The sequence below is a fragment of the Aotus nancymaae genome, unplaced genomic scaffold, assembly GCF_030222135.1.
Source record: "Aotus nancymaae isolate 86718 unplaced genomic scaffold, 86718_ANA_hifiasm-v0.15.2.pri h1tg000021l, whole genome shotgun sequence".
NCBI lineage: Eukaryota > Metazoa > Chordata > Mammalia > Primates > Aotidae > Aotus > Aotus nancymaae.
The window spans coordinates 12010030-12131925 of NW_026988433.1; the positions used below are offsets into that span (position 1 = coordinate 12010030).

Here is a 121896-nt window from a genome sequence, read left to right on the forward strand (position 1 = left end):
ACATGGTGAAACCCCATCTCTACTAAAAATACAAAATTAGCCAGGCATGGTGGTGCATGCCTGTAATCCCAGCTACTCGGGAGGCTGAGGCAGGAGAATCACTCAAACCTGGGAGATGGAGGTTGTAGTGAGCCAAGATCATGCCACTGCACTCCAGCCTGGGCAACAAGAGCAAAACTCCATCTCAAAAAAAAAAAAAAAAAAAAAATGCAGAAATTAGCTAGGTGTGGTGGTGCATGCCTGTAATCCTAGCTACTCAGGAGGCTGAGGCAGGAGAATCACTTGAACCGGACAGGCAGAGGTTGCAGTCAGCCGAGATCATGCCATTTCACTCCAGCCTGGGCGACAAGCGTGAAACTCAGCCTCAAAAAAAAAAAAAAAAGAAAGAAAGAAAGAAAGAGAGAGAGAGAAAAGAAAAGAAAAAGTGCAAATGCGTTTGGACAGCTTTGTAGATTTTGAGAGTTGGGGTCACCACTTGGGATGACCGGTCAAATTCTTTCAGTGCTTGGCCACTCCTCAGCCTCAGCACCTGTCCCAAACTGATAAATGATGAGAAGACTCTTTTTCCTTTTTCTTTTCTTTTTTTTTGAGAAAGAGTTTGGCACTTGTTGCCCAGGCTGGAGTGCAATGGTGCCATCTCAGCTCACTGCAATCTCTGCCTCCCAGATTCAAGTGATTCTCCTGCCTCAGCCTCCCAAGTAGCTGGAATTACAGGTGCATGCCATCATGCCTGGCTAATCTTTGTATTTATAGTAGAGATTGGGTTTCTTCATGTTGGTCAGGCTGATCTCAAACTCCTGACCTCAGATGATCTGCCCGCCTCGGCCTCCCAAAGTGCTGGGATTACAGGGATGAGCCACCAAGCCCAGCCAGTACCTATTTTCTTTGAAACATAACAACTCTCTCATCTTCATCCTAAAATTTTCAAAGCATACTCAAGGGCAAAAACTACAGTTTGAAGAGATGGAGTATGCATCAGAACCAGACTGAGATATACAGAGATTTGATGATTATCAGACTGAGAATTTAAAATAACTATGATTAAAATGCTAAAGGTTCTAATGGAAAAAGTGGAAGCAATGTAAGAACCAATGATATGTAAGCAGAGAAGTAGAAACGCTAAGAAAGAATCATAAGGGAATGCTAGAAACAAAAAATGCTATAACAGAAGCAGAGAAGGCCTTTGATGGGCTCATCGGTGGACTGCACGTGGTTAAGGAGGGAATCAGTGAGCCTGAGGAAATGTCAGTAGAACTTCCCAAGCTGAAAAGCAAGAGAAAAAAAAGACTGAGGAAAACAGAAAAGAATATCCAAAAATGGCAGGACAATTACAAAAGGGATAACATCTTCGTAAAGTGAATACTAAAAGGAGAAGAACGAAAGGAGCAGAAGAAATACTTTAATAGTGCCTGGGAACTTACCAAAATTATTGACAGACACCAAGCCACAGATCTAAGAATCTCAGAACACCAAACAGGATAAATACAAAGAAGTCAGTATCTCATTATCTCATATTCAAATTTTGTGAAATCAAAGATAAAAACTGTGAAAGAAGCCAGATGCAGTGGTTCATGCCTGCAATCCCAGCACTTTGGGAGGCCGAGGCGGGCAGATCACTTGAGGTCAGGAGTTCAAGACCAGCATGGCCAACATGGTGAAACACAGTTTCTACTAAAAATGCAAAAATTAGCCGGGTGAGGTGGTAGGCGCCTGTAACCCAGCTACTCAGGAAGCTGAAGCAGGAGACTTGCTTAAACCCAGGAGGTGGAGATTGCAATGAGCTGAAATCGCACCACTGTACTCCAGCCTGGACAACAGAGGAAGGCTTCATCTCAAAAAAAAAAAAAAGAAAAAAAAATTTGAAAGAAGCCAAAGGAAAATATGCACATTACTTGTAGAGGAACTAGTATAAGAATTATACTGGGCAGGGTGCAGTGGCTCACACTTATAATCCCAACACTTTGGAGGCCAAGGTAGGAGGCTTGCTTGAGCTCGGGAGTTGCCTAGGCAACATACAGAAACCCCATCTCTACAAAAAATTAGCCGGGATTGATGATGTGTGCCTGTGGTTCCAGCTACTCGGGAGGTTGAGGCAAGAGGATTGCTTGAGCCTGGGAGGTCGAGGCTCAGTAAGTCCAGATCATGCCACTGCACTCCACCTTGCGCAGAGTGAAACCCTGTCTTGGAAGAAAAAAAAGAATTACATAGAACTCATCAGGAATTACATAAGAAAGAAGAGAGTGGAGTAAAATACCTAGTGTTGAAAGAAAAAAACCCACATAGCTAGGATTCTGTACCCATCAAAATTATCTTTCAAAAGTGAAAGAGAAATAAAGAACTTTCAGGTGAGCAAAAATGGTGGGGCATGTTGGAGGAATATAGATTTCCACTTCATAAATGCAGGAAAAATGAAGGAACTGGAGACTTGGATTTAGGCAAAATGTGTCAGTAATTTACTGCCAGTAGATCTGTCTTGCAAGAAATGTTGCCTGCTGAATCCCCACAGAACCTGATTGCCCAGTCTCCGTCTGGCACTGGTAAAACAGCTGCCTTTCTCCTGGCCATGCTCAGCTGAGTGGAGCCAGCAGACAGATACCCCGGTGTCTGTGCCTCTCCCCAACATATGAGCTGGCGCTTCAAACAGAAAAAGCGATTGAGCAGAGGGGCACATTTTACCCATCTGCTGAAGAACTGAAGCTTGCCTGTGCTGTTCGAGGCAATAAATTGGAAAGAGTCCAGAAGATCAGTGAGCAGATTGTCATTGGCACCCCTGGGACCGTGCTGGACTGGTGCTCCAAGCTCAAGTTCATTGATCCCAAGAAAATCAAGGTGTTTGTTCTGGATGAGGCTGACGTCATGATAGCCACTCAGGGTCACCAGGATCAGAGCATCCGCATCCAGAGGATGCTGCCCAGGAACCGCCAGATGCTGCTTTTCTCCCACCTTTGAAGACTCTGTGTTGAAATTTGCCCAGAAAGTGGTCCCAGATCCAAACGTTATCAAACTGAAGCACGAGGAAGAGACCCTGGACACCATCAAGCAGTGCTATGTCCTGTGCAGCAGCAGAGACGAGACGTTCCAGGCCCTGTGTAGCCTCCACACACCATTGCTCAAGCCATGATCTTCTGCCATACTCGCAAAACCGCTAGCTGGCTGGCAGCAGAGCTCTCAAAAGAAGGCCACCAGGTGGCTCTGCTGAGTGGGGAGATGATGGTGGAGCAGAGGGCTGCGGTGATTGAGCACTTCCGAGAGGGCAAAGAGAAGGTTCTGGTGACCACCAACGTGTGCACCCGCGGGATCGATGTTGAACAAGTGTCTTTCGTCATCAACTTTGATCTTCCCGTGGACAAGGACGGGAACCCTGACAACGAGACTTACCTGCACCGGATCGGGCGCACGGGACGCTTTGGCAGGAGGGGACTGGCAGTGAACACGGTGGACACCAAGCACAGCATGAACATTCTGAACGGAGCCCAGGAGCATTTTCATAAGAAGATAGACAGATTGACACAGATGCTTTGGACGAGATTGAGAAAATAGCCAACTGAGAAGCTCCACCGGCCACTGGTGCCAGCCCTGGCACTGCCCCAGCACGGGAGACAAGTGCGTTCAGGGCACAGGCCCCGACATCACCCCCAGGGCAACAGCACAAGGAGAGAGAAACTGCCTACCTCACTTCAAATTATGTTTGGACTTGACAGAAATGTGTGCAAATGATTGGGGCAATAGAAGGAAAATTTTGCATTTTGGAAAAAAAAATTTTCAGGAAGCCCCTGAAATTGCATGCAGAATATAAGCATAAACATGTTTTCTAGAGAAAGGGCCCCTTGCATTCATCATCTTCTCTGGCGTGCACAAGACTCCAAAATGTTAAGAAACCCTGGGGTAAATGAAGAAGCACGCACCTCAGGAAAGAGGTCCCACACCTCCATGCACAGAATGTCTGCAATGCGGAACCAGAGGGGACCTTTGGGATGGTCCACTGTGGTTGAGCCACTATACTCAAAGGCGGGGACCCTTGACAGAAGTCTCGATGGGGCAAGCAGAAGGGTACCAGGAAGTTCTCTGTCCTCCACAGTCTATTCCTTTTATGGACTAAAAAATACAGTCACAAGATTCAAGTGCTTATGCCTCCCAGGAAACATGGTGTCATTCATTCATTAACTGAGGCCCCACTGTGTGCCAGCATTCACTGAGGCCCCACTGTGTGCCAAGCTCTATGCTAGACCCTGGGACCACAAGCATCTCACCCTGAAGATTCCCAGTAGAGAAGACACAAAACAAGCTGCCCATAGAATGGGGCTGCCTTATTCATTTCTGTATTCTCCAAGCCTCGCCCAGTAGGACAATGTTGTGGGTAAGCCTCTGGCATTTAGAATCAGGGATCCTGGGTTTAAATCAGCTTGTCTGTCTGGCCTCCCTAATCTAAAAAAAAAAAAAAAGAAAAGAAAAGAAAAATCACAGCTTGTCTACTTCTTTGCTGTGTGACTCTGGGCAGGTCACATCATCTTTCTGAGACTCAATTTCCTCATAATGTAAAATGGTGTGAACTTACATCACAGAGTCTTATGAGGATTATGGGAACTAAGCTGTGAAAAGAGGCTGGGTGCAGAGGCTCATGCCTCTAATCCCAGCACTTTGGGAGGTCAAGGCAGGTGGATCTCTGGAGCCCAGGAGTTTGAGACCAGCCTGGGCAGCATAGCAAAACCCCGTCTCTACAAAAAAATACAGAAATTAGCCTGGTGTGGTGGTGCGTACTTGTAGTCTCAGCTACTCAGGAGGCCGAGGTGGGAGAATCACTTGAGGCTGGGAGGTGAGGTTGCAGTGAGCTGAGATCCTGCCACGTACTCCAGCATGGGTGACAGAGCCAGACCCCACCTCAAAAAAATAAAAGAATAAAATAAACTGTGTAAAGAGCCTGGTATACACAAAGTGCTTGATAAGTAATGGCTATTGGAGTGAATTTTAATACCATCATGTCAAAGAGCCCTGGCGAACACTCTGGGCTCCTGTCCGCCTCCTGCAAGACAAGGATTAAGCAGATCCCCTCTGCCTCTTCTGCGCTAGGATCCTAGGAACTAGAAATGGTGGTTGTTTTAGGTGCGTGTGCAGCACCACCTTGTGGAAGAGAGGAAAATTGACAAAAATGTCAGTTTTCCTATGAGGAGGACGTACTGGAAGCCACAGTTTGTAAAATACAAGCACATCTACCAAAAATGCCCTAATACAAGGCGATCCTCAGTTCCAATTAGTTTTCCCAGTGGACTAATAACAAATATTTGCCAGTAAGAAAATAAAAAATGTGTTTCAGAATCACACAGACCAATGGGGAAAAACATAAATGTAAATAAATGAAAAATAAATAAAAATACATTGACATAGCCCTGATTAAGCTAATAGGAAATAAAACATGCACTTCCAGTATTTAGTTAATTTATTCAGATACAACTATACATTTATATATGTTATGGGGGTACTATATGTAAGTATTACTCTTTTCCACGTTCAGTTTTCAAAAAGGTTTTTTAACTCAAGACTCTTCACGGGCATCTCTGGACACAGGGCTTTTCTCCTCTCCAAGGCAACTGTTGAATCTTCTTCTTTTTTTTTTTTTTTTGAGACAGAGTCTCACTCTGTCCCCAGGAGCCAGGCTGGAGTGCAGTGGCCCCATCTTGGCTCACTGCAACCTCCGCCTCCCAGGTTCAAGCAATTCTCCTGCCTCAGCCTCCCGAGTAGCTGGGACTACAGGCACACATCACCATGCCCAGATAATTGTTGTACTTTTTAGTAGAGATGGGGTTTCACCATGTTGGCCAGGAGGGTCTCAATCTCTTGACCTTGTGATCCGCCCACCTCGGCCTCCCAAAGTGCTGGGATTACAGGTGTGAGCCACCACGCCCGGCCTGAATCTTCTAAGCCAGTTTTTCCGGGCTCAGTATTTTTTACTCCATCAAGCAGAATGAGAGGTAGGATGTCATGAATCCGGACATTTTTATTTTAATTTTTTTTAGACAGGGTCTCACCTGCTGCCCAGGCTGGAGTGCAGTGGTTCGATTACAGCTCACTGCCTTCTTGACTTCCCAGGCTCAGGTGATCCTCCCACCTCAGCTTCTCGAGTAGCTGGGACTACAGGCGCGTGCTACCATGCCTGGCTAATTTTTTTGAATATTTTCTACAGATGGAGTTTTAGGGCCTGGTGCAGTGGCTCACGCCTGTAATCCCAGAACTTTGGGAGGCCGAGGTGGACAGTTCAAGAGGTCAGGAGTTCGAGACCAGCCTGGCCAACATGGTGAAACCCTGTCTCTACTAAAAATACAAAAATTAGCTGGGCACAGTGGCACGCACCTATAATCCCAGCTACTTGGGAGGCTGAGGCAGGAGAATCGCTTGAATCCCAGAGGAGGAGGTTGCATGAGCCGAGATCGTGCCACTGCAATCTAACCTGAGCAACAGGGTGAGACTCTGTCTAAAAAAAAAAAAAAAAAAAAAAAAAAAAAAAAAAATTAGGCCGGGCATGGTGGCTCAGGCCTGTAATCCAAGCACTTTGGAGGTTTCAAAATGAAGTTCTTGAGAGAACAGCGCCCCCTAAAGGCCATTATTTTAAAGACGACCTCCCTCCTGTGGATTATTGGTGGCAGATAGGGGAGACCTGGACACACCGAACAAAACAAGCAGTAAAAGGGTATGCCTTCGCTTTTAGAAAATAAAGTCAATCCTAAGCCCCAGGACTCCTCAGGCTCAGCCCAAGCCCCATCCTCTCACCCCAAGGAGCCAGCGTCTCCTGACCCTGGGGCAAGCGCTACCTAGTTCCCACAGGGAGACAAGTCTCCTTCTCCTGCAGCAGGAGATGGGGTATGGTGGGGGCAGGCCAGCTCCAGGAAACGAGGGGTAATTCCCAGCCTGAAAACCTTCCTCACAAGGCACTTGGCTTCATCTCCTAACCTTTTTTCCTGGCAACCTCAAATGGAAAGAGAAAATTCCTCTTTCCTCTTCAATGCACAGCTAGGTTTCAGTTTCCAATTAAAAAAAACAAACAAACAAACCCGAACAAAACAAAGCTGTTGCAGTTTCCATTTCCATTTCTAGCGACCAGGAGAGCTGGCTGCTGAACTAAGGCAGCCCAGCAGAGGGAGACTCCGCGGATGCCTCGGGGGCCCCCAGCCCTCTCCGCACGCAAAAGAGAAGACGATAAAGGTAGTGATTCTTCCGCCGCATGGCGGCTCACGCCTGTAATCTCAGCACTTTGTGAGGCCGAGGCGGGCGGATCACCTGAGGTCAGGAGTTCGAGACCAGCCTGGCCAACATGGTGAAACCCCCTATCTGAACCAAAAACACCAAAAATTAGCCGGGCATGGTGGCGGGCGCCTGTAATCCCAGCTACATGGGAGGCTAAGGTGGGAGAATCGTTTGAACCCGGGGAGCGGCGAAGGTTGCAGTGCCACACTGCACTCAAGCCTGGGTGACAGAGCAAAACTCTGTATCAAAACAAACAAACAAACAAAAGGCCGGGCGCAGTGGCTCGCGCCTGTAATTCCAACACTTTGGGAGGCCGAGGCCAGTGGATCACCTGAGGTCGGGAATTCGAGACCAGCCTGACCAACATGGAGAAACTCCGTCTCTATTAAAGATACAAAATTAACTGGGCGTGGTGGCGCACACCTGTAATCCCGGCTACTCGGGAGGCTGAGGTAGGAGAATCGCTTGAACCTGGAAGGAGGAGGTTGCAGAGAGCCGAGATTCCGCCATTGCACTCTAGCCCGGGCAACAAAAGTGAAACTCCATCTCAAGGGAAAAAAAAAAAAAGCTAAATCTCTCTCTAACTCACCCCATCTGCAGTTCTGAGGCCTGCTGGACAAAGGCTGGGAGCTGCCACTTACAGGGCTGGGCAGAGGCAGAGACGATGCATTCCTGGTCCCACAGAGATGGCAGGCTTCCAGGACCGGTATGACAACCCAGGGGACAGACTGGATGCCTTCATAAAACACAGCCTTCAGCCCCGGGGGGACTAGAAGGATGGAGTGAAGGATGCCAGGCACAGAATCGACTGAGCTAATTCTGCACCAAGAAGTCAGGGTGCTGAAGGTGGCTAAGGTAAGCACTCTGGAATCCTCGGGGTTCAAATCCGAGCTCTGCCCTGTGGGACTGTGGGACTGCGGAATGGTGAGGGATGAGTTACTTTGTCTCTCTGAGCGTCAGTCTCTTCCTCTCTAAAGCTGGTTTCTAATAACGGCAAATGCGACAAAGCATGGGAAAGTGCTCTTAAGCTGTAAACTATTCTACAAATCTGGATGATGATGATTTGGGATGCAGCTGTCTGAGTGCTAGGCAATCAAGTGGAATACGGGTAACAGGTTTGTAGAAAATGTATGCTTTTTGGCCAGGCTCAGTGGCTCACGCCTGTAATCCCAACACTTGGGGAAGTCGAGGGGAGAGGATCACATGAGCCCGGGAGTTTGAGGCCAGCCTGGGCAACACAGCAAGACCTTGTCTCAATTATTTAAAATTTTTGATTTTTTAAATATGTTTTTAAATTTTTTAAAGAAATTAAAATAAAATTTATGCCTTTTGTTTCCTCTTTAACAAGTCCCACTTTTTACCCCTAAAGTCAGAGATATATTTGTATTTATATCTATTTTTGTGTATATATATTTTCCTTCTAAAATGACACTGACTGATTTTGTTAGAAACTACCTAGTAATATCGGAGGGTTTCTACGGGTTCAGAGAGGTTGTTAGGGGTTGACCATGGACTCAAATACCTATTTGTAGCATGGTTTCCCTGGGAAAGTACTAAACTGTATTCAACTTTTAACGCATCACCCTAAATCAAAAATGCCTTGACTATAAATCTGGATTTGGTTCATTTTGCTAGAATGAAAGATACCTAACATTATCTTAAGCAAATCAGGCTTTACCTGGGAATGGCAACAGCTGCTGAGAATAAGACTGAAAAGGAAGGAAACGCAGCTTTAATGAATCGTTAGGCCAGGCTCTTGCCTGTAATCGCCGCACTTCGAGAAGCCAATGTAGGCAGATTACTTGAGGCCAGGAGTTCAAGACCAGCCTGGGCAACATAATGAAACCTTGTCTCTACAGTAAATTAGCCAGGTATGGTAGCATTCGCCTGTGGTCCCAGCTACTCAGGAGGTGGGAGGATCACTTGAGGCCAGGAGGGAGCTATTAATGTAATTTACACATATTCCCATTGAGCTGTCTTTCTCATCAGTGGTAAGAACTCTTTGTAACTTATAGATATTTACCATTCTTTTTCTTTTTTTTTGAGACGGAGTCTCGCTCTGTCACCCAGGCCAGAGTGCAGTGATATGATCTTGAAGCATCAAAGGCGTGAAACAAACCTCTCGAACACCAAACTGGGAAGGAAGTGGTAATTTATTTGGCCAGGAGCTGCAGCGGGTCTGAATGCCCCAAGTAGCCGAGCTCACCTAACAAAGTCCCTGCCCTTTTAAAGGCTTACAACTCTAGAAATTACATGTGAAAGGGTCTTGGGCTTACAATTCTATGTGAAAGGGTTTGGGGCTTACAACTCTAGAAATTACATGTGAAGGGTCTTGGTCCATGGAGTAGGTGTGGGGTACATGCCTTAGGTGGGGGTTTGATTGTAATTAAGTAAAAGCAATGGCTTCCAGAAAGATTCCTCCATACCATGCCTGTGATCTATATAGGAGGGTGATTAAAGGTGGTGCCCGGTCTGCCAGCCTTTACTTCCCCTATTGAAATACAATGTGGAAGTGAAGGGGGAGGTGGTTTTAGATGCTTAAGGGTGATTAAGGGTCTCCTTCCTCAATGTCAGCTCACTGCAACCTCCGTCTCCCAGGTTCAAGCATCCCTCCTTCTCTGGCCTCCCAAAGTGCTGGGATAACAGGCATGAGCCACCATGCCCGGCCCGAGGACATGATCTTGAGTGAAGCAACCTCTCATTGTCTGAGGGCAATGCTTTGGCAGGGAATCAGCTAGGAGCTGTCAGCAGCAACACTCCCAACAGCTGGGAAATGAGTGTCCCAGTCCTGAAGGGGTGTCTGGTGGCAAGTCACGTCATCCTCATCCACGGCCTGTGTGCTCTGTGGTGTGTGAGTTACATCTCAAATTTCAACTGAATAATCCAGGAAAAAGAATGATTCAGGCACAGTGGCTCACACCTGTAATTCCAGAACTTTGGGAGGCTGAGGCAGGTGGATCACTTGAGGTCAGGAGTTTGAGGCCAGCCTGGCCAATGTGGTGGAACACCATCTCTACTAAAAATATGAAAAAAAATTATCAGGGTGCAGTGGCATGCACCTGTATCCCAGCTACTAGGGAAACTGAGGCAGGAGAATTGCTTGAACCCAGGAGGCAGAGGTTGCAGTGAGCTGAGATCATACCACTGCACCCCAGCCTGAGCAACAGAGCAAGACTCCATCTCAAAAAAAAAGACTCCCAGATTTCTAGCCACTGCTGACAGATGGTGAACCCTGCTCTTCTTTCTGTTCATACTCATCTAATTAAAATTTCAATTTGAAATTTGTCTCCCCCATTAGAATAGCTCACATTTATTGAGTACTAACTATGTGCCAGGTACCAGGCTGAGTGCTTTTCATCTATCACTTCTTTGGAGCATCCCAGTAGCCTTAGGATGTAGGTAATATTATCATCCTCATTTTCCAGGTGGGGACGTTGAGGCACAGATAGTTTAGATGACTTCCACATTCACACAGTGTATACACTCGGATTTGAACCCAGACACTCTGGATCCAAAGCTCATGCTACGACTACTTTGCTTTGCTGTGAACTCAGCAAGAACGGAGGATCATCTTATTCACCACCGTCTCCCAGTCCCTAACATAGTGGCTGACACATAACAGGTGCTCAGTAAACATGTGTTGAATGAATGGATGAATTAGAGGAGGATTGAGTGAAGTCTTGGTTGAGGTCTGGAACAACATGACACAGGTGAAATTCTTCATCCAGTGCCTAGCACACAAGTGCTCAATAAATGCAGCAGCCACCAGCTGTTATTAGGTCCTTCCGCTGCCCCCTCCAAATTCTCCCTTCATATCCTAGTGTTGGGGTAGAGAGAATTCTAAAGAGCTGGATTCTTTCCAGTCCTGGCAGTTCCCTCACTCCTAGTTCCATATCAGGGCCAAAATGGCAAAGACAGAATGAATGTTGTGGCAGAAATTGCTATTTTCCCTCAATGTCCTTTCTCCTTTTCTTTCATAGCAATAGAATTTTTAGTTAGGCACATTGCCAAAGGCTAAAGACTACATTTCCCAGCCTCCCTTGCAGCCGGGTGTGACCACATGATTAAGTTCTGACCATTGGTGTTCTTTCCTATTTTATGCATAAATTTGCATGTTTATCCCTGACAACATTTGCCATTTGCCAGTTGGTTTCAGGATCCCCAGGAGCTATCTTCCTTGTGCTTTAGAGCCAGGAAGGAGGATGGAGAAAATGTTGTGATATTAGGCATTGAGACAATTTTTCTGCAGGTTTCTGTCCTTTGGGTAGGTTGAAGACTGGATGCAGCTTTATTCCATGGCGCTCCAGATATCACAAGGAGAAAGTGCCTAAGACCCACAAGTCCAACTGAGCTGTTTGTAGCAAAAACCATGAGACTCACAGACTTGGTGCCTGAGTGCAGCTCCAGGGAAGCCCTAGCTCCTTCCAGGCGGGGAAACTGCTTCCTGGAAGTAGGAAAGACTGTGGAACCCCGTCCCTGATGATTACCATAATTCACCTCCTTGTATTCTGTTCTCCAGAATACAAGGAGAGAATACAAGCAGCAGAGCAAGAACCATGAAACCCACAGACTTGGTGCCTGAGTGCAGCTCCAGGGAAGCCCTAACCCCTTCCAGGCTGGGAACCTGCTTCCTGCCTTCACTGCGGGTGCAGAGCTCACAGACACCTCCCTGGGGCCTGGCTGGCTGCCTTATCAGGACCTCTGAGTTTTCTGGCCAAAAAAAAAAAAAAAGAAAAAAAGAATACAAGGAGGTGAATTATGGTAATCATCAGGGACAGGGCTCCACAGTCTTCCTACTTTTAAACAGTGGGGATTCACAATTCTGTAGAGTTCTTGGGGCCTACAGAAAATAGGCTGATAGGAGTTAGCAAGAGACCAGTATCACGGGGGGACCAGGAGGTGCCCAGTGAATTTGATTCAGCTCTAAGAAGGGATTCAGAGAAGAAAGTCTTAGGGTTTCAAGGAGGAAGGACCTTGGACTGCTGACGTCTTTCTTCTACACCCTCGTTTACTTGCCTTTCTGTCCAGACCCCATGTCAAGTCTGCCAGTCACTTCCTAGCCTTCAATTTTCTGCCCATTTGTCCTTCCATTCCGTTCACTCCTGGAACATAAGGACATTTTGGGTTTCAAGTCACAGAGACCCAATTCAAAATAGTTTAAGCAAAAATAAGTAGAATGGGCTGGGTGCGGTGGCTCATACCTACAATCCCAGCACTTTAGGAGGCCAAGGTAGGAAGATCACTTGAGGCCAGGAGTTTGAGACCAGCCTGGGCAACACAGCAATCTCATCTCTACAAAAAATTTAAGTTAGCTAGGTGTGGTAAGCTCATATCTATAGTCCTAGCCACTCGGGAGGCTGAGGTAGGAGGATTGCATGAGCCCAGGAGTCTGAGGTTACAGTGAGCTATGATTGTGCTACTACACCCCAGCCTGGGTGACAGAGTAAGACCCTGAATCTAAAAATACAAATACAAAATAAGTAGAATATAAGGGCCCATAAGAGTCCAGGGGAAGTGTGGGAAGTAAAAAGCTCCTCTTTAAAGTTTCCTTTCTTGTTCAAGAATAAATCTTAAGTGTGCTAATAACTCTTTGTTAAGCCCTATCCCATGTAGCTATTAGACATGCCTTGCTTACAGGCACGTAGTATATTCTATGTCCTTGTACTTTAACAAAGATATCTGTTCTGGACGTGCTCACAGGCATGTCCCAGCTCACAGCCTATGCCCCTTACCCCTTTAGAAAAGTTTTAAGTTATTAGCCAATTGGGTTTTAGTTTTAGATTGTGAGGTCTGGTTCCAGCCAATGGAGATCAGACACCACAGTAAGGATGACCCCAAATGCATATGAGATAAATATGTCTGCTTTCCTTTGTTCATTGTACTCTTGTGGCAAGATGGCTAGCGAGAGCACTCTTCCTTCAGTCCAGGAAGTAAAAATTGCTTACTAAAAAATCCTTTGTCTCAGTGCTAAGTTTTCTTTGTGGCACCAAGCATCTGTTTCCAACAGGAAGCTAAGCTAACATTAGGCACAACTGGACTGTGTTAGTCAGGGTTCTCCATAGAAACAGAACCAGTAGGATATAAGTATAGGTACAGAAGAGGGGATTTATTAGGGGAATTGGCCGTATTAGTCTGGCCTCACACTGCTATAAAGAAATACCTGAGACTGGGTAATTTACAAACAAAACAGGTGTAATTGGCTCACGCTTCTGCAGTCTGTACAGGAAGCATAGCAACTTCTGCTTCTGGGGAGGCCTCAGGAAACTTAAAATCATGGCTGGAGCAGAAGCAAGAGAGAGAAGGGGGAGGTCCTCATTCTTTTTTTCTTTTTGGGTACAGAGTCTCACTCTGTCACCCAGGCTGGAGTGCAGTGGTGCGATCTTGGCTCACTGCAACCTCCACCTCCTGGGTTCAAGCAATTCTCCTGTCTCAGCCTCCCTAGTAGCTGGGATCACAGGTGCCTACCATGAAGCCCAGCTAATTTTTGTATTTTAGTAGAGACGGGGTTTCACCATGTTGGCCAGGCTGGTCTTGAACTCCTGACCTCAAGCAATCCACCTGCCGGCCTCCTACACACTTTTTAAACAACCAGATCTCACAAGAACTCACTCACTATACAGTGTCAAGGGGGGATGGTGCTAACCCATTCATGAGAACTCCACCCCCATAATCCAATCACTTCCCACCAGGTCCCACCTCCAACACTGGGGATTACAATTTAACATGAGATTTGGGCAGAGACACAGGTCCAAACCGTATCATTGGCTTATATGATTACAGAGGCTTTGAAGTCCCAAAATATGCCGTCAACAAGCTGGAGACCCAGAGGAGCCAGAGGTGTAATAGAGTCCAAAGACCCGAGAACCTGGAGTTCTGATGTCTGAAGGTAAGAGAAGATGAATGTCCCTGCTCCCAAGGAGAGATGGCAAATTCACCACCCTTCCTTCACATTTTTATTCTATCCAGGTTCTCAGTGGATTGGACGCTGCCCCCCACCCCCATTAGTGAGGGCAGATCTTTATTGTTGAGTGAACTCATTCAAATGCCAATCTCCTCTGGAAATAGACTTACAGACACACCTAGCGATAACATTTCATTCTCTGGGCACCCTGGCACCTAAAATTAATTGTCATGTGGATCCAGGAGTCCAGATGATGCCAGAGGGGGGTGCCAGCTAGTTTATGCGGCAGGCCAACTCTCCTTGACAATCACACAGGCCTGCGTAGCACTTCAGTTACACAGACACATTTCCACAGAGCAGCACAGACTGAGTACAGGGAAGCTAGAAGCGGACGTGTGGGGGATTTCTGCAGCTGCAGGAAGATGCCTGGGAACAGACACAGAAACTCTCCCTCCCAGATAAGCAAAACACAGCAGCAGAAAGGCAGCTATTTAAATAAATTCACTGGAGAGTCTAAGGTAGCTCTCCGGACCAAGCTGTAAAGGAGATAAGATGGAAATAATCACTCCAATACCAAAATAGACAGGCCTTAAAGGTACTGGGGTTCTCAGCAGGGCACGGTGGCTCACACCTATAATCCCAGCACTTTGGGAGGCCCAGGTGGGTGGATCACCTGAGGTCAGGAGTTTGAGACCAGCCTAACCAATATGGTGATACCCTATCTCTACTAAAAATACAAAAATTAGCAAGGTATGCTGGTGTGTACCTGTAGTCCCAGCTACTTGGGAGGCTGCGACAGGAGAATTGCTTGAACCCAGGAGGTGGAGGTTGCAGTGAGGCGAGATCATGCCACTGCACTCCAGCCTGGGCAAGACAGCAAGACTCTATCTCATGCTCTGCATTGTGAGGATTCAAGCTAAGACAATATTCATCTTTGTGAATCTTTCTCCTGCCCCAAACCTAGCTCAACCCCTTCCTATCCACTGAGTCTTTTCCCTCCCTGCAGATGCCTACTCAACTGGGTGGTATTTTAACAAACCGTAAAACCAACACATTACTGATTTCATGTTCCTTTTTGAAATCATCAAATGTCATCCAACATATTAATGATCAAATCATTGAAAGCTATGTAACCCTCGGCGATTTCATGAAGTTGAAGAAAAAACGAATAGGTTAAGGTCCGAATGCTTATTGTTTGAATAACTCCTATATTGCTTTGAAGTTCATTGTCAGTCATTCTAACCATATGGCAGATGTTTGGAGTCTTAACCGATTGTTGACTTAGCTTTGCGAAATTGTCACTGCTCTTTAAATCCTTATAATGTGGTATTGCTCAAGGATTAAGTACTACCAAACATTGGAAATTTAAGAACTTTTAGAATTGATGTGATTAAAACATGTGATGCTTTCCACTTGGGGTTAGCCAGTTTGAAAAGTTAAATTGAAATATGTCATGACTGACAAACTCCTTGAAAGAATCATCTGCACTTCCGGTTTCCGTGCCCCCCACCCCACCTACCCTAATCAGGCTGCAGCTCCCTCCTCTCCCCTAAAACTGCACCCACCTCCCTTGCCAGTGGTTTTCCTGGGTAATTCTCAGATCTGTGTGTCTTAAATTCTCAAAAGCACTGGGCAATGTGGATGACGTTTTTAAACTCTGGTTCATTCCCCCCTCATTAGCCACCCCAGCTGGTACTGCCTAAATTTCTCTTCCTCTGCCTATCACTTAAATTTGGAGCTTGGCCAGGCGTAGTGGTTCATGCCTGTAATCCCAGCACTTTGGGTTGCTGAGGGGCTAGGGGAGGGATAGCAGGGGACGGGGGGATAGGGGAGGGATAGCATTAGGAGAAATACCTAATGTAGATGACGGGGTGATGGATGCAGCAAACCACCATGGCACGTGTATACCTATGTAACAAACCTGCATGTTCTGCACATGTACCCTAGAACTTAAAGTATAATAAAAAATTAAAAACATCCTATATCCTGGCTGGGTGCAATGACTCACGCCTGTAATCCCAGCTCTTTGGGAGGCCGAGGCAGGTGGATCACCTGAGATCAGGAATTAGAGACCATCCTGGCCAACATGGAGAAAACTCGCCTTTACTAAAGATACAAAAATCAGTCTGGTGGAGTGGTGGGCACCTGTAATCCCAGCTACTCAAGAGGCTGAGGCAGGAGAATCACTTGAACCTGGGAGGAGGCTGCAGTGAGCCGAGATCGAGACATTGCACTCCAGCCTGGGCAACAAGAGCGAAACTCCGTCTCAAAAAAAAAAAAAAAAAGATAGTGTATCCATTTGCCTCACCACCCTTTACTACTCAAACCACCACCCTTTTCACTCTCTGCTCTTGGTCATTCCGTTCCAGGCACACACTGATGTTCCTTATACTTGCTGCCGGGCGGTACCACCAGAGGGTCTTCACACTTGTCATTCCTTCTGCCATGAAGGGTCCTCTTCCTTCTGCTATTCACGTGGCTCACTCTTTACCTTTTTTTTTTTTTTTTGTGATGGAGTTTCACTCTTATTGCCCAGGCTGGAGGGCAATGGCGCAATCTCGACTCACCACAACCTCCGCCTCCCAGGTTCAAGTGATTCTTCTGCCTCAGCCTCCCAAGTAGGTGGGATTACGGGTGTCCACCACCACATTCAGCTAATTTTGTATTTTTAGTAGAGATGGGGTTTCTCCATGTGGTCAGGCTGGTCTTGAACTCCTGGCCTCAGGTGATCTGCCCACCTTGGCCTCCCAAAGTGATGGGATTACGGGCATGAGCCACCGCACCCGGTCTTCTTTACCTTCTTATGTCTTTTCTCAGATGTCTTCTTTTCAGGGAGGCCTTCCCTAATCACCTTCTGTAAGACTGAACACCTAAATACACACCGCCTGACACACACACACACACACACACACACACACACACACGACCTCTTAATCCGTTTCCTTGCTCTGTTTTCGTGCTTAGCACTTATCGTCTTCTTTACTATAATTTTATTTATTTATCCTATTTATCGTTGGTCTCCACTACCAGAAAGCAAGCTCTCTGCAGGCGGGGATTTTTCACTACTGTTTGTTCACTATTGTATCCACAGCACCTGCCTGGCACAGAGGAGGTGCCCACTAAGTATCGTTGAATGAACGAGTAATGAATGAATGAGTGAATGAATGAATGAATGAATGAATGAGTGAATGGCACTCCAAGATTCAGTCCTGCCCACCTGTCCAGGTACATTTCTCACCTCTCTCCTGCTTGCCTTTGCATGCCAGGGCACACAGGACACTTGAGTCCGTGGCACACCCTAGCGTTGTTTACCCTTCTCAGTCTTTATCTATGCTGTGCCCTCATCCTCCTGGCTGGAGTCCCAGTTGTTTTTATTACTTTTTTTTGAGACAGAGTCTCATGCTGTCACCCAGGCTAGAGTGCGGTGGTGCCACCATAGTTCACTGCAGCCTGAAACTCCTAGACTCAAGTGGTCTCCCAAGTAGCTGGGGCTACAGGTGCACACCACTACATTTAGCTATTATTTTTAAAATTTTTGTAGTGATTGCTCCAGGCCACCACTGCCTCTCAGCTGCACCACTGCACAGCGTCCTGACTGTCTCCCTCCATCTTCTCCTGCCCTTGCAATCATCTTCACCACAGAAGCAGAGAAGTTATGAGGATGGCAAAGGGCAGACTGGAATTCAAAGCCAATGTGGAGGGGGGAGTTGGGTACATGAGTCTGGATTTCAGGGAAGAGGTCTGGATTTAAGTTACAAATGTCAGAGTCACTGGGTGGGTGACTCACGCCTGTAATCCCAGCACTTTGGGAGGCCAAAGAGGGCAGATCACTTGAGGTCAGGAGTTCGAGACTAGCCTGGGCAACATGGTGAAACCCTGTCTCTACTAAAATTACAAAAAAATTAGCCAAGTGTAGTGGTACGCTCCTGTAATTCCAGCTCCTTGGGAGGCTGAGGCACAAGAATCGCTTGAAGCTGGGAGGTGGAGGTTGCAGTGAGCTGAGATCGCACCACTTTACTCCAGCCTGGGTGACAGAATGGGACTCCACCAGGGTAAAAACGTTTAAACACTGGTTGAAATCACCAAGGGAGTAAGTCTAGAGCAACAAGAGATGAGGACCCAGGACTAAGCCCTGGAGTGTTTATTATTCAGAGTTTGGGGAATTGCAGGTGTCCACTATGATGCCCAGGCTGGTCTTGAACCCCTAGCCTCAAGTGATCCTCTAACCTTGGCCTCCCAAAGTGCTGGGATTACAGGTATGCGCTACCGCACCCGGCGTGGATCTCTGGTCTTTAAGATTCCTCTCAAGCAGGTGTCTGCTAACACCAAATGAAACTCATGTGCCTGCTTCCCACCAAGTTTTCATGCTTTTTTCCTACTTAACACACATTGCACTGGACTTTTGGAGTCTCTCTTTTTTTTTTGAGACGGAGTTTTGTTCTTCTTGCCCAGGCTGGAGTGCAATGGTGCCGTCTCAGCTCACCAAAACCTCCATCTCCGAAGTTCAAGCGATTCTCCTTGCCTCAGCCTCCCGAGTAGTTAGGATTACAGGCATGTGCCACCATGCCGGCTAATTTTGTATTTGTAGTAGAGACTGAGTTTCTCCATGTTGGTCAGGCTGGTCTCGAACTCTCGCCCTCAGGTGGTCTGCCTGGCTCAGCCTCCCAAAGTGCTGGCTTACAGGCGTGAGCCACTGCGCCAGGCCTTGGAGTCTCTTTTCTTAGCTGTCTCCCCCGCTGCTCTGGGAGCCCCCTTGGAACAGGAACCTCGTCTTATTTCATCTTCTTGGCTCAGTGCATGAACTTGGTTCAGTGCATGGGTCACAATACCTGTTAAACCCACTTTAGGAATAGTGAGTGTGAGGGATTAGAGAGGCTAGAGTTGGGCACAGGGCAAACTAGAACTCCCAATCTGTTCTCTCAGACTCCAGATTCTAACTCCTTCACCTGAACATGAGCACGTCCCTTCTGTTCCCAGTTTTTTCATTTTTTACTATTTGCCTCGATTTCCTTAGACAGATTTAAGCCGTTGAATTGACTAACAACCATCCTACTCCAACCTACTGGGCAAATTGCCTCCTCTAGGGTCAAACACTATTCAATTTCAGTTTCCAAACATCACAAAAGGGAAATTCGAAAAGCTGAGAATCGAAACTGACAGCAGAGAGATAGACTAGATGACAGGCTTTTTAAGGTGGCCCCAGGCATTCCGACCTCAGCCCAGTGTCCTCCTGTGCCTCTACGCAGTGAGGTAGTCTCCAAGAAAGGGGACCCCGAGTCAGCCCATCACACCTGGTTTCCTATCTCCTAGGGTCATTGGTCCCACGGAGCACTGGAGGGCAGCTGAGGAGGAGCCACCTTAACAAAGGGGTTGTGTGCCAGGGAGTTGGGTAGGTGTCTGGCTATATATCTGCCCAGCTGTGGTACTCTGGGTACAGAGATGGCACTGTCACAGGAGCTGTATGCCACACCAGCCTCCAGGCTGGACTCCTTCGTGGCTCAGTGGCTGCAGCCCTACCGGGAGTGGAAGGAAGAGGTGCTGGACGCTGTGCGGACCGTGGAGCAGTTTCTGAGGCAGGAGCATTTCCAGGGGGAGCATGGGCTGGACCGGGATGTGCGGGTGCTGAAGGTGATCAAGGTAAGACTGGGCTCCTCCAGTCCCCCACGCAGGACAAAACCCACTAGCAGAGTCCACGTCCCTGAGGATGCTGGGGACCCCTGTCCTGATCCCTTGCCCATGCTGATGACATCTCAGGACACCCCGTCCCACCTAGCTGTCTACTCCCCACTGCACCACTGCCTTCAGCAGAATGAGTCTAATAATAATAGCTCACATTTGGGGCCTCACTAGCCTAACCTTTTAATTTACACTGTCTCTAATTCTTGCACCCTGTGAGATAGGGGGTACTATTGGCTTTTTTGCGGGGGGACGGGGTGGTTTGTTTTTGTTTTGAGATGGAGTTTCACTCTTGTTGCCCAGGGTGGAGTGCAATGGTGCGATCTCAGCTCACTGCTACCTCCGTCTCCCGGGTTCAAGAGAAGCCTCCCGAGTAGCTGGGATTACAGGCATGTGCCACCATGCCCGGCTAATTTTGTATTTTTACTAAGACAGGGTTTCTCCATGTTGGTCAGGCTGGTCTTGAACTCCGACCTCAGGCAATCCACTCGCCTCAGCCTCCCAAAGTGCTGGGATTACAGGCGTGAACCATGGGGCCTGACCTGAGATAGGTACAATTCTTTACACATTAGCAAAATGGAGGCTCAGAACTAATACAAAGCAAGGTCCTTAGTTGGATCCTGGTGTGAATGAACCATCTGTAAAATACGGTTTGGGGACAACGGGGGAATTTCCATATGGCCTAGATATCAGACAGTATATATATATATCTGATGTAGGAAATTGTTGATTTTTGTTAGGTGTAACAGTGGTTGTGTGGTTATCAAGGAGAACGTTCTCTTTTGTTTGGACACAAACACTGACGTATTTAGGGACAAAGTTCCTCGGTGTCTGTAATTTACTTTAACGTGGCTTAGATTAAGGAAATGTAGACAGAAATTGAGACTTGTTGAATCAACTGGTTGGGTATATAAGTGTTAGTTGTATCATCTTTCTATTTTTCTATACGTTTTAACTTTTTATAATAAAATGGCATTATTTTTTAGAGATAGGGTCTCGCTTTGTCACCCAGGCTGGACTGCAGTGGCACGGTAACAGCTCACTGCAGACTCCACCTCCCTGGGCTCAGGCGATCCTCTCACCTCAGCCTCCCAAGTAGCTTGGGGCTACAGGCTTGCACCACCATGCTCAGCTAATTTTTGTATTTTTCATAGAGACTGGGTTTCACCAATGTTGCCCATGCTGGTCTCAAACTTCTGGGCTCAAGAATATGCCCACCTCAGCCTCCCAAAGTGCTGGGATTACAGGTGTGAACCACCACACCTGGCCAGTAAAATGATTTTTTTAATGGAGGTTCAGAGAAGTGAGGTGACTTGCCCAAGGTCACACATTAGTGTTGAAGCTGGGATTTGAACTTGACTCAAGGGATCCAAGCTCCCCCTCCACTGAGATTTTTCTCCAATCCCTTCCTCCAGCTGTTTCATGCCACCTCCTGTGCTAGGTAGGATCAAATTCAAAAGGGTCAGAGCTAGAAAGGCTTTGGAGGATCAGACAGTCTCACCAATCCCTCACTTAAATATTAAGTAAACTGAGGCACAGAGAGGGTGAGAGATATCCCAAGGTCACACAGCAAGTTGGTGGCAAAGGCAAGACTAGAATTAAGACTCCTGACTCCCAGCCCAGTGATCAAGTTCTCTCTCTGAGGGCAACCGGCTCACAGAGGGACCTAGAGGCCGCAGGCCCCTAACTGTTCTTCGCACCTGTCCCCAGCATGTGAAGCCTGAGGCCGTACAATTTATAAGTGAGAAAGCACAAATTTTGGTATCAGACAGACTCTTCGCTTCTTCCCTTACCAGCTGTGTGGCTTTGCTTACCACTCGTATTTCTCAAAGCCACAATCTTCTCATCTGTGATTGGGGCGTCATCATCCTCGTCTCTCCCTCACCAAGCCAATGGTGCAATGCAGGCTGAATGACTGGTGCGTGATAAATGCTCAGAAACAGAAGCATCATTATAATTCCTGCCAAGCTTTCTTCCGGGCCCGAGACACAAGTCTGACTCCAGCAGACCCTCCCAGACCACCCCCTCCCCAACAACCCTGAGAATAAAGCGGAAGGAATAAGGAGTGTCTGGTAAGACAAGGATGCTACAAGAAGGAGGTTTTTTGTTTTTGTTTTTACTTATTTATTTTTGAGACGGAATCTTACTCTGTTGCCCAGGCTGGATTACAGTGGCGCACTCTCGGCTCACTGCAACCTCCGCCTCCAGGGTTCAAGAGATTGATTCTCCCGCCTCAGCCTCCCGAGTAGCTGGTATTACAGGAGTGCACCACCACGCCCGGCTAATCTTTGTATTTTTAGTAGAGACAGTGTTTCACCATGTTGGCCAGGCTGGTCTTGAACTCCTGACCTCAAGTGATCCAACCACCTCAGCCTCCCAAAGTACTAGGATTACAGGCATGAGCCACCGAGCCTGGCCAAGAATGAGTTTTTACGGCAGGAAATGCTATTTACCTTCCTGCACATCATAGCCACTTCTCCCCTTGAAACCACTAAGTGGAAGCAATCCCCAGAGAGCCATGACTAATGAGAAATGATGTATCTTATTCAGAGTCTAAATCCTCCCTTTCCCCACCCCCTGAAAATCTAGTGAGCAGAGGGGCTCCACATAAGGGAATGCTTCAGATGAATTGTGCTTAAATAGGTTTAAAACCGAAGTAAATTAGGAAGCCTGTTCTGGGTATGTTCTTTTCTCTCTGCCTGGATCTTACCAGTGGCAAAGGCAGAAAGGGAAGTCTAGGCCAGGCTCGGCGGCTCGCACCTGTAATCTCAGCACTTTGGGAGGCCAAGGTGGGAGGATTGCTTGAGCCCAGGAATTCGAGACCAGCCTGGGCAAAATGGTGAGACCCCCGACTCTACAAAAAAATATAAAAAATTAGCTGGGCATGGTGGTGCATGCCTTTAGTTCCAGCTACTCAGTTCCAGCTGAGGTGGGAAGATTGCTTAAGCCCAGGAGGCCGAGTCTTCAGTGAATGAAGATTGTGCCGTTGACTCCAGCCCGGGCAGCAGAGCAAGACTCCGTCAAAAAAGAAAGGAAAGTCTAAACATGGCTTTTGGGGGTTGTGTCCTTCATTCATACACCGGGTGCCATCTCCAACCCTCTCCCATGGGGTGGAAGTGCTGGGTCTGAATGCCCATAGTAACTCAGAAGCAGGGCCTGGCTCATAGCGTTGGGTCACAAGGAAGAAAGAGGCGAAGAAGCACTCACTACCTGAGTTCTGGCTCTTTTGCTGACTCCGCTGCCTCCTGGCTGGGAGACCATGGCAAGCTGATTAACTCCACGCTGCCTCAGCTTTCTCATCTGTACATTGGAGAGAATTCTCCTAGTACCCACCTCAATATGGGAAGTGAAGTTTTTTTTTGGAGGGGGTTGTGTTTTTTTGAGATAGAATCTCACTCCGTTGCCCAGGCTGGAGTGCAGCAGAGAGATCTTGGCTCACCACAACCTCTGCCTCCTGGGTTCAAGCGATTCTCCTGCCTCAGCCTCCCCAGGAGCTGGGATTACAGGCACTCACCACCACACTTGGCTAATTTTTGTATTTTAATTTTATTTTATTATTTTTTCTTTTTTTTCTTTTAGCTGGTGATCACAGAGAATTATTATTTCTTTCTTTTAATTTTTGTGTTTTTAGTAGAGACAAGGGTTTCACCATGTTGGCCAGGCTGGTCTCGAACTCCTGACCTCAGGTGATCCATCCACCAAGGCCTCCCAAAGTGCTGGAATTACAGGCGTGAGCCACCGAGCCTGAGGGGGAAGTGACGATTAGAAGAAATAATTGTATACAAGGCTCTCAGGGGTGCCAGACGCGGGGTGTGCTCAGCCTGTGTTGTGTCATCTGGCAACAGCTGGATTCTGATTCATATGCAGTAACTCTATCCTCCAGGAAAAGTAGCCCACTGTGGGTCTGATGCCTCCCAAGCAATTCTACCTCCCAACACGGAATGAGGAGAGGACAGACAGCTGTGGGGCTTTGCATACCAGAGTCTCCAAACATCAAAAAATCCCTTCAAGATCATCCATCTCGACCCCCTTCCATTATTGACGGGAAAACCGACACCCGGGCAGCAGAAGGAATTGTCTAAGTCAGCTAGATAATGAGGAGAAAGAGACACGTGTTGCTGACTTCCTGTGTGCCGGGCACCCCACCAAACCCCTGGCATACATGATTTCATCCGATCCTCCCAGTAGCCCAGTGACTCATGTCCCAGCATTACTCATTTTACAGGTGAAGGTCTTAAGAATCAGAATGTTTACTCAGATAAGAAACAGGGAAGAGGGCCAGGCGCGGTGGCTCATGCCTGTAATCCCAGCACTTTGGGAGGTCAAGGCAGGCGGATCACCTGAGATCGGGAGTTCAAGGCCAGCCTGACCAACATGGAGAAACCCCCTCCCTACTAAAAATACAAAATTAGCCAGCTGTGGTGGCAGGCGCCTGTAATCCCAGCTGCTGGGGAGGCTGAGGCAGGAGAATCTCTTGAACCCAAGAGGCAGAGGTTGCGGTGAGCCAAGATCATGCCATTGGACTCCAGCCTGGGCACAAGATGGAAACTCCGTCTCAAAAACAAAACAAAACACACACACAGGGAGGAGTCAAGATCTTTTTCAGGCTGCCCCATTTCACCACCAGGCAAACTTGCTCTTGCTTTATAATGTCATGAAATTACTCAGGCCCCCCACCCCCAGAATTCTCAAACAACCCTACAGAGTAAACACTGTCATTCCTCTGGAGCTGGCCTTACTCTGTGGATAAGAAGACTGGGTCTCAGAAGCAATGCAGTGTCATAGATAAGAGGCTGGGCACTTTGGGAGGCCGAAGGGGGCAAATCTCTTGAGTCCAGGAGTTGGAGATCAATCCTGGACAACACAGTAAAACCCTATCTCTACAAAAAATACAAAAATTAGCCAGGCATGGGGGCACAGGCCTGTAGTCCTAGCTACTTGGGAGGCTGAGGTGGGAGGACTGCTTGAGCCAAGATCGCGCCACTGCAGTCCAGCCTGGGCAATGGGAGTGAACTGTCACACACAGAAAAAAGAGGCTGGGCTCTGAGGGCTGCAAACTGTGAGATCAGGGACAAGTGACTAATGAGGAGAAAGAGCAGTGTGTTGCTGACTTCCTGTGTGCCAGGCACCCCACCAAACCCCTGGTATAGATTATTTCACCCTATCCTCCCAGTAGCTCAATGACTCATGTTCCACCATTACTTTCATTTTACGGGTGAACGTCGTAGGAGTCAGAATGTTTACCCAGATAAGAAGCAGGAAAGAGGCAGGATCTTTTTCAGGCTGCCCCATGTCTCAATCCAGTGTCTCGAGATCCTCATGACATCTGTTTTCTCACCTGTGAAGTGTAGGTATTAGTCCGACCCACTACCCATCCCTCAGGGGGTGTGAGCATTCGGTGAGACAGTGCATGTAAAGTGCCGCAGGGGGTGCCTGGCACCAGGGTGACGGGGCTCTGTGTTCTGCAGGTGGGCTCCTTCGGGAATGGCACGATTCTCAGGAGCACAAGAGAGGTGGAGCTGGTGGCGTTTCTGAGCTGTTTCCACAGCTTCCAGGAGGCAGCCACACACCACCAAACTGTTCTGAGGCTGATATGGAAAACCATGTGGCAATCCCAGGACCTGCTGGCTCTCGGGCTCGAGGACCTGAGAGTGGAGCAGAGAGTCCCCGATGCTCTCGTCCTCACCATCCAGACCTGGCAGGCTGCGGAGCCCATCGCTGTCACCATCGTGCCTGCCTACAGAGCCCTGGGTAAGGGGAAGGGAAGCCCAGTGGACTCACACACTTGCCCTCCCCAGGAGACTTCCCAGTGTGTCACCTTTCACTCACGGCCACGTGCACACACCCACATTCATTCATTCCATCTGCGTCCTGGGCTAGGGGCCGGGCAACTGCAGTGCACAGGATTCACCCAACTCTGGCTATCATGTGCTCAACTTGGAAGGCAGAAATTGACCCAAGAATTGCACAGATTAATACATGATTGCAAATGGTGTCCATGCTAAGAGGAAAAGAATGGAGCGGCCTGGGGAACCACAGAAAGGGTGCTCAGGAAGGGACTTTCTCAGGAAAGAACATTCAGGAGGCGCTGACACCCAGTGAGGGGAAGGAGCTAAAAGTGGGAGTGGGGGTCTGTCACTGCGTTTTCTAGAAGCTGATCCGAAGACAAGAGTGTGAGAACAAGCAGTTTATTTGGGCGTTAATCTCAGGGAACACTGGTGGGGAAGGATGGAATTGAGATGGGAAAGGCAAGAATTCAATACGGTGTGAATCCGTGGGCAAGTCACCACTCTGGACTTCGTGTCCTTGGAGAACTCGCAGTCATATTATAGAGCATGCCTCCCTAGGATGCCAAGTGGGACGCTGGAATGCTTACCGGCCCGCCACTGGCCTGGGGCTGCTTCCGGGAGCACAACTCACTGGCCCCTGGTGTTTGTCCTCCGGTAGAGTCCTGGGTATTTGAAGTAAACCCTATGTGCTGAAAGCCCAGATCCCAGAGGTTTCATCTCGTGTGCTAATTCTATTGGCTGTGGCGGCTGCTGCATGGAGTTGCTTTTTGGAGAAAGTATCAGATAGGATCCGATTTTAGCAAGGAAGAGAGCGCGATGTCTTAGTGACATGTACCATGGAACCGCTTCTCCCTGTGAGTATTTTCTTCTTCTTTCTTTCTTTCTTTTTTTTTTTTGAGACTGAGTCTTGTTCTTTCACCCAGGCTGGAGTGCAGTGGCACGATCTCGGCTCACTGCAACGTCCGCCTCCCGGGTTCAAGCGATTCTCCAACCTCAGCATCCTGAGTAGCTGGGATTACAGGCGCCTGCCACCATGTCACACCCAGCTAATTTTTGTATTTTTAGTAGAGACAGGGTTTCACCATGTTGGCCAGGCTGGTTTCAAACTCCTGACCTCAGGTGATCCACCTGCCTCGGCCTCCCAAAGTGCTGGTATTACAGGCTTGAGCCACCACACCCAGCATCCCTATAAGTATTGAGAGGTTCCAACAGATTACCCAGAAAGAGATCCGAAACAGACATTAAAGAAAACGCGGACATTGAGGACATCCAGGGAGGACGGTGGTCCAGGAGTGGCCTGACGCGTGGAAAGCCCCATGTTGGTTCCCCAAGTAAGAACTTCACAAAAAGGACAATTAGACAAGGCAAACCTTTGGTTTCTGAAGTTAGGAGGTCTCAAGTGTCCCTGGAGGGATAACTCCGATGAATAAGCAGGCTCTCCCTCACCCCTCAGGGCCTTCTGTTCCGAACTCCCAGCCACCCCCTGAGGTCTATGTGAGCCTGATCAACGCCTGCGATGTTCCTGGAAATTTCTCCCCATCCTTCAGCGAGCTGCAGAGAAACTTCGTGAAACATCGACCAACTAAGCTAAAGAGCCTCCTGCGCCTGGTGAAGCACTGGTACCAGCAGGTGAGGGGCTGCCCGGAGGGCGGGGGCAAGCGGGGAGAGGGAGGAGGGTGGGGAGGAAAGACAGGGCCTGATTTTCCTCTCAGGAAACTGCACCCAGGGGAAACGGAAGCGGGTAGAGAGGGAGAGAAGGCTAGTCTTTTGAAATGTAAAGTGAAACCCTCAGTGAAGAAGGTGGAAAAGGAGAAGGAGAGGAGAGGAAGAAAGAAATAGAGAAGGAAGGAGAGAAACAGGTACCGTACAGTATTTCAGTAAACTAGTTCTTTTTCTTTTTCTTTTTTTTTTTTTTTGAGGCAGGGTCTCGCTTCGTTGCCCAGGCTAGAGTGCAGCAGTGCGATCACCACTCACTGTAGCCCCCACCTCCCTGGATCAAGTGATCCTCCCTCCTTAGCCTCCTAAGTAACCGGGACTAGAGGCATGGACAATCATGCCTGGCTAATTTTTTTTATTTTTCTTTTGTAGAGACAGGGTCTCACTGTGTTGACCAGCCTGGTTTCGAAGTGGTCTCAAGCGATCCTCGCACCTTGGCTTCCCAAAATGCTGGGATTACAGGCATGAGCCACCACACCCAGCCCACAGTTCCTTTCTTTTTTTTTTTTTTAAAGACGGGGTTTCACCATGTTGGGCAGGATGGTCTTGAACTCCTGACCTCAGGTGATCCGCCCGCCTTGGCCTCCAAAGTGCTTAGATTACAGGCGTGAGCCACCACGCCTAGCCATGCCCACAGTTCTTGTAATGCTTCAGTTACAGTCTAGGACTGGCAGATGCCAACATCGCTGGGTACTGTGGCTGTTAACCACAACAGGTTAAGGACCAACAGGAGGAAGGATTTCTTTAATTCCACCCCAGGAGTGGAAAAGAGGGCATGTGTGAGTGTAAACAGCCCCCGGGTACATTTCTCAACAGCTCAGTCAATTTTAGAAGCAAAAATCTTCCCCCAAGATAGTCAATGGAACCTCCAACTGCAAAACAAAACTCAGAGACAAAAATCGTTTATTACGTAAAACTTACAGAGAAATTACAAGGGAATCAAACACCAAAAGGAAAGATTTGAGCCAATAAAAATAAAATATAACAGGAATTTAAAGAAAAAACAATTAGTGGCCAGATGTCGCAGCTCACGCTGGTGATTTCAGCACTTTAGGAGGCTGAGGCAGGAGGATCACTTGAGCCCAAGGGTTCAAGACCAGCCTGAGCAACACGGTGAAACCCCGTCTCTACAAAAATACAAAAATTAGCTGGGCATGGCGGCGGGCACCTGTGGTCCCAGCTGCTGTAGAGGCTGAGGCCGAAGGATCACTTGAGCCGGGAGGTGAAGTAAGTTGACCTGGGTTTTTTTTTTATCCATTTACTAAGGCTTACATCTTACCGATGACAGGCATCCTACATTTTATATATCATCTAAGTTTTAAGAATGTAACATTTCACTAGTATTGGAGAAAATAAGTTGTATTACCATAAGTTTAAATTCCTAACAAAATTATAATGTTATTAGTTATGATTTACAAAATTGAGTGTTAAGTATGAATTTGCAAAAATTCACAAAACAAATTCATTAACTTACAAATAAATTTGAATTTAAAATTGAATTTCTAAAGTCAGGGATAAAGTGTTTTTGTTAGTGAGTCAGTGACCTATAGGGAAGGCCCAAGCTTTCATTTATTTGGGAGGTGAGAATTATACAAGATGATCCTGTGTTTATTTGTTTGTTTCATGGCCAAAGTGTTACAGTTTTTTTCCCTCTGGCTGTGGAATGTGATATACTATTTATATATAATAGCCATAGGAAAATATGTCAGTTTTGCTTCCACAAATCAAACCACTGAATATTTGACCAAAATGTTCACTTTCTATCAATGTATCAGTGAGATTCTTTTTTTTTTGAGACAAGATCTTACTCTGTCACCCAGGCTGGGGTACAATGTGTGACCTTGGCCCACTGCAACCTCTGCCTCCCAGATTCAAGCAATTCTCCCACCTCAACCTCCCAAGTAGCTGGGATTATAGGCATGTGCTACCATGCCTGGCTAATTTTTGTATTTTTAGTAGAGACGGGGTTTCACCATGTTGGGCAGGATGGTCTCTGTCTCTTGACCTCATGATCCGTCTGTCTCGGCCTCCCAAAGTGCTGGGATTACAGGCATGAGCCACTGTGCTTGGCCTTCAGTGAGATTTTTTTTTTTTTTTTTTTTTTTTTTTTGAGATGGAGTGTTGCTCTGTCTTCCAGGCTAGAATGCAGTGGTGCAATCTCGGCTCACTGCAACCTCCACCTCCCAGGTTCAAGCAATTTTTCTGCCTCAGCCTCCCTAGTAACTGGGATTACAGGCGCCCGCCACTGTGCCCAGCTAATTTTTGTATTTTTAGTAGAGACGAGGTTTCACCATGTTGGCCAGGCTGGTCTCGAACTCCTGAACTCATGATCCACCCGCCTCGGCCTCCCAAAATGCAGGGATTACAGATGTGAGCCTCCGTGAGATTCTTAACACAGGAAGTGACCAGCTTCAGTTAAGATCTTTTGTAAGTAAGAGAAAAACACAAAAACCAACTCAAACTAGCTTAAACAATATAGGGAATTATCAGTTCATGTATGAAAACCCCTAAATAGTGTGGAGGGGGCTTCAGGCACTGTTTGGAGAGGGCACTGGCTCTGTTTCTCTGGAATCCTCTCAGCTTCTCAGTCTTCTATATGTCAACCTGGTCCTCTGGCTTGTTTTCCTCTTGGTGGCAAAATAGCCACAACTGTTCCTGCCCTCATATACACACACGAGAGGACTTCCCTTCTTTCAACCACTGAACAAAATAACTAGGCTTTACTCTAGTGAGCCAACTTAGATGGCATGCCTTCTCTTGAACCAATCACTTGCAAGCGGAAAGGTTTATGCTGATAGACCTGTGCCAGTCATGGCCCATCCTGGAGCTGAGGGTGGGGGTCAACCCCTTCCAAAAATCATGGCTTCTGTGCAGTGGGGAAGGAAAGAATGTCTGCTAGAGAGGCAACCCCAATCTTCACTACAGAATCTCGCCTATTACCATTTTTTCCCTCTATCTAAGGAAACCTTTCCTTTCTTTAAAGAAGCATTTCTCAGAAGCTCAATGCATTAAAATAGATTTCAATGGAACTGCTTAGGCTAGGATGCTTGTGACAGAGCACAACCCGCTCACTCCTTTGGATACCTGCTCATAACTTCACTCCAGGAGTTACATCTGTCAAGCACATATTGAAGCCCAATGAACTAACTCAGCCCTTTAATTCTAAAATGGTGAAACCTATGTCCAGAGATGGAATGTGACTTGGCCAAGATCACACAGTCAGTAGGCAGCAGAGCCAGGACTAGAACTTGGATTTCTCAGCTTCTGGTCCAATGCCATCCTTACACAGAATCTTAGGGTCTCTCTTTCTTCCCATCTCTTTCGACAGTATGTGAAAGCCAGGTCGCCCAGGGCCAATCTACCCCCTCTCTATGCTCTCGAACTACTAACCATCTACGCCTGGGAAATGGGTACTGAGGAAGATGAGAATTTCATGTTGGATGAAGGCTTCACCACGGTGATGGACCTGCTCCTGGAGTATGAAGTCATCTGTATCTACTGGACCAAGTACTACACACTCCAGAATCCAGTCATCGAGGATTGTGTCAGAAAACAGCTCAAAAAAGAGAGGTACTGGACCGCTGTTTGCCCACCAAATCTCAGAGGAAAAGAAAGAGGAGCTGAGGAAATGTACCACAGAGTTTTATGGACTGGCTGTAGTAAGCAGTAAGGTTGCCGCCAGTGTTGAGCACTGACATCTCACGCCAACGCAGCTGGCATCTCAAGTTGGTGGCTTATCAAAGTCACCGGGGGGGCCATGGAGTGGGTATAAGCCTGTTCCTTGTTTCCTAAGCCACCCTCCACCTTAGCTCGGCCCTCTTGCTCTTCAAGGACCATTTCAGTGCTCTGTAGCAGCTAGCATGAGAAAATGGAAAGAATCTTAGAGACTCAGGTTTAAATCCCAGCTCAACCATTCTCCCAGCGCTGTGAGCCTCAATCCCTTATCCGTAAGGCAGGAGTAAACTGGTGCCTACGATACAGTATCGACGCGAGGGCTGGAGAAAATCTGTGTTAAGGATCCACAATACAGAGCATCTGGCAGATGCTGTGTAAACGCTCATACTGGAGCATGTGCTGTCCGTATCCCATTCATATCCCCTCGGCCTTTACTGCTCCGGGGAAGGTTGGCTCCACTTCCAACTGCCAGCACCTGCATCCCTTTGCCTGAGCTTTCCCCGCACCAGCAGACCCACTCTGAAAGCAGCCCTCCACCAGATCTGGTAGGAGTTGGTAGATAAATACCACAGCTCCCTCGCCCCAAAGATGGAAGGAATCCAGGTCTCATTCGATACTCTTTTTTTTTTTTTTTTTTTTTTTGAGACAGAGTCTCCCTCTGTCGCCCAGGCTGGAGTGCAGTCTCGGTTCACTGCAACCTCTGCCTCCTGGGTTCCAGCGGTTCCCCTGCCTCAGGCTTCTGAGTGCTAGGATTACAGGCACCCACCACCATATCCGGCTAATTTTTGTATTTTTGCAGAGACAGGGTTTTGCCATGTTGGCCAGGCTCATCTTGAACTCCTGACCTCAAGTGATCTGTCCAACGCAGCCCCCCAAAGTGCTGGGATTACAGGCGTGAGCCACCACACCCTGACCAAAGAGCTGGTCTTAATCATGGGCTTGCAGTCACCCCAAGTTACTAAGCAGGCTCAAGATCCCCTTCAAGCCATTATTCTTTAAAATATTTATGCAATATTTATAGAAAGGAGAGACTCTTAGGGGCAGCCCAACCTCTGCTCTGTTGAGCAGTGTTAGAAATAGATGCTTGGCACTGCAAAGAAAATCAGCTCTGAGACAAAGCATTTTTTAGCAACACAATTTTTACTTCCTGGACTGCAGGAAGGGTACTGCTACTGGCTATCTTGCCACAAGAGTACAATGAACAAAGGAGAAGCAGACAAATTTATCCCTTACGCATTTGGGGTTGTTCTCACTGCTGTGTTTGATCTCCGTTGGTTGGAACCAGACCTTAAAATTTAAACTAAAACCCGACTGGCTAATAACTCAAAACTTTTTTAAACAGGTAAAAGCATTGGAGAGCTGGGACATGCCTGTGAGCACGTCCAGCACAGATATCTTGGTTAAAGTACAAAGATATAGAATGTACTATGTGCCTGTAAGCCTGGCATGTCTAACAGCTACATAGAATGGGGCTTAACATGGCTGGGTGTGGTGGCTCACGCCTGTAATCCAAGCACTTTGGAGGCCAAGGTGGGCGGATCATCTGAGGTCGGGAGTTCAAGACCAGCCTGACCAACATGGTGAAAACCCATCTCTAAAAAAAAAAAAAAGGATGGGGCTTAACAGAGAGTCATCAGCACACTTATGATTTATTTTTTAACAAGAAATGAAACTTTAAAAAGGAACTTTTCTACTTCCCACAAGGAGGTAAATGGGTAAAAGCCCCATCTACTGGCTGTGAGAACTTAGGGAGGTGTGTAAAAATGAGACAACCTCGACAATGAAAGACCATCCCCACCTGATAGAATTGCTGTAAGGATTAAAAGAGGTTAATTTGCATAGGATTTGGCCTTGTGCTTCAATAGATATCAGTAGCTGGTGGTGGTGGTGTTTCTATTATCCAAAGCAATTCAGCAGCTCTAATCTTAAACTTGCAAAGCCTGCTCTGAACGTAAAGGCCCCCGCTGCCTGAATGGGCATCTGTCACTCCTCTAGCATGCCTCTTGGAGCCTCATTCTCCCCCACAATTCCTTGCAAACACCCCAGGCACTCTCCCAGAGAGGAATTATTTTCTTTTCTTTTTTTTTTTTTGAGATGGAGTCTCACTCAGTCGGAGTGTGGTGGTGCAATCTCAGCTCACTGCAATCTCCGCCTCCTGGGTTCAAGAAATTCTCCTGTCTCAGCCTCCCGAGTAACTGGGATTACAGGTGTGTGCTAATTTTTTGTATTTTTAGTAGAGATGGGGCTTCACCATGTTGGCCAGGCTGGTCTTGAACTCCTGAGCTCAAGCAATCCTCCCACCTCTGCCTCCCAAAGTGCTGGGATTACAGGCGTGAGCCACCGTACCTGGCCCAGACAGGAATTCTTGGAAATAGGATTGTCTCCATCCTGTTACTCTTCTGCCATGATTGGGGCCCTCCTGAACATCTGCGGGATATGGACATCGCGATGGCTCAGTGACTGGACTAAATAATTGCTGAGAAGGTTTTTTTTCTGGCTTGAAGGCTCCAAACCATTACAAGCCTGGGCACCCTTTCCCTGTGTTGCAGGCCCATCATCCTGGATCCTGCCGACCCCACCCACAATGTAGCAGAAGGGTACAGATGGGACATCGTCGCTCAGAGGGCCTCCCAGTGCCTGAAACAGGACTGCTGCTATGATGACAGGGAGAACCCCGTCCCCAGCTGGAATGTGAAGGTAACGGCTCCTCTCTGGGCAGTCAAGGGCTGGAAGCTGAGACTGACAGATAACTACTCAGCATTGACTCATTAAGTTCTGTGCCGATGGAGAGCAGAACCCGAGTCACCATGTGAGTCCCGGCCGCACCACCACCGGCTCCATCAATGTAGACAAATTCTTTGGCTCTCAGAGCCTCGGGTTTCTTACCTTCAAGTTTTTTTCTCCTTTCCTTTATTTTTCCCATAACCCCCTGGAGAATCAGTTTCGTGTTCCTGATCATTCTTTGCATGAGTTGGGTCCAGCCAAGTCAACTCAATCACACTCTGTGCCAGTGCTGAGCTCGGGGACGGGGGTGGGAGTCGGGGCTGGGGGACCAGACAGGCCCCTGACTCGGCCAGGCGTGGTGGCTCACACCTGTAATTTCAGCACTTTGGGAGGCCGAAGCAGGCGGATCACTTGAGGTCAGGAGTTCTAGACCAGCCTGGCCAACATGGCAAAACCCCGTCTCTACCTAAAAAATACAAAATTAGCCAGGCGTGATGGCAGGCACCTGTAATCCCAGCTACTCGGGAGGCTGAGGCAGGAGAATCTCTTGAACCCTGGAGGCAGGGGCTGCAGTGACCTGAGATCAAGCCATTGCACTCCAGCCTGGGTGACAAGAGGGATACTCTATTGGAAAAAAAAAAAAAGACATGACCCCAACTTTCAAAGAACTCACCCTATGTTGTTAGGAAGCAAATCCATGAAACAAACTTACACAAAACTGCTGGAATTACCAGAGAAGACAAGATACTCTGAAAACAAACAAAAATGCGAAGTCATATTATTATGTGATGTGAAACCCATGGCATAGGCAGAGATCACAATCATCTGTTTCATTCACATCACACTTTCTAGTTTGCAATGTGCTTGTCCAGGGTCCATCTCAGTTGATCCTCACGTGCAGTTCTGTAAAGTAAGAAGGCTGAGTATTACCACTATCTTTATTATTGTCATCATCATCATTATCACTATTATTGCCATTTTACAGAAGAGAAAACTGAGGCTCAGAGAGGTTAATTAACTAAGGTCACACTGCTAACAGGCTGCAGAATCAGAGGCTCTGGGGATCTGGAAGCAGAATAAATGTTCACTGAAATCACCAGAGAAGATTCCTTAAAGAAGGTAGGGGTTGGGGTGAGCCCTAAGGGACAGGGAAAGATACAGACACTCAGAACAGAGGACAGAGTATGATGAGGGGCCAAGGATGGGAGTCTGGGATAAGCAAGATGTTTATAGGAACAGGAGACTGACCTACTTGGAGCAGAAGGCAGAAGCAGAATCAGAGGCTCCAGTAAGGTACAGAGAGTTATAAAGGGCGACCTACCAGCCAAATGAGGAGGCCTACCCATGGGCTGGAAAATATATGCCTCTGGATTTTTCCTGAGTATAAAAACCACTGTAGGCTGGGGGCGGTGGCTCATGCCTGTAATCCCAGCATTTTGGGAGGCTGAGGCAGGTGGATCCCTTGAGTCCAAGAGTTCGAGACCAGCATAGGCAACATGGTGAAACCCTGTCTCTAGTAAAAATACAAAACTTAGCTAGATGTGGTGACATGCACCTGTGGTCCCAGCTACTCAGGAGGCTGAGGTGAGAGGATCACTTGAGCTTGGAAAGTCAAGGCTGCAGTGAGCTAAGACCGTGCCACTACACTGCAGCCTGGGTAACAGAGCAAGGCTCTGTCTCAAAAAACAAAACAAATACACAAAAAATTGTGCAAAGATTTTTTTATCTCGACAAATCAGAAAACTTGGCAATGCCAGACTTCTTTCGTTCTTTCTTTTTTTTTGTTTTGTTTTTTGAGATAGAGTCTGGCTCTGTTGCCTAGGCTGGAGTGCAGTGGTGTGATCTCAGCTCACTGCAACCTCCACCTCCTGGGTTCAAGTGAGTCTCCCACTTCAATCACCCAAGTAGGAGGGACTACAGGCACACGCCACCATACCTGGCTAATTTTTGCATTCTTTTGGTAGAGATGGGTTTTGCCATGTTGCCCAGGCTGGTCACAAACTCCTGACCTCAAGTGATCTGCCCGCCTCGGCCTCCCAAACTGCTGGGATGACGGCCATGAGCCTCTGCACCTAGCCAAGGCTTATATTTCTTCTGGAAAGAATCAGCTAGAGGTCTGACCCTCACCAACATTTTCCAGGTGCTCTCCAGCCACCTGGGGCCCTCAGGCCCTGGAATGTAGCCTCTGGAGGTGGTGAGAACACAGACTCTGGAATCTGCCCTGCTCCTTACTACCTTTGTGATGGGTGTTCAGTAAATTACTTAACCCTGCTCAGCCAGTTTCCTCATCAATAACATGGGGATAACACTAGAACCAACCAACTAACAGACATGCTCCGAGAATACAGTGCATTAAGGGTATGGAAGGTGCCCAGCATACCGCCTGAAAGTGGTTACCACTCCCTAAACATTTGCTGCTGCTGCTGCTGCTATCGTAACGATAAGGACAGATGAAGGGAACGTCTGCACATCAGACAGAGAAGTGTGGACTTAACACCTCTCCTTCTCCCTCTTCCTTCCAGAGGGCACGAGACATCCATGTGACAGTGGAGCAGTGGGGTTACCCCGATTTCAAGCTCATCGTGAACCCTTATGAGCCCATAAGGAAGATTAAAGAGAAAATCCGGAAGAGCAGGGGTTACTCTGGCCTGCAGCGTCTGTCCTTCCAGGTTCCTGGCGATGAGAGGCAGCTTCTCAGCAGCAGATCCTCCTTAGCCAAATACGGGATCTTCTCCCACACTCACATCTATCTGCTGGAGGCCATCCCCCCCGAAATCCAGGTCTTCGTGAAGAATCCTGATGGTGAGAGCTACGCCTATGCCATCGACCCCAACAGCTTCGTCCTGGGTCTGAAGGAGCAGATTGAAGACCAGCAGGGGCTGCCTAAAAAGCAGCAGCAGCTGGAATTCCAAGGCCAAGTCCTGCAGGACTGGTTGAGTCTGGGGGGCTATGGCGTCCAAGACAGTGACACCCTCATCCTCTCTAAGAAGAAAGCGGGAGAGGCTCCGTTTCCAGCCAGCTAGTCTCCTCTGGGAAACTTCTCTGTACATTTCTGCCACCTACTCCAGAACTCATTCTGCGAACCACTCTGTCCCATTGTTTACTGGGAAGGTCCTAGGTCTTCACCAGCTTTATGAAGAGTTATCCCAAGCCACACGTGGTAGCTCACACCCATAATCCCAGTACTTTGGGAGGCCGAGGTAGAAGGAATGCTTAAGCCAAGGAGTTCAAGACCAGCCTGGGTATCATCGGAAGATCCCATCTCTACAAAATAAAAAATAAGTAGTTGGGTGTGGTGGTGTGTGCTTGTAGTCTCAGGTACTTGAGAGGCTGAGGCAGAAGGATGGCTTGAGCCCGGGAGGTTGAAGCTGCAGTGAGCTATGATCACACCACTACACTCCCGCCCAGGCAACAGAGCAAGACCCTGTGTCTAAAAAATAATAAAAATAAGTAAATTTGTTTAAAAAAGGAATTACCCCAGCCCTGCCAGGAGGAGGATGAGAGACTGAATATACAAATGGACAGTGGCCACACCACGTACGACAATAGAATTCTGACCCACAATCAATCAACCCCAAACCATCAGGACTTGGTCAATAACTTCTCGCTTCTCTAATTCCCCGCCCCACTCCCATTCCACTTCCAATTTAAGACCAACCGAGAAAGCCAAATAAGCTCCCCAGACCAATCACATGGTTAGCCCTGCTTCTAGCCAGTGTGCTTACAGCTTCTCCACACCGACAGCCTCAGTCAGGGCATCCCTGAAGCCTTTCCATTTTCCTGCCTGTATTTAAATCTCTGTCAAAGGCAAGAGATGGTGGCTGGTTCCTATCTGCTGGAGACCATCCCCCTGCCAGATCCAGGTCTTCGTGAAGGATCCCGATGGTGAGAGCCATGCCTATGCCATCGACCCCAACAGCTTCATCCTGGGTCTGCAGGGTGAATTCCCAATCGGAAACTGGGAATGAACAGCCTTTGTTAGTTCTCATTTGGGTGTTCCTTATTTTCACACGGCCTAATGCTGTCCTAATGGTTATTGCTTGATCATTTGAGCTTCTCAACTCCGAGAAACGAGGACTGGGAAAACTGAGGCAAAAGGAGACAACGAATAGGAGACCGAGGATGATGCAGTGTAAAAAAAATCACCTCAACTCCTAAAACCCATACACAAACAGTACGTAATAGTCGGGAAACTGTAGGAAAATAACAGCATCTTTATCATCAAAGGACATCATGTGATCAGGTTTACTCCAAGCAATAAAAAGTTTCCTTTTGCCCTCCCGTTTTGTCCAGCTTTCTACTGGGCTACTCACCTACCATAGCACAGAAAATGCACATTGCAATTGGTTCTCAACAGCCTCTGGTCAATTCGGCAATCATAATCGGTATATTTCCCACTTCTGTTTGCCTTCAGGGACAGAAAGAGTGCCTCCTTTCCAGATGGCTGGTCCAGTCCCCATCTTTGTGTCCTTCATAATGCCCAGCACAGCCCACATTGTAGGCGGTGAGAAAATTCTTGTTTAAAAAAAAAGAATGGCCAGGCACGGTGGCTCACGCCTGTAATCCCAGCACTTTGAGAGGCCGAGGTGGACGGATCACGAGGTCAAGAGATCGAGACTATTCTGGCCAACCTGGTGAAACCTCGTCTCTACTAAAAATATGAAAACTTAGCCAGGCATGGTGGTGTGTGCCTGCAGTCCCAGCTACTCAGAGGAGAATTGCTTGAAACCGGAAAATGGAAATTGCAGTGAGTTGGGATCGCACCACTGCACTCCAGCCTGGCAATAGAGTGAGACTCAGTCTCAAAAAAAAAAAAAAGAACGAAAAAGTCAATAAGTTAGTCTATTTGGGCTGCTATAACAAAATACCATACACTAGATGGCTCATAAACAATAACCATTTATTTCTCACTGCTCTGGAGGCTGGGAAGTCCAAGTCACTGGCAGGTTTGGTGTCTGGTAAGGCCTTTTTCTGATTCATACATGGCAGCTTCCCACGGAGTCTTCACATGGTGGAAGGGGTAAAGGTGTCTCTGGGGTCTCTTTTATGAGGGCATTCATCCAGTTCATGAGGGCTCAGGCCCCATTACCTAATTACTTCCCAAAAGTTGCACCTCCTAATACCATCACCTTGGGAGTGAGGACTTTTTGGAAGTTATCAGTATCGAAATGGAGTCACTTATGTCAAACCCTAACAAAGTAGAGCTGGGAGGCCGTGAAGAAGGGGCCCTCACACACATATGCCTGTCACAGAAATTATCTCAAGAAATTCCTCAAAACCACAGTATTATAGATAAGCCCCTTGTACAAGGATAGTTGTCTAACAGTGGGTGTCTCCACAATAAGCTAACACCAACTCCTGCAACAGGCTCCTGTAATCAACAGTACTTGTTTCAAAGAAGTTTATGTGGACTTCTCCTCACCCCAACCTTTTTTTTTTTGAGACAGAGTCTCACTCTTTTGCCAGGCTGGAGCGCAGTGGTGCAATCTAAGCTCACTGCAACCTCCACCTCCTGGGTTCAGGCGATTCTCCTGCCTCAGCCGCCAGAGTAGCTGGGATTACAGACATGTGCCACCACACCCAGCTAATTTTTGTATTTTTAGTAGAGATGGAGTTTCACCATGTTTACCAGGATGGTCTCGATCCACCCACCTCGGCCTCCCAAAATGCTGGGATTGCAGGCGTGAGCCATCCCGCTCGTCCCCTCCAACCTCTTTTAATGTGCCTATCGTCCACTATAACATTCATATCTCAAATTGCAATTTCTTGCAATTCTTGAATAAACACTTTCTTTTGGAGCGTAAGTCTCTGTTGTTTGCTTTAGGTTGCCAATTTTAACATTTTAATTTTGGAGGAACACAAACTTTCAGACCATATCAGTCACCTTCCTCTTTTTTGGAATAGAAAAGCTCAAGGCCAGAGAGTTTGTTTTAGTAAAGTTTTGACATACTTGTCTTCAAAGATAAAACATGAAACAGTATTCCACAGACACAAATAAAGTGATTTTGTTCATCCTTCACTGTGGGGTATTTTAACCATAGAGATTCTAATTTTTTGGTCTTGGATGGGTCCTAGGAGTCAGTGTTTTTTTTAAGTTCCCTAAACACCTAGAAAACTAGGGTGTTTCTCAGACCAAAGCCATGCATCTGAATCACCGAGGACAATGCCTCTGAAACTTTAATATGCATACAGATCACCAAGAGATCATATTAAAATGCAAATTCTGATTCAGTGGGTTTGTAGTGGAGCCCAGGATTCTGCATTTCTTTATTTCTTTTTTTAAAATTACTTTCTTTTTTTTTTAGAGACAAGGTCTGGCTCTGTAGACCAGGTGAGGTACAGTGGCACAATCAGAGGTCACTGCAACCTTGAACTCCTGGACTCAGGACATCGTCCTAGGCTGGAATACAATGGCGAGATCTCAGCTCACCCCAACCTCTGCCTCCCGGGTTCTAGCAATTCTCCTGCCTCAACCTCCCAAGTAGCTGGAATTACAGGAATGTGCCACTATGCCCGGCTAATTTTGTATCTTTTTTTTTTAGTGGATATAGGGTTTCAGCATGTTGGTCAGGCTGGTCTCGAACACCTGACTTCAGGTGATTTGCCTGCCTCGGCCACTCAAAGTGTTGAGATTACAGGCCTGAGCCACCGCACTGGGCCAGGATTCTGCATTTCTAATGAGCTCCCAGGTGTTACCAATGCTGCTGGTTCATGGACTACACTCTAAGTAGTAAGGCTCTAGGTTATTAAAGGAAATACAGATTCCTGGGTCCCACCTATCAAGAGATTCTGATTCAGTTAGTATTTTTTGTGAGTCCCAAAGTCTGAAGTTTAATCATCTCTCCAAGGCGTTTCTGAGGCCCAGCTGGACTGGGAAATTACTAGAATAAATGACATCAAATCAAAACCTGGGAACTAATCCTGGTTCTGTCATTAACTCCTTAAGGAGATTCCCTCCCCCGCGGAGATCTCTTTATCAATAAAAGATTGGAGAAGTTAATCTCTTAGGCCCATCTAGATCTCGCGTTTGAGAACTGCCCACCTCCCCATTCCCACCCGGTATCCCCAGCCCAGTACAGGTCATGGCCAATGGCGGCCCGAGTAGTAGAACTACAATCCCCACAATGCCACGCACCTCTCCTCTCACGTGAGGTCGTGCAGGAAGGTTGATAATGGAGGTGTTCTCCACAATCCTTTGCGATAGTTCAAGATGGCGGTGTCCAATGGCACTATGAGCGATTCGGAAAGCAGTAGCAGCAGTAGCGATGCGGAGGAGCTGGCGCGGTGCCGCGAGGCGGCAATGCCGGCCTGGGACTTGGAGCAACGGCCGCACGGGGCAGTGAAGCCAAGAGCCGGTAGGGGACTATGGTTGGGGAGACTGGCTGAAGGGCGTGGGATCTTCCCCTGGAGCCTGAGAGGATGGATGGTGAGGAGGGAGTCACTGCAACTCGACTTCCTTCCCTGAGAGAGCTCCAGGGACTGGGTGTAGTGCAGATTGAAAGCATGGGCAGGTGCAGTAGGGAGAGTGTTTCGTTATCCCAGTCAGGGGTACTGAGGTACCTAAATGTCTTGACTCTGCTTCTTTGAGTCAATCCTCTGCTGCACACTGGGAGGGCCGCCATCTCTTCGAGTTGACTGCAACAGCCCCCTCCCGGTATTCTCGCAGCCAGCCTTTCCCCACCTCCAACACATTCTCCCACCCTTGAGGTTGCCAACGAGCAGTGTCCAGCACATCACTCTGACCGCGACTCCCTAGTGTCCTGGGAATAAATACAGAACCCCTCAATGTCAAGGGACCCAATCATGGATAGAATCCAGCGGGCTCTTGAATTTGGAATGAAAAAATGTTGCAATAAGTTCTGGCTTATTGCAAGTGTGTGGAAAGAGACGCTACCGTTACTTTATCCCAACAGAAGTCACAGATTTTCATATCTCATTACACTCTTTGCAGATACAGCTATCAATATATCCTTTTATCGATAATAAGATATTGGGAAAAAGTCATTTACACTCATCGTGGTGGCGCACGCCTGTAATCCGAGCTACCCAGGAGGCTGAGGCAGGAGAATTGCTTGAACTCGGAGGTGGAGGTTGCAGTGAGCCGAGACTGCGTCACTGCACTCCAGCCTGAGTGATAGAGTAAGACTCCATCTCAAAAAATAAAAAAAGCAAAAACCAAAACAAGAAGCCGGACACAGTGGCTCACACCTGTAATCTCAGCACTTTGAAGGCCAAGGCAGAAGGATCACTTGAGCCCAGGAGTTCAAGACCAGCCTGGGCAACAGGATGAAACCCCATCTCTACAAAAAAGAAAAAAAAAAAAAAATACAGCTACTTGGGAGGCTGAGATGGGAGGATCACCTGAACAGGGAGAGGTCAAGGTTGCAATAAACTGTGATAGTGCCACTGCACTTCAGCCCGGGTGACAGACTGAGGCCCAGTCTTGAAAAAAAAAAAAAAAAAAGAGCAAGAGTTAGGCAGGAGGAGGAAAGTAGTCCATGTGGAAAGACCAACTACATATTTGCCACGATTTTTTGGGCCTTTGAGATGTGCCAAGCACTGCAGATTGCATCATCTCAGTTACTTCTCAACCTTACGGGGTGGGTATTACCACTACCCACACTGTGCAGATGAGGAAATGTAGGTACAGTGAGATGTGAGTACCTTGCTTAAGTTCCCACTGCTAATGAGTGAGCTGGAAAGTCAGGTCTGTATATAGAACTTGTAGAGAAAACTGAGGTTATGGTACTAGCGGGTGGGAGGGCAGACTATAGTTTAGAGCCTACCTGCAGGAAGTGCAGTGTGGCAGGAGGGAAGGAAGGGAGAGGAGGGCAGTGAATGGATCAACAAAGGGCTTGTAAGTCCTTTCAAACAAACGCAGCAGTGCTTCACCTTGCTTTGTGCCATGTCCTTCTGTAACAGCCTGGTGAAGCCTGATTTTCTTCTCAGAGTAATGTTCTAAATGCATGAAATGCGACATATAAGATTACAAAGAAAACCAATGATACCGAAATTGAATTATGATAGTCAACAACCAAACTTGTGATGTATGTGCTTCTTTGTTAATACATTATACCAGATCTAGAGATGGGTCTAAAAATTAGTGTGGCACATTTTAAATCAGGGATGAGTGTAAATGACTCTCTCCCAATGGCTAATTTTTGTATTTTTAGTAGAGATGGGGTTTCACCATGTTGGCCAAGCTGGTCTCAAACTCCTGACCTCGTGATCTGCCCACCCCGACCTCCCAAAGTGCTGGGATTACAGGCATGAGCCACCACGCCCGGCCTTCTTTTTCATTTTTTAATATGGCTAAGACACCACCCACCTCTTAGGAGACATCTTTCAAGTCTGGGTTACCTGCCTTCTCCTTGCCATCATCATGCTTGTGTGATTCCCTTCATAGATTGTGCTTTTCTTTCTTCCTACAATTGCCTCTTGTGTCTTTTTTTTCTTTCACCCCTGCATCCCCAGCACGTTAAGTCAATCCTGGCTTATACTTGCCCCGCAAAGATTTATTGAGTGAGAGGTTCCATGATGTGAGCTTCATGAAGGCTGGACTCTCACCTATCCCTTTACCACAGTATCTTCAGGACTCAGGAAAATGGTTATTGAATGAATGAACTTGCACAAAACGCACCTCTCTAATGAGTGAGGGGGCTGGGATTCTAGCAGCTTCCCACTCCAGTCGCAGTGTTAGGATGACTTGATATGAAGTGCTGGTCTTGAACAAATAACATAACTTCAGTAGCTACAATTTTCTTATCTGTAAAACACCTAATTCCTAGAGTTGTTTTGAGTCTCAAATATGAACAAACTTTGACGGATGAATGAAAAGATATTCACATGAGAAGTGGTATCCAAGGTATCAGCTTTACAACTCATTGTTTTTGTGACATCATAAAATCTCCTGCTGATAAGAGGTGCTGTTATTTATTGAGCACCTACTGTGTGCTGGGCAAGATGCTGGACATTTGGAGTACCTTTTTTTTTTTTTTTTGAGATGGAGTCTTGCTCCATTGCTCAGACTGGAGTGCCGAAGCACGATCTCAGCTCACTGCAACCTCCACTTCCTGGGTTCAATCAATTCTCCCGTCTCAGCCTCCCTAGTAACTGGGATTACAGGTGCCTGCCACCACACTCAGCTGATTTTTGTATTTTTAGTAGAGATGGGGTTTCACCATGTTGGCCAGGCTGGTCTTGAACTCCTGACCTCAGGTGATCTGCCCACCTCAGCCTCCCACAGTGCTGAGACTATAGGCATGAGCCACCATGCCCAGCCTGGAGTACATTCTTCTAATAATAATAATATTATCATTAGAGTGCTTCTAATAATAGCCACCAGGAGTTGAGAACTTACTTTTTGCCCCGTTCTAATCACTTTGTATTTGTTGTCTGTTTTCATCTTCCCAGCAATACCAAAAAGGGTGTATTAGCCCCATTTTACAGAAAACTGATGCTCGTAATGGTGAAATAACTTGGCCAAGGTTGTCCAGTTTGTAAAGGGCAGAAGCAGGTGTAAATCCAGGCCTACCTAACTCCAAGTCCATGCTCTTCATTGCTGCTGTGCCTCTCTGCCATGGACAAGTGTCTGTTGTGGTCAAAACTCCCACCCTTTGGTCCATGACTGTGTGGAAATATAGGTCACTATTTTATTTATGTAACCTCTAGATACAGCTCTTAAATCCAGTGATGAACTGGTCACTCAAATCGCTTTAATTTTATAGTAGCATATACTTTGATTCATTTTTCCAACAATTAGTTCAAACCAAGATACCATGGCAGGATCTGGGGATACAAAGATAAAATGAGGCAGACTGGGCCCGGCGCAGTGGCTCACACCTGTAATCCCAGCACTTTGGGAGGCTGAGGTGGGCGGATCACAAGGTCAGGAGTTCGGGGCCAGCCAACATGGTGAAACCCTGTCTCTACTAAAAATACAAAAATTAGCTGGGCGTGGTGGCAGGCACCCGTAATCCCAGCTACTAGGGAGGCTGAAGCAGAATGGCTTGAACCCAGGAGGTGGAGGTTGCAGTGAGCCAAGACCATGCCATTGCACTCCAGCCTGGGTGACAGAGCAAGCCTCCATCTCAGAAAAAAAAAGAAGAGGCAGACCATGTATTCAAGCAGCTTACAAATCCAGGAAGGAGACGGGCGTGGAAACAAAATCTCTACAACACGAACTCGTAAGGCTGGTCATCGTATTCCTGTTTTATAGATGAGAAAACCAGGGCTCAGGGAGGTAAAGTGACTTGCCCAGCATCACACAGCTTGGCGGCAGAGCCAGGACTCAGCTGAACTGTCTTCCTCTGTAATACTGTTTCTGTTCCATGACAGTACCTCACCCTCACCACACTGTAGTCTTGCTGGAAGAGATGCTCTTGTTGTGATTATGTGCTGAAGATGACCAGGTCCTTAAAGACCCGTCTAGGCCCGCACAGTACCTGCCTCCAGGAGCATGTTCTGCATTCTGTGTTGTGCTCTGGAGGATACTGACATAGATCACAAGGTACCAGGACACAGATGCAGTGCGTGTGGGTGATGACATAAACACAGCCTGCCCCCATGGAGCTGTTTCACACACCACGGCCTCCCCTGGGCCCGGAGCTACCAAGTGTCCACTTTGTTCAGTTGGCCCCTGAAATATGCAAGCATGTTTTGTCTCGTTAGTTAAGTCAGAGACCTCAGAGCTAACTGTCACTCATCTCTCACACCCTGAGGTCAGTCCATCAGTGACTCCTATTGACTCCATCTTGCCAGTGCGTCTCTCTGGAGTCCACACTTCTCACCAGCTCAATTATTGCAGCAGACTCCGTGTTCCTGCTTTTACCCCAACAGTCTCGTGCCGCACAGCAGCCAAAGATGTATTGTGAAAACCCAGGTCCGTTTATGTCCTTCCTCTGCTCAGTTTCAGAGTTCTTCCTCCTCAAAGCCCGGGTCCTCCTGCTGCCCATGTCAGGGCCCTTTGTGATCTGGCCCCTGTGAGTTCTCCATCTCTGCCGCTCCCGGTTTGCTGGCTGGGCTCCGGTCACAGTGACCTCCTCACTGTTCTAAATACACAGGGCAGGCTCCGGTCTCAGGGCCTTTGCAGATGCTCTTCCCTTCTGCCTGGAAGGCTGTGTCCCACATGTCTGCTTGGTTCACTCCCCTCCTCTCTCAACTCTCTGTTCAAATGTTACCTCGTCAGTGAAGCCCTTTCTACCCACCTTTATATAACGGTCCCCAGCCCAGCGCTCCCCACCTCCCTCCCCTACTTTGTTTCTGTTTTTTTTCTGTACACTTACCATTATCCAACTTTACATTTTGTTTATGTATGTGTGTTTGTCATCTCTCTCCACCAACTAGAATGTAAGCTCCATGCAGACAGTGACATACAAGTAAGTTGCTCAGCAGTTACACCTGGCTGATACAAGGCGTTCAGGGTTTGTTTTGAGTGAATGACTGAAAGGCCAGGCATCCTCAGTGTTTTGGTTTGAAAAATGTGATCTACGAAAGAGCCATCTTCTCTCTTCCACGGCACTTAGCACACAGCCAGGCAGGCACTAAATCGTGCAGTCCCGTTACACTTAACTGGGCTATTCAGCACAGCATGGCTGTTAAGAGGGAGTTCAGGACCCGAGTGGCCTGGGTCCTCAGCTCTGTCACTTAATAGGTATTTGACTCTGGCCAACTTATTTTACATCTCTGACGTTTCTTCTGCAAAACAGGATAATGGTAACCCCTCCAATCGGATTGTTGGAAAGATTCACTGAGTTATATGTGCTATATATATTTTAAGTTATATACATAACTCGTTAGTTAAGTCAAAAACCTCAGAGCTAACTTTCACTTCTCTCTCACACCCTGAGGTGTATATATAACTATTTTAAGTTATATAACTAAGTTATATATATGTAACTATATAAAATAAACTTATAGAAATTATAGATATATAACTATTTTAAGTTATATATAAATATATATATGAGTGATATATATTTTCAGCTGCTGAATCGTGCCTGATACACGTTTGTACTTCTCATTGTTTCCTCTGTAAATTTCCTCTATAAATGCAGTTAGGCCTCAAACCCATGTGCATATGTATTTTAAGTTATATAACTAAGTTATATATAACTATATAAAATAGAGTTATATAAAATAGTCGCATATATAACTTATATATGTAACTATTTTAACTTATAGGTATATAACTATTTCAAGTTATATATAAATATAAATGAGTGATACATGTATGTATCTCTATGCGTGATACGTGTTTTCAGCTGCTGAACATAGCGCCTGGCACACGTTTGTACTTACCGGCATTGTTGCCTCTATAAATGTCCCAATTTCCGTTTTTCCACAGGTGCTGCAAATAACCAGTTGTCAACCTCCCAACCGAGCCTCAGGTACTGTGCACTTTGGGTTCAAGTTTCACTTATTCATTCAACAAATACTGATCCCCTGCATGTGCCAGATGCTAGGCTAGACCCCTGGCATATCTAGGTGAGCAAGACACACATGGTCCCTGCGCTCATGGGGACAGCTTCTGAGTGGGCGGGAAGTGAGGTCTCTTTGTGTGTGTCGTAGGCCTAAGGTGGATGAGCATGAACAAGATGGCAACGAGCTTCAGACCACCCCCGAATTCCGAGCCCACGTAGCCAAGAAGCTGGGAGCCCTGCTGGACAGGTAAACACCGGTGGAGTTTCTCCTCTCCTGCCCTTGTTAATACGAACGGCAATGGCTCACACAGGCTGGGAGCTCATGGTGTCCAGGCAGGCACTTGGCATATGTCACCTCACTGCATTCATAAAAAACATTACCATGTGGGTCCTGTTGTTACCTTTATTCTCCAGGTGAGGAAACAGGCTGTCAGCAAGGAGACATGTTTGCTTGAAGTCACATCATTGTCATAGCTACCATTTACTGAGCAACTGTTTGTAGCCAGGCTCTGTGCTAAGTGCTTGATGTCCGTTTTCTCATTTAATCCTTGTGATGACCCTAAGAGGTAGAGACTGTTACCATTCCCACTGTACAGATGGGTAACTGAGGCTCAAAGAGGCAAAGTCATCTGCCCAAGGGACACCGCTGCTAAGTGACAAAGCCAGAATTCAAAACCCGGGAGGGAGCAGAGTGGGGCCTCAAACCCAAGTGCACCTGACTCCAAGCCCGTGTTTTTTTGTTTTGTTTTGTTTTTTGAGATGGAGTCTCACGCTGTCGCCCATGCTGGAGTGTAGTGGCACAATCTTGGTTCACTGCAGCCTCCACCTCCCAGGTTCAAGTGATTCTCGTGCCTCAGCCTCCCAAGTAGCTGGGATTACAGGTACCCACCACCACGCCAGGCTAATTTTTGTATTTTTATTAGAGACAGGGTTTTACCATGTTAGCCAGGCTGGCCTCAAACTCCTGACCTCAAGTGATCTGCCTGCCTTGGCCTCCCAAAGTGCTGGGATTACAGGTGTGAGCCACCATGCCCAGCCAAGCCCATGTTCTTAACCCCTGCAGCCCTGAGAATAAGAGGAACCTCAAGAAGCACATTCCCGCCACAAGAGGGCAAGGAAGGGCCGTGTTCCTATTTCTTGGGTGCCTTTTGTGTGCCAGGCTCTGTGCCAGGCCTCTGTCTTACATTCTCAGCACAGGTTGACCACACAGTCGGTAAGGATTCAGGTTGGCATTCCTAAAGTAGGTGCCAAGGAATACCACCTGTTTGAGTCCATATGGGCCGCTATAACAAAATACCGTAAACTGGGTAGCTTATAAACAGAATAAATGGATTTCTCACATTTTGGAGGCAGAGAATTCCAAGATCAGGGTACCAGCAGATTCCATGTTGTCTGGGGAGAGCCCTCTTCCCAGTACAGATGGCGCCTTCTCACTGTGTCCCCACATAGCAGAATGGGCATGGGCGAGGGGTCTCTCTCAGGCCTTTTATATAGGAGCACCAATGTCATTCATGATGCTCCCCCTCATGATCTAATCACCTCTCAAAGGCCCCCGTCTCCTAACCCTAATACCTTGGGTTCAGGATTTCTTCTTCTTCTTTTTTTTTTTTTTGGAGATAGAGTCTCACTCTGGAGCACAATGGTGCAATCTTAGCTTACTGCAAACTCCACCTCCTGGGTTTAAGCGATTTTCGTGCTTCAGCCTCCTGAGTACCTGGGATTACAGGCGTGTGCCACCATACCTGGCTAATTTTTTGTATTTTTAGTAAATATGGGTTTTCACCATGTTGGCCAGGCTGGTCTCGAACTCCTGACTTCAAGTGATCCACCTGCCTTGGCCTCCCAAAATGCTGGGATTACAGGTGTGAGCCACCGTGCCCAGCTGGGGTGAGGATTTCAGCATAAGAATTTGCGGGGGACACAAACATTTGTATTCTAGCACTAGCCCGAAGTGTGGCTCTAGAGAAAAGGAGGTTCTTTTTTCTAGAAGAGGCTCTCCCCAGACACGGAGGTCCAGAGAAGTGTGAGAAACACTGCACTCCACATATCTCCTTGCAGACTGCGACTCGTAGTAGTATATTCAAGGCTCTGAGAATTCCTGTAGCGAAGAGGCCTGTGTAACCATTTAGCCCAGCATTTTTCAAACTCATGTAGCCACAGGGCCTTTGTTTCACGGAAGACCAGTCAACAAGCTGTGGAACAGGTCTAGGGATACACTGGTCCACATCCCATCCTCACTGGCAGAGCCCTGGCAGGGTTTTCAAAGGGAGATGAGGCAGGATTTGGGGCCATTGTCATTCCGATTGAGTAGATATCAAAAAGGACAAATGAGCCTTCCCAAAGTGTGAACCAGCTCTTCTCCTGAGACAGAATGATGGCCAGAGCTCTGCAGCCGAACCCCCATAGGGTTAGGGCCAGTCCTTCAATTCGAGAATGTAGGGGAGGTGTTTGGGAAGGCAGTTGCATTTCAGCCTGTGGGAGCACAGTTTTTCTTTGTGACTCTGGCTTCAGGCTGAACAGGGCCTGCTTGGCATTGCACTGAGCCACCATGGATGTTTCTCCAGTAGAAATGTCATCAGCCATGGTTAGAATATTCCCTGCAGCGTTTCCATGTTTTTCCAAAGAAATATAAATGATACCTTAGGCCAGGTATGGTGGGTCACGCCTGCAATCCCAGCACTTCGGGAGGTCAAGGCGGGTGGATCACTTGAGGTAAGGAGTTCGAGACCAGCCTAGCCAAGATGGTGAGGCCCCATCTCTACTAGAAGTGCAAAAATTAGCAGGACATGGTGGCGCACACCTGTAATCCCAGCGTACTCAGGAGGCTGAGGTAGGAGAATCACTTGAACCCAGGATGCAGAGGTTGTAGTGAGCCGAGACCATGCTACTGCACTCCAGCCTGGGTGACAGAGCAAGACTCCATCTCAAAAAAATAAAAGAAATGTAAATGATACCACAGTTGGCCCCTGTGTTCGGTCAGTGTCTCTCAGCCTTGGCGCTGCTGACATCTTTGGCTAGCGTTTGTTGTAGGGGTCTGTCCTTCCCATTATAGGATGTTTACCAGCACCCCTGGCCTCTACCTACTAGAAGATAGTAGCACTCACCCCCCGAGTTGGGACAAGCAAAACTGACTCCAGACATTGCCAGCTGCCCCTGACGGCCACCATTAAACTGCTGTGTGGGTCAGGAACAGCTGCCTGGGTGGCGGCGTCTCTGCTCCCTCTCCCCAGGTTGTTCTTCCTGAACAGGGCTTGGGGGCGCCTTTGGCATACAGGAGGGGTAGTTAGGGACGGCACCCAGGGCATTGCTGTGTCTGCTTTGAGGGCGTTGCTGAGAGCCTTGTTCTCTGCCATGCACGGTGACTTCTCCATCCACATTCACCAGAGACATGCTTCCTGGTCTTGTGCCTCTAGAGAAATGCAGTTTATTTTTAAGTTAGAGATCCTATGAAGGCCAAAGCTTTTCTTGGTGGCAGTCATCATCTTCAGCGTCGTCATAGCTACCATTTACTGAGCGACTACTTGTGGCCAGACCCTGCGCCACAAGTGCTGAATAGCCATTTTCTCCTTCAATCCTTGTGACGACCTTAAGAGGTGGGGACTGTCATCATTCCCACTGTACAGTTGGATGACAGGCTCAGAGAGGTAAAGTCATTTGCTTAAGAGACACAGCTAATATGTGACAAAACCAGGATTCAAAACCCAGGTCTCTGAAGTCTGGATAAAGTCCGTGAATTGAATCCATTTCCGTTTCCTGGTTATGATATTGTACTGTAATGAGGCACAGTGTTACAATTGTGAGAAGATGGGTGGAGGGTCTATGGAACCTCTGTATTATTTGTTGCTACTGCATGTCTACAGTGATCTCCAATTTTTTTAATTAAAAAAAAAAATTTAAAACAAGTCCGCTCTGTTCCAGAAGCTGTCCTCTGAATTAGTTTTCTAGATTGGTCATATTTCCCTTTTCGTGCTTGCTGCTAGGAAGCTCAAAGCAAAATGTATGCCCTCTGTCTCTAATGAGTATATAGGACTTCCTGACCACACTTCTAGGTCTTTCCATTCTTCTTGCCATTATATCTCTATGCCCTATTTGAAATTGCATTCATTTTGTTTTACTGTGTCTTTAAAACTTCTTCAACACTGTGGGCTTTAAACAAATGAAGCAGGGCAGTTTGCGTGGCAGAGGCTGGTCAGCATGTTACAAGTATATCATCAGCCCTCTTAGTAGGCCAGCGTGCTTTCTGCTTCTGCATTTAAGATCACATGCCCCATCCCCTCCACTTGAAAAAAAATTGTTTTGTTTTTGTTGTTATCCAAAACTATCATCTTAAATCAACCATTTCATCTGCCCTTAGCTTCATTACCATCTCAGAAGTAGCAAAGGAGCCAACAGAAGCTCAGGTACAGAAAGTCGCCTCAGAGGATGATGGTGAGTGGTTGCATTTATTGAGCACCTAACGTGTGTCTGGAGCTGGGCGAAACAGTTTTGGTATTTTTTTTTTCAAGATAGGGTCTTGCTCTGCCACCTTGGCTGGAGTGCAGTGGAGCAATTATAGTTCAATGCAGCCTCAACCTCCCAGACCCAGGCAATCCTCCCACCTCAGCTTCCTGAGTAGCTGGGACCACCGATACACACCGGCACACCTGGCTAATTATTATTATTATTATTATTATTATTATTTAGAGACTGGGTCTCAATTTGTTGCCCAGGCTGGTCTTGAACACCTGGCCTCAAGTGATCTCCCCACCTTGGCCTACCAAAGTGCTGGGACTATAGGCATGCGCCGCCACACCTGGCTAATGTTTGTATTTTTTGTAGAGACAGGGTTCCACCATGTTGTGTAGGCTGATCTTGAACTCCTGGTCTCAAGCGATCCTCCTGCCTCAGACTCCCAAAGTGCTGGGATTACAGGCATGAGCCACCACGCCATTCTTTTTATCTGCTCAGCCCCTGTGGTGAGGCAAGTATTATGAGTCCCCATTTACAGACAAGGCAGCTGAGGCCCTGAGAAACAAACTCGTTTGCCCGAGGTGACCTCATCTGTGTCACCCTAAGCAGGAGCACTTTACCCCTGCCCTCCACAGCCTCACCCGTCCGCGTCTGTCCTGTAGCAATGCATTTCCTACTTTGAAGGCTGCCTTAGGTCAGGAGCTCAAGTGCTGGCTTCCAGAAGCCTCTGAGGGCTTGCTGAGCGGATGTGGCTGCTGGCTTCCCCTCCAGCGCACCCTCTGCTGGCTCCATCAGGCATCAGCATGACTCGGCAGACGCAGCATCACTTTGTAGATAAACGACCCGTTCCGGGGTCTTTGCCTGTGGACCAGGAGCTCCTGGAGGGCGGAGGCGGGGCAGCCTCAGCACCTGGCACCTGGGAGGGCAGTGGCAGGGCAGCCTCAGCACCTGGCACTTGGGAGGGCAGCGGCGGGGCAGCCTCAGCACCTGGCACCTGGGAGGGCGGAGGCGGGGCAGCCTCAGCACCTGGCACCTGGGAGGGCAGAGGCGGGGCAGCCTCAGCACCTGGCACCTGGGAGGGCAGAGGCGGGGCAGCCTCAGCACCTGGCACCTGGAGGAGGGCAGAGGCGGGGCAGCCTCAGCACCTGGCACCTGGGAGGGCAGCGGCGGGGCAGCCTCAGCACCTGGCACCTGGGAGGGCAGAGGCGGGGCAGCCTCAGCACCTGGCACCTGGAGGAGGGCAGAGGCGGACAGCCTTAGCACCTGGCACCTGGGAGGGCAGCGGCGGGGCAGCCTCAGCACCTGGCACCTGGGAGGGCAGAGGCGGGGCAGCCTCAGCACCTGGCACCTGGGAGGGCAGCGGCGGGGCAGCCTCAGCACCTGGCACCTGGGAGGGCAGAGGCGGGGCAGCCTCAGCACCTGGCACCTGGAGGAGGGGTTGGCATCTGGCAGCGCTGACTGCCCCTTTGGGTTTTCGTTCGTTTGGTTTTTTTTGTTGTTATTCTTTCTTTTTTAAATTTTTTTTCCTTTTGTTTCTTTTACTTTTTGTCTGTTTTCGTTTTTTTGTTGGACTCCGCCCCTTTGAATCTCAGGTTTCCGCCTTTTCTTCACGTCTGTCCCTGGAGGCCGTGAGAAGGAAGAGTCGCCCCAACCCCGCCGAAAGCGCCCGCCCTCCAGCTCCAGGTAAGAACTCACACCTCTCCTCGGGTCCCCTCCTTTCTCCTCCTCTTCTGTCTTGGTGGGTTCCCCGGAATAGCCAAGCGGATGCCAGTCAGGAGCAGGCCGAGGCAGGGGCCGTCAGAGCTGGAGAAACGTGCACTGAGTGGGAGGGCAAAGCTCTCTTGGTGGCAGCTTCAGATGGTTACTGCTTTTGAGCACCTATCTTGGGCCAGACACCTCACTTGATCATAGTTGCCTCCTGGGACACCCCTGGGAGGCCTGGACTCTGTTCAGATCCCCTTTTGTAGATGGTACTGAGAGTCAGAGAGGTTAAATCACTTAGGTGGTCACAAGGCTGCTCTGCCCGGAAGCCGGTATTGGAAGCCGGTGTGGCCCCACTCCCAAGCCTGAACCCGCTACCTGCCTCCCTGTGCGGCCGCTTTCTGGTGACCTGGCCCGAGGGAGGACAGTGAGGCAGCCCTGGGCTGTGTCCTGACTGCAGCTAACCCAGGGCGCCCTCTCCTTGCAGCAGTGAGGACAGCGACGAGGAGTGGCGGCGGTGCCGGGAGGCAGCTGTGTCGGCGTCGGACATCCTGCAGGAGTCAGCCATCCACGGCGCTGGCACAGTGGAGAAGGAGGCGAAGAAGAGAAGGAAGTCAAAAAAGAAAGCCAAGAAGGTGGCGGTAGTCACCACCGCCGCCCCCAGCGCGGCCACGGTCCAGAAACAGAAGTCAGGTGAGCTCACCGGGGACCAGGTGTCGCTTGGAACCAAAAAGAAGAAAAAGAAGAAAAAGGCAAAGAAGGCCAGTGAGGCCTCTCCATTCCCACCAGCAAAGAGTGCCACAGCGGTGCCTGCAAACTGAACCCAGCTGTGGGCACAGGGCTCGGCTCCGGCGACAGGGCGCCCCGGGGACAAGGCATTTCCAAGCCCCACCTCCCTCTCAAAGTTCAAGGACTGGGCTGGCACGTCTAGACTGCCCATAAGACCCTGATGGTGATGAGGGGTTGCCCAAGAGTCGGGCCAAAAAAGTGGCTGTGGGTGAGAAGCCCAAGCACGGCCTGCCCGTCTGTGCTCCCATGGGGGGCTGGGGGCCTGTGGTTCCAGAACATCGCATGGCCTCAGGAAAAGGAGGCTTCCGGTTATTTGAGACTAGTGGCCAAGTGGTGAAACCTCTATCTCCCTAGAACTGTCTGAGGTGGGCAGGGGAAGGGAGACCTCCTCCCCCACCACCTCCTTAGCCTGGCGTGAGAAACCATTTTTAGAAAATGAGAGAAGGGATCCCAAGATGCCAAGGCCCAGAGAAACTTCTGTTCTTCTCCCCTTAGCCCGCATAGACTTGACGGAAGTGTCTGAGAAAGGAAAGATTTTTTTCACCCCTGGCTTTCTAGAATTTCCTTTGTCTGCATTTGTGAACATACCACACATGATGGTGTCTCTGAGCTGACTAGATTATGGAAACTCAATTGTCAGGGGACCCAGACAAAACTGAGAGTGAGTTGGGTATTGCCTCTGTCCGTGCTGAACCTTAAGACGCTTTGAATAAACATCCTCCTCCTCTCTCCACCCCCCACAAGACCTCAGGAAGTGTCACAGCGCTCGTGGACTAGGTTTCCTGTGACAGAGGCATTCTGCAAGAGGTAGAAGCTCGCTGCCAAGCGCAGAGGCTCACGCCTGAATTCTCAGCACTTTGGGAGGCCAAGGAGGGTGCATCAGTTGAGGCCAGGAGTTTGAGACCAGTCTGGCCAATGTGGCGAGACCCCGTCTCTACTAAAAATACAAAAATTAGCTGGGCGTGGTGGCACACGCCTGTAATCCCAGCTACTCGGGAGGCTAGGGCAGGAGAATCATTTGAACCCAGGAGGTGGAGGTTGCAGTGAGCCGAGATTGCACCACTGCACTCCAGCCTGGGCAACAAAGTGAGACGAGACCCTGTCTTTAAAAAAAAAAAAAAAAACAACCAAGAAGTAGAAGCTCACAGCCAGACACTGTAGCTCACACTTGTAATCCCAGCACTTTGGGAGGCGGAAGCAGGGGGATCACTTGAGGCCAAGAGTTCCAGACCAGCCTGGATAACATGGTGAAACCCTGTCTCTATTAAAAAAATACAAAAATCAGTTAGGCATGGTGATGTGCGCCTGTGGTCCCAGCTGCTCCTGAGGCTGAGGTGGGAGGATCACTTGAGGCCAGGCGGTCAAGACTGCAGTGAGCCTGTAATGCCTCTGCAGTCCAGCCTGGGCTCAAAGTTAGGGTAAAATCTGGCTTCGTCATCAGAGTCTCAGCAGAGCCAGAAAAGCAGAGACGGGTGTGAGAGTGTGGGTGCTGGCGCCCGTCTCATCTTTGCAGGCCCCTGGCCTACCTCCACCTCCTTCTACCTGCCCAAATTCCCCCCGAATGATTCGTGTACAAGCAAGACGTTTCCACCGCATTTCTCCTTGACTTTACTAAAAGTTAAATAAACGTGCCGCTGGCCCCAGCTGGCTACAAGCTGCAGGGGTGCTGGGTCGCCCAGGCCTTCTACTGAATCCCAGGGTGGCGGTGGCACTCCGAGGACCAGGTTCTCGGCAGCAGGCACAGAGACACGGGGCCATGCTTGCCCGGGCTTCACAGGCTCCTGTGTCCCTCCTGGTGGTGCTCAGGGCCTCGGACTCCTCTGGTGGCTGCGAAGTGCCCTCTCAGCCAGCCAGGGCCCCGGGCTCCTGAGCTTAGTCCTGTCCACACAGGCAGCTCCTCTGCCCTGGGGTCACCTCTTTCTCCCCCTTGGCACCTTAGCCTGGCCAGCTGCTTGGGCCTTGCTGCCTTCTGAGCTCAGCAGCTTCTCCCCAAACAAGGGCAAGGTCTGCAGGACCCTCAAGACCGAGGAACTGCCCCACAGGACCTGGACTTGGCACGGGTCGCGAGGCTCCCACAGGAGTAAGGACGACTTCCCAGCTCTGAAACGGCCTTCCCCATAGAGGCAGGAGGCTGGGCTGGCCTCGGGGGCGTGATGCTCTTGGGAACTGATATCCAGGAAAGCTGGAGGTCCTGGGGCTTGGGAGAGGGACTCGCTGGGAACCAGGGCAGCTGGGAGACCCTGCCTACCTTCCCTGTTAAGCTTCAGCCCCCCCGGGCATGGGCATTGGAGCCCCAGGCCCTGGCACAGAGTAGCCACCCAGGAAATGCCTATGTGAGTAGATGATGGGGTCAGTACAAAGGGCATGTGGGTCCCTAGCTGGAAGGAGTGGGGGCGGGATGGAGTGGCCCTGTGCGTGCATAGGTGACAGAACAAGGCCACATTGACCCAGGGCCGCTCAGAGCTCAGCACGTCACAGCTACACAGGCCTGTATCCTGAGAAGTGTGGCTGCCAGAGTGGTGTAGGGGTCCCAGGGCTCTCCACAGGCCCAGGCTGGGGGTGCCCAAGTCACAGGCTGCCCCCTTCGTATCCCAAGCAGCAGGGACAGTCCTTCCATCTGCCAGGAACAGGTGCTGCTCGAGCTCTCCATGGCCCCCTTGTGTGCAACTCGAGCAGCCCTCTGCAGGTTGGGGCGCCTCAGAGCCCTCCCTTTCTGATGCATCACAGCAAAACGGGGAGCAAGGCGCAGCTTTCCAGGAAGGGCAGCAGGAGCCCGGCAGGCTCAGGTCCTCCAGGCAGGGCTGGCTGCTGCCCTCATTGCCCCCCAGGCAGGCAGTACAGGCTCCAGGGCCCAGGTGCCGTGGTTACTGGGAGGAAGAGGCCATCTGCGTGGAGATGAAGGTCTCGATGACGCTGTGGTTGGACGGTAGCAGGTGGCTGTGGCCGTTGCTGGAGTCTGAGCTCTGGTACAGCACCAGGCTACTGGAGGACACTGTGGAGGCAAACGAGGCTGCTGGCCATGCACAGGCACCTGGACCCACCCCAGCTGCCCCAGGGATACTCGGGTCAGGGAGGCAGGGCCACACCTCCTGGATCACAGCAGATAACAGGAACCCCAAAGTCAAACCTCTACCTTCAGTTCTTAACAAGGGGAGCCTCCCAGCCAGGCTCCAGGGCTGCCCAGGGAGTGGCCTCAGTACATCTTAGTGGGAACACTGGAGAAGCGCTGGTGAGATGCCGGGGCAGGCAGCTGTAAACATGTTGGCTTGGTGAGGCTGAGTCAAACGCTAATCTAAGTGCTGTTGTGAATGCAGGTGCTTTGTAGATGCTGTTAACGCCACAATCAGTTGGCTTTGTGTAAAGGAGTTTACCCTGAAAATATGGGTGGGCCTCCTCCATCAGCGGAAGGCCAGAAGAGCAAAAACAGGTTTCTGGAGAAGAAATAATTCTGCCTCAAGGCTGCAGAACTATCTCTCGAGGGAGTTCCCAGCAACAGATTTCAGGCTAGGCAGTCCCCACAGTCTCGAGCCAAGTCCTTCAAGTCAATCTATTGGTTCTGTGTTTCTGGAGAACCCTGACTGATGGAAATGGTTACGAGAATGGGCTTTGACGTTGGACCTGGGTTCGAGTCCTGGCCCTGCTGTCTGGTAGCTGTGGGAGACGAGGCAACTCCCTCCCCTCCTTAAGTGTCCACGTTCTCATCCGTAAAATGGGGGTGATTGTGCACACGCCTCCCGAGGTGAAGCATGGAGCCAGGACACAGGATGCCCTCAGTGGCTGTCATGACGGCTGCCAGGGCTGGGGCCAGGAACCTTAGAGAAAGGGGCAACTTGCATAAAGGCAGGTGCAGAGCCAGCCACCTGACTCCAAATGCCCACTCCTGACAACGACATCATAGATTACAAACCCCAGTGACCCTCTGCCAGGGGTCTTTGGAGCTGATGTGAGTGGATGCAGTGGGGCCTGGTGAGCTGTTATGCGGGAATATGAATTTTTCCAGTTTTCCAAAAGATGCTGGAAATCCGGATTTCTATGTGAAAATTCCTGATTTTGAAATGTTGGCAACAAATTTCAAAGAATGTTCAATCCTGAGCCAAGCCAAACCAAACGCGTGAAAGAGTCGCTTCTGGCTCACAAACCTGGTCCTTATCATCATCACCCGCCTCTGCCTCTAACAATTACTTCATCTTTTTCCTCAACCTAGTCCCTGAGATGTTCCTTTAAGGTGGGCCCATCTTCCTGGGGTCGCCGGGCCTTTTGGGCTTCATGGGCGCACGGGCCGTGTCTGGGAGGCGGGAACCCCACCCCACCCCCCCATGCCTGCCGGGGCTTCCTCACGGCAGCCCTAGGCCTGCTGCATGCACTGCCCCACAGCGACGGGGACAGCAACGGGGACAACAATGAAAGGGGCGGGACCAACACGGAAGGGGCGGAGCCAGTTAGGGATGGGGCGGGGCCGGGGCCTCTCACTCGTGGGGCTGGCGCTGAGCCGGTGGGCGGGCTGCAGGTGCTGAATGCCAGCAGGGTCCTGGCTGGGGACGTGGAGGGTGGTGGCCTGAGAGGCTGGCGTGTGAAGCCCGGACTCACTGGAGGCTTCGGTGTCTGAGGTGAAGACCTGGGGGAGCAGAGCAGACTCCTGAGTCCCGAGGGTGTGGCGGTGAGGGGTCTGGCTCAGGCGAGGGAGAGCAGCAGACCTAGGCCTTACCTGCTTGGTGGGCGTGAGGCTGGCCAGGGCGCTCAGGTTGGTGGTGTCGGTGATGAGCATGGTCTGCGGAAGCAGGCCCGTGTGCGTGTACTGGGCCACCTCGGGCTTGTGGCTGTAGAGGGCTGGCCGCAGGGGAGAGAGGGGCAGACATGGCAGACGTGCCTGACAGCCCCGACAGCCCCCGACCCAGGCCTCAAGACTGGGAAAAGAGGGGCGTGGGGCCTTGCTGAACGGCCAGACTGGGCAGCTGTTGGAGATCCAGGGCTGATTTTCAAAACTGGGGGCTCCAGATAGAGGGACAGACCCTCTCCTCATTACAGGGGCCTGCTCAGCTGGGATTGATGTGGGGGAGCCTGGAGGAGGCCAGGAACCAACTCCAGCTCCTCTTGTCACCTGGAGACAGCAGGTATGAAAGGGAACGGGAGGTGTGGGTGCAGGTGCTACTGTACTAAATGCAGGCGCTATGTATTAAGCACAGGTGTACTAAGCGCAGGTGCTACTATACTAAACACAGGTGCTATGTACTAGGCACAGGTGCTACTGTACTAAACACAAGTGCTATATACTAAGCGCAGATGCTGGTGTAGTTTAGAAGAAAGGCAGGTGGCCCCTGTCGAACAAGGCAGAGGACAGCAGTACCTCCATCTCCAGGCCACCTCTCCAAATATAACCCCATGTCTTGCCTACAGCACCCCCACCCACCCCACAGGAGACACAGAGACCCCACAAGAGGTACACAGACACTAGCAAAACACACATAAACCACATATTCTAACGGTGACTCAGATAAAAACATAACGCACTTAATACATACACTCTCAACCACGAACACACAAAGAAATATACAGGTCCAAAACCTCTTAACCCAGTCCCAAATTCCAAAAAGGTTTTGAAAGCAAAAGATGTCCTTAAGATTGGCACTAGAGCTCATTTGGTGGCAAACCCAACCTGAACTTGGCATGAGGTTATGTGTGTGTTGAGCCTGCTTTGTGGAAATCCTGCCTTTGGCTGCAGAAATAGTGCTTTGATCACAGGGTCTGTCCCAAACCCTGCTGGGGGTGTTACATGATAGCTGGCATATCCACCAAATTACTTTTTTTTTCGAGATGGAGTCTTGCCCTGTACTCCCAGGCTAGAGTAGAGACGGAGTTTCACCATCTTGGCCAGGCTGGTCTTGAACTCCTTACCTCAGGTGATCCGCCCTCCTCGGATGGGATTACAGGTGTGAGCCATGTTTTTTTTTTTTTTTGGAAGAGTCTTGCTCTGTTGCCCAGGCTGATTCGACCTCCAAAGTGTTGGGATTACAGGCGTGAGCCTTCCTGAGCCTTTTTTTTTTTTTTTTGAGACAGTCTTGCTCTGTCACCCAGGCTGGAGTACAGTAGGGCAATCTCGGCTCACTGCAACCTCCGCCTCCCGGGTTCAGGTGATTCTCCTGCCTCAGCCTCCTGAGTAGCTGGGACTACAGGCACGTGCCTCCACACCTGATTAATTTTTGTACTTTTAGTAGAGATGGGGTTTCACCATGTTGGCTAGGCTTATCTCAAACTCCTGATCTCAAGTGATCCACCAGCTTTGGCCTCCCAAGGTGCTGGGATTACAGGTGTGAGTTACCACGCCTGGCCCCATATTACCTTTCTAAAATCTGAATAGTAGATTCTGAAATTTATATGACCCTAAGAGTTTCAGAGAAACACGGGCATGAACCCTCAAATGCATGCATAGCTGATAAACACCCAGACATGCACTAGGGATCTGCCCACACAGACATGTACACACACACACGCATGAACATGGGAACACACTGGCCTACAGGCACCCTCAGTCACAGAAACACACTTGTCCCGGAGACACACTCGGACCACAACCCCTGCCAGGCACCCCCTTCCCCTGCATCCATTGACAGCCAACCTCTGTCATCATCTCCCCCTGCGTGGGGTGCAGGGGGCTCACCGTGGGGGTTCTGCAGCTGGGCCATGGTGGCCATGAAGGGGCTCTGGGTCACGTGGCTTTGCACGGGTGGCATGAGCGGTTGCTGGTAGGAGGGGTGCAGTGGCTGGGAGAACTGGACAGGCTGCAGGGTGGTCAGGCTGCTGCCCATGCTGTTGATGACTGGCACACTCTGTGCCTGAGTGGAGGCCAGGCCTGGAGTGGAAGCGATGGGAATCAGCTGGGCCCCCCAATTATATCCCACCCACCCCCAGGCCTCCTAGGGGCACCACCTCTCCCTCCCAGAACCCATGGGTTGGAGGAGGGGGCAGGGTGGTCAGGAAACAGCCCTCCACTGGGACCTGCTACTAATTTAAGTGGCCCCGGCAAGTGTTTCCCCCAGTCTGAGCCTTTAGCTCCTTATCTAGGCTAGTGCGAGAGGCAGTCAGTGACTTGTTCAAAAATCATCAGACTGGGGTTCCCTGGAGCCCTGGGGTTCCACAGGAGTGCCAAGGCCCTGGGGTTAGCTCTCTGCTCCCCTCTCTCAGCAGCTCCCTATCTATCTTATGTTCTGGGCTTCTGCATAATTATACCTGCAAATAAAGGCTTTCTGGGCTTAATTTTTCTTCATTAAACAAAAGACTTAGAAAACAAATCCTCTAGCCTGCAGGGGATTTGTAATAAAACAGGAAAAAATAATGCTAAAAGATATTAAAAAAAAAAATCAGTCCCCTTACCCTGCTGTAATTTGCATAGGCCCTTCACCTTCTGAGGAACCACAGAATTGATGTATTAGGCCTTCTGCCTGCCTCCCCACTTGAGTTGCTGAGATTTTGGTCTGTTTGGTTCAATCAGGTATCACTGATGTAGCACAGTGCCTGGTCCAGAGTAGGCACTGGATAAATACATGTTGAATGAATGAATGAATGAATGACTGAGTGAGTCAGTCCCACTGGCTCTTCCAGCTCCTGGATCCTGCGGTTGCCCCATGAGCCTCCCATCCAGGTGCCCACCCGTCCCCACCAGCTTACCGATGACCAGGGTGGAGGCACCTGTGTTGGTGAACGTGGGACCCAGGGAGGTGGGCTCACCAGGCCCAATGGTCATGACCCCAGGAAGTGAGGCCATGATGAGGTTCTGGGGCTGCTGGTTGAGGCCTGAGGATGTCTGCTCCAAGCTGTGCAGTGCTGTTAGGGTGCTGACAGGGGGGAGTGGGCCCCCAGTTGCCGAGACCTACGAGGGGAAGCTGACCTGAGTTGGGGGCAGGGGCGGCATCCCATCCCCACAGGGCCTCCCTTGGGACTGCTCGGGAATCTCCCTGCCAAGGAAAGATGACGTTGGATTTTCCCTACAGGCGGGGACACTCACCAGCTTGGCTTCCGTGCTCAGGAGGCTGTGGCTGGGCTCCAGGCCTGTGGGGGACACTTGGTGCAGGGGTGTAGACACTGTCACTAAGGGACCGCCGCTGCTTGAGGGCACTTCTGCAGTCTCACTGGTTGCAGGCTGTCCATAGCGCACACCTGGAGGGGAAGCGGTGTCCAGCCCCGGCGCCCACTTCCTGGCCCTCCGCTGCCCCCTAGCCCGCCTCACTTCTAACGGAATCGCTGTGCTTAGGCCAGCTACCTGTCCGTCTTTATGCAGCCAGCAAACTCTGCCTGTGCTTCTCCCTTGTGCCAAGCCCTGGGTCAGCTGCTCCCAGTTACTTGAAGGCTGAGACTGCATTTATTAGCTCCATTCCCCGCTCTGCCTAGTGCTATGCCTCTACATGCGGTAGGTGCTCCGTAAAAGACAACTGAACCGAATTTAACTGAATTTAGTTGAATTGAAATGAATTGATACGATCTGAAATGAGTGAATTAAAGTAACCCAAATCAAGTTAGGCTAAATTCAGTGGAATCATAAGAGGCAGAGTGGATAGTGTGGAGTACCATAGATGGAGTTGAGTGGAATGAGTGGAATCAAGTGGAATGGGTACACTGGAGTGGTAAAGGTGGAGAGGATGCGTGGGGAGGAATAGAGTGAAGTGGAGTGGCTAGAGTGGAGGGGATGGAGTGGAGTGGAATGGAGGAGTATGTGAATAGAGTGGAGGGAATGGAGTGGAGTGGAATGGAAGAGTATGTGAATAGAGTGGAGGGGATGGAGTGGAGTGGAATGGAGAAGTATGTGAATAGAGTGGAGGGGATGGAGTGGAGTGGAATGGAGGAGTATGTGAATAGAGTGGAGGGGATGGCATAGAGTGGAATGGAGGAGTATGTGAATAGAGTGGAGTGGATGGAGTGGAGTGGAGTGGAGGAGTATGTGAATAGAGTGGAGGGGATGGAGTGGAGTGGAATGGAGGAGTATCTGAATAGAGTGGAGGGGATGGCATAGAGTGGAATGGAGGAGTATGTGAATAGAGTGGAGTGGATGGAGTGGAGTGGAGTGGAGGAGTATGTGAATAGAGTGGAGGGGATGGAGTGGAGTGGAATGGAGGAGTATGTGAATAGAGTGGAGGGGTGGAGTAGAGTGGAATGGAGGAGTATGTGAATAGAGTGGAGGGGATGGAGTGGAGTGGAATGGAGGAGTATGTGAATAGAGTGGAGGGGATGGAGTGGAGTGGAATGGAGGAGTATGTGAATAGAGTGGAGGGGATGGAGTGGAGTGGAATGGAGGAGTATGTGAATAGAGTGGAGGGGTGGAGTGGAGTGGAATGGAGGAGTATGTGAATACAGTGGAGGAGATGGAGTGGAGTGGAATGGAGGAGTATGTGAATAGAGTGGAGGGGATGGCATAGAGTGGAATGGAGGAGTATGTGAATAGAGTGGAGGGGATGGAGTGGAGTGGAATGGAGGAGTATGTGAATAGAGTGGAGGGGATGGAGTGGAGTGGAGTGGAGGAGTATGTGAATAGAGTGGAGGGGATGGAGTGGAGTGGAATGGAGGAGTATGTGAATAGAGTGGAGGGGATGGAGTGGAGTGGAATGGAGGAGTATGTGAATAGAGTGGAGGGGATGGAGTGGAGTGGAATGGAGGAGTATGTGAATAGAGTGGAGGGGATGGAGTGGAGTGGAATGGAGGAGTATGTGAATAGAGTGGAGTGGATGGAGTGGAGTGGAGTGGAGGAGTATGTGAATAGAGTGGAGGGGATGGAGTGGAGTGGAATGGAGGAGTATCTGAATAGAGTGGAGGGGATGGCATAGAGTGGAATGGAGGAGTATGTGAATAGAGTGGAGTGGATGGAGTGGAGTGGAGTGGAGGAGTATGTGAATAGAGTGGAGGGGATGGAGTGGAGTGGAATGGAGGAGTATGTGAATAGAGTGGAGGGGTGGAGTAGAGTGGAATGGAGGAGTATGTGAATAGAGTGGAGGGGATGGAGTGGAGTGGAATGGAGGAGTATGTGAATAGAGTGGAGGGGATGGAGTGGAGTGGAATGGAGGAGTATGTGAATAGAGTGGAGGGGATGGAGTGGAGTGGAATGGAGGAGTATGTGAATAGAGTGGAGGGGTGGAGTGGAGTGGAATGGAGGAGTATGTGAATACAGTGGAGGAGATGGAGTGGAGTGGAATGGAGGAGTATGTGAATAGAGTGGAGGGGATGGCATAGAGTGGAATGGAGGAGTATGTGAATAGAGTGGAGGGGATGGAGTGGAGTGGAATGGAGGAGTATGTGAATAGAGTGGAGGGGATGGAGTGGAGTGGAATGGAGGAGTATGTGAATGGAGTGGAGGGGATGGAGTGGAGTGGAATGGAGGAGTATGTGAATAGAGTGGAGGGGATGGAGTGGAGTGGAATGGAGGAGTATGTGAATAGAGTGGAGGGGATGGAGTGGAGTGGAATGGAGGAGTATGTGAATAGAGTGGAGGGGTGGAGTGGAGTGGAATGGAGGAGTATGTGAATACAGTGGAGGAGATGGAGTGGAGTGGAATGGAGGAGTATGTGAATAGAGTGGAGGGGATGGCATAGAGTGGAATGGAGGAGTATGTGAATAGAGTGGAGGGGATGGAGTGGAGTGGAATGGAGGAGTATGTGAATAGAGTGGAGGGGATGGAGTGGAGTGGAATGGAGGAGTATGTGAATAGAGTGGAGGGGATGGAGTGGAGTGGAATGGAGGAGTATATGAATAGAGTGGAGGGGATGGAGTGGAGTGGAATGGAGGAGTATGTGAATAGAGTGCAGGGGACGGAGTGGAGTGGAATGGAGGAGTATGTGAATAGAGTGGAGGGGATGGCATAGAGTGGAATGGAGGAGTATGTGAATAGAGTGGAGGGGATGGAGTGGAGTGGAATGGAGTAGTATGTGAATAGAATGGAGGGGATGGAGTGGAGTGTAATGGAGGAGTATGTGAATAGAGTGGAGGGGTGGAGTGGAGTGGAATGGAGGAGTATGTGAATAGAGTGGAGGGGATGGAGTGGAGTGGAATGGAGGAGTATGTGAATAGAGTGGAGGGGATGGAGTGGAGTGGAATGGAGGAGTATGTGAAGAGAGTGGAGGGGATGGAGTGGAGTGGAATGGAGGAGTATGTGAATAGAGTGGAGGGGATGGAGTGGAGTGGAATGGAGGAATATGTGAATAGAGTGGAGGGGATGGCATAGAGTGGAATCGAGGAGTATGTGAATAGAGTGGAGGGGATGGAGTGGAGTGGAATGGAGGAGTATGTGAATAGAGTGGAGGGGATGGAGTGGAGTGGAATGGAGGAGTATGTGAATAGAGTGGAGGGGATGGAGTGGAGTGGAATGGAGCAGTATGTGAATAGAGTGGAGGGGATGGAGTGGAGTGGAATGGAGGAGTATGTGAATAGACTGGAGGGGATGGAGTGGAGTGGAATGGAGGAGTATGTGAATAGAGTGGAGGGGATGGCATAGAGTGGAATGGAGGAGTATGTGAATAGAGTGGAGGGGATGGCATAGAGTGGAATGGAGGAGTATGTGAATAGAGTGGAGGGGATGGAGTGGAGTGGAATGGAGGAGTATGTGAATAGAGTGGAGGGGTGGAGTGGAGTGGAATGGAGGAGTATGTGAATAGAGTGGAGGGGATGGAGTGGAGTGGAATGGAGGAGTATGTGAATAGAGTGGAGGGGATGGAGTGGAGTGGAATGGAGGAGTATGTGAATAGAGTGGAGGGGATGGAGTGGAGTGGAATGGAGGAGTATGTGAATAGAGTGGAGGGGATGGAGTGGAGTGGAATGGAGGAGTATGTGAATAGAGTGGAGGGGTGGAGTGGAGTGGAATGGAGGAGTATGTGAATAGAGTGGAGGGGATGGCATAGAGTGGAATGGAGGAGTATGTGTATAGAGTGGAGGGGTGGAGTGGAGTGGAATGGAGGAGTATGTGAATAGAGTGGAGGGGATGGAGTGGAGTGGAATGGAGGAGTATGTGAATAGACTGGAGGGGATGCAGTGGAGTGGAATGGAGGAGTATGTGAATAGAGTGGAGGGGATGGAGTGGAGTGGAATGGAGGAGTATGTGAATAGAGTGGAGGGGATGGATTGGAGTGGAGTGGAGGAGTATGTGAATAGAGTGGAGGGGATGGAGTGGAGTGGAATGGAGGAATATGTGAATAGAGTGGAGGGGATGGCATAGAGTGGAATGGAGGAGTATGTGAATAGAGTGGAGGGGATGGAGTGGAGTGGAATGGAGGAGTATGTGAATAGAGTGGAGGGGTGGAGTGGAGTGGATTGGAGGAATATGTGAATAGAGTGGAGGGGATGGCATAGAGTGGAATGGAGGAGTATGTGTATAGAGTGGAGGGGATGGAGTGGAGTGGAATGGAGGAGTATGTGAATAGAGTGGAGGGGATGGAGTGGAGTGGAATGGAGGAGTATGTGAATAGAGTGGAGGGGATGGAGTGGAGTGGAATGGAGGAGTATGTGAATAGACTGGAGGGGATGGAGTGGAGTGGAATGGAGGAGTATGTGAATAGAGTGGAGGGGATGGAGTGGAGTGGAATGGAGGAGTATGTGAATAGAGTGGAGGGGATGGATTGGAGTGGAGTGGAGGAGTATGTGAATAGAGTGGAGGGGATGGAGTGGAGTGGAATGGAGGAATATGTGAATAGAGTGGAGGGGATGGCATAGAGTGGAATGGAGGAGTATGTGAATAGAGTGGAGGAGATGGAGTGGAGTGGAATGGAGGAGTATGTGAATAGAGTGGAGGGGTGGAGTGGAGTGGAATGGAGGAATATGTGAATAGAGTGGAGGGGATGGCATAGAGTGGAATGGAGGAGTATGTGAATAGAGTGGAGGGGATGGAGTGGAGTGGAATGGAGGAGTATGTGTATAGAGTGGAGGGGATGGAGTGGAGTGTAATGGAGGAGTATGTGAATAGAGTGGAGTGGATGGAGTGGAGTGGAATGGAGGAGTATGAATAGAGTGGAGGGGATGGAGTGGAGTGGAATGGAGGAGTATGTGAATAGAGTGGAGGGGATGGAGTGGAGTGGAATGGAGGAATATGTGAATAGAGTGGAGGGGATGGCATAGAGTGGAATGGAGGAGTATGTGAATAGAGTGGAGGGGATGGAGTGGAGTGGAATGGAGGAGTATGTGAATAGAGTGGAGGGGTGGAGTGGAGTGGAATGGAGGAGTATGTGAATAGAGTGGAGGGGATGGAGTGGAGTGCAATGGAGGAATATGTGAATAGAGTGGAGGGAATGGAGTGGAGTGGAATGGAGGAGTATGTGAATAGAGTGGAGGGGATGGAGTGGAGTGGAATGGAGGAATATGTGAATAGAGTGGAGGGAATGGAGTGGAGTGGAATGGAGGAGTATGTGAATAGAGTGGAGGGGATGGAGTGGAGTGGAATGGAGGAATATGTGAATAGAGTGGAGGGGATGGAGTGGAGTGGAATGGAGGAGTATGTGAATAGAGTGGAGGGGATGGAGTGGAGTGGAATGGAGGAGTATGTGAATAGAGTGGAGCGGATGGAGTGGAGTGGAATGGAGGAGTATGTGAATAGAGTGGAGGGGATGGAGTGGAGTGGAATGGAGGAGTATGTGAATAGAGTGGAGGGGATGGAGTGGAGTGGAATGGAGGAGTATGTGAATAGAGTGGAGGGGATGCATAGAGTCGAATGGAGGAGTATGTGAATAGAGTGGAGGAGATGGAGTGGAGTGGAATGGAGGAGTATGTGAATAGAGTGGAGGGGATGGCATAGAGTGGAATTGAGGAGTATGTGTATAGAGTGGAGGGGATGGAGTGGAGTGGAATGGAGGAGTATGTGAATAGAGTGGAGGGGATGGAGTGGAGTGGAATGGAGGAGTATGTGAATAGAGTGGAGGGGATGGAGTGGAGTGGAATGGAGGAGTACGTGAATAGAGTGGAGGGGACGGAGTGGAGTGGAATGGAGGAGTATGTGAATAGAGTGGAGGGGATGGCATAGAGTGGAATGGAGGAGTATGTGAATAGAGTGGAGGGGATGGAGTGGAGTGGAATGGAGGAGTATGTGAAGAGAGTGGAGGGGTAGAGTGGAGTGGAATGGAGGAGTATGTGAATAGAGTGGAGGGGATGGAGTGGAGTGGAATGGAGGAGTATGTGAAGAGAGTGGAGGGGTAGAGTGGAGTGGAATGGAGAAGTATGTGAATAGAGTGGAGGGGTTGGAGTGGAGTGGAATGGAGGAGTATGTGAATAGAGTGGAGGGGATGGAGTGGAGTGGAATGGAGGAGTATGTGTATAGAGTGGAGGGGATGGAGTGGAGTGGAATGGAGGAGTATGTGAATAGAGTGGAGGGGATGGAGTGGAGTGGAATGGAGGAGTATGTGAATAGAGTGGAGGGGATGGAGTGGAGTGGAATGGAGGAGTATGTGAATAGAGTGGAGGGGATGGAGTGGAGTGGAATGGAGGAGTATGTGAATAGAGTGGAGGGGACGGAGTGGAGTGGAATGGAGGAGTATGTAAATAGAGTGGAGGGGATGGCATAGAATGGAATGGAGGAGTATGTGAATAGAGTGGAGGGGATGGAGTGGAGTGGAATGGAGGAGTATGTGAAGAGAATGGAGGGGTAGAGTGGAGTGGAATGGAGGAGTATGTGAATAGAATGGAGGGGATGGAGTGGAGTGGAATGGAGGAGTATGTGAAGAGAGTGGAGGGGTAGAGTGGAGTGGAATGGAGGAGTATGTGAATAGAGTGGAGGGGTTGGAGTGGAGTGGAATGGAGGAGTATGTGAATAGAGTGGAGGGGATGGAGTGGAGTGGAATGGAGGAGTATGTGAATAGACTGGAGGGGTAGAGTGGAGTGGAATGGAGGAGTATGTGAATAGAGTGGAGGGGTTGGAGTGGAGTGGAATGGAGGAGTATGTGAATAGAGTGGAGGGGATGGAGTGGAGTGGAATGGAGGAGTATGTGAATAGAGTGGAGGGGATGGCATAGAGTGGAATGGAGGAGTATGTGAATAGAGTGGAGGGGATGGCATAGAGTGGAATGGAGGAGTATGTGAATAGAGTGGAGGGGATGGAGTGGAGTGGAATGGAGGAGTATGTGAATAGAGTGGAGGGGATGGAGTGGAGTGGAATGGAGGAGTATGTGAATAGAGTGGAGGAGATGGAGTGGAGTGGAATGGAGGAGTATGTGAATAGAGTGGAGGGGATGGCATAGAGTGGAATGGAGGAGTATGTGAATATAATGGAGGGGATGGAGTGGAGTGGAATGGAGGAGTATGTGAATAGAGTGGAGGGGATGGAGTGGAGTGGAATGGAGGAGTATGTGAATAGAATAGAGGGGATGGAGTGGAGTGGAATGGAGGAGTATGTGAATAGAGTGGAGGGGTGGAGTGGAGTGGAATGGAGGAGTATGTGAAGAGAGTGGAGGGGATGCAGTGGAGTGGAATGGAGGAGTATGTGAATAGAGTGGAGGGGATGCATAGAGTGGAATGGAGGAGTATGTGAATAGAGTGGAGGAGATGGAGTGGAGTGGAATGGAGGAGTATGTGAATAGAGTGGAGGGGATGGCATAGAGTGGAATGGAGGAGTATGTGAATAGAGTGGAGGGGATGGAGTGGAGTGGAATGGAGGAGTATGTGAATAGAGTGGAGGGGATGGAGTGGAGTGGAATGGAGGAGTATGTGAATAGAGTGGAGGGGATGGAGTGGAGTGGAATGGAGGAGTATGTGAATAGAGTGGAGGGGATGGCATAGAGTGGAATGGAGGAGTATGTGAATAGAGTGGAGGGGATGGAGTGGAGTGGAATGGAGGAGTATGTGAATAGAGTGGAGGGGATGGAGTGGAGTGGAATGGAGGAGTATGTGAATAGAGTGGAGGGGATGGAGGGGAGTTGAATGGAGGAGTATGTGAATAGAGTGGAGGGGATGGAGTGGAGTGGAATGGAGGAGTATGTGAATAGAGTGGAGGGGATGGAGTGGAGTGGAATGGAGGAGTATGTGAATAGATTGAAGAGGATGGCATAGAGTGGAATGGAGGAGTATGTGAATAGAGTGGAGGGGATGGAGTGGAGTAGAATGGAGGAGTATGTGAATAGAGTGGAGGGGATGGAGTGGAGTGGAATGGAGGAGTATGTGAATAGAGTGAAGGGGATGCATAGAGTGGAATGCAGGAGTATGTGAATAGAGTGGAGGAGATGGAGTGGAGTGGAATGGAGGAGTATGTGAATAGAGTGGAGGGGATGGCATAGAGTGGAATGGAGGAGTATGTGAATAGAGTGGAGGGGATGGAGTGGAGTGGAATGGAGGAGCATGTGAATAGAGTGTAGGAGATGGAGTGGAGTGGAATGGAGGAATATGTGAATAGAGTGGAGTGGATGGCATAGAGTGGAATGGAGGAGTATGTGAATAGAGTGGAGGGGATGGAGTGGAGTGGAATAGAGGAGTATGTGAATAGAGTGGAGGGGATGGAGTGGAGTGGAATGGAGCAGTATGTGAATAGAGTGGAGGGGATGGAGTGGAGTGGAATGGAGGAATATGTGAATAGAGTGGAGGGGATGGCATAGAGTGGAATCGAGGAGTATGTGAATAGAGTGGAGGGGATGGAGTGGAGTGGAATGGAGGAATATGTGAATAGAGTGGAGGGGATGGAGTGGAGTGGAATGGAGGAGTATGTGAAAAGAGTGGAGGGGATGGAGTGGAGTGGAATGGAGGAGTATGTGAATAGAGTGGAGGGGATGGAGTGGAGTGGAATGGAGGAGTATGTGAATAGAGTGGAGGGGATGGAGTGGAGTGGAATGGAGGAGTATGTGAATAGAGTGGAGGGGATGGAGTGGAGTGGAATTGAGGAGTATGTGAATAGAGTGGAGGGGATGGAGTGGAGTGGAATGGAGGAATATGTGAATAGAGTGGAGGGGATGGCATAGAGTGGAATCGAGGAGTATGTGACTAGAGTGGAGGGAATGGAGTGGAGTGGAATGGAGGAGTATGTGAATAGAGTGGAGGGGATGGAGTGTAGTGGAATGTAGGAATATGTGAATAGAGTGGAGGGGATGGAGTGGAGTGGAATGGAGGAGTATGTGAATAGAGTGGAGGGGATGGAGTGGAGTGGAATGGAGGAGTATGTGAATAGAGTGGAGGGGATGGAGTGGAGTGGAATGGAGGAGTATGTGAATAGAGTGGAGGGGTGGAGTGGAGTGGAATGGAGGAGTATGTGAATAGAGTGGAGGGGATGGAGTGGAGTGGAATGGAGGAATATGTGAATAGAGTGGAGGGGATGGCATACAGTGGAATGGAGGAGTATGTGAATAGAGTGGAGGGGATGGAGTGGAGTGGAATGGAGGAGTATGTGAATAGAGTGGAGGGGATGGAGTGGAGTGGAATGAAGGGGTATGTGAATAGAGTGGAGGGGATGGAGTGGAGTGGAATGGAGGAGTATGTGAATAGAGTGGAGGGGATGGAGTCGAGTGGAATGGAGGAGTATGTGAATAGAGTGGAGGGGATGGAGTGGAGTGGAATGGAGGAGTATGTGAATAGAGTGGAGGGGTGGAGTGGAGTGGAATGGAGGAGTATGTGAATAGAGTGGAGGGGTGGAGTGGAGTGGAATGGAGGAGTATGTGAATAGAGTGGGGGGGATGGCAAAGAGTGGAATGGAGGAGTATGTGAATAGAGTGGAGGGGTGGAGTGGAGTGGAATGGAGGAGTATGTGAATAAAGTGGAGGGGATGGAGTGGAGTGCAATGGAGGAATATGTGAATAGAGTGGAGGGAATGGAGTGGAGTGGAATGGAGGAGTATGTGAATAGAGTGGAGGGGATGGAGTGGAGTGGAATGGAGGAATATGTGAATAGAGTGGAGGGAATGGAGTGGAGTGGAATGGAGGAGTATGTGAATAGAGTGGAGGGGATGGAGTGGAGTGGAATGGAGGAATATGTGAATAGAGTGGAGGGGATGGAATGGAGTGGAATGGAGGAGTATGTGAATAGAGTGGAGGGGATGGAGTGGAGTGGAATGGAGGAGTATGTGAATAGAGTGGAGGGGATGGAGTGGAGTGGAATGGAGGAGTATGTGAATAGAGTGGAGGGGATGGAGTGGAGTGGAATGGAGGAGTATGTGAATAGAGTGGAGGGGATGGAGTGGAGTGGAATGGAGGAGTATGTGAATAGAGTGGAGGGGATGGAGTGGAGTGGAATGGAGGAGTATGTGAATAGAGTGGAGCGGATGGAGTGGAGTGGAATGGAGGAGTATGTGAATAGAGTGGAGGGGATGGAGTGGAGTGGAATGGAGGAGTATGTGAATAGAGTGGAGGGGATGCATAGAGTCGAATGGAGGAGTATGTGAATAGAGTGGAGGAGGTGGAGTGGAGTGGAATGGAGGAGTATGTGAATAGAGTGGAGGGGATGGCATAGAGTGGAATTGAGGAGTATGTGTATAGAGTGGAGGGGATGGAGTGGAGTGGAATGGAGGAGTATGTGAATAGAGTGGAGGGGATGGAGTGGAGTGGAATGGAGGAGTATGTGAATAGAGTGGAGGGGATGGAGTGGAGTGGAATGGAGGAGTATGTGAATAGAGTGGAGGGGATGGAGTGGAGTGGAGTGGAGGAGTATGTGAATAGAGTGGAGGGGATGGAGTGGAGTGGAATGGAGGAGTATGTGAATAGAGTGGAGGGGATGGAGTGGAGTGGAATGGAGGAGTATGTGAATAGAGTGGAGGGGATGGAGTGGAGTGGAATGGAGGAGTATGTGAATAGAGTGGAGGGGATGGAGTGGAGTGGAATGGAGGAGTATGTGAATAGAGTGGAGGGGATGGAGTGGAGTGGAATGGAGGAGTATGTGAATAGAGTGGAGGGGATGGACTGGAGTGGAATGGAGGAGTATGTGAATAGAGTGGAGGGGATGGAGTGGAGTGGAATAGAGGAGCATGTAAATAGAGTGGAGGGGTGGAGTGGAGTGGAATGGAGGAGTATGTGAATAGAGTGGAGGGGTGGAGTGGAGTGGAATGGAGGAGTATGTGAATAGAGTGGAGGTGATGGAGTGGAGTGCAATGGAGGAATATGTGAATAGAGTGGAGGGAATGGAGTGGAGCGGAATGGAGGAGTATGTGAATAGAGTGGAGGGGATGGAGTGGAGTGGAATGGAGGAATATGTGAATAGAGTGGAGGGAATGGAGTGGAGTGGAATGGAGGAGTATGTGAATAGAGTGGAGGGGATGGAGTGGAGTGGAATGGAGGAATATGTGAATAGAGTGGAGGGGATGGAGTGGAGTGGAATGGAGGAGTATGTGAATAGAGTGGAGGGGATGGAGTGGAGTGGAATGGAGGAGTATGTGAATAGAGTGGAGGGGATGGAGTGGAGTGGAATGGAGGAGTATGTGAATAGACTGGAGGGGATGGAGTGGAGTGGAATGGAGGAGTATGTGAATAGAGTGGAGGGGATGGCATAGAGTGGAATGGAGGAGTATGTGAATAGAGTGGAGGGGATGGAATGGAGTGGAATGGAGGAATATGTGAATAGAGTGGAGGGGATGGAGTGGAGTGGAATGGAGGAGTATGTGAATAGAGTGGAGGGGATGGAGTGGAGTGGAATGGAGGAATATGTGAATAGAGTGGAGGGGATGGCATAGAGTGGAATCGAGGAGTATGTGAATAGAGTAGAGGGGATGGAGTGGAGTGGAATGGAGGAGTATGTGAATAGAGTGAAGGGGATGGAGTGGAGTGGAATGGAGGAGTATGTGAATAGAGTGGAGGGGATGGAGTGGAGTGGAATGGAGGAATATGTGAATAGAGTGGAGGGGATGGCATAGAGTGGAATCGAGGAGTATGTGAATAGAGTGGAGGGGATGGAGTGGAGTGGAATGGAGGAATATGTGAATAGAGTGGAGGGGATGGAGTGGAGTGGAATGGAGGAGTATGTGAATAGAGTGGAGGGGATGGAGTGGAGTGGAATGGAGGAGTATGTGAATAGAGTGGAGGGGATGGAGTGGAGTGAAATGGAGGAATATGTGAATAGAGTGGAGGGGATGGCATAGAGTGGAATGGAGGAGTATGTGAATAGAGTGGAGGGGATGGCATAGAGTGGAATGCAGGAGTATGTGAATAGAGTGGAGGGGATGGAGTGGAGTGGAATGGAGGAGTATGTGAATAGAGTGGAGGGGTGGAGTGGAGTGGAATGGAGGAGTATGTGAATAGAGTGGAGGGGATGGCATAGAGTGGATTCGAGGAGTATGTGAATAGAGTGGAGGGGATGGAGTGGAGTGGAATGGAGGAGTATGTGAATAGAGTGAAGGGGATGGAGTGGAGTGGAATGGAGGAATATGTGAATAGAGTGGAGGGGATTGCATAGAGTGGAATCGAGTAGTATGTGAATAGAGTGGAGGGGATGGAGTGGAGTGGAATGGAGGAATATGTGAATAGAGTGGAGGGGATGGAGTGGAGTTGAATGGAGGAGTATGTGAATAGAGTGGAGGGGATGGAGTGGAGTGGAATGGAGGAGTATGTGAATAGAGTGGAGGGGATGGAGTGGAGTGAAATGGAGGAGTATGTGAATAGAGTGGAGGGCTGGAGTGGAGTGGAATGGAGGAATATGTGAATAGAGTGCAGGGGATGGCATAGAGTGGAATCGAGGAGTATGTGAATAGAGTGGAGGGGATGGCATAGAGTGGAACGGAGGAGTATGTGAATAGAGTGGAGGGGATGGCATAGAGTGGAATGGAGGAATATGTGAATAGAGTGGAGGGGATGGAGTGGAGTGGAATGGAGGAATATGTGAATAGAGTGGAGGGGATGGAGGGGAGTGGAATGGAGGAGTATGTGAATAGAGTGGAGGGGATGGCATAGAGTGGAATGGAGCAGTATGAATAGAGTGGAGGGGATGGAGTGGAGTGGAATGGAGGAGTATGTGAATAGAGTGGAGGGGATGGCATAGAGTGGAATGGAGGAGTATGTGAATAGAGTGGAGGGGTAGAGTGGAGTGGAATGGAGGAGTATGTGAATAGAGTGGGGGGGATGGATTGGAGTGGAATGGGGGAGTATGTGAATAGAGTGGAGGGGATGGAGTGGAGTGGAATGGAGGAGTATGTGAATAGAGTGGAGGGGATGGAGTGGAGTGGAATGGAGGAGTATGTGAATAGAGTGGAGGGGATGGAGTGGAGTGAAATGGAGGAGTATGTGAATAGAGTGGAGGGCTCGAGTGGAGTGGAATGGAGGAGTATGTGAATAGAGTGGAGGGGATGGAGTGGAGTGGAATGGAGGAATATGTGAATAGAGTGGAGGGGTGGACTGGAGTGGAATGGAGGAGTATGTGAATAGAGTGGAGGGGATGGATTGGAGTGGAGTGGAGGAGTATGTGAATAGAGTGGAGGGAATGGAGTGGAGTGGAATGGAGGAGTATGTGAATAGAGTGGACGGGATGGAGTGGAGTTGAATGGAGGAATATGTGAATAGAGTGGAGGGGTGGACTGGAGTGGAATGGAGGAGTATGTGAATAGAGTGGAGGGGATGGATTGGAGTGGAGTGGAGGAGTATGTGAATAGAGTGGAGGGGATGGAGTGGAGTAGAATGGAGGAGTATGTGAATAGAGTTGAGGGGATGGAGTGGAGTGAAATGGAGGAGTATGTGAATAGAGTGGAAGGCTCGAGTGGAGTGGAATGGAGGAGTATGTGAATAGAGTGGAGGGGATGGAGGGGAGTGGAATGGAGGAATATGTGAATAGAGTGGAGGGGATGGAGGGGAGTGGAATGGAGGAGTATGTGAATAGAGTGGAGGGGATGGCATAGAGTGGAATGGAGTAGTATGTGAATAGAGTGGAGGGGTGGACTGGAGTGGAATGGAGGAGTATGTGAATAGAGTGGAGGGGATGGATTGGAGTGGAGTGGAGGAGTATGTGAATAGAGTGGAGGGGATGGAGTGGAGTGGAATGGAGGAGTATGTGAATAGAGTGGAGGGGATGGCATAGAGTGGAATGGAGGAGTATGTGAATAGAGTGGAGGGGATGGAGTGGAGTGGAATGGAGGAGTATGTGAATTGAGTGGAGCGGATGGCATAGAGTGGAATGGAGGAGTATGTGAATAGAGTGGAGGGGTGGAGTTGAGTGGAATGGAGGAGTATGTGAATAGAGTGGAGGGGATGGAGTGGAGTGGAGTGGAGGAGTATGTGAATAGAGTGGAGAGGATGGAGGTGAGTGGAATGGAGTAGTATGTGAATAGAGTGGAGGGGATGGCATAGAGTGGAATGGGGCAGTATGAATAGAGTGGAGGGGATGGAGTGGAGTGGAATGGAGGAGTATGTGAATAGAGTGGAGGGGATGGCATAGAGTGGAATGGAGGAGTATGTGAATAGAGTGGAGGGGTGGACTGGAGTGGAATGGAGGAGTATGTGAATAGAGTGGAGGGGATGGATTGGAGTGGAGTGGAGGAGTATGTGAATAGAGTGGAGGGGATGGAGTGGAGTGGAATGGAGGAGTATGTGAATAGAGTGGAGGGGATGGCATAGAGTGGAATGGAGGAGTATGTGAATAGAGTGGAGGGGATGGAGTGGAGTGGAATGGAGGAGTATGTGAATTGAGTGGAGCGGATGGCATAGAGTGGAATGGAGGAGTATGTGAATAGAGTGGAGGGGTGGAGTTGAGTGGAATGGAGGAGTATGTGAATAGAGTGGAGGGGATGGAGTGGAGTGGAGTGGAGGAGTATGTGAATAGAGTGGAGAGGATGAAGGTGAGTGGAATGGAGGAGTATGTGAATAGAGTGGAGGGGATGGAGTGGAGTGGATTGGAGGAATATGTGAATAGAGTGGAGTGGATGGAGTGGAATGGAATGGAGGAGTATGTGAATAGAGTGGAGGGGATGGCATAGAGTGGAATGGAGGAGTATGAATAGAGTGGAGGGGATGGATTGGAGTGGAATGGGGGAGTATGTGAATAGAGTGGAGGGGATGGAGTGGAGTGGAATGGAGGAGTATGTGAATAGAGTTGAGGGGATGGAGTGTAGTGCAATGGAGGAGTATGTGTATAGAGTGGAGGGGTTGGAGTGGAGTGGAATGGAGGAGTATGTGAATAGAGTGGAGGGGATGGCATAGAGTGGAATGGAGGAGTATGTGAATAGAGTGGCGGGGTTGGAGTGGAGTGGAGTGGAGGAGTATGTGAATAGAGTGGAGGGGATGGAGTGGAATGGAATGGAGGAATATGTGAATAGAGTGGAGGAGATGGAGTGGAGTGGAATGGAGGAGTTTGTGAATAGAGTGGAGGGGATGGAGTGGAATGGAATGGAGGAATATGTGAATAGAGTGGAGTGGATGGAGTGGAGTGGAATGGAGGAATATGTGAATAGAGTGGAGGGGATGGAGTGGAGTGGAATGGAGGAGTTTGTGAATAGAGTGGAGGGGATGGAGTGGAGTGGAATGGAGGAGTATGTGAATAGAGTGGAGGGGATGGAGTGGAGTGGAATGGAGGAGTTTGTGAATAGAGTGGAGGGGATGGAGTGGAGTGGAATGGAGGAGTATGTGAATAGAGTGGAGGGGATGGAGTGGAGTGGAATGGAGGAGCATGTGAATAGAGTGGAGGGGATGGAGTGGAGTGGAATGGAGGAGTATGTGAATAGAGTGGAGGGGATGGAGTGTAGTGGAATAGAGGAATATGTGAATAGAGTGGAGGGGATGGCATAGAGTGGAATGGAGGAGTATGTGAATAGAGTGGAGGGGATGGAGTGGAGTGGAATGGAGGAGTATGTGAATAGAGTGGAGGGGATGGAGTGGAGTGGAATGGAGGAATATGTGAATAGAGTGGAGTGGATGGAGTGGAGTGGAATGGAGGAATATGTGAATAGAGTGGAGGGGATGGAGTGGAGTGGAATGGAGGAGTTTGTGAATAGAGTGGAGGGGATGGAGTGGAGTGGAATGGAGGAGTTTGTGAATAGAGTGGAGGGGATGGAGTGGAGTGGAATGGAGGAGCATGTGAATAGAGTGGAGGGGATGGAGTGGAGTGGAATGGAGGAGTATGTGAATAGAGTGGAGGGGATGGAGTGTAGTGGAATAGAGGAATATGTGAATAGAGTGGAGGGGATGGCATAGAGTGGAATGGAGGAGTATGTGAATAGAGTGGAGGGGATGGAGTGGAGTGGAATGGAGGAGTATGTGAATAGAGTGGAGGGGATGGAGTGGAGTGGAATGGAGGAATATGTGAATAGAGTGGAGGGGATGGCATAGAGTGGAATCGAGGAGTATGTGAATAGAGTGGAGGGGATGGAGTGGAGTGGAATGGAGGAGTATGTGAATAGAGTGGAGGGGTGGAGTGGAGTGGAATGGAGGAGTATGTGAATAGAGTGGAGGGGATGGAGTGGAGTGGAATGGAGGAGTATGTGAATAGAGTGGAGGGGTGGAGTGGAGTGGAAAGGAGGAGTATGTGAATAGAGTGGAGGGGATGGAGTGGAGTGGAATGGAGGAGTATGTGAATAGAGTGGAGCGGATGGAGTGGAGTGGAATGGAGGAGTATGTGAATAGAGTGGAGGGGATGGAGTGTAGTGGAATGGAGGAGTATGTGAATAGAGTGGAGGGGATGGCATAGAGTGGAATGGAGGAGTATGTGAATAGAGTGGAGGGGTGGAGTGGAGTGGAATGGAGGAGTATGTGAATAGAGTGGAGGGGATTGAGTGGAGTGGGATGGAGGAATATGTGAATGGAGTGGAGGGGATGGCATAGAGTGGAATGGAGGAGTATGTGAATAGAGTGGAGTGGATGGAGTGGAGTGGAATGGAGGAGTATGTGAATAGAGTGGAGGGGATGGAGTGGAGTGGAATGGAGGAGTATGTGAATAGAGTGGAGTGGATGGAGTGGAGTGGAATGGAGGAGTATGTGAATAGAGTGGAGGGGATGGAGTGGAGTGGAATGGAGGAGTATGTGAATAGAGTGGAGGGGTGGAGTGGAGTGGAATGGAGGAGTATGTGAATAGAGTGGAGGGGATGGCATAGAGTGGAATGGAGGAGTATGTGAATAGATTGGAGTGGATGGAGTGGAGTGGAATGGAGGAGTATGTGAATAGAGTGGAGGGGATTGAGTGGAGTGGAATGGAGGAATATGTGAATGGAGTGGAGGGAATGGCATAGAGTGAAATGGAGTAGTATGTGAATAGAGTGGAGGGGATGGCATAGAGTGGAATGGAGGAGTATGTGAATAGAGTGGAGTGGATGGAGTGGAGTGGAATGGAGGAGCATGTGAATAGAGTGGAGGGGATGGAGTGGAGTGGAATGGAGGAGTATGTGAATAGAGTGGAGTGGATGGAGTGGAGTGGAATGGAGGAGTATGTGAATAGAGTGTAGGGGATTGAGTGGAGTGTAATGGAGGAATATGTGAATGGAGTGGAGGGGATGGCATAGAGTGGAATGGAGGAGTATGTGAATAGAGTGGAGGGGATGGCATAGAGTGGAATGGAGGAGTATGTGAATAGAGTGGAGTGGATAGAGTGGAGTGGAATGGAGGAGTATGTGAATAGAGTGGAGGGAATGGAGTGGAGTGGAATGGAGGAATATGTGAATAGAGTTGAGGGGATGGCATACAATGGGATGGAGGAGTATGTGAATAGAGTGGAGGGGATGGAGTGGAGTGGAATGGAGGAATATGTGAATAGAGTGGAGGGGATGGCATAGAGTGGAATGGAGGAGTATGTGAATAGAGTGGAGGGGATGGCATAGAGTGGAATGGCGGAGTATGTGAATAGAGTGGAGTGGATGGAGTGGAGTGGAATGGAGAAGTATGTGAATAGAGTGGAGGGGATGGCCTAGAGTGAATTGGAGGAGTATGTGAATAGAGTGGAGGGGATGGAGTGGAGTGGAATGTAGGAGTATGTGAATAGAGTGGAGGGGATGGCATAGAATGGAATGGAGGAGTATGTGAATAGAGTGGAGGGGCCGGAGTGGAGTGGAATGGAGGAATATGTGAATAGAGTGGAGGGGATGGAGTGGAGTGGAATGGAGGAGTATGTGAATAGAATGGAGGGGATGGAGTGGAGTGGAATGGAGGAGTATGTGAATAGAGTGGAGGGGATGGAGTGGAGTGGAATGGAGGAGTATGTGAATAGAGTGGGAGGGATGGAGTGGAGTGGAATGGAGGAGTATGTGAATAGAGTGGAGGGGATGGAGTGGAGTGGAATGGATGAAATGTGGAGTCATGTGGAGTGGAGTGGATGGAGATGAGTGGTTGGACAGATGGAATAAAGTGGTATGCAGTAGAGAGGAGTGGAGGAAGAGCGGGTAGAGTCAGTGGAGTGGATGCAGTGGAATCTAATTGAGTTGGATGGAGTGCAGTGGATGGAATGGGTGGAGTGGAGTGGATGGAGTGGAGTGGATGGAATGGGCTTAATTACAGTGCGTGGAGTGGAGTGGGATGGAGTGAAGAGAGTGTAAAGGAGTAGAGTGAATGGAATGGAGATAGAGCAGAACAGATGAAGGAACAGAGTGAAGTAGGGTCAAAAGGAGTAGCGGGAATGGAATGGAATGGAACCCAACAGAAGTGTTAAGAGGTTTAGGTGAGTGCTGTCACTGGGACAATCCTCCCCAACCCGCCCACCTACCCACATGTCCCCTGTTCCCACATACCACTCACCATGGACCTTACTGGGGGAGAGGGCGGGCGGGGGCAGGCCAGGGGAGCTATGAGCAGGCAGCGCAGGTCCCGGGCCTGGCCCTGGTGGGGGCCCGCTGTATGTATCCATGGCCAGCTTGTGCCGGAAGGCTTCTTCTTTGCGCCGGTTGGCAAACCAGTTGTAGACACGCACCTCTGTGACGAGGTTGGAGCCCAGCCCCTGTGCCTGTGATGGGGACACCCCCCTCTGGATGCATTCTGCCCTGCAGAAATAGCCACCCATGAGCCTCCAGGCCAGGCTCACAGGAATCCTCTCCTGGGCATGAGGGCAAAGGTTCTGAGATGCTGAGCTCTGCATGTGGGTTTGAGGCTGGCACATCTGGGCTCCAATGCGAGTTCTGCTGTGTGACCTTGGGCAAGTGACAGCCTCTCTGACCTGTCTCTCCATTCATAAAGTCAACAAAACAGCCATAGGATTGGCCAGGGATGGCGGCTCATGGCTGTAATCCCAGAACTTTGGGAGGCCAAGGCGAGTGGATCACCTGAGGTCAGGAGTTTGAGACCAGCCTGGCCAACATGGCGAAATCCTGTCTTTACTAAAAATACAAAAATTAGCCAGGGGCCGGGCGCGGTGGCTCACGCCTGTAATCCCAGCACTTTGGGAGGCCGAGGCGGGTGGATCATGAGGTCAAGAGATCGAGACCATCCTGGTCAACATGGTGAAACCCCGTCTCTACTAAAAATACAAAAAATTAGCTGGGCATGGTGGCACGTGCCTGTAATCCCAGCTACTCAGGAGGCTGAGGCAGGAGAATTGCCTGAACCCAGGAGGCGGAGGTTGCGGTGAGCCGAGATCGCGCCATTGCACTCCAGCCTGGGTAACAAGAGCGAAACTCCATCTCAAAAAAAAAAAAAAAAAAAATTAGCCAGGCATGGTGGCGCATGCCTATAATCCCAGCTGCTTGGGTGGCTGAGGAAGGAGACTTGTTTGAACCTGGGAGATGGAGGTTGCAGTGAGCCAAGTTCGCCCCATTGCACTCCAGCCTGGGAGACAAGAGTGAAACTCCGTCTCAAAACAAAAAACAAAACAAAACAAAACTACCAGCCATAGGTTTGTAGAGGGAATAAAATTAGGTGAGTGTCCATGGAAGGGGTAGCTTGGTGTACAGGGTGCAAGGGGGCTGCTAGGAATGGGGTTAGCTTCAAGTATTCTCAGTTCTCTGGGCCAGGCTAAGCCAGCTCAGGAGTTCTCAGCGACTGGACAGCCTCTTCCAGGACCTGGAGTCCCCTTCCCCTTCCCTGGTCTGGCCTCAGCCCAGATGAGACCAGCAGTCCCCGCCCGCCGCCCTACCTGTTGCACTCCTCCACCAGCGTCTCTCGCTCCTCCTTGCTGGGGTTCTTCTGCCTCTCATAGGCCTGGAACAGGATCTGCTGTGATGCTGGGCCCCACTTGAAACGGTTCCTCCGCCCCTTCTTGGTTGGTAGCTCATCACCTGTGGGCTCTTCGATCAGCCCTCCCTGCCCTGCATGGGTGAACTCTGTAGGCACAGAAAGCCAAGAATGGGGTACTGGCCACTCTCACCTTCCCATTCAGCTCCCCCGACCATGCCCTTGATTCTTTCTCATTGCCAGGGTGCTGAACCAGAGGAGCTGACAGCTAGAACTTAATAATCATCTAATCCAGTGATGACAGACACACAGCACGTACGTCATCACTTTCTTAACCTGTGTCCAAGACAGACATCACTAATCAATCCCTGAATGCTTTCCTACCAACCCAAGATATAATCTCACAATCCATCTCAATACAAGACTGCAGGTAAGCATTAGCATTTGTTCTGATTTGGCACATTTACTATCCCCATTTCATAGATGAGGAAGCTGAGGCTCAGAGTGCTGGGAGGAGGAGGTTGCAGTGAGGCGAGATTGTGCCACTGCACTTGAGCCTAGGCAATAGAGTGAGACTGTCTCAAAAAAAAAAAAAAATTTATATTATAGCAGGCACAGTGGTGCGTGCCTGCCATCCCAGCTACTCAAGAGGCTGAGGCAGGAGTATCACTTGAGCCCAGAAGTTCAAAACCAGCCTGGGCAACATGGCAAGACCTCATCTAAAAAACAAATAAATAAAAGTTTACATTATGAAGTATAGAAAGAGTCATTCAACTGAAAATAGCTGAAAAGAGGAGCTCTTTTCCTTCTGAGGTTGCTAAGCTGGTAGGATGGCAGCCCAGGGCTTCCAGAACCCATCTTTGCCTATATATGGAGAGACTGTCTGAGAATGAAACCAACATAAAAGAAAACAGAGTCAAGAAATGCTGTGTGAACCTCATTTGAGCCCCTTGATCTAGCCATGCCTGAAGCAGCCCTGGACTCCTCACATGCATAAGTCAATACGTTCCCTTTCTGTTTAAATCAGTTTGAGCTGGGGTTCCATCCCTTGTTACTGAAAGAGTTCTAATACTTCAGTCATAAATTGACTCTGCATCTCAAATTCTCTAATTTCTCCTGAAGTTAAAAATCCCCCAGGGAAAGCTACTTGGGCCACAGTTTGCATCTGTGTTCTCGGTTCTAGGCTGAAGTCCTTGATGACGTTTCTGTTTTTAACGCATTTTATTGAATACTGTAAAATTTCTTCCAGTGATGGTTTTAGGAGAAGACTCTATTTTCCTCAGAAACTAAATCTAGATTTACTTTATTGTTTCTTCTCATACAAATTAAAATAGTATTAAAATGTACTGTTTTCCAAGTCTGTATTACAGCCCAGTAGGGCGTGAACACCCCCCATAACTGGGATAAGGGGTAGCTATAGAGTAAGGATTAGAGCTGTCTATTACATACATTATTTTGTATTTATTTTTGAGACAGAGTCTCCCTCTGTCACCCAGGCTGGAATGCAGTGGTGTGATCCTGGCTCATTGCAACCTCTGCTTCCCAGGTTCAAGCGATTCTCATGTCTCAGCCTCCTGAGTAGCTGAGATTACAGGTGAGCACCACCACACCCAGCTAATTTTTGTATTTTTAATTAAGACGGGGTTTCATCATGTTCGCCAGGCTGATCTCAAACTCCTGCCCTGAAGTGATCTGCCTGCCTTGGCCTCCCAAAGTGCTGAGATTACAGGCATGACCCATCGCACCCAGCCTGCATACATTTTTTTTTTTCAACAGTGATTTCTACTGTTGGTGGACGTGTAAATTGATATAACTTCTTTGGAAGGAACTATGCCAGTATGTACCAAAGATTTTAAAGCATCACTCTGTGTTCCAGCATTCCACTTCTAGCAATTTACCCTACAGACACAGTCACGTGCGAACATGCACTTACATAAATAAGGATATTTTTTGCTGCAGTTGGTTGTAGTCACGGATTGCAAAAACCCTAAAAGTCCTTCAGTAGGTGGCCAGTTAAATAACAGCCAGCAGCCCTTATAAAGAATGAGATCAATCAGTCTCTCGGTGCCAATATGAAAAGATGTACAAGATTTATTTCCAAGAGACCAAACAGAAGGTGCAAACAGTGTGTCTAGTATGTTCCCATTAATCAGAAAAAGAGCAAGAAAATAACATAGCTGTTGCTACTGTATGCAGAAAATACCTCTGGAAGGATGCACAACAGTCTGGGAATTCCAGCGACTGCTTTAGGGGAAAGACATCAAGTTTTTTCTTGTAAATTCTTATCTTAGTTTTTGTAACCAAATGTGTATTGCCTTTCTTTCTCTCATTCTTTCTTTCTTTCCTTTACTTTCCCTCCCTCCCTTCTTTCCTTCCTTCCTTCCTTCCTTCCTTCTTTCCTTCCTTCCTATCTTCCCTTTCTTTTTTAGAGGAGGAACCTTGCCATGTTTCCCAGGTTGGACTCGAACCTATGGGCTCAAGCAGTCCTCCCACCTCAGCCTCCCAAGTAGCTGAGATTGTAGCTCACCACCATGCCTGGCTGTTTCCTTTTTTAAAAAACATAGATAATTAATAAAAGGAATGTCAAAAAAAAATTTTACACATAGATGGTAGTTGAAAGGTGACAGTACACTTGAGATTTGGTGGGGTATGAGGCCTGGATAAGAAAACTCACCATTCCCTGAGTATTGGGCTCCCAGATCTTTCTGACTTTGCAGTGGAGGATTTCCTGAGCATAGACCTCGCCTCTGAGCCTTTACTGATGCTGTTCCTTCTGCCTGAAACACCCTTCCCTGCATCTCCATGGGTCAAAATTCAACTCCCTTTTTAAGACCTAGTCTAAAGGTCATATTTACAATGTGAGCCTTCCTGATACCTCTGCTCCCTGAGGAAGAACAGATTACTCCCCCGTCGACAGTCAGATCAGCACCCTGAAATGCTTTGTGCAATACTCTGTACGGATCAGGCACCCCAAAAAATGCTTGATAAATAGTAGCCATCGTTGTTGCTGCTGCTGTTGTCCCGTTCTAGTACATGTCCCACTGGATCATAGCGATCTTCTCTCCCCCTTTCCCGCTTAACTAACCATGGGCTCTTCGACGGCAGGGACCCAGGCCGGGCACGGTGGCTCATGCCTGTAATCCCTGCACTTCAGGAGGCCAAGACCGGTGGATCACCTGATGTCAGGATTTCAAGACCAGCCTGGCCAACATGGTGAAACCCCGTCTCTAAAAATATAAAAAATTAGCCAGGTATGGTGGCACACACCTGAAATCCCAGATACTCTGGAGGCTGAGGCAGGAGAATCTCTAGAACCCGGAAGACAGAGGTTGCAGTGAGCTGAGGTCGCACCATTGCACTCCAGCCTGGGCAATAAGAGCAAAACGCTATCTCAAAAAAAAAAAAAGGATGTAATCCCAGCACTTTGGGAGGCCGAGGCGGGTGGATCACGAGGTCAAGAGATCGAGACCATCCTGGTCGACATGGTGAAACCCCGTCTCTACTAATACAAAAAATTAGCTGGGCACGGTGGCGCGTGCCTGTAATCCCAGCTACTCAGGAGGCTGAGGCAGGAGAATTGCCTGAACCCAGGAGGCGGAGGTTGCGGTGAGCCGAGATCGCGCCATTGCACTCCAGCCTGGGTATCAAGAGCGAAACTCCGTCTCAAAAAAAAAAAAAAAAAAAAGGAAAAAAGAAAGCAGGGACCCAGTTCATCCATCTTTGGATGTTCAGGACCAAGCCTACTCCTGTCCCACAGAGTGCCCGGTACAGAATAGGTGATAAACGCAGGCTGAATCCCACTGCCTTCCTTTCCATCTACCTGTCTGTATAATGGCGATGTTGAAGCTTCCAGCCCCCACCTGTAAGTTAGGGGAGAGCCCTGGGCCCTGCCGGGGAAGACGCGGGGTGGGGTCATTACTTACGCTGTGCCACCTCTCGCTGCTTGCGGACGTACCAGGTGTACAGGGCTGCCCGCTTCTGCGTCTTCATGGGAGTGCCCTTGTTGAGGTGTTGGGACAGGTGGGACTGGTTGAGGCCAGTGGTGTCGACCACCTCCCGCTGTGGGATGTTGTGCTGCTGCAGGTAGGACTTGACCATCTTCGCCACGCGCCACGGGTCCTCCCTGGAGGAGGGCAAGGGTCTGCTCAGCAGGGTGTCCCTCACCATAAGTGGGGCTGGGGTCCTGGGTGCTGAATCCTTGTCAGCCCCGAGGGTGGGGACTGTGCAAGAAGGCAGATATGGAGCCCAGGGGCCTACACCTGGACTCAGGGACAGGGAGGTATGGTCATTTATGCCAGGACACAGGGACACAGACAAGTGGTCATGAGGACAGAGATTGTAGGCACACACATATGACAAACGTGGACACAGGCCTATGGACACACAGACACTGGAACAGATAAAGGTTTAGAAACATGGATACACAGACGCATGGACACAGATGAAGATCTGTGGATAGATGGATGGATGGGTGAATGGATGGATGGGAGGATGGATGGATGGGTGACTGGATGGATGGGAGGATGGATGGATGGGTGAATGGATGGATGGGTGGATGGATGGATGGGTGGATGGATGGTGAATGGATGGATGGGAGGATGGATGGATGGGTGAATGGATGGATGGGTGGATGGATGGATGGATGGGTGAATGGATGAATGGGTGGATGGATGGATGGGTGAATGGATGGATGGATGGGTAGATGGATGGGTGAATGGATGGATGGATGGGTGAATGGATGGATGGGTGAATGGATGGATGGATGGGTAGATGGATGGGTGAATGGATGGATGGATGGGTGAATGGATGGATGGATGGGTGGATGGATGGATGGGTGAATGGATGGATGGATGGGTGGATGGATGGATGGATGGGTGAATGGATGGATGAGTGGATGGATGGATGGGTGAATGGATGGATAGATGGATAAGTGAATGGATGGATGGATGGGTGGATGGATGGATGGGTGGATGAACTGGTGGATAGATGGGTGGACTTGTGGATGGATGGTAGGGTAGGGTGGATGGATGGTAGGGTAGGGTGGATGGACAGATGTACGGGTGGAGGGATGATGGATGAATTTGGGGAACTGGTAGGTGGGTAGATGGATAATGGATGGATGAATTGATAGTAGTAGGGTGGATGGGTCTGTGGATGGATGGATGGGTGAATGGATGAATGGATGGATGCGTGGATGAATTGGTAGATAGATGGATGGACTAGTGGATGGATAGATGTGGGATGGATTGGTGGATTGGTGGGTGAATGGATGATGGATGGATGGATGGATTGGTGGGTGGGTGGGTGAGTGAATGGATGATGGATGGGTGGATGGATGGGTGGGTGGGTGGATGATGGATGGATGGACGAAGGAGACCTGCTAGAATAAGAAAGGCATTGAATCTGAAAACAAGGGAAGAATTATGGATTCTTCAATCTTACAGCCAGGGCCACTGAGGCTCAGAGAATTTGCATCATTTTGTCTCTTGCCCAGGGTCACGGGACAAGCAGAGTCCCATCCACCTGAAAGGACTCAGTTCTAAGCCAGCCTTTTGGGCAAAAAGTCACAAAGTCAAAATGCTTCCTGAGGCCATGCGTGGTGGCTCATGCCTGTAATCCCAGCACTTTGGGAGGCCGAGGAGGGCAGATCACCTGAGGTAAGGCGTTCGAGACCAGCCTGGCCAACATGGTGAAATTCTGTCTCTACTAAAAACACAAAAACTAGCCGGGCGTGGTGGCAGGAGCCTGTAATCCTAGCTACTTGGGAGGCTGAGGCAGGAGAATCGTTTGAACCTGGGAGGCAGAGGTTGTAGTGAGCCGAGATCAATGCTTTCTGAAAATCTGCACCCTTTGCTGTGACCAGGCCAGTTTCCCCACAGCACCAGAGCAGGTGCCTGGTTTCTCAACAGAGTCTCAGATGACAGAGTTGACATTCAGAGGCCTCATTGTACCAAAAATACGTTAAAAATGCATGTGAGCACTGGAATCCCACTCTGTGGGCTGAGATCCTCCCACCAGAGACTCCAGGGACCCAGTGCCACCTGTGACTCATGGCCCTGCTCACTGTGGGTCTCCCTGTGGGGGAGCAGAAGGGATCAGACTGCCTGAACCATATAGATTTTCTCTCCTCTCCTCCTCTATCTCAATCCACGCCTCTTTCTCTCTCCCTCTGCTGAGCTTATATTACTAATATGTCACAGGCTGGGCACAGTGGCTCACGCCTGTAATCCCAGCACTTTGGGAGGCCAAGGTGGGTAGATCTCTTGAGGTTAGGAGTTTGAGACCATCCTGGCCAAACCCCATCTCTACCAAAAAAAAAAAAAAAAAAAAAAAAAATTAGCCAGGTGTGGTGGCAGGTGCCTGTAATCCAGCTACTCAGGAGGCTGAGGCAGGAGAATTGCTTGACCTTGGGAGGGTGCAGTGAGCCAAGATCGTCACTGCACTCCAGCCTGGGCAACAGAGCAAGACTCCATCTCAAAAAAAAAAAAAATCACAGATAAATGCAGCTCAACATAGCAGCACTGAAGCAGGCAGACTGGGATTTCAAGATTTGAACCTGGGTCTACATGATTCCAAAGCCTGTGCTCTCCCCCGCCTCACTGAGCAATGCGCTTCTAGAATTTGAGCCTTCTAATATTGGCACAGGTGACAGATGGCACAAGTAGAAGGCAATTCTTTGCCACGTTGTTTGCCATAGCAAAAGATTGGAGGCTACTGGGGAGCCCAGTGAAAGGATACTGATTAACTAAATTAGGGTGCATCTGTTCAGTGCAGCCGCTGGAAAAACCCCACGGAGGCAGCTCTGCGTGTGCCCAGATGGAGTGGAGTTTATCTGGTGTGTCTGCTGTGCTGCTATTTATGAAAAACTTCAAGTGACGTAAAAGAGGATTTCTACATATGTCTGCACGTATAAAACACGGAGGGCATGCAAGGAACGGGGACTCTGGTTACAGCGTGCTGGGGACGGGAGTGAGAAGGACGGTTTTCCCTGTTGTCCTTGTGTACTTTTAAAATTACATAACATATACTATATATACATACATGATATTTATTTTTATTTTTAGAAGCTACTCGCTCTGTCTCCCAGGCTAGAGCACAGAGGCATGATCATAGCTCACTGTAGCCTCAAACTCCTGGGCTCAGTCGATCCTCCCACCTCAGACTCCCAAGTACTTGGGACCACAGGCACCTGCCACCATGCCCAGCTAATTTTTGTACTTTTTTTTTTTTTGGTGGAGACGGGATCTTGCTATGTTGGCCAGGCTGGTCTCAAACTCCTAGGCTCAAGCAATCCTCCCACCTTGGCATACATAGTATTTAAAACTGAATTGTAAACCAGGTGTGGTGGCTCATGCTTGTAATCCCAGCTCTTTGAAAGGCCGAGGTAGTAGGATCACTTGAGCCAGTAGTTCAAGACCAGCCTGGACAACCTAGTGAGACTCTGTCTCTATAAAAAACGATAATAACGAATTAGCCAGGCATGGTGGTGCACACCTGTAGTCCCAGCTTCTCAGGAGGCTAAGCGGGGAAGATTGCTTGAGACCAGGAGTTTGAGACCAGCCTGAACAACATAATGGGACTCTGTTTCTACAAAAAAGTAGAAAAATTAGCCAGGTGTAGTGGAACAAGCCTGTAGTCCCAGCTACTCAGAAGGCTGAGACGAGAGGATCACTTGAGCCTGGGAGGTCGGGGCTGCAGTGAGCTGTGATCACGCCACGGCACTCCAGCCTTGGTGACAGGTGAAACCCTGTCTCAAAAAAACAAAAACAAAAACTGAAAACTCACGTTTCTTGAGAATTTACTGTAAACTAGGCACTGTGCTGAGGGCTGGCCACTTAAATCTTAGAACCCCGGCAAGCAGACCCTACTCTATCACCATTTCGCAGAGGAGAAAACAGGCTCAGAAAGTCGCAGTCCCTTGTCCAAGGGGATCTAGTCGGGACTCAAGAATATTTCATGTTGCCAGGACCCTCCAGGCTTCTCTCCAGCCTCTCTCTCTCCCTTCTTTCGGGGGCTCTAGGATGCTCTCTCCTGCACCTCCCCACTTCGCTGGGCGTCAGTCAGAGCTTGGAGGGAAGGGCGGTACAAAGTCCAGCCTTGTGCTCCATGGCAAACATGTTTATCTGATCCTAGAGCCGGGCTGCCCGATGCCTGCCCTCCCCCACCTGCAGCCATCACCCTCCCGTGCCTCCTCCCTCCATCCCTTCTCTCTCCCCCAAAGAGAATAGGGTCAGTCTTCCTCTAACCAGAACCTCTCCGGGGCTCAAGCCGAAGAGTTACTATCTGCCCCTGTCCATCCGTTTCTCTCTCTCTCCCCCACCCCAAAACCAGATCAAATTTAAGCTGAACTTGAAAATAAAACAAAGGCCAGCTACCCTGCACAAATACATGCGCGATCCTTAGAAGCAGAGGACAGCCTTTTGAATGTGAAAATGGAAAGCCAGCTGTTAAAATGAGCTTCTGTGAATGTTCTACTTTTAAACGGTTCCCAGTGGAGTTGGGCAACAAATCCACAACAAAAAAGTGACCTTTCAGTGCCAGTTAGGAAGGAGAGCGGGGGGGGCTCGTCCTTCCCTTTTCTGGGAGAGGCCACCTGTGCCACTTTTTTCTAGAACCTACTGAATCAGCGTCTCTCTCTCTCCCCCCACTCCCCACCTTCTTTCTACCACTCTCTCTCTCTTCTGTGTGTCTCTTACACACACAGAGTCTCCAAGGCCCTGACTCTTTTTGAGGGCAGCTTCTTCAACTGTCCTGGCTCAGAACTAAGAGTCCAAGACGGGGCGCGGTGGCTCACGCCTGTAATCCCAGCACTTTGGGAGGCCAAGGCAGTGGATCATATCAGGTCAGGAGTTGGAGACCAGCCTGGCCAATGTGGTGAAACCCCATCTCTACTAAAAATACAAAAATTAACTGGGCATGGTGTCGCATGCCCATGGTCCCAGCTACACAGGAGGCTGAGGCAGGAGGATCACTTGAACCCGGGAGGTGGAGGTTGCAATGAGCCAAGATTATGCCACTATACTCCAGCTCCAGTGACAGAGTGAGACTCCATCTCAAAAAAAAAAAAAAAGAACTACGAGGCCAAGTCTCCAGGCATCTCCTGCTTTGACTCTAATGGGTTTGAGAGTCAAACCACTGTGGGTTCCAGTCCCATCACTGCGACCTAGCCACATGCGCTTCTGCACGACCCACCTCTGCCCTGCACCGTGGGGTAAACACACCCCTACCTCACACCGCTACTGGGAAAATTAAATGAGCTTCACATAGGGAGGCTGACCTTAGGGCAGGGTCTGGCGCACAGCACGTGCTGAACTCACGGAACAATATTGTCATCATCATCATCTTAACACAGCCCTGGAGACCCTTGGCCTCACACAGCAGAGTCCAGGAGAGGTGAAGACCCACCCACATCTTCCTCTCTCCTCCTACCCATTCCAGGGTTGATCAGACATCCAAGGCTTTGAGCCTTTTGCCCTCTGGCCCCTTGGGTTTCAGGGCATGCAAGGTTGTGGTGTTCATCTCCACATCTGGAGAGGGAGCTGACTTCTCAGTGTGGGGGCTTTAGAGCTGGCCTTGATTCTTTGCTTAACCTCTGTGTGCTTCAGTTTCCTCATCTGTGAAATGGGGCTAATGATATTTCAGACTTCAGAGATGGCCAGGAGGAAGAAGTGAGCTTAGGGCATTTCTAAGCTGTTGGTGAGGGCTGAAGCACTGCATGGAAGTGAGTTGATGGTCGAGTTGAACAGCAGGAATGACTGGGGCCTCAAGGTTGCTGTATGGAGCCTGAGGTAGGAGGACCTGGGACCAAGTCCTGGCCTTCCTTCAGTCCTTTGGGAGAGTTTCACTGGGTAAGGTACTGCCTCTCTGAACCTTAATTTGCTCATCTGTAAAATGGGATCACTAATAATAAGTGCCGTGCATCGCACTTACTACACATGTACTCTATGAGTGCCATGCCATTTAACCCTGTGGACAAGGCTTATCGTCACCTCTACCCTGCAGACGAAACTGAGGCTCAGAAAAATAAAATCACCTGCCCAAGCTAGAAAGGGCAGAGCTGGGATTATGATGCAGGCGGGCTGGCTTTTGTCAGGGACATCAGATCCTCTGTCTTCCCTTGGCCTGGGTGCTGCCTGATGGGCAGGATCAGAGAGCTTCAAGGTTGCGGTTTGAAGGCCGGGCACGGTGGCTCACACCTGTAATCTCAGCACTTTGGGAGGCCAAGGCGGGTGGATCAACTGAGGTTGGGAGTTCGAGACCAGCCTGGCCAACATAGTGAAACCCCGTCTGTACTAAAATACAAAAAAAATCAGCCAGGCATGGTGGGACGCGCCTGTAATCCCAGCTACTTGGGAGGTTGAGGCAGGAGAATTGCTTGAACCTGGGAGGTGGAGGTTGAAGTGAGCCGAGATTGCACCACTGCACTCCAGCCTGGGTGACAAGAGGGGAACTCCATCTCAAAAAAAAAAAACAACAGGTTGGAGTTTGAGCTGATCAAAGACAGAAAGGACCTGAGAGGATACCCAGGAAAGAACCCAGGGTCCCAGTTTCTCCCTTGGCCACATCTCAGGCTGCTGAGCCCTGGCTAACAGGGCAGCGGATGTCCTCAGGGCCTTGGAGAATCCTGGTCACTCATTCACTCCTGCAGTGCACCAGCCAGTGGGCTGGATGGAGGGTACACGTGGTGAATAAGGCAACACAGGCCTTGCCCTTGAAGAGCTTCTATTTTCACGGCAGGAGATAGAAAACAGATAAATCAGATGATAAGAAGTCACGACAGGGAGCAGGAGAAAGAGAGTGACTGGAGGCGGGGCCCCCTTTAGGACGGAGCAACCAGGGAGCTGAAGGAGAAGGAACCGGCCCCATGGGAAGATCTGGAAAGAGGTTCCAAGCAGGAGGAAGAGCATGTGCAAAGGCCCCGGGATGGGAATCGGCTTGGGGTGCTGAGGAACAGCAAAGCCACAATGACTGCAGCCAAGTAAGCGAGGAAGAGAAAGACCTGGGCAGAGATCCGGGAACTTGGTGGGTGGAGGGAGGGGAATGAAACCAAGGCAGGGAGTTTAGATTTTATTCCTTGGCCAGGGAGGAAAACTGAGGGCGGAAGGAGAGGAACAGACTTGCCCAAGGTCACGCAGGGAACTAGGGGAGATCTGAAGAACGAGCTCAGGTTCCAGCTGTAGCCACAAACATGGGGTACCCCAGGGAGGCCTGGCACCCAGGACCCACCCAGGCTTCTTCCCAGACACGGACTTCTCCCAGGAAACAGCTTCTACTAGACGTTCTGCTTCTGTACCGTCTTCCCAGCCTTAACCTCCCCAACGGCCCGGCCCTTCAACAGGGGTCCCCCGCCCCTCTCTCCCTGGCCCCTTCCCCAACCCTGAGGCTGGAGGCCCCACTTTTTTTTCACTCAGGGTGTTTTCTGATCCCTTTTGTTACCTGAACAATAAGTAACCCAGGTAGTTAGTTATAAACTCTGCAGGAACAAGGAGCTGGTTGATAATTTATAGCAACATCTCAAATTTAAATGGAAAGTAAATAGCATGCTGTTAGCATTAAAGAAAACCCAATCGGGGCAGCGGGAAGCACTCCAGCCTCCTTGCAAGCTTGGGGTGCCTCATTCTCTCCGTGCCCCTTCTCCCAGCTGGGTCTCAGCCCCCGCCCCCCCGCCGGCTCCTCAGTTCTGCTTCTCCCAGCCGCTCTCTCCATCTGCCCCGGTGGCCTCTCTCTTTCTCTCTCTACCCTATCTGCCTCAGCTTCCAGGTCTCTACTGGTCCCTACGAAGCACTTTGACCTCTGCTTTCCCCTCAAATGCTGTGGATCAAGCCTCCCCCAACCCCACCATCCCCCCCTCAAAGGGGGCTGCCGACTGAGAGGGCTCACTCAGCCAGGTAAGAAAGCATCCCCCTCCCCAACCCTCACCTCAAAGCCCCCAATCCCATCTGGGGCCCTGTGCAGGTCAGGCCCAGCCCCACCCCATCCGGGTTGCCTTCGCCCTGGGTCTGGGATGCCTGACTCTTTGCCCCTCCCCTGCAGCTCTGGAGTCCTTTGCCCTCCTCTTCCTGCCAAGTCAGGGGGCCCTGGCTGCTCCCTTGCCCCCTGTCCCGGGGCCCTCGGGAGGCTCCCTGAGGCCTCTGGGAAGGCAGGAATGTACCAGCCCTCCCCCACCCCAGCTGAGATCAGGACCTTGGACAGAAAAGAGATGGGCCCCTTTCGAGCATCTTTGGGGCTACTCTGTCTCTGACTCCCTGGCCACCTCCTGCAGGCCTCTGCACCCCCCACCCCGCCCCTGGTTGTAGCAATTGACAGCACCAAACAGAGTAGGTGTGGGCCCTCAGTTGGGTGAACTTAGTCAAGCTCCGTCCCCGCTCTGAGCCCCAGTTTCCAATTTGTGAAGCAGAGCCATCAGTAGCTTCTGCCCAGGGCTCCTGTCAACGAGAAGGGAAATCATTCCCGTGAAACCTCAGCACAGCGCCCAGGAAGTAGTGAACCTCCTCAAGCAGGCGCTGTAGGGTGGGGGTCAGGGAGCCCTTGCAGCCCCCAGGCTACCCTTCCTTCTCCCACACCCCCGCCCCCCGCCCCTACTAGGTGGGAGGTGGGAGGTGGGTTGGCCCAGATCTCTCCAGGCCACAATTCCTACAAGTTAATGATCACAGACCTTATCAGAGCCTTTCGCCATTTATAAATTTATAAAACAAAAGAGAAATAATAAAGCATGTGGGTAATTAGTAACTAGGTCAGCTCTGCTGAGGAGAGGGGCGGCATCGAGCTCAGGACCCACCCAGTTCTCCAGGAGACGGGGAGTCCACCAGCGGATGGGATGTGGAATGGGGAGCCTCTAATGGCGCCTGCTGGTGAGGTGGGGTGCCTGTGGCTGCGCAGGAAAGGGGACCAGCTCCCACCTCGAGGCTCTGACTGCCTCAGGTAAGAAGGATCTGGGCTTCTCTGGCTGAATGCATGAGTCCCTGGGAGGCCAGGGAAACCCCCAAAACCCCAGCTTCAAGCCTTCCTCCCTGGCTGTACTCCCTGGCCCCCAGAGCCTGCCCTCTGAGGACTCAGGGCAGAAGTGAGAGTCTGGGGAGTGCAAATGATCATAGTGGCTAAAAATTTCCACCACCCCCCGTCATCCAGGCATTTGAATTGGGAATTCACCCATCTTTTCTCCCATCTTGGACCCTCCGGAAATGTCCCCCCTTCCCAAGGACTGGGCTGAAGTCTTGGCTCATGGGTTGTGGGACTCTGGAGAGGAGCAGCTCAGGGCTGGAGGGTCAAACGTCCAAGCGAGGACCCCGGGCTCTCAGGGGCCCTGTCCCCCTTGCCGGCAACTAGGCTCAAGGCTGAAGCTCATGGGGACTCGACTCAGAAGCGGGGCTGCCTAGGAGCTGAGGGGGCCCCTCTAGGCTGTCCCCGGGCGCTGGGACAGGGAAGGGCTGCTTACTGCAGAAGGGCCTCCACCACGGCTTTCTGGTGGGCTGCCTCCTCGGGGCTGAGGTTCTCCAGCTCTTTGAGGATGGGTGGCGTGAAGTCTTCCCCATCGTCGTCCGTCTCGTCCTCGGAGCCCCGAGTCTCCCCCAGCCCATTGGGCAGCTCAGCCAGCTCCCCTCGACCGCCGCTGCATGCCTCCCCCTTGTCCAGGGGGCCATCTCCAGCCAGCAGGTAGGGCCCCGGCTCACCCAGCGCCTGGATCAGTGCCTCTTTGCTCAGCCCTGACTCGAGCAGGGCCGCCAGGAGCTCCGTCTGCAGCTGGCTCAGTTTAGAGACCATGGCTCGGCTGCCCCGGGGCCACGCGGCCTGGGTCCACCACGCCAGCCGCCTCCCCCACCGCGTGGGTTGCGTTTGCCTGCCGGCAAACACCTTGCACCCACTGCCCCCCCAAAACCCCACTAGCCAAGCCCTGTGGGCACCCCCAACCCCCAACCCTGGCCCCAGCGGCCAGTGAATCAGGGCCCCTGCCTGCTCTGTTTACATTGGAGCTGGGGAAATTCTCCAAGGTTCATATTTATCCGTGTGCTTAGCGAAGGGACTGAACTTTGGACTTCAGCCCTGCAAAGTGCAGGCCTCATGGCAGCAGAGAGGGGCAGGGAGCTATGGCCTTCCATGGGAGTGGGCAGAGGGGAGGGCAGGGGCAGCGCAGATGAGGGGCCCTGAGCAGCTGGGATGGAAGGTGCTGGGAGCGGGGTAGGCCATCAGGCGAGCAGCATTGGGTCCCACCCCCAAAAGAACCTTGTTAGGGCATGAGGCTGAGACAGGAGAGCAAAAAATGCTTGCTGCTGGCCAGGCATGGTGGCTCATGCCTGTAATCCCAGTACTTAGGGAGGCTGAGGCCGGCGGATCACCTGAGGTTGGGAGTTTGAGACCAGCCTGGGCAACATAGTGAAACCCCGTCTCTACTAAAAATACAAAATTAGTCAGGCGTGGTGGCACACACCTGTGATCCCAGCTACTCAGGAGGCTGAGGCAGGAGAATCGCTTGAACCCGGGAGGCAGAGGTTGCAGTGAGCTGAGATCATGCCATTGCACTCCAGCCTGAGCAACGAGAGTGAACCTCCATCTCAAAAAAAAAAAAAAAGCTTGCTGCTTAACGAGAGCAGCCGCAGCAGGGAGCTCTAGACAGACAGCTGGGCTAGCTCTTCTCAAGGGCAGAGGAAGCGCACGGCCATTTTGGGACCCCTCCACCCCACTCCCGGCCTGACACCAGGCCTCCCTGTAGGAAAATATATGTTAAGACTACCGTGTGCCGAGAGCAGTGTGGGGTTCTGTAAGCACGACTTCACTTCATTGCATTCTGCTACCAACTCTGAGTAGGTACCAGGATTGTCCGCATTTTATAGGGGAGGCAATCGAGGCTCTGAGAGGTAAGCAATGTGTCCAGGGTCACACAGCCAGCAAGGAACAAGACTTGCAAGGTGGGACTGAGTTGAGGCGAGTGTGGCACTTGCCCTGGGTGCAAATTTATTTTGTATTTTTTGAGCTAGGTTCTCACTCTATCACCCAGGTTGGAGTGCAGTGGCTCGATCACGGCTTACTGGAGCCTTGACTTCCTGGGTTTAGGTGGTCCTCCCACCTCAGTCCCCTAAGTACCCAAGTAGCTGGTGCTACAGGCACATACCATCATGCCCAGCTTATTTTGTGTGTATGTTGTGTGTGTTTTGTGGTGTGTGTGTTTCAGATGGAGTCTGTCACTCAGGTTTGGAGTGCAGTGGAGCGATCTCGGCTCACTGCAACCTCTGCCTCCTAGGTTCGTGATTCTCCTGCCTCAGCCTCCTGAGTAGCTGAGATTACAGGCACATGCCACCACACCCAGCTAATTTTTTTTGTATTCTTCCTAGAAATGGGGTTTCGCCGTGTTGGCCAGGCTGGTCTCAAACTCCTGACCTCAAGTGATTCACCTGCCTCGGCCTCCCAAAGTGCTGGGATTACAGGTGTGAGCCACCGTGCCCGGCCTTGTGTGTCTGTTTTTTCTGGAGATGCGGTTTTGCCATGCTGCCCAGGTTGGTCTCAAACTCCTGGGCTCAAGCCGTCCACCCACCTCAGCCTCCCGAAGTGCTAGCATTACACACGTGAGCCACCGTGCCTGGCAGCCCCAGGTGCAAATTTTAAAGGAGTGCCAAAAAACCAGTCATCAAGGTAAATAACATTTTTATGCACTCTATTTTTAAAATTAAAATTAATGCAAGACCCCCAAAGAACTTAAAACAGATGTCTACACAAAACCTGGCACATGAATGCTCATAACAGCATTATTCACAAGAGCCAAAAAATGGAAAAAGCATAAATGTTCATCACCTGATGAATGAATAAATAAAATACGGCACAACCGTGCCATGGCATAGACACATGTGTGTGTGTGTATATATATACACATCTTTTTTTTCTTTTTCAACTGCAAGAGAGAAAGAGTTTTGTCGTTTTCTTGTTGTTTGAGATGGAGTCTTGCTCTGTTGCCCAGGCTGGAGAGTGCAGTGGTGCAATCTTGGCTCACTGCAACCTCCGCCTCCCAGGTTCAAGCCATTCTCCTGCCTCAACCTCCCGAGTATCTGGAACTACAGGTGTGTACCACCACGCCCAACTAATTTTTGTGTTTTTGGTAGAGATGGGGTTTTACCATGTTGGCCAGGCTAGTTTCAAGCTCCTGACCTTAGGTGATGTGCCCACCCTAGGCCCCCCAAAGTGCTGGGATTACAGGCATGAGCCACTGTGTCCAGCCGATGCAATGGCATATTATTTGGTCATATAAAGGAATGGCGTTCCCATACATGCCAAGGCATGAGCCTTGAAAACATGATACTAAGTGAAAAAGCAGTCACTAAAGACCACATCGCGTCTGGGTCCATTTATATGAAAAGTCCAGAACAGGCAAATCCAGACAGACAGAAAGGAGATTCGTGGTTGTCAGGGCCTGGGTGGGAGACGGAATGGGGCTGGCTGCTCTGTGGGTGCTGGGGCTTCTCTAGGATGATGAAAATGTTCTGTAATTGGGCCAGGCGTGGTGGCTCACGCCTGTAATCCCAGCACTTTGGGAGGCCGAGGCGGGTGGATCACGAGGTCAAGAGATCAAGACCATCCTGGTCAACATGGTGAAACCCCATCTCTACTAAAAATACAAAAAAAAATTAGCTGGGCACGGTGGCGCGTGCCTGTAATCCCAGCTACGCAGGAGGCTGAGGCAGGAGAATTGCCTGAACCCAGGAGGCGGAGGTTGCGGTGAGCCGAGATCGCGCCATTGCACTCCAGCCTGGGTAACAAGAGCGAAACTCCGTCTCAAAAAAAAAAAAAGGAAATGTTCTGTAATTGATTGTGGTGATATCTCACAACTCTGTACTAAAACCCTCTGAATTGCACACTTTAAAAGGGCGAGTTTGATGGTATGTAAATCAATACAAAAATTGTTTTCGCTTTATTGAGATATACTTACCATATGATTTACCCATTTCATGTGTGCTTTCTGAGATTTGTTTTTATTTTTTATTTTTTTCATTTTTATTTATTTTTATTTTTTGAGACAGGATCTGGCTCTGTTGCCCAGGCTAGAATGCAATGGCATGATCTCAGCTCACTACAACTTCTGCTTCCTGGGCTCAAATCATCCTCCCACCTCAGCCTTCCGAGTAGCTGGGACTACAGGTGTTTGCGACCACACCCAGCTCATTTTTTTTTGTACGTTTGGTAGAAACAGAGTTTCACCATGTTTCCCAGGGTGGCCTCAAACTCCTGGACTCAAGAGATCCTCCTACCTCAGCCTCCCAAAGTGCTGGAATTATGTAGGCATGAGCCACCATGCCCAGCCTCAAAAAGTATTTTTTAACTAATGTAAAATAATCTATGATAAACAAAATAGACAGGCCCTGACCTCACCACCAGCCAGATGTGGCTACCAGCATTTGAAAGACGGCTTATGTCACTCGTTGAAATGATAATTTAAAAAAATATATTGAGTTAAATTTTTAAATTAAGGAAATTTAGACTGGACACAGTGGCTCACACCCGTAATCCCAGCACTTTTGGGAGTTTGAGATGGGTGGATCAGGTGGGAGGTCAGGAGTTCGAGACCAGCCTGACCAATATGGTGAAACCCCATCTCTCCTAAAAATAGAAAATTAGCCTCAGGAGGCTGAGGCAGGAGAATCATTTCAACCTGAGAGGCAGAGGTTGCAGTGAGCCAAGATCACACCACTGCACTCCATCCTGGGCAACACAGCAAGATACCATCTCAAAAAACAAAAAAAGAAAAAAAAAAGAAAATTTAAAAGTTAACTTTTGGCCGGGCACAGTGGCTCATGCCTGTAATCCCAGCACTTTGGGAGGCCAAAGTGGGTAGATCATGAAGTCAGGAGTTCAAGACCAGCCTGACCAAGATGGTGAAACCCCGTCTCTACTAAAAATACAAAAATTAGCCAGGTGTGGTGGTGAGCACCTGTAATCTCAGCTACTCAGGAGGCTGAGGTAGATAATTGCTTGGACCCAGGAGTTGGAGGTTGCAGTGAGCTGAGATTGCACCACTGCACCCCAGCTGGGCGATAGAGTGAGACTGTCTCAAAAAAGTTAACATTTAGAATAATTTTAAATTAGATTTAATTAAAATTAAATTATATTATTTATATATATGTTAATAAGTTATATTTCATTTAAAATAATTTGATTAAAATTTTATTTATAAAAATAACTTTTTATTTTAAAAATTAAAGAACTCCTGGCCTCAAGCAATCCTCCCACCTCAGCATCCCAAGTAGCTGGGACTACAGGTATGCACCATCATGCCCAGCTTGCTCATTCATTCATTCATTCATTCATTTATCTTTTTTGTTTGTTTGTTTTTTGAGACAGGGTCTCCTTCTGTTGTCCAGGCTGGAGTGCAGTGGCACAATCTTGGCAAACTGCAACCTATACCTCTAGGGCTCCCGTGATCCTCCCACCTCAGCCTCTGCAGTAGCTGGGACTACAAGTGTGTGCCACCATGGCTGGCTAATTTTTGTATTTTTTGTAGAGACGAGGTTTTGCCATGTTGCCCAGGCTGGTCCCGAACTCCTGGGCTCAAGTAATCCTCCCACCTCAGCCTCCCAAGATATTGGGATTATAGACATGAGCCATCTCACATAGCCGGTAACATATTTCATTCTGAGAACAACTCTATGAATTAGGAACTGTTATAATTCCCCTTCTCCAGGGAGGAAAGAGAGGCTCAAAGAGGTTAAATGCCTGCTCAGAGTCCCTCAGAGCTGGGCTTTAAGTCCCCCTGAGCCAGGCGGGCTGGCTGTGCAGGACAAGTTGGCAGGCCTTGCCTTAAGCAGAGTGGTACCCTCTTTCATCTAGTGCATTTGTTTTTTATTTTTATTTTTGAGACAGTCTCTGTTTATCGCCCAGGCTGGAGTGCAGTGGCGCGATCTCGGCTCACTGCAACCTCTGCCTCCTGGGTTCAGGAAATCCTCCCACCTCAGCCTCCTGAGTAGCAGGGACTACAGGCGCATGCCACCACACCCAGCTAATTTTGTATTTTCAGTAGAGATGGGGTTTCACCATGTTGGCCAGGCTGGTCTCGAACTCCTGACCTCAGGTGATCTGCCCTCCTCGACCTCCCAAAGTGCTGGGATTTACAAGCATGAGCCACCACGCCCGGCCAAGTGCATTTTTTTGTAAACCCCCGTTCAAGTTGCTTTGAGGTTGGGCTGCTTACTGCTGGTGACAGCATTCTCAAGTACAGGCTAAAGGACAGGGAAGAGGCTGTGTGCTCTTCCTTCATGGCTTTGAGGCTCTCCTGCTTACTCTCCTTGCTGCCTGCGGCCGCCCCTTGCTGACTTTCCCTTTCCAGGGAGCCAGAGGGAGCAAGGAGGGTGGGGCCTGACTCCTGTCCCCAGCATGTAAACTCATGAACTGCTGGGTCCTCAGGCAGCTAGGTGGCCGAGCATTTGAGTCTGGGACGGCAGGTGGATTTGGTGGGAGAGGGAATGACAGAGATTGGGGAGGAGCCTCCAGAGAGTCTAAGGAGAGAGGTACACAAGCAGAAAGTTCCAGCCCCCAGCCTGCCCTTCCCCCACACTCAGGAGCCAAAGCTGCATTAACTCAAGGGCAGGAGTGGCATTTGCATTCTTGAGAATCACTGCAAAAAAGAGCTGTAGTCATGGCTGAGTGGTTAAGGCAACAGACTAGGGAATCACTGAGGGAAAAAAACGAATAGTGGCTGGGCATGATGTCTCATGCCTGTAATCCCAGCACTTTGGGAGGCCAAAGTGGGCAGATCACTGCAGTCAGGAGTTCAAGACCAGCCTGGCCAACGTGGTGAAAACCTGTCTCTACTAAAAATGCAAAAATTATCTGGGCATGGCGGTGGGCACCTATAATCCCAGCTACTCGGGAGGCTGAGGCAGGAGAATTGCTCTAACCCGGGAGGTGGAGGTTGCAGTGAGCCAAGATCACACCACTATGCTCCAGCCTGGGCAACAGAGCAAGACTCCATCTCAAAAAAAATTGAAAATTAAAAATTAAACAGGTATGTTTAGTAAGTGCAGTAGGTAGGCAAAGACAGCTACTAAGTATGTCCTAACAACTTAGTAGCTGCTTGAAAAAAATAATGCACATAAATTAAAAGAAAAAGCAATATTTTTGCTCATTCTTAACTACCTGTGAGGATGCACTAACGGGATGCGTGTGCCTGCTGCGCTGTCCGCAGCTGCTCAAACCTTGAAATTAGATTGGATGCTACCACCCTCGTTTCCTGTTACACAATAACTTTTGCATGGCACTTGCTTTTTATCACAACTGCCATGCACTCGGCTTCACAAAAATCTTGTCATTGTGGAAAGGAAGGTCCTTCCATCCAACATTCAAACTTAGTTCCCCCGAGCTGGTAGTTTGCAAGGTGTCCGGCAGGTGTCGCTGTGTTTCCTTCGCAAATTCTCTAAAATATTCTGCTGTGTCCTGGGACGGAGTAGATAGTCAATAAATGGTGGCTGTTTTATCGCAGTTCTCCTACTGGGTGAGCAGCTGTTTGCCAGGCTAGAATTCGGATAAGGCACAGGCTTCCCGCTTGGTCTTAGCAGCCAGCACAAAACTAGTATCCCTTCAGCTGGTCTCAGAGCTCTTTTGCAATTCAGCTGACCTTTGTCCTTCAGTCCAGACAATGCCCCAGGGCCCTCCTGCATTCAAACGGACTGTTCTCCTTCTCACCCTACTACCTTGTCAACTTTATGGACAGTAATGCAATTTTCTCATCCATTTTCTCATTTAATATCTAACAGCTTCATGATATCCCCATTTTACAGGTAAGGAAAGCAAGGCATTAAGAGGATAAGGAACCTCATCGGCTAAGGCAGATTTAAGATTTGAACTTGGATCTCCGTGATGCCAGAATCTAAACCTTGACTAAATATTTGTTACTATTACTTTTGTTGTTGTTATTCTGGGTAACTCCAACCCTCTGCTCACTGGCCTCGTCACCGCCGTGCTGATTTCGCAGATGAAGAGACTAAGGTTCCGAGGGGCTAGAGCACAGTGCCTGGGTTTGAGCCTAGCTCTGCCATTTACCAGCCATATGACCTTGGGCAACTTGTTTAACGTCTCTGTGCCTCAGTTTCCCCTTCTCTTGGGTTAGGAGAATGAATAAAGTAATATCCACAGTGTCCTGCAAGCGGCCAGGTGCTGTGGCTCACACCCACAATCCCAGCACTTTGGGAGGCCAAGGCAGGCGGGTCATTTGAGGTCAGGAGTTTGAGACCAGCCTGGCCAACGTGGCAAAACCTCATCTCTACTAAAAATACAAAAATTAGCCGGGCGTGGTGGCGCACGCCTGTAATCCCAACTACTCAGGAGGCTGAGGCAGAAGAATCACTTGAACCTGAAAGACGGAGGTTGCAGTGAGCTGAGATCCAACCGCTGCACTCCAGCCTGGGCGACAGAGCAAGACCCTACCTCAAAAAATCAAAAAATCAAAAATCAAAATAAAAACTGAACAGTGCCCAACCCCCTGAAAGCATTCCACATGACTGAACGATCACTGTTATGTGATTACTAGCATGACGACCCCACGCCCCTTGGCCAAACTGAGTTCTCTTCTCTTGTAAAAACTTCTCCATATGAAGTCACTGATTCCATTTGACGCTTTAGCCCTCACCCTGGCATTCAAGGGCATGGACAGCTCAACCCCACGCTCTGGCCAGGCTGACCTCTTCATTCCCTTCTCTGGCGTAGAGGGGCTTCTTGCCACTCCCACCACCTGCCCCTACCCCCTGCCCGCTTTTGTCACCCTGTACTGTGTTGAAGCTCCCAAGAGAGACAGCTGCAGTCATCACTGTCCACTCTGTTCAGTGAGGTCAACTCGGCCCAGCTGGGGGTATTCACATCATGGAAACAGTCAGTCGGATTTGGTGTGTGTGTGTATTTTATTTTGCTTTTTCAGAGAGCCGGTTATTAAATATTAGCCAACCCCCCTTGATGCTGTTCCTTCTACCTGAAACACCTCCCCGCTGCCAGTGAGCTCTGGAGACAAAAGGACCTGGGTCTGCATTTCCCAAAGGCAAGAATCTGGTGTCACCTGCATGTTATTTGCCACATCTGAGCACCACTGCCTGTCACATTATTTACCTAGCAGTTTTGCTCCTGTCAATGCACTTTTTAAAAATTAAACTTAGGGGGAAGAAGAAAAAAATAATAAAAATAAAATTAAACTTATTTTAACAAGAAAAGTTTTATGTAATTTTAATACACAGAAAACCAGTGTCCTGGCCAGGCACAGTGGCTCACGCCTGTAATCCCAGCACTTTGAGAGGCCAGGCAGGAGGATCACTTGAGATCAGAAGTTCAAGACCAGCTTGACCAACATGGGGAGACCCCGTCTCTACTAAAAATATAAAAATTAGCCAGGCATGGTGGCGCTGGCCTGTCATCCCAGCTACTTTGGGTGGCTGAGGCATGAGAATTGCTTGAATCCAGGAGGCAGAGGTTGAGGCTGCAGTAAGCCAAGATCTTGCCACTGCACTCCAGCCTGGGTGATGGAGTGAGACTCTGTCTCAAAAAAAAAAGAAAAAAAAAGAAAACCAGTATCCCTTGCCATAAATAGCAAGCGATCATTAAAACAAGGAAACAAAGCATGCACACTTGCTCTCGTTTCACGAGAAGGCCCTAAGCCTAAGGAGGGTTTCTCTATGTTAAAAGGCAATTAGGCAGCAGTCAGAGGGGTGTGAAAGATAGCCTCCAGCACCTAAGCAAACCATTCTCCTCCATGTAAGCACTTTAGAAGGGGCTGAAGAGAGAATGAGCTTCCTGCGTGTACCGTATCTCCTACAATTACCGTGTGTGCCACTATTCTGCAAACGCCGCAGGCAAGAGTAAATGTGGGTGCCTTAGCTTGGCACTCAAAGCCCTCCTCCGCTGGAATCTTTCCAGCCTCTTCCTGCACAGCCCCTCCAAGCCCAGGCCTCACCCACTGTATTTGCCATCAGAGAACATACCTCGAACGGTCTCACCTCTGTGGCTTTGTAGAAGCTGCCCTCTCTACCTGGAAACCTTCATTTGTCAAGCTGCTACTGTCTTCAAGATCTTCCTGGTCAAAATCTCCTGCTGTCCTCTTCTGCCACCTGCAGCAATGTGAGCTTTCGCTGGCTGGTGTTCGCTACTCACTGGAGCAGTGCTAACAGCATCACAGTGCCCGGGACCAGGGGTTAGAAATATGGATTCCTAAGTCTACACTCAGAGATTTTTTTCTTCTTTTTTTTCCCCAATTTATTTTTATTTTAAAGACGGGGTCTTGCCATGTTGCCCAGGCTGGTCTTGAACTCCAGGGCTCCAGCAGTCCTCCCATCTTAGCCTCCCAAAATGCTGGGATTACAGGCATGAGCCACAGCACCCAGCCCCAAAGATTTTGATTTAGTAGGTCTGGGGTGACGATCTTTGCATCACAGGACAGAGAGATGAATATTGTTCTCTGTAAAAAACAATAAGTAAATAAAAAAATTAAAATGTGTTTTTATGAAATATATTTGAAAGAGATGTAGAAGGACATACTCCAAACTGTCAACATCACTTACCTTTGGCAGGGAGGGATACGCAAAAATAAAAATGATAGCAGGGCAGGGGAAAAGAATTCAAAAGCCCTCCATGAAACATTTCATGTACAATGAAGTCATACGGTGTATATTTTTATATCAGAATGAACCACAGCAGGCCATATGGGAAGATGGCCTCCAAAGATGTATCTGCAGTTATCTCTAGGTGGTGAAATGTGGGTGATTTTTACTTTCCTGTTTATTCCTTTCTGCATTATTTCATTTTTTATTTTTTATTTTATTTTATTTTATTTTATTTTTTTGAGATGGAGTTTCGCTCTTGTTACCCAGGCTGGAGTGCAATGGCGCGATCTCGGCTCACCGCAACCTCCGCCTTCTGGGTTCAGGCAATTCTCCTGCCTCAGCCTCCTGAGTAGCTGGGATTACAGGCACGCGCCACCATGCCCAGCTAATTTTTTGTATTTTTAGTAGAGACAGGGTTTCACCATGTTGACCAGGATGGTCTCGATCTCTTGACCTCGTGATCCACCCGCCTCGGCCTCCTAAGGTGTATTTATTTTATTTTTGAGACAAAGTCTTGCTCTGTCACCTAGACTGGATGGAATACAGTGGTTGGATCTCAGCTCACTGTAAACTCCGCCTCCTGGGTTCAAGCGAATCTCCTGCTACAGCCTTCCAAGTAGCTGGGATTACAGGTGCCCGCCACTACACCCAGATGATTTTTGTATTTTTAATAGAGACAGGGTTTCACCATGTTGGCCAGGCTGGTCTTGAACTCCTGACCTTAGGTATCCACCCACCTCGGCCTCCCAATATTTTTTATTTTATCTTTTTTTGAGACAGGGTCTTGTTCTATTGTCAAGGCTGGAGTGAGGTGGTATAATCACAGCTTACTGCAGTCCTGACCTCCTGGGCTCAAGTGATCCTCCCACCTCAGCCTTTTGAGCAGCTGGGACGACAGACACGTGCCACCATACCCAGCTTTTTTTTTAGAGAGAGATGAGGGGTCTCACCGTGTTGCCCAGGCTGGTCTCGAGCTTCTGGGCTCAGGTCACGCCCCAGAAATGCTTGCCCAACAGACTCAATCCACAATTTCTGAATGCATTTCTCATGATTTGCTGAAGGTGTCTCATCAATCCAATTAGACTGTAAACTCCAGGAGTGCAGGGACCACGCTGACCTTCCTGTCACCCCCCCTCACCCCTGCCCAGCTCAGGTCTGGGCACACAGTGACCCTCAAGGGCAGCACCAAGACTTGAGGCAGGAAAAACACCTGTGGAAGGAAGAGGCTGGAGCCTGGAAGCACCTCCATCTGCTTTCCTGCCATCCTCTTCTTCAACGGCAAAGGACACGCTAGTTCCATGCAGCAGAAGTTTCCAAACATGTTAGCTTAAGAATTTCGAGTCATGCAAAAAATAATAAATAAATAAATAAATTCCCAGAGTCACAGGGTTAAAAAAAAATCAGATTCCACAGCCCCACCCTTGCTCCTGAGTCAGACTCCCCAACCAAAGTGCCAGAGAATCTCGTCTTTGAACAAACACTTCAGGCATTTTTCCCAGGATAAAGCAAGTTTCAAAAACTGTCTCACACAGCGACTTGGGTATCTCAGGTGTGGCTCTTGCCCTCGAGATGTTTACAAAAGAAAACAAGAAACCTGGTTCCAACAAGCAAAAAGCCCAGAGAGACCTCAAATACAAAGATGCAAATAAGATTAGTAGAGAAATAAATTAGCCGGGACTTTGTCCTTCAGTCGCAGGGCTGGCTGTTGGAAGGTCTATGGTAGACACACCAGCTGTATGACCTTGAACAAATCCCGTCTCCACTCTGGGCCTCCGTTTCCGCATCTGTAGTGGGGATACGTGGGCCTCACCCACAGCGTTGTGAGAATTCGACAAGGTAAAATGCAGCTGTGCATATAGCAAGCTGGCATTTGATTAAATGTTAGTTTCATCCTGAGAAAAATAGCTAATGTTTCTGAGCACTTACTGCCCAGCCCTGTGCTAAGTGCTTTAACGTTCACTTGCTCCTTTAACTCCCACAAAAACCCTATGAGGCTGGGCTCAGTGGCTCACGCCTATAATCCCAGCACCTGAGGTGGGAGGATCACAAGGTCGGGAGATCAAGACCATCCTGGCCAACGTGGTGAAACCCCGTCTCTACTAAAAATGCAAAAATTAGCTGGGTGTGGTGGCACATGCCTGTAATCTCAGCTACTTGGGAGGCTGAGGCAGGAGAATTGCTTGAACCCAGGAGGCGGAGGTTGCAATGAGCCAAGATCACACCACTGCACTCCAGCCTGACAACAGAGCCTATGAGGTAGATTCTATTACTGTCCCCATTTCACAGATGAGGAAATCAAGGCACAGAAAGGTTAAAAAACATGCTCAGGCCAGGCGTGGTGGGTCACCCCTGTAATACCAGCACTTTGGGGAGACTGAGGCTGGAGGATTGCTTGAGGCCAGGAGTTTGAGACCAGCCTGGGCAACATAGCAAGACACTGTTTCTACAAAAAGAAATTTGTTTAAAGCTAAGCGCAGTGGCTCACACCTATAATCCCAACACTTTTGAGAGGCTGAGGCAAGTGAACTCTTAAGCCCAGGAATTCAAGACCAAACTGGGCAACATAGTGAGACCCTGTCTCTTAAAAAAAGAAAATCAGCTGGGCGTGGTGGTGCATGCCTGTGATCCCAACTACTCAGGAGGCTGAGAGGGGAGGATCGCTTGAGCCCAGGAGTTTGAGGTTGCAGTGAGCTATGATTGTGCCATTGCACTCCAGCCTGCGTGACAGAGAAAGGTCTGTCTCATAAATAAATTAAATAAATAAATAAATAAATAAATAAATACCCAAGAGCTGGGATTAGAGCCCAGAAAACCTATCCTGTAGCCCCAGGAGGAAATAGCCTCGTGGGAGCAAAACCACAAAGTGTTTAGGACTCATGGAAATTACACATTGGCTTCTTTGGGAAAAGTGGCCCATTCAGCTGAGCAGGACCCAGAACAGCAAAAGGGCCAAGTTCAGCCCGCCTGCCCTAGGTGTGGCCCCCCCTGCCGGGATTCCTAGCCCTGCCAGTGTTCCCAGATTGGGCAACACACATCTGAATCCCTGGGACCAGGAGGTGCCAATGCCTGGGTCTTGCTAAAGCCACTTATTACTGACAGATGTCCCAAATGTCATTTAGTCACCGCCTCAGTGCATCATCCCTCCCAGAAAGCCGCAGCTTCTGGACTCCACCTGCTGAAAACAGGGCTTTTGTGGGAATACGACGGGACAAGAAAAACACGCCGAACCTGGCTTCCGTGGGACCTGATGTGCAAGTCACGTTCGTTTACGTCCCTGGCTTGGAGCCTCTTCACTCACAAGCTGTTGATAATAGAAAAATAAAACAACATGCGATCGTATTTCTGCACAGATAGATACAAGAGCCTGGGGCACTGGTTGTTTCTGGGGTAGGGAAGGGAACTGAGAGACCCAAGAAGAGGGTGGACAAGGCTGGCGCGGTGGCTCACCCCTGTCATCCCAGCACTTTGGGAGGCCGAGGCACGTGGATCACCTGAGGTCAGGAGTTCAAGACCAGCCTGGCCAACATGGCAAAAGCCCATCTCTACTAATAATACAAAAATTAGCTGGGTGTGGTGGTGTGCGCCTGTAATCCCAGCTACTGGGAGGCTGAGGCAGGAAATTCACTTGAACTGGGGAGGTGGAGGATGCAGTGAGTTGAGATCGCACCACGGCACTCCAGCCTGGGTGACAGAGTGACTCTGTCTCAAAAAAAAAAAAGAGGACAAAGGCTTCCCTCTCGTGCTGGTTCTTTTATTTGCTCCTTTAACTCCCAAAAGCAACTCTAGGAGGTAGGTTCTATTATTATCCCGTTTCACAGATGAGGAAATCAAGGCACAGAAGGGTCAACTGGTGTGGGTCCTGGTAGGATATAGCTGGCACTCTCAAATTATACAGTTCAAGAAGGTTTTCCTAAAAGGACTATGAGGCTGGGCACAGTGACTCATGCCTGTCATCCCAGCACTTTGGGAGGCCAAGGCGGGCAGACACTTGAGGTCAGGAGTTTGAGAGCAGCCTGGCCAACATGGAGAAACCCTGTCTCTACTAAAAATATAAAAATTGGCCAGGTGTGGTGGCACGTGCCTGTAATCCCAGCTACTCAGGAGTCTGAGGCAGGAGAATCACATGAACCTGGGAGGCAGAGGTTTAAGTGGAGATTGCACCGTTGCACTCCAGCCTGGGTGACAGAGTGAGAATGAGAATCCATCTCAAAAAAAGAAAAAAAATTGGCCTGGCACAGTGGCTCAGGCCTGTAATCCTAGAACTTTGGGAGGCCGAGGCAGGTGGCTCATCTGAGGTCAAGAGTTCGAGACCAGCATGGGCAACTTGGTGAAACCCCATCTCTATTAAAAACTACAAAAATTAGCTGGGCATGGTGGCAGGTGCCTGTAATCTGAGATACTCCAGAGGTTGAGGCTGGAGAATCACTTGAACCCAGGAGGCAGAGGTTGCAGTGAGCCTAGATCGGGCCACTGCATTTCAGCCTGGGTGACAGAGGGAGACTCTGTCTCAAAAAATAATAATAATAATAATTAATTTGATGTAATTTAATTCAGCTGCTTCACCTTAGCCTACAAGGGGCTGGGCCACAGTGTCCACTCATGATCACCTCCGTCCACTCCCCCTTGCCCTGCACAGCAGGTCACCGGCAGCTCCTCCATCTGTACCACCCCTTCCTGCCCCGGCCCTTCGCCCATCCGTGCTGTGCCTCCTGCCGGAACCCCTCTCCCAGCTATTCCTCCCATCAGCACCTCATTTTCATCCCTCCCTTTCCTGTGGTCTGAATGTTTGTGTCCTCCCAAGTTCATATGTGGAATTCTAGCCCCCCAGGTGGTGGCATTAAGAGGTGGGACCTTTGAGGGGCAGGATCAGTTCCCTTACCAAAGAGGTCCAAGGGAGCTTGTTTGCCACTTCCACCAGGCGAGGGCCCCTCGAGAAAGTGCCCTTGCCAGACATCCCAGCCTCTAGAACTATGAGAAATAAATGTTGGTTATCAGTAATCCAGTTTATGGTTTTGTTTTTTGAGACAGAATCTCACTATGTGGCCCAGGCGATCTCGGCTCACTACAAACTCCGCCTCCCAGGTTCAAGTGATTCTCCTGCCTCAGCCTTCTGAATAGCTGGGATTACAGGCACCTGCCACCACACCCCTCTAATTTTTGTATTTTTAGTAGAGACGAGGTTTCATTCTGTTGGCCAGGCTGGTCTCAATCTCCTGGCCTCAAGCAATCCTCCCTCCTTGGCCTCCCAAAGTGTTGGGATTACAAGCATGAGTCACCATGCCCAGCCTATGGTATTTTTATAGCAGCTGGAACAGGCTAAGACATCCTACTTCTCAGCTTAAATGTCACCTCTACACAGAGCCCTTCGTGACACATCTGAACAGAGTCTTTCCTGTGACTCTCCATCCCTGCGCTGTGTTTGCTCTTTCGGGGTGATTTTTAACACTTGTGAGGGTTTATGTGTCTCCTCTTCCAGGCTGTAAGCTTCATAAAGTCTCTGTTTTGTTCATAACTAGAACAAGCCCTAACACATAGCAGTGGGTGTTCATTAAACATATGAAGAATGAATCAGCGAGTGATTTCACGTCTCATCATCTCTAAAAAGCCTGTTTGATCACTTCCAGGACCAGGACATTTCTGACATTATCAAGGATGTCGTTGCAAAGTGAAATGTCATAAACATATAGAAGCTGCTTCCTTGCAGAAGCTGGCAGTCCAGGACTGCTGCGGGGGCTGCACAATGTCACCAGCGTTCTGACCTTTCTGCTCAACCATCTTCAGGGGGTGGCTGGTGTACTCAGAGCTACCTCATGGGCCAAGATGGCTGCTGGACTCTCGCCATCATATCCAAATACTAGGCAGCAAAAAGAGGTAGAATAGAGGGCAGAAGCAATGAACCTCAAGGCTGAGGCTCCTGGGAGCCTCATACCCTTTTACCTACAGTCTGTGGAATGCAGTGTGGTCATAGGCCCACAGCGAAGTGCAACAGAGACTGGGGAATGTCTTCATTCTAGGCAGTGCAATCGGAATATGTTATTGTTTATTTATTTATTTATTTATTTTGAGACGGAATCTTGCTCTGTCTCCAGGCTGGAGTGCAGTGGCACAACCTCAGCTCACTGCAACCTCTACCTCCCGGGTTCAAGCAATTCCCCTGCCTTAGCCTCCCAAGTAGCTGAGACTACAGGTGTGCACCACCATACCCAGCTAGTTTTTTGTATTTTAGTAGAGACGGGGTTTCACCATGTTTGCCAGGATGGTCTCGATTTCCTGACCTCGTGATCCACCCACCTCAGCCTCCTAAAGTGCTGGGATTACAGGCGTGAGCCACCAGGCCCAGCTAGGAATCTGTTATTAAGGGGAAAAAAATAGGAAGAATGGACATTAGGTATGTAACTAGCTACAAATGATCATGGCATCGCTATTTATTGAGCCCTTACTATGTGCTAGACACAGTCCTAAGTACTTAATAAATGTGGCCTGATCAAACAAGATTGCCCTCTGCTCCTTCTGTAGCCAGGGACACACACACACACACACACACACACACAGACACACACACACGAGCCAGTTGGGCTTGGCCCCCTTCACTGTGGGAGCTGACATGCGAAGTCTTTGGCATGTGACTCTGAGCAGGAAGAGGATAGTGTCCTTTTAGCATAATAAGATCAGGATTCATGAAGTTAAATCAAAGTGCTGTAACTAGGAGGAATACCAGTTTCCCAAACAGAAGGTAAACGGGAATGTTTTCAGAAGGAAATTGATCTTTATGGTTTGAGACATGTTTAATTTTAAATACGTGGACAGAAAACCAGCTACAGCCTGGCATGGAAACTCCTGTCGTTCCAGCCAGCGCCTTGGAGAAGAGAGACCATGCCCCCTTCCTCCCTCGGAGGAGTTAATGAACATGGAGGCCAAAGTCCTACTGTTTCTCTGCAGTCAGCAGAAATCAGAGAAGAACGTCTTTAGACAGTCAGCAGACTCGGGAACTGTGTACTTTGCAATTTACAAAGAGGGGCTCTGGGACTTTTTTTTTTTTTTAACTTTTATTGTTTTGAGACAGACTCTCACTCTGTTGCCCAGGCTGGGGTGTAGTGGCTCGATATTGGCTCACTGTAACCTCCACCTCCCAGGTTCAAGCGATTCTCCTGACTCGGCCCGCTGAGTAGCTGGGATTACAGGCACCCACCACCACGCCTGGCTAACTTTTGTATTTTTAGTAGAGGCAGGGTTTCGCCATGTTGGCCAGGCTGGTCTCGAACTCCTGATCTCAGGTGATCCACCTGCCTTGGCCTCCCAAAGTGCTGGGATTACAGGCATGGGCCATCACACCCAGCCTGGGACTTTTTTAGTTTTACAGAGGATGGGTGATGATTCATGGGATATCGGAGATGCCCCAAGACCAGAGATGTGACTTGGGGGATCCTGAGGATTGGTGACCTGGGCAAAATTCAGGGAGGCTGGATCCTGGGTATGGAGTAGCCAGTCTGAATAAAGACCCCTGCACCAAAGGTTGGCACAGAACTAGTGGTCTTGCCAGCCTTCAGGGGAGGCCCACACCAGTCTTAGACTGCCTGCTTCTGGAAGGAATCAAGTCTTATATGTTTATGCCATTTCACCTCCTGTTCTATACAGCTAAACCTAATACCAAACTGATACATTATTATCATTTCAGAACCAACCAGAGCTGGAATAACATTCTTGATAATGTCAGGAGTTCCCTAGTCCTAGAAGTGAGCAAACAGGCTTTTCAGAGACGTGAAATCACTCACTGAGTCATTCTTCATATGTTTAATGGGCACCCACTAGGTGCTAAGCCTTGTTCTAGTCATGAACAAAACAGAGATTTCATGAAGTTTACAGGCTGGCAGAGGAGGCTGTATCAGGCTATTACGTGCAGACCAAAGGCTGGGAGCGCCCACCCAAACATGTTTACCTGTGTAAGAATCCCGTAACCTTTATATGAGACTAGAAATAGGAAGTGCTGAGTCATGACTGAGTTTGAATGCCACCTTACCTGAAGTCTGAGTCAGGAATAATTTCATTTCAGAAGAATAAAATGAGGCTCCTAGCACCTGTCCCAAGTTGCAAGAAAATGAGGGTATTCTACGAGAGACAGATGACGGGACCCTGCGGCAATGAAATTGTCAAACTCAAGGCTAAGGACAGGGTCCCTCCACAAGGCTGCCTTCGCTTCAAATCCCAGGTGCAATTGGGGGTTCCTACGCCACCCTCACTTCTGACCAGTCGGCTGCAAATTTGAGAGTTCCCACTACCCTCTCTGGTTCAATAATTCACTAGAATGACTCACGGAACTCAGGAAAATGCCCCGCCTTATAATGACGGTTTTTATGATAACAAACAGATACAGATCAGAACCAACCAAAAGAAAGGACATATAGGGTGGGGTGTGGAAGGGGTTCAAGTGCAAAGCTCCAGGTTCAACGTGGTGAAACCCCGTCCCTACTACAAATACAAAATTAGCCGGGCGCAGTGCACACCTGTAATCCCAGCTACTCATAATCCAGAGGCTGAGGCGGGAGAATCACTTGAACCCAGGAGGCGGAGGTTGTAGTGAGCCGAGATCACACAACTGCACTCCAGCCTGGACGACAAGAGCAAAACTCTGTCTCAGAAATAACAAAACAAAAACAAAAACCAAGAAATAACAATAACATGGCCAGGCGCAGTGGCCATGTGGGTGGCTGTGTTGTGGTTATCTTCTCTCCAGTCACCTCCTCCCAGCTATGCGTGTGACAACACTCAGAGAATACTGCTAACCAGAAAAGCCCCGAGGCTTTGGTGTCCAGCGTTTTGGGGAGGGTTATTTGTTTTTTGAGACAGTATTGCCCAGGCTGGAGTGCAGTGATGCAATTTCGGCTCACTGCAACCTCCACCTCCTGGGTTCAAGTAATTCTCTTGCCTTAGCCTCCTGAATAGCTGGGATTACAGGTGCCCACCACCACGTCCAGCTAATTTTTGTATTTTTTTTTTGAGACGGAGTCTCGCTCTTGTTGCCCAGGCTGGAGTGCAGTGACACAATCTCGGCTCACTGCAACCTCCGCCTCCCAGGTTCAAGTGATTCTCCTGCTTCGGCCTCCCGAGTAGCTGGGATTACAAGCGCCCACCACCATGCCCGGCTAATTTTTTATATTTTTAGTAGAGACAGGGTTTCACTATGTTGGTCAGGTTAATCACGAACTCCTGACCTCATGATCCACCCGCCTCGGCCTCCCAAAGTGCTGGGATTACAGGTGTGAGCCACTGCGCCCGGCCTAATTTTTGTATGTTTTTAGTAGAGACGAGGTTTCACTATGTTGGCCAGGCTGGTCTCGAACTCCTGACCTTGTGATTCGCCCTCCTCGGCCTCCCAAAGTGCTGGGATTACAGGCATGAGACACAGCTGGCCAGCGTCCGGTATTTTTTATTGGGGCTTGACCCCATGCCGCCTGTGTGGCTGACCTTTCCTCTCCAGGCACTCCTAAGCTGACTCAGTGTATCCAGTTCATCTGGAGGTTGGAACTGATAGAGTGTTCCAAAGCCTTCATTACCGATCACATTGTTAGACTATCTGGTGGCTGAGGGCCCCAGGTAAACACAGACATTTCTATCCCACAGGACATTCCAGGGGCCTAGAGATCACCTTCCAGCAACTGAAGGCAAAGCCTGACCTCTCACTGGGTAAAGGTAATCCTCCTACTGTACATCATTTTTCTTAAGAGATGGGGTCTCATTCTGTCACCCAGGCTGGAATGCGGTGACACAGTCATGTCTTGCTGCAGCCTCGACCTCCTGGGCTCAAGCAAATCCTCCCGTAGTTGGGATTACAGGTGGGTACCACGACACCTGGCCATCCACTACCACCCTGTCCCCTCAGCCCCCAAAGCCATGAGGCTTTGACTAGGTATCAGTTGGGTTGTTTTCAAATGAAAACAACAACAAAAAAATCCCAACGGTGAACACACAGAGAGAATGTCTTAGGACGATGGAGGTCGCCGCTGGAGTGCTGCGGAGGCAAGCCAGAGACCGCCAAGGATTGCCAGAGACGGAAGAAGCTGGAAAAGGCAAGGGCGGAATCACCCCTCTCCCCCAGGTTTCAGGGGAGCCAGGCCCTACCGACACCTTGATTTGGGGCTTCTAATCTCTAGAAATGCAATGTGCAAGGCCAGGCGTAGTGGCTCATGCCTGTAATCCTAGCACTTTGGGAGGCCAAGGCAGGGAGATCACCTGAGGTCAGGAGTTCGAGATCAGCCTGGTCAACATGGTGAAACCCCATCTCTACTCAAAATACAAAAATTAGCTGGGCATGGTGGCACATGCTTGTAATCCCAGCTACTCAGGAGGTTGAGGCAGGAGAACCACTTGAATCCGGGAGGCAGAGGTTGCAGTGAGCCGAGATCGTTCCACTGCACTCCAGCTTGGGTGACAGGGCAAGACTCCGTCTCCAAAAACAATGCAATGTGCAGGGACTTGTTCCAGCTGGAGTGGTCCCCTTGAGGATGTGGCAATGGATGGGACCCCCAAACTTGATGATTGTCCCTTTGTCCCTTACCAGCACTCCCCAAACCAATTCACAAGTTCTGTTTTGGTTTGGTTTCATTTTTTGTTTGTTGAGACAGGGTCTCACTCTGTCAGTCAAGCTGGAGTGCAGTGACATGAACATAGCTCACTGCAGCCTCACACTCCCAGGCTCAAGTGATCCTCCCACCTCAGCCTCTTGAGTAGCTGTGGTGACAGGCTTGCACCACCATGCCCAGCTAGTTTTTTTCGTTTTTTATAGAGATGGGGGTCTCCCTATGTTGCCCAGGCTGGTCTCAAACTCCTAGGCTCAAGTGATCCTCCCATCTCGGCCTCCCAAAATGCTGGGATTACAGGCATGAGCCACCGCGCCTGGCCACAAGGTATTTTTTAAGTCTGGAGGTTTCCATGTATTGGATTTCCCTCTTCGAGCTTCACTGTACGTCCTTGTCCAAGGGCAGGGAGATCCGGTGTAATCTGCTTACACGATATTCCTGGAGAAGTCCTCCTTCACTAGATACCTGTACATCTTTGCAGAGTGACAGAGGGTTCTCCAGCAAACACCTTGGAGAGCCCAACCCTTTCCTGGGCATGCCTCTGTGTTAATGGGAATCAAAACTGAGAGCAGCTGGGGAAAGTACATTCCTGGCTGATTAGCTTCCGATAGAAAGGGGGAAATAAGAGGCCAAGCGCGGTGGCTCACACCTGTAATCCCAGCATTTTGGGAGGCCAGAGAGGGTAGATGACCTGAGGTCAGGAGTTTGAGACCGGCCTGACCAACAGCGTGAAACCGCATTTCTATTAAATATACAAAAATTAGCTGGGTGTGGTGCTATACACCTATAATACCAGCTACTCCGGAGGCTGTGGGAGGAGAAGTGCTCAAACCTGGAAGGCGAAGGTTGCATCAAGCAGAGATTGAAGGTTGCATCAAGCCAAGATCGTGCCACTGCACTCTAGCCTGGTTAACAAAGTGAGACTCCATCTCAAAAAACAAACGTGGGGGATGGGGGAATAAGAACAGATGCAACCTTCTATTGCAAGGGGATGGGTGCCTCTAAGGTCAGTCAGACGAAGCCCACGATAAGATTATGCAGAAACTGGTGTCAATTTGCAGGTCATCAAGACTCAGTGTCCCTTCCCCCCGACACTGCCCACCTCTGGGCCACTTTGCACCTTGTATTTTCTCTTTTTCTGAGAAAGGAGGTGGAGGGAAAGAAGGCTTTCAAAGGTATCAGCCTGGCTCCTGGTGACCAGCTCTGGTTAGCAGGAAGTTAGTGGAAAGGACCGAGTGAGCTCTGGGATAATCTTTCCTGTCACTGCTGCTGATTCCGCCTCGAGTGGACACAGACAGTGGAGGGAAGGCCTTGGCCACCTCTGGCCCCCGTGCCCTACGGGGCTGCACCTTCCTGCCAGCGGTTGGATCTCAGTTATTTGCATCTTCCTCCACTCCACAGCGTGAATGCACATACACATCTGTTTCATCACATTTTGCCCTTATATTATAGAAATGAGTGGGGATGTGGAAAAATGAAAAGGCTAAGATTGTGATTAAAAAATGTAGCTCTTAGGCTGGGCATGGTGGCGCGCACCTGTAATCCCAGCTACTCGGGCAGCTGAGGCAGGAGAATCCCTTGAACTCAGGAGTTGGAGGTTGCAGTGAGATCACACCACTGAACTCCAGCCTGGGCAACAGAGTGAGACTCCATCTCAAAACAAAACAAAACAAATGTAGCTCTTAAAACAACCAAAACAAAGTTGAAGTTGTGAAGAATAGGAGGTCTTTAGCATTGATTAGAATTAGTCTTTGGCTGGGTGCGGTGGCTCATACCTATAATCCCAGTACTTTGGGAGGCTAAGGTGGGAGGATCATTTGAGCCCAAGAGTTTGAGACCAGACCAGGCAACACAGTGAGATCTCATTTCTACTGGAAATAAAAAATTAGCCAGGAATGGTGGCACCTGCCTATAGTCCCAGCTACTCGGGAGGCTGAAGTGGGAGGATGGTGTGAGCCTGGGAGGTGGAGGCTCCAATGAGCGAGGATGGTGCCACTGCACTCCAGCCTGGGCAACAGAAAAAACCCTGTCAAAATAAAAAAAAAAAGCCAGGCGCGGTGGCTCACGCCTGTAATCCCAGCACTTTGGGAGGCCAAATTGGGTAGATCACGAGGTCAGGAGTTCGAGACCAGCCTGGTCAGCATGATGAAACCACATCTTTACTAAAGATATAAAAAATTAGCTGGGCGTGGTTGCTTGTGCCTATAATCCCAGCTGCTCAGCAGGCTGAGGCAGGTGAATTGCTTGAACCTGGGAGGCGGAGGTTGCAGTGAGCCGAGATTGCACTACAGCCTGGGAGACAGGGTGAGACTCTGTCTCAAAAACACACACACACACACATAAGGTAGCCGGGTGTCGTGGCTCACACCTATAATCCCAGCACTTTGGGAGGCCGAGGCAGGCAGATCACCTGAGACCAGGAGTTCAGGACCAGCCTGACCAACATGGAGAAACCCTTTCTCTATTAAAAAAGAAATTCTCGATCTTTTCCCCCTAAGCCTTTTCCCCCACCACAGCCTTCCTCAAGTAAGCTAAAACCAAACATCCTCTACGTTGTTTGGGTCCAATATTGACTTTATCCTTGATGCCTCACTTTCTCTCATATCCCATAGTCAGTTGGTCTGGAAATAATAAAAGTCTCCCCAGTATAAAAAAAGAAATGTCCCAAGGTTGGGTGGGCTTGATGGTGTATGTCGTTAGGAGCCTAGGTTTTCTCAATCTATAGCATCGGCTTCAGCGAAGGCTGGTTCCCCTCATGGTCACAAAGTGGCTGCCACCACTCACTGAGGCACCTTGGACTCCTCTGGGGAGAAGGAGGAGCTGCTCACCCTCATCAGCCCAGAGTAAGCCCCACAACTGGATGGAATTAGCAGGACTGACTGAGCTCAGTGCATCTCAAAGTGTGGTCCCGGGACCAGCAGCATTGGCCTCACCTGGGAACTTGTTAGCACTGCAAATCCTCCAGCCTCACCTAACCTGCTGAATCAGAAACTCAGGGTGGGGCCCAGCGAGCTGGATATGTTTCCCAAGGCCTGTAGGGAATTTGAATTTCTGCTCCCACTGAAGAACTTCTGCCTTGATTAAAGATCTTCGTAAACCCTCGTCAAGGTCCAGGCACGAGGGTGGCTTTGGAGGAAGGTAGGTGAGATGCTGCGAGAGTGGGAGGGGAAGAGTGTTCTCTTCAGTGGGTACCGCAGCTCACTCGCATGGACAACGTAAACCCAGGAGTCCCCATCTACAGTCCCTGGTCTGGCTGGAGACAGTAAGGGAAACCTCTCCCCTACAATCCCCCTAAAGGAAAGGCATAAACCCACTGACAGAAAAAGACAGTATCTACACATGCCTCGTGTCTCAGAGCTGCCGTTTAAAAGATATGTTATTAAATTCCCATTTTGGGCCTGGCGCAGCGGCTCACACCTGTAAACCTAACACTTTGGGAGGCTGAGGTGGGCGGATCACTGAGGTCAGGAGTTTGAGACCAGCCTAGCCAATGTGGTAAAACCCAGTCTCTACTAAAAATACAAAAATTAGCTGGGCGTGGTGGCACGTGCCTATAGTCCCAGCTTCTCGGGAGGCTGAGGCAGGAGAATTGCTTGAACCCGGGAGGTAGAGGTTACAGTGAGCCAAGATCATGCCATTGCACTCCAGTCTGGCGACAGAGTGAGACTCTGTCTCAAAAATAAAAGAATAAAAATAAATTCCCATTTTAGCAATGAAAAAAACTGGGGTTCAGAGAAGTCAAGGGCCAGGCGCAGCGGCTCACACCTGTAATCCCAGCACTTTGGGAGGCTGAGATGGTGGATCACCTGAGGGCAGGAGTTTGAGATCAGCCTGGCCAACATGATAAAACCCTCTCTCTACTACTAATAAAAAATTAGCTGGGTGTGATGGTGTGTGCCTGTAATCCTGGCTACTCGGGAGGCTGAGGCAGGAGAATTACTTGAATCCAAGAGGCGGAGTTTGCAGTGAGCCATGATCTCGCCATTGCACTCCAGCCTGGGCTACAGAGTGAAACTCCGTCTTAAAAAACAACAAAACAAAAAAACAGAGAAGTCGAGGCTACGTGGCTATCCACAGCCACCTGTCTGAGTCCTGTGGTCTATGTCGTGTATTTCAGATGAGACGTCCAGTCTCTCTGCCAGTGATGTGCCAAGGGTGGGGCAGTGGGAGCAAATTGCAACAGAGGGGGCATTTAGCGTAGACAATGTAAAAGCCAGAATAAACCCAGCTAGGCCAGGGGAGGTGGCTCATAGCTATAATCCCAATACTATAGTAGGCCAACGTGAAAAGATCACCTGAAGGCCGGGTGCAGTGGCTCATGCCTATAATCCCAGCACTTTGGGAGGCCAAGGCAGGTGGATCCCAAGGTCAGGAGTTCGAGACTAGCCTAACCAACATGGTAAGACACCATCTCTACTAAAAATACAAAAATTAGCCGGGCGTGGTGGTGGGCTCCTGTAATCCCAGCTACTCGGGAGGCTGAGGCAGGAGAATCTCTTGAAGCTGGGAGGCAGAGGTTGCAGTGAGCCAAGATTGTGCCCTTGCACTTCAGCCTGGGCGACAGAGTAAGACTCCATCTCAAAAAAAACAAAAAAAAAAGAAAAGAAAAGATCACTTGAGTCCAGGAGTTCAAAACCAGCCTGGACAGCACAGCAAGACCCCATCTCTACAAAAAAAAAAAAAAAAAAAAACAGCCAGGTGCAGTGGCACGAGCCTGTAGACCCAGCTACTTGGGACGCTGAGGCAGGAGGATCGCTTGAGCCTGGGAGTTTGAAGATACAGTGAGCTATGACCACACCACTGCACTCTAGTCTGGGCAACAGCGAGACTCCATCCTAAAAAGAAAAAAAAAAAGAATAAAACTAAAAGACAGTCTGCTTTTTATTCTCACTATGCTCTTAAAATTCTAAACATCAGTGATAAAATACTCTTTCTCCAGTTGATATAAGTTCTAAATATTTGCCACAGTTATTGCTGAGTTTTAGAAATATAAATAACCTAATCCTATAACAATAAGATAAAATATAACACAAATAATATAAATTGTAAAATAGCTTTTTTTTTTTTTTGAGACAGAGTTTCACTCTATCACCCAGGCTGGAGTGCTGTGACTCAATCTCGGCTCTCTGCAACCTCTACCTCCCAGGTTCAAGTGATTCTCCTGCCTCAGCCTCCCGAGTAGCTAGGATTACAGGGACCTGCCACCACACCAGGCTGATTTTTGTGTTTTTAGATGAGACGGGGTTTCACCATGTTGGCCAGGCTGGTCTCCAACTCCAGACCTCAGGTGATCCACCGGCCTTGGCCTTCCAATGTGCTGGGATTGCAGGCATGAGCCACTGCGCCTGGCCAAAATAGCATTTTTTAATAATTTATGTTTTGTTTGTTGGTTTGTTTTGAGACTGAGCCTCGCTCTGTTACCCAGGCTGGAGTGCAGTGGTGCAATCTCGGCTCACTGCAACCTCCGCCTCCTGGGTTCAAGCGATTCCCCTGCCTCAGCCTCCTGAGTAGCTGGGACTACAGGCGCACACTACCACACCCAGCTAATTTTTTGCATTTTAGTATAGGCAGGGCTTCACCATGTTGGCCAGGGTGGTCTCGAACTCCTGACCTCGTGATCCACCTGCCTCAGCCTCCCAAAGTGCTGGGATTACAGATATGAGCCCCTGCACCCGGCCGGCCATGATGGTTTTAAGGAAGTTTATAATAATGCGAAATCACTGGGCACAGTTTATAACTCCAGCCCCAATGGTACTGCATATTAATG

General features: G+C 49.4%; 3 protein-coding genes, 1 long non-coding RNA gene and 1 pseudogene across 10 annotated transcripts; 4 read left to right on the plus strand and 1 right to left on the minus strand.

The window, feature by feature from the left end:
• Window positions 1-2482: 2482 nt before the first annotated feature.
• On the plus strand, window positions 2483-3548 carry LOC105728897 (ATP-dependent RNA helicase DDX19A-like; annotated as a pseudogene).
• Window positions 3549-19524: 15976 nt separating this feature from the next.
• OASL (2'-5'-oligoadenylate synthetase like) lies at window positions 19525-39521 on the plus strand. Of its 2 annotated transcripts, XM_064379699.1 has the most exons (6): window positions 19529-19774; window positions 25282-25564; window positions 27056-27231; window positions 30647-30888; window positions 33543-33690; window positions 36240-39521. In XM_064379699.1, exons 1-6 carry the CDS (start codon window positions 19577-19579, stop codon window positions 36738-36740), a joined length of 1548 nt encoding a protein of 515 aa, XP_064235769.1. In that variant the 5' UTR covers window positions 19529-19576; the 3' UTR covers window positions 36741-39521. The 2 variants fall into 2 exon arrangements, with proteins under 2 accessions (XP_064235770.1, XP_064235769.1); XM_064379700.1 differs by lacking the exons at window positions 30647-30888; window positions 33543-33690 and having other exon boundaries at window positions 19525-19774.
• Window positions 39522-40912: 1391 nt separating this feature from the next.
• On the plus strand, window positions 40913-55361 carry CUNH12orf43 (chromosome unknown C12orf43 homolog). 5 transcript variants are annotated; one of them, XM_064379702.1, is made up of 7 exons: window positions 40986-41072; window positions 45438-45598; window positions 47063-47105; window positions 47287-47385; window positions 51493-51566; window positions 53180-53270; window positions 53776-55361. In XM_064379702.1, the coding sequence occupies exons 2-7, from the start codon at window positions 45580-45582 to the stop codon at window positions 54107-54109; spliced, it is 660 nt and encodes a 219-aa protein (XP_064235772.1). In that variant the 5' UTR covers window positions 40986-41072; window positions 45438-45579; the 3' UTR covers window positions 54110-55361. The 5 variants fall into 5 exon arrangements, with proteins under 5 accessions (XP_021531126.2, XP_064235771.1, XP_064235772.1 ...); XM_064379704.1 differs by having other exon boundaries at window positions 41027-41072; window positions 45443-45598; XM_021675451.2 differs by lacking the exon at window positions 45438-45598 and having other exon boundaries at window positions 40913-41072.
• A 1565-nt stretch (window positions 55362-56926) lies between these two features.
• On the minus strand, window positions 56927-95778 carry HNF1A (HNF1 homeobox A). Of its 2 annotated transcripts, XM_064379706.1 has the most exons (10): window positions 95436-95778; window positions 85924-86123; window positions 81963-82149; window positions 80633-80874; window positions 62077-62228; window positions 61740-61941; window positions 60733-60924; window positions 58783-58904; window positions 58548-58692; window positions 56927-57069 (listed from the first exon to the last, which is right to left on the minus strand). In XM_064379706.1, exons 1-10 carry the CDS (start codon window positions 95759-95761, stop codon window positions 56942-56944), a joined length of 1896 nt encoding a protein of 631 aa, XP_064235776.1. In that variant the 5' UTR covers window positions 95762-95778; the 3' UTR covers window positions 56927-56941. The 2 variants fall into 2 exon arrangements, with proteins under 2 accessions (XP_064235776.1, XP_064235775.1); XM_064379705.1 differs by having other exon boundaries at window positions 58548-58904.
• On the plus strand, window positions 93572-102873 carry LOC105728533 (uncharacterized). The gene is made up of 2 exons (XR_001110049.2): window positions 93572-93888; window positions 102754-102873. It is a non-coding gene; the product is annotated as an uncharacterized LOC105728533 (long non-coding RNA).
• The last annotated feature ends 19023 nt before the right edge of the window (window positions 102874-121896 follow it).

Bases quoted from the DNA above. Each gene is read 5' to 3' on its own strand.
- OASL (XM_064379699.1), top strand. From the start codon at position 19,577: ATGGCACTGTCACAGGAGCTGTATGCCACACCAGCCTCCAGGCTGGAC. The intron at 27,232-30,646 runs GTGAGGGGCTGC...CTCTTTCGACAG, and splicing joins TGAAGCACTGGTACCAGCAG to TATGTGAAAGCCAGGTCGCC. The intron at 33,691-36,239 runs GTAACGGCTCCT...TCTTCCTTCCAG, and splicing joins TCCCCAGCTGGAATGTGAAG to AGGGCACGAGACATCCATGT.
- CUNH12orf43 (XM_021675451.2), top strand. From the start codon at position 40,928: ATGGCGGTGTCCAATGGCACTATGAGCGATTCGGAAAGCAGTAGCAGC. The intron at 47,106-47,286 runs GTACTGTGCACT...TGTGTGTCGTAG, and splicing joins ACCTCCCAACCGAGCCTCAG to GCCTAAGGTGGATGAGCATG. The intron at 53,271-53,775 runs GTAAGAACTCAC...CTCTCCTTGCAG, and splicing joins CGCCCGCCCTCCAGCTCCAG to CAGTGAGGACAGCGACGAGG.
- HNF1A (XM_064379705.1), bottom strand. From the start codon at position 95,761: ATGGTCTCTAAACTGAGCCAGCTGCAGACGGAGCTCCTGGCGGCCCTG. The intron at 86,124-95,435 runs GTAAGCAGCCCT...GCCCTCCTCCAG, and splicing joins GTGGTGGAGGCCCTTCTGCA to GGAGGACCCGTGGCGCGTGG. The intron at 58,905-60,732 runs GTGAGCCCCCTG...CCCTGCGGCCAG, and splicing joins CCAGCTGCAGAACCCCCACG to CCCTCTACAGCCACAAGCCC.